Here is a 144,179-nt window from a genome sequence, read left to right as displayed (position 1 = left end):
TTTGGAACATAATATGTTCTGTGGGGTGCTATATTATACCTGTTGCATCATAAAAGAAACATAACATCTGGTTGGTCCACCTTTATTGGTGTTGAGCTTGTAAATGCAAGTAGGATCCTGGCTCTTTTTAATAATAGCCTAGGCTGACAAACTAGAAATACAACCCCCGCATTAATTTCCAATCTATTTTCATTCATTTCTTTTTCCTCTTCTACCCCCAACTCCGAACAATCCTAATCCCCTTAAACTCCATAAGCCCGAAAGACCAAAGGGAGTAAAATGTGGTAAAAGACACAGCAATAAAACTGGAAAGTAGAAGTCTCCTGACTCCCTGTTTGAAACTTCATCTGTGTTTACTGCACCAGATATGACTAGGCAAGATACAAATTCAGAATCTTATTTCTCTCCAGATTTCACTTTCCCAGTAACTGTTACTGTAATAGTAATTTGACTTTGGGGTATTTCCAGGCCACAAGGCAATTTGGGAAATATGTGAATGTTCTAACAGCTTTTGAAAAGATTGAAGCTTGTATAGAAAGTTAGCTCAGTAATCTTGTAAATTTATTACATAGAAAAAATGAACTTTGACTGTTTATTCATTTTGCAGAATATTGGAAGGAAGAAAAAATAAATATAGTTGTGTGATAGCCTGAAGACAGGAGATTAGCACATTTGTCCTGCTTCATTGGTTTGCTTTGTTTTGTTTTTAACACATGACACTGGACAACCTTAGACAAATACTTTCCACATTCTGAGTCTGTTATTTCATCTGTGATGGAGGGTTGATGACCCTGTGTATGGTTCTTGGGAGGGTTTTAACAGATGCAAAATACAGCTTTATAGTGACTAACTTGCACTACCTTTCCCATTATCACCTGCTAGGGCTGTAATAACTGATAGACTCCCTTCTGTACTTTTGACCTCTCAGATTCTGGTTGGGCCTGCAATGCTATTTGGAATTTGTTAGTCTGGGATGGCTGTGAACTATATATGTAAGGGGGCTTATTATATGAGATAGTGTTCTCTTAGAAGTGTATGATACAAAAACTGTTGTTAATGTGATTTTTCGATATGATCACATGTTCTTTTTAACATGATCGATTTTTATAGCATGTTTGAGATCAAATGTAAACTCAGTGGTTTATGGCCCATGAGCAGGAATGAAGCCATCAGCAGAGGATTTGCAGATTTTGTTTTGCCCCTCAGACATCAAGACTTATGCTTACATGTTTTTCTAATAAACTTGTGTAGTAAGAGGGCCATTTCTCTAGCATTGTTGTTGATGTATTTATTTTTCTTTTTTATATTCCCCATTTTGGTTTTTTATTCTATTTTAAGCACTGTTTACATAGTTGCCCATGTGGTTCTCTGATTAGGGTAGGGTGTGAAGGAAGGTAAGACAAATGTTTCAATTCTTTTTTTCTTCTTGTATCTTCAGGGAGGGTAGGAGAGGAGTCTATTTTTTGCCATCAAACTCATCAGTACCCGGGGCTAGAGAGATGGTCATTTCTTGATGCCTTAGAGATCCCAATGTGGGTAAGAGGGTTGAGTTGTTTAGATAGTACTGAGACATTGTTGACTGCATTGCATAAGGGGGAGAAAAAAATCTTTCAAGATATATTGTCTGACCAAGTTCACGTTAGTGTATCCACAGGACCAGGAATATGTTGCAAAGCTTAGCCAAGAGATTAATCCAGTATGTTCTGCTTTCCGTTCCATGAGAAGGCACTGAGAGCTTCTGCTGGCCTAGATGAGCTGGATGTTATGTCTCCCATATATATCTGGGCATGCTGACCACTGCATGGGTGTCAGAAACTGAGGAGACCCAGTCCTTATACTCCAAGGTCAATACAAGGTCAGACCATATATCTTGTGATTTTCCCTGTGACTGAGGTTTGAGTCAGCAATTTAGTTGGAGAGTCCCCCAAGAAATCTTGCATGGGGTGACCTCAGACTTGACTTTTGTGTGTGCCAGACAGTACAGGTCACAATCTGTCCAGCTAGCACATATACTGGTAGATGTAGCTTAGTCAGTTTCACCCCCAGCCCCATCTCTCATGTGAACTGATGGATATTATGGTCTACCCCAGCCCAGCCCACCACAGACCTGGTCTTCACAGACATACCAGTTGGTTCTGTGACCTAGTTAAGTGATCTCCAATAACCTCCACCAGGCCTACCCCAGACTCAGTTTTTGCATGTGCTGACATGTGTTGCAACCTAGCCTTGTATATCCTACAACTCATCAGGCTATCATGAGCACTCATGGATGCTGGCAGTTTAGCTCGGCCAATCTTACCTGAGACCGACCCTACACACATGCTGATGGGTGCTGCCATCTTGCCCAGCCAGGTCCACCACCAGCCCAGGCTCCCTGCTTGTGCATGGGGGCTCTAGCTTAGTAGAGGAGTGTCACATTTTCCCTACCAGGCATGTTCCCAGTTCTGAATCCTGTGGCAGCCAGGGGTTACTATGGTCTAGCCTGACAAAATTCACACCCAGTCTTTGCACTTGCCAATCGGTACTGAAACCTGGCTTGACTGACCTGCACCCATTCTGGCTTTCAGGTGCACCAATGAATGCAGCCACTTAGCCTAGCCTGGACTGCCCCTAGACTGGCTCACCTCAGTCCCAGGAATCACACCTCTCAGTGGAAACAGCAGTCAAACAATAGAGTCCACAAAAAAAAATAGAGTCCAGCAAAGTTCCCCTACTACGGCTGCTCCCAACCCCAGATCTTGCATGTGTCAACAGGTACTGTGACTCAGTCTGAAGTAACCCACCCCCCGTCTTGGCATTCACCAACAGGTGGCACAGCCTGGTTCAACTTGGCCCACCTCCAGTCCCAAATCTCTCCAGCAAGTGCAGCAGCCTACTCCTGCCTGGGTCACCCCTACCCCCCATGTGAACTGGCTGGTTTTGTGGCACACACTGTCTGGCCTGCTCCTGTCTCTCAGTTGTGCCATTGTGTACTGTTGAGAGCCTGGCCTATCCCCAAACCCAGCCCATCCATGTGCTCATGAGTGCTGTAGCCCAGCCCAGCCTGGCCTGACCTTACACTCACAAGTGGGAGCTACAGCCTATCAGGAAAGTTCCCCAGAGTTCTCCTGCTAGGGTTGTTCCCATTCCCATCTCCAGATCTTGCACATGCTGGTGGATGCTTCAACCCAGCCTGACATGGCCCATTCACATTCTCAGCTCTCTCTGGCACCTATTCCATCTGGCCCAGCCAGGTGTGGTCCGTACCCTATCCTAGCTCTAGTTCATGCCAGAATGTGCTGTGGCGTGGCCTAGGTTGGCCTGTCCTAGACCAGGCCCACACAAATGCTGATGAGTGCTGCAATCTTGCCTGGCCTAACGTGCCTCCAGCCCCAGCTATTGTGTTCCCCTGCAGGAGCTGTGGCCAACAGAGAAATTCCCCAAATTATTCTACCATGTCCAGGATCTTATTTTTTTAAAGATTTATTTATTTTTATTGCAAAGTCAGATATACAGAGAGGAGGAGCGACAAGAGGGGAAGATCTTCTGTCCAATGATTCACTCCCCAAGTCACTGCAAACCTTTAAAATTCAATGTGGAACTGATGTTGTGGCCAGGTGGAGGAGCCTAGTGGCTGAAGTCCTTGCCTTGCCTTTCCTTGCACATGCTGGGTTCCAACATACTTGCCCCACTTATCATCTAACTCCATGCTTGTGACCTGGGAAAGCAGTCGAGGACAGCCCAAAGCCTTGGGACCCTGCACACACGTGGGAAACCTGGAAGAAGTTCCTGACTTTGGATTGGTTCAGCTCTGGCCATTGTGGCTGCTTGGGGAGTCAATCATTGGATGGAAGATCTTCCTCTCTGTCTTTCCTCCTCTCTGTATATCTGACTTTCCAATGAAAATAAATAATTTGTTGTATATTAAAAGGAACTGATATTATGGCACATTGGACTACGACGTTGCTTGTGACACCAACATCTCGTATGAATTACAACTTGAATCCTGGCAGCTCCATTCTGATTAACTACCTTCTAATGCACCTGGGAAAGCAGAAGAAAATATAGTCCAGTTACATGGACCTCGGCTACCAACATGAGAGACCCTGATGGGTGCCAGTAACTCGATCTGGGTCTCTCACGAAGGTAGCAGAGATCTCAATCCTTTAACCATCATCACTTACTGATTTAGGAGTCAACATTAGTAGGAAGCTGGATTGGAAGCAAGCTGGGACTTGAATTTAGGGATGCCATTTCCCAGGTGACAGATATCACTGTGTCAGACACCCACCCTAGAGAACTGATTATTCTAATAAGGCATTGGTTGTTTTGGTTATTAAATAAGAATATGTAGATAAATCCTGTCACTTATTGTGCTAAAAGATGTGTTTGAAAATTGGTTAATATTTTAACATTATCTTTCCCAAGGGAATCATTTACAAAAATTCACTTTCTCCAAAATCTTTTCCCCTACTTTCTCACTGGCTTTTGCTGTTGTTTAAATTGATGAGAAGCAGCATACTAAGACCAATTGTTGTAGTTTCTGTCCATTGGACATGGAATGGAGATTCTTTTCAGTAACTCTAATGATTGTATTGGCAATTCTGATAAAGTACCCAAAACAAGGTGTTCATAGAGTGTTTCTGTTTATTATAAGTGAAAGCTGAAATCTTAGTATATCATCATTGTTCATTATGTATCATGGTACTTACTTCCTTGTCCCTCAACCCATAATTTGAACCTTACAGATTGACTTGATTATAGCCATAACTAGCACATGGAGGCTTTTGTTAAACCTCAAGGTCCCATGTAATCTGATAAATATTGGAATCATGAATTTGAATTACATCTCTTTTTTCATAGTCTACATTGGTATTCTGCATGTATTAAACATATTTAATATATAGTAAGGATTTTTTTAACCAGTATGTCTTCTAGGGGTCTAACAGAAAGTGAAAATACACAAGATATTTAATTTCTTGGTGACAGATTTTTGGGTCTATACAATATTACCGTTACTGTACCAAATGAAAGCTCACAGATTTATTTTCCTACACCAAATCTCTTATCTTCAGCACCTCCATGCCACTGTTAAAACTATATCTAGCTAAGATTAAATTCTCCTTGTCAGTAGCTTTAGGTATTACATACAGCTGTACCCAGTTGTACCCGTGTACCCAGCTGCACCCAAGTATTTGTGGGTTTTGTGTAAATAAATTCAATTAGCCAATCAAAAATGTTTCATCATTCCTGATATGTGCTATGTAATTGGGCAACAGTGATTACTTCTGTGCTGCAGACACTTTCCTTACTATTATTTCCCAAGCAATACAATTTAACAACTAATTACATAGAATTTACATTGTTTTCGGTTGTTCTAAATAATCTAGAGATAATTTAATGTTCAAAGGAAGATGTTCATAAGTTATGTGTAAATGCTACACCATTTTATGCAAGAGACTTAAGAATGTGTGAATTTCATATCTATAAGGATTGTAGAATTAGTCCTCCATGGGATAACTGTATTTGTCCAGCTAGCCCACTGACCCTAAGTTATAGTGTAAAATGTAAGAAGTAGCTGGTTGCTAGACTGGGATAGATGAGTAGAGATCCAGAACCATTGGTCCCTCTAAATAAAGATGTGTTGCCTTTATGCTTTCTCCTAGAAGAGCCACCAGATAGTGTCTCTGACGAACAGGACTTTGGTAAGTCATAGTCTCAGTGCTAAGAGCTATATCATTCTCTTTGTGATAGTATAGCCATTGAGAAATACTATGATTCTTTTCAGAATCTAGGAACATTTTGATTGATAAAGAATAATTGCATACTGATGGCTTTTTGACTTCATCTTCCAGAAAGCGTTTCTTTGTTTTGGAGTTGTGAAAAATGCCCCTACCCACTCAGGAGAGCACCAAGTGCCCTCTGATGCTTTACTGTCCCAGATCAGCACACACATCTTATTTTCTGCCTAAAGTTCCAACTCAGCTTGTGACTTTGTCACATGTAAGTTTGTTCAAATCTCTCTTTGCAATAAAGAGATCCACTGTCGAGGATTCATGCCACTTTGAATATTCTATCCCTGGCATCTTTATTTTATAGTAAATAGCTCTCTCCATCAATTCCACATAGTTGCATCTATAGACAAACTGTGGACAACCCCTGGGAATAAGAAATGCAGAATCTTGAGACATGCCCCACATGCACTGAATCACAAGATCTTTCCCCAAGATTCTCAGATGATCCATGTGCAAATGTCAGCAATATTCGCTTCAATAATTTCCTTCCCATGTGTGCTCTCATTGCCTCTGAGATACATAAATAAGTATGTTTATGCTGCGACCTCCAACATTACTTGGATCAGATATTCTCAATTAAAACAGATAGCATGTATGTTATTAAAATGTTAAAAATATGAGGTTGATGATTTTGGAATATATGTCAACTATGATCCCCATAATGAAGTTAATTAGCCTGATCCAACCTTTTCATTATGTAGAAATGAGCCAGCACATTATTTTATGTCTCAGAAGTATATACATTATTTGTCAGTTGAAAATAAGTTTATTTTGAGAAAGCTATCATATACATATTTTTCTGCTTCTGTGCACAAAGCACTTTTATTGACTCTCATATAATTTAATGTTGCCAACTTAGATTGTATTTTTGTTTTCACACTTTGGTAGCATTTTGCAGTTTCAAAATTCCTTCCTATAGATTTTGTTGCCTGATTGCATATGATTCTATAAAGTGAAAAGGTAGGTGATAAGATCTCATGTAGAGGCCATTTTGTAAACTTCAATTTATAATTTTCTGATCCTCGAGACTGAGATATAGGGGTGAGAGACATCAGTATTTGTGTTTTCCCTACCTTAGAAAAAATGTCTTTCTGTGGCATCAGAAGAAAGTGATTCAACAATTGTACTTCAAAATGCAGAATGAATTAAAATAAGGTTTTGCTCCTCAGTATGCTGTAAATTGTAATTTGATCCATAACCTTGTCTTCTCAATTAAGATAAAGTAGTTAGGCCTACTATAAAATACTCCTCTTTATAACAAGACTTATGAGATAATGTACCAAAGAAATATAGGCACTTCACTTCTGTTATGAAATTGCCTAAGGAGGTAAGCACCACTGAGTGTTGCTCTGCTTGAGTGAACAGGACTTACTAAGGAAAAGTGCAATATAAGACATTGACCTGCAATCTTGCCCAACACTCATTATTGTGGATACTCATTATTAAGTCATGCCCTAGGAAGAACTTTCGATTTTGTGTTCACTGAAATTGCATCTGTATTGAGTGTAGAGTCAGGGAAATATTTACAAGTTCTGAATGTTATATTCAGAAGTTATAGGAAGACTGAGTAAGTATTGCACTTGGTAATTGCAAGGCCACTAGATATATACAAGCGAGGAAGAAGAAATGATTTTTCCACCAAACTTTCTCTCAATAATAACAGGAATTTTAGCTAGCATGAATTTTCTTTTCACAGTTTTTCTAGTTTTCCTTCCAATATCCATTTTTATAATTTTCAAAATTAATAATTATGATATTCTTTAACCCTCTGGAGATAATTCTCAACTCAAGGAAAAATGCCTCATTGTTTATCTGTTTGCATTGATAATTTTATTTTGTCATGATAATTCTTATGTAATCTAATTTTCATGTGAATCAAATTCTTTTTCTGTTCAATATCTCTAGTGTAAAATGCCAGGGCTAAAACATTCCCCTATATATATATTTTTTTTGAGGAATGATTTGTGTTTTTGAAAAATTAATTATATTTCATTTTGCAGTTTCATAGGTTCTGGGATTCCCCAGGCCCCTTCCCGTGCCCTCTCCCCAGGGTAGATTCCTCCACCTTGTTGCAGTATTATAGTTCAAATCCAGTCAAGATTCTTCCATTGCAAGCATATACCAAGCATAGAGTCCAGCGTCTTGTTGTCCAGATAAATTCAATGGTTTCCTGGGGAGACCATCTCTGGTTTGAAGGCAGAGTTGGCAGAATATCATCCTGGTCAATTAAAAGCCACAACATAACATCAACAACAATTTACAACATTATGGACTTAATTGACATGGTATTGAATAACAAATATGTTAGAAAATGCAAGTTCTGAACCACTTCCTGTGACTACTTCATTGACATTTCAATTTTAGTTTATATACAACCGGCTGCTATACACCTTAAAATGGCTATAGGGTACTATTCAGCTGCCTTGTGTCTATTTTCATTTTAGTATTTAGCAGTTTATAGTGTTGAAGCATAATTTTTCCTGATTTTGACAGATTTTAGGATAGTCTATACTGGCTTATAACTCTAACAAGACATATGTCAACAGTTGAGGTACAGTTTTAGGAAGGGTGTACAGAGAAATCCTCAATACCTTAGTGAGGAGTAACTAATCTTTGTGTCCTACCTAGTAAAGTATATGTGAATCCACACTGACGATTTCCTGTCTGTTTCTAAGCTTTTCTTGTTGTTCTCCATCTGTCTACTCTTAATTATTCGGGGGTTGGGTAGGATCCAGAGTGACCCTGATGGTCATTGCAAGAGAAGGTGGTGATCCAAAGTTGGAACTAAGTAAGGACCAGAGAAATCTCCCCTCCCGTGTCCCAAAGGGAGTTTTCTGTTCTGTTTCTGTGGACCACTCAGCGCTCCCAGCTATTGCTCCATGGACGTTAGATCCTGTGAGGAAAGACCTGGGTATCTTCCATCCCATGTGGGATTTCTGAGAGAGAGTGGATGACTTCAGAGTTCTTGGCATCTGAGGGCAGTCCAATTCCCTGTGGTCTCCTTGGCCATTGGGATATAGCCCTTGGTGTCCACACTGATAGTCCTTGGTGAGGATGCGGGAGTCTCCAGGGTTGAGATACAAGCCTCCTCCTGTCCACCTGCTCCACTCTGGGGTCCACCCTGCTCTGAGCATTTGACCTCCTGTTAAGAGATTATCAGGATCACTCTTGATTCCCCATGTATGACTATTGTTTTGCTAATGTCTAGTGCTGATTCAAGTCTGTTATCTGTAAGTTATCTGTGATGTTCTTGATAGGTTATAATTAACGTCTTCCTCACATATTCTAAGGAGGTGGAAGGTTTCTCAGTTCTCCCGCTCCATTATGGAATAATATAGGGTCTTAAAAGCTAAATAGGTTTTACAATTCTTTGATCTAGATCATAAGCAGTTTGACTCCCATTGATGTTTGGTTCATTAATTACATCACAATATCTTATTGCATGTGATACAGGCTGTTTGAGGTTGAAATAATATTACAGTTTATAGGTACTATTTTTTGGATTGACATCCTTTCATCTTACATTAAGGCTAACATGTGGTATCTAACCTTTTGCATTCCCCTGTAATTTAATTACTCTTTATTTTTCCCCTTTCAGATGTCATTGTTAGCCAGAGTTGTAACAATCAAAGATTATTATTAAATAGTTTGACTGTAAGTAAAACTTCCAGAAAGCCTGGAGAAATCCTGTGGAGAATAAATGCAATTTTAGAGAAAAAGATGTGTTTCTTCTTTAGGAAAAACATGTGTAAATTTGACTTCTAACTCACAATCCTAAATTGGGAAATTACGTTTGTTCTACCCTTCCCATCTCTGCCTCATTCATCTTTTCATCTCCTTAGCCTACTACATGGCCATTCTGATTCCATTATCAAAGCTACTCCATTTTCTAATATCAGCTTGTTTTTTCATCCTGCAAAAAAGCCAACATGTATATTTTGATTGAGTACATCTTGCATGTATGTATGTATGTATGTCTCCCATGCTGCTCTGTTCCAGGAATTTTATTACCTTTGCTCTCTACAGCCACTTGTCTTCATCTCTGTAGTTCACCTTTTCCTAGTCTCTCTGTAGAACCAAAATAGTCTGGATAACCTTCATCCTATGGCCTTGGCAAATGTTGGTTATAAAAACTAAGTAGTATTCAACCTCTCTCGGCCAGCTTCATTGCTTTCTAAATGATTATTTCTTGGCATATGCTCTGTTACTGACACGCTCTGTCCTCCCTCACCAGTCATCCAACCAATGAAACTGTCTGGACTAAGACTTCCATAGCTATTAATTTTTCCTATACAGATAACTGCAGATTGACTGCTTTTAGTAAGTTTTACAGTAAAGATTCAAAGCAGAAATGAGCAGAACAGAAAAATTTTGAAAACTTTCAGGAAAAAAATAATACAGGAATTTGGTAGGGTAGTATGATCATTACTGCAACTACAGCTGAAGATGTGGGGGTATTTTGGGTTGATTCTTCTTTTTTTATTACTGGAAAATGGTGGAAGAGCTTTTTAAAAGCAGGCTGGGGAAAGCCTAGAATGCTATAAGCAGAGCTTTGTGGAAAATTATGGTGAGGGCTTAAAGAGCAGATTGTTGATAAAAATGTAGATAGATACATACCCCCCATGAAACTTCTAAATATACCTAGACAACAGAATATTAAACTTTTCTACCCTTCTCTATACAATGTCATGACCCAGGTAAAGAGCAGAAAGTTGGAGTCAAGACTACACTTGATAGACTATTATACTTACTACCAAACACGGGGGACAATGGAGGGAAACATAAATGTCCTTTTTTAATACTATTTTTTTCTATCTCTCATGGGATCTGATAGTTTTGTTTTTAATTTCTTCAAAAAAGTTTTTTTCCCTATTACTTTTTTCAATGGCGCATAGGTCATACAGTAGCATCACTTTCCTCAGGAAGGTTTTTGACTTTCTTTTCCATTTCTTTAGCGATATATTGGTCATTCAGCAGCACTGTCTAATTTATGATCCATTCTCTAGAATATTCTGTTGTGCTGGTGAAAAAATAGAAGTATACTCTATAGTTGTAGGATAGAGGATTGTGTAAAATTCTGATAGGTTCATTTGTCTATGATGTAGCTGAATTGTGTGTTGAGTTTGCTTGGCTGCCTGTGGAGAGGAGTATTGAAGTCCACACTATTATATTATAGCTCATATTTCCCTCTAGATTTAGTGTTTTGTTTTATAACATTGGGTAGACTAGCATTTGGAATATATACCTTTACAATCATTGTATATTTTTGTTAAATTAATTGATTCTTTGGTCTTCACATGGGAACCGTCTTTATTTTTTCTACAGTTTTTTTACAACATCTATTTTATCTTATCTAGATAAAACTACTCTTGCTTATTTTTGGTGTCCATTTGGATGGAATATCTTTTTCTATCCTCTTGTTCTCAGTCCATGTGTACCTTCAGCAGTGAAGTGAGTTTCTTATAGACAGTGTGTTGCTTGATTTTGTTTTTTTCAAACCATTCAGCAAGTCTGCGTATTTTAACTAGGGAATTTTGTTCATTTACATTGAGAGCTTTTAATGATAAATAATGGCTTAGTTATTTCTGTTTTTTTTATCTTTAAGATTTCTTCTGCTTATTTTCTTCTGTTTAGTGGGATTTATACTTTTTTTAAAAAGATTTATTTGTATTATGTTTTTATTGGAAAGGTGGATATACAGAGAGGAGAGACAGAGAGGAAGATCTTCTGTCCGATGATTCACTCCCCAAGTGAGCGCAATGGCCGATGCTATGCCCATCCGAAGCCAGGAGCCTCTTCCGGGTCTCCCACACGGGTGCAGGGTCCCAAAGCTTTGGGCCGTCCTCGACTGCTTTCCCAGGCCACAGGCAGGGAGCTGGAAGGGAAGCAGGGCTGCTGGGATAGAACCGGCGCCCATATGGGATCCCAGGCGTGCAAGGCAAGGACCTTAACCACTGCGCCACGGCGCCGGGCCTGGGATTTATACTTTTAAATATTTTCATGATGGTGATGTGTTTTTTTTTCATAAGTGACCTTGCTTTTTGATGTTTCTGTGTTCCTTCCCTGGTATTTATGAGCCTGGAAACTCAGTTGTCTTCATCTCTTTTATAGGTTCTCTTTTATTTGATTGAAGGCTTTTTTTTTTTCCTGAAAATTTGTCTTCTGGTGTCAACTTTGGTAGGCTGCTTTGATTTTTAGTTGCAGTTGCATTTAGTGTTGTCTCATTATGCTTTCCTTTGCTATACTGGATAATAGCAATGGATGGGCATGTTGAAGGCATTCCTAGTACTCAGTAATATTTCTTGGATCTCTGGGACACAGTCAGCTGCCATTCATGCAAAGGGCACAAGCTGTAGGACCAGCTCTGGTGCTGAAATCGATAGACTTTCAGACCTGTGACCTACCTGTACCAGGCCTGATGCCATAGGCTTGGCTAGAATGAGTGGAAAATGCAGACCCCTGACCCCTGTGAGTGCTGTCAAAACAGTAACGGCACTGTGATAAGACCAAGTGCTTTCACAGTCCTGAGCAGAAGTGGGCAAGCTAGATTGGTTTCACAAAGAATCCTGGTTGGGAGTCCTGATATGTGTGGGTCTCAGAAGTAATGGGCCCAGGTGCGAGAAAGTGGAGGATTGGGGAGAGAAGGTCAAGGCAGAGGAGATCTCGGAGGTAGGATGCCATGATGTTCTTCATCTCCTTTCACTTGTACTGTAGAGTGTCGCATAAGTTTTGGTGGTGGGGTACAGATGCCTTGCTAGATCTTTCTGGATTTGTGAGTCTTAGGTCCTTTCTTGCTGGTATGGTGGATGTCTGTGGTGCTCCAGTGGGGCTTTCTTCCCTTAGTACAATGTGGATTTTCACACTCCCTTCTCAAAATGGTACCCTACTGGGGCCTGCATTGTGGAGCAATAAGCTCTTAGTTACAATGCAGATATCCATAGCCATATCATAGTGCCAGTTACCATTCTGGCTGCTCTGCTTCTAATCCACGTTTTGCTAATTCACCTGGGAAGGAGGCAGAAATGGCCAAAATACTTGAGCCCTTGCTGCAGATGTGGGAGACCAGAACAGAGTTCTAGTTCATAGCTTTGGTTTCACCTAACCATTGGCTATTGTGGCCACTTGGGTAGTGAACTAATAGATGGAAGGACTTTCTTTTCTGTTTCTCTGCTTTTCAAATAAGACATAAATAAATCTTAAAGTATAATAGAAAAGAGCTGTCACACTGCCACAGCCTGAATTTTAGTGACTGTGGGAGATATGAGTTTCTTCTCTGAATCAAAATGACTGACTGTGAAATGCCAGACAGCTTCCCTGACTGGTGTGCTAGTCTGCAGCCTGTGAATACTTCCTGCAGCTGAGATTGCCACTAAGATATTTGTGTAAGAGAGCTCTGCTGAGGCTCTCACATTTACTCTTTTGCATGGCAATGAGGATTACCCCAGTCACCGGAGAGGCAGGGGGTGAAATAATGGATATGGGGTACAAAGTTTCTGTTAGACAGAGAAATATGTTTTTGAGATGTATTTCACAGCAGGTGATTGTATTTAGTAATAATGCATATATACCCACCTATGGCAGAATAGCTAAGAGTAAATTTAAAATGTTTCACCATAAATGGGTAAGTGAGGTGCTAGACATGGCAATTAGCTTGATTCAATCATTTCATATAAATATAGAACATGACATTATACCCCATTAAGACCCACAATTATTATATATCAGCTTAAAATAATATTAATTTAAATTGCAAATTCAGTTATAGAAAATGTTTTGGGGATATAAGGTACTGTAGTTAGTAATATTTTCTAACATTCTTCAAATTTATTAATAAAACATCTTGTATTTCTACCCCAAGAAAGAATTAATAGTTATATCATATAATATTTGTGTTAATTACATAATTCTGATAATATTTGTACATTGTATATACTTTAAATATATAAAATTTATGTACCAGACATACCTTAAGCAATCTAGGAAAATTTAAAGACAATAAAAATGCAATGCAAATTTGACTTTTCATATAATATAAATATTAAACTAAGTCTTAAATATAGCAATATAAAATACAACTTTAGCACAATAGTAGCTAAGGGTCATTTAAATATGTTAAATATGGTATGAGCATTTAGTAAGCTTCTGTATTTCACAATAGTTTTCACACTGCTTCACATATTCACTATACCGTATTTAAGAGAGTGCAGGGACCTAGTAGGTTTAGGTTAAGAGTTTGAGTTGGTTGGCCCACTGGCTGATCATTTGAGTTTCTAAGCTCTTCTAGCTACTTTAACTCAACTGTTCTATCAGTGTCTGGGAATGGGCTGTCCCTTGAGTTATCTCCAACCTTCCTAAAGCATCAGCTAAACACAGATATTCTGAACCTCCTGTAGAGCTGCTATGAACAATGTAGTGAGAGTCCACTCAGAAGCTTTCCCATGACCACAGAATGATCAGGAAAAGCCATGACTGAAACGCAAACAGCTAATTGTGATTCTACTAATGGACTTTGCATATATTCTCTGAAGGTAAAAATTACATTGTAAAATGCCATTCCTAGCATGTATTTGGATTTTAATGCATAATTTAAGACATTGTGAAAAATACTGGTGAGATAATATTGCTATTTTAATTTGTATACCTTTGTGGTGACTATACTTCATAGGTAGAATCTTTGGGGAAGTGTTGAGATTAGGGGCAGACTTTTGTCTAAGCAGTCAAAATACTGCTTGACATGCTCATATCCCATTTTAAGCGCCAGGGTTGGAGACTGCTCTGCATTCAATTTCAGCTCCCTGCCGATGTGCACCCCGGCAGACAGTGGTAATGGTTCAAGCACTTTGATTCCTGCCTACCACCCACTTGGCAGACTTGGATAAAATCCCTGCTGCTGTCTTCTGTGTGGTCCATATTTCTCTCTCTCTTCTATTTCTCTTTCGCTATCACTCTGCCTTTCAAAGAAATAAATCTTAATAAGTAAATAAATAAGAAGTGTTGGTAATAGGTTCCAGAATGCCCTGTATCATTTCTCCCTTATGAATTCCAAAGAAGGGGCACTACACATCCTTACCTGCCACAGCTGCAGGAGATGACTGTGGACAGTATCATCCTGGCTATGACGTCATCATCATTCTCTCCTGGCAGAAAGCAAGTTGGAAATTTCAATGCACTCCAAGCCTAGTAAAGGAATGTTTTTCTAAAAATTGTGAGTTTTCACCTTCTGGAGTTGTGGCAAGTCAGAATTGATAAGCAGTTTAATTTTGTCACATCAATAATCTGTGGATGATGTGAGGAACAGGGGAGATGTTATCATAGCTACCAGCTGCTTTATGCACTTGTGATAAATTGACAATTCATGCTTTTATTTCCTTAGCAAATTTTATTATTAAGTATTATGAGATTTTTTACTCCACTTTAACATTAAAGGCAAATTTGCCTTCACTTCAAAAGTTATTTTTGTATTTCTCTATCTGTAGACTATCATTTCTCAAACTTTATCAATTTGTTATGCTTTGGCCTGAACTCAACAAATAGAAAGGCAAGGTTAAAATAACTTATTTTCTACCAAGAGTGAGTAAATATACTGTTCATTTTCCATCTCTGATTGTGAAATTGTTCTTATATTTTTTAGGAAGTAGGGGTGAAGGCTTGGTACAATACCTAAGTGCATAACCTATAAAACCAGAATAAAGTAAGAGTAGCTCCAATGTGATTAGAGTATGTCATGGGTCTTTTCTTGTGCTTCATACTGAGCAATAAAAACACATATTGCTACACAGAGAAATGAAAAACCCAACCTGATAACTTTCAAACTCAATTCATGTACTTGTTTACTTCCAAACGCTTTTTTAAATCAGAATTGATTCAAATTTTGTTTATCCTAAGATGTATAGTTATCTAATACTTCATGGCTGTGTTACAATACAAATTCACTACTTTGTCACAGTAGTCAAGAAAAAGCATCTTTTCTAAAGTGCTTTTCCAGTGACCCCTAAATGTACATCTTTCAGCTTTCTCTATAAAATCAGTCTATTAAAAATCAGCCCAAGTACTTCCCATATGCTCTCTCCTGCTTGCTCAAGGGGGTAGTAGTTTCTTGTAGACATTATTTCTAAGATTATGACTGAAGCATTTATGATCTGTGTTCATACAAGGAAGATTATTTCAAACAATGATACAAACCATTTAGAAGCCATCCTATATGAGGGAAGTCTTTCTTAAAACAGGAAATTTGACAGCCCTGATGTAATTTGGGTGATTTACCAGCCTTTAGGATTAAGCAGTTACTCAGCCTGGAAGAATAGCTGCCATCATAAGGTCATGATGCACTGTATTGTTTGCCTTGAAAACACTACTGAGAGGACCGAAGGTCATCAGAACAACAGCTAGGAGCCCTGAGCGGTCCGTAGACACAGAAGAACAGCACTTCCTTCGGGACTCGGTAGAGGAGCTTTCTCTGGTCCTTACTTAGTTCCAACTTTGGATCCCCATCCTCTCTGACAATGATCATCAGGGTCACTCCAGAGCCCCCTCCCCAAAAACAAATAAGCAAACAAACACACACAATCAGAATAGACAGAGAAAAATAAGGAAAGCTTAGAACCAGACAGGAAACAGTCAGTGTGGATTCACATATACCTTACTAGGTAGGACAGAGAGATTAGATACTCCTCACTGGGGAATGGAAGAATTCTCTGCACACCCCTCGTAATAGAGTTCTACACCTCAACTGTTGTCATATGCCTTGCTAGAGTTATAGGCTAGTTTAGACTATCCTAAAATCAGACAGGTTCAGCAGAATTATGCCTCAATGCTATGGACTGCTAAATACTAAAATGAGGATAGACACGAGACAGCTGAATAGTACCCTATAGCCGTTTTAAGGTGTATAGAAGCTGGTTATATAAAAACCAAAACCAAAATACCAATGAAGTAGTCACAGGATGTGGTTGAGAGCTTGCATCTTGTAACATATTGTGTACGCAATACCATGACAATTAATACCATAATGTTGTAAATTGTCGTTGATGTTAAGTTGGGGCCTTTTATTGACCAGGATGATACTCTGCCAGCTCTGCCTTCAGACCAAAGATGATCTCCCCAAGAAACTGTTGAGTATATCTGGACAGTTAGATGCTGGACTCTTTGGTATATGCTTGCAATGAAGACTCTCAACTGAATTTGATTTGTAATAGTGCAACTAGGTGGAGGAATCTACCATCGGGGAGGGGAGGGAGGGGGGTTGGGGGAATCCCAGAGCCTATGAAACTGTGTCACATAATAAAATGTAATTAATGATAATAATAAAAGAAAAAATAAAACAGAAATCCAGAGGTCAAAAAAAAAAAACACTGCTGAGGAGTCTCATCTGCATTTCTATTCAGCTTACTGCACCTGATGTGAGTCACACTGCTGTCTGAGCTGAGATTCTGGAATGGGCATCATTTTCTGCATGAGGTATTGTCATCACTGGTTGATGACACACGGTGCTGTGCCCCTTCCTTCACCCCACCAAATGTATTCTTCTGTAACACTTCTGGAATTGCCTCATACTGTCCTCCTGCTGCAGCCTCACTTGAGCACCTACCATCTCATGTCTGAAATATGACAGCAATCTCATTGCAGATCTCTTAGCTTTAGCTTTTTTTTTTTTATTTCCTCTGCCTCTGCTGATTACAGAAACACTTGGCAATTGTGGTGCTTTCTCAGAAGACATAAGCTTTATAAGCCAACCTCAACTCCTGACATTGTGCTTAATTTCTTAACTGCTATCTTGTCTCTCCCACAGGCATAGCTCTTGTTACAGCTGTCATGTGCTTTTGTCCAACTTTCACATGTAACACATTCTTTTTTCTAAGCGTGCTTAAAGTTCCTTTCCTCTAAAAAATTATTCTATAAATATCACATCTAGTTTGGTGATTGAAATCTTTCTGGAATTACTGTTGTCACTGATAGCCAAGATGCCACTCAACAGTTGTGGTTGAATTGATTTTATACTGATCTATTTTAGTTATGAGAAGTTACATATATTCTTACTGTTTCTCATGTTAGGTAGTCCACTTTTCCTGAAGGCTGTTGTTTCCTATACTTTTTTCCCTTACCTGCAATTTTTTTAATGCAAAATGCAAAAATTCAAGAAGGAAAAATAATTTCCCCAAGATTATGTAGCATGTGGTTGGTGGTAGCAATGACATTTTCTATCATGTGATTTGGTTCCAAATTTTCATCCCACAACCTGAGCTAATGGAAATTTAGCGTCCTTTGTTAACTACTACTGATTTTGATATTACACACAGGGTGCTAAGTCAGTCTTGGTAGCATAGGTGGTAATTTCTCATATCAGTGTGATTCTGGGAGTCTATTAATTACCTTTAATATAAGTTGAAATCTATCTGAAATGATTAGCTTGTTATTCTCAAGATGGATACTCTGTTTTTCTTATTTCTACAGTCTACATTAAAGCTATGAGAATTCAAAATTAAACTGATATTCTTTTTAAAGATGCTGTTTATATATTTATTGAGTGCCAGTTGTGGATATAGCAAACACTAAGCCAGTTACAGGAATAGGGCCATTCAAGATCTAATCCTACCCTAATGGAGCTACTATTGTTTCATTCAGAGGATTGTCAGGTGTATTAGCTTCCTATTGCAGCAAATTAGCAGAAATCAATGGCTTAAACTTATCACTTTAAATTTATCAATGTACCAACAGGGAAAATTCCCTTCTAGAAGCTTAGGGAAGAGTCCTTTTGCTTATATTTCCAGTGTAAAGAATATTCTGCATTCTTTGATTCATGAATCTTCTCTTCTTTCTTTCTCTTTCTCTCTTTCTTTCTCTTGTCACATTTCATTCTTTCCCTTTCGAGGACCCTCGTGATTCATATAATCTGCAACAATTGTTCCATACTTTGGGCTTTAATTTAATCATACTTGATTTGCAAATATAAAGTGACAAAGTAGATGGGAAAGTCATATTAAGCAGAAGGGATAGACTATGAAAAACACTTGATCTTGGACATGAACAATAAGCAGTACAGAACTACAGGACTATCAGCATTGAAGAAGGTGCTGATATAAAAGTGGGGTGATGGAATGTGCCAGATGGGACGTCATGTTTGTTGGGTTAAGAATTGGGAACATCATTTCATAGGAAATGACAAAGAACACGATTCATGGTCCTTATGAGAGTTAAGAATTGTTAGATATTGAATATGATGATGAGGCAGTCAATTAAAGTGGAGATTTGTTTTAGGAGAGATAATAGGTGGGTAAAGAGCCTAGGGGCTCATCCCTGACAGAGTAGGGAAGCACTTGTAGTTGGGCTTCGCACTGCTCAGGAAGTGGAAAGAATCCCTTCTTAAACTAATTTTATGAGAAGACCTCATGAACCCTGATAAAATGGGTGTGCAATAAGCAGTTTACAGGATATTCTTTTACCAAATTTCAGTGTGTCATGAGAGGGGTTCTGTCTGGCAATAAACATACTACTAGCCTTCAGATTTGTCTGTTTGCACCCAGTTTCAGTGTGCTTGGGGTTAACTATTCTTATCTCAGTGGCCAAGTAGGTCTTGCTGAGTCTTGGAGAAAAAGGAAACCCTTTCCTATGATGAAATGGTAGGCTCTCTTTTTCAGATACACCATGAGTATGTATGGAAGATAGAGGAAATCAAATATTTAATTATGCACAATGTTCACAAGCTATTGCTGAATATTAAAGTCAATCTTGATTTTTTTCAATGCTTGTTGGAAAATTGTCTGATAGGTCTCTTAATTTCTCAAACACTTGCTTGTTTTTATCCTTGTTTCCCTTCTGTTCTTTGAAATATATGAGGTTTTCATCAGAGAACACTGCTGAAGAAATAAAATTAAATGCTTTGTATTATTGCGTTGATGGCTGATCAGTGTTAGTTTTATTGTCATTTTCTTTGAGAAACAGATTGCTCTTAAAGAAAAGACTTTCTAATCACGACTGCTTGCTTTATCATGCCATTTTATTTTAGTTGAGTCATGTGAAATTTGCAACCAAGAATTGAATTAATTACCTGGGCTATTTTCCTTAATCCTTTTGAATCATGTCTAGTTTTAAAAAAAGGTTGGCACAGTGTGAATGCAATACAACCCACTAACTACAATAACAAATGTGTAGCTGTCTCTAAGAAATGGCCTTTTTCTTTTCAGTGAATCTATCCTCATATGGTAATTTTCATGATCAGAAATTCAAATGAATGTAAGATGCTTACAAATTCTTATCTAATTTTAGGGTTTTAGTCTTGTTCTTTGAGAAATATGAATTGTGTCCAACCAGCTAAGCCATGTGACACTGTGAGGCATTGTGTTTCTTTCCCTTTAGCTGGCCTTTCAGTCTATTTTTCTCCAGAGATGCAATTAGAGCACAAAGTGCCTCATAAAAGCACCACCCTGTTTTGATTTGCAGGAAATAAAAAATTTGCATGACAAAACATATTCTGCCAGCACAGGGCCAGCAGGGTGAATTCAACACTTTGCAGCTGTCATTACTATATGAAACCAGTTAGATCTTATCATTTGACTGTGGCTTTAGTGTATTTCCAAGAGAAATATAAGGCAGGCAGGATTTATAGAGTGTCAGTTTTTCAAGCAGACTCAAAAATGGTATTTCATTTATACTCTAATCCGCTTTTCCTCTTGGTACGGTACAAATCACACCAAGATTGAAAGCTAGCCTCAATACTTTTTTTTAATAGATTTGTTTATTTATATTAGAAAGGCAGATTTACAAAGAGAAGATCTTCTGTTTGCTGGTTCACTCCCCAAGAGGCCGCAACAGCCAGAGCTAAGCCGAGCTGATTCAAAGTCAGGAGCTAGGAATTCTTCCAAGCGATCCTCTACTACTTTCCCAGGCCACAAGCAAGGAGCTGGATGTTAAGTGGAGTAGCCAGGTCATGAACTGGCACCTACATGGTTTTTTAGTTCAAGCCAAGATGAAGATTTAATCACCGTACTGGGCCTACCACCCTGGATACGTTTAAACTACTTTTACTTTTATTTAAAAATCAAATAATTGGGTCCAGTATCTTAGTGTAGTGGCTAAAGTCCTTGCCTTGCATGCACCAGAATCCCATATAGGTGCCCGTTCTAATCCCGGTGGCCCCACTTCCCATCCAGCTCCCTGCCTGTGCTGTGGAAAATCAGTCAAGGGCGGTCCAGAGCCTTGGAACCCTGCACCCACGTGGGAAACGTGGAAGAAGCTCCTGTCTCCTGGCTTCAGATCAGATTGGCCTAACTCCAGCCGTCGCACCCTCTTGGAGAGTGAACAAATAATAAATCATTAAAAAAATCAAGAAATTACATGATCGTTATAGGTTGTTAACTCTTTTCATTCTGTCTTCTCTTCACTCATGTATATCACGTAGGGCATGACTTTAAGATCACAAAGACTTTCTAGTTTCACCCCCAACTCCTGTTAGCCAAGTGTGCTATGCAAATTAATTCATTCTTTTTTGCCTCAATCTTTGTCATCAGTAAGGTTGTAATAATAATAATCTATATTTCACAGAGTTTGGGGGACAGTAAATGACATGAATATACATTCTGGTGCCTACTCTGCTGCAGTTTCAATGGAGTATAATTAACATTGTACACCATGTAGAACTCTACAGAATGGCAGACTTAGGTATAAAGCACTTACAGCATGTATTTCATAATCACTTGGAGGGTAGAATTTATGATCATCTTTCTTTCTTGAAATCTTGAACTTTATTGAATGTCACGTCTCTGAATTTCTTCCTACAAATTTTTTTGCATTTTATTCCTGATTGTAGTGCATCCTAAAGATCATCTACATCATGCAAACAGCCCCTCTTCTCTTCTTTTACTCAGTTTTGGTATCTTATATAGAGCCAGAATTAAGGACTGTGTATGAGTTGGGATAGAAGTTGTGATATTCTGAATACATTCAGGTTTCCTGATGGTCCCCAAATCTGCCATGACATCAGAAACATTTGGTGAGAAATTTAAAAATACGGATCTCCACACCCAACCCAGATATCTGGGGTGGTTTATGAGTGTGGGTGGAGTAGAAAGGTGATAGCAGGAAAGATTTTAAAATTGTACTTCAGAAAATTTTTTGAGATATTTTAGCTGTTCAGATAGATTTAAAAACTGAAATGTAAAACCAAAGAATAATGAAAATTTTACTATTCAAAATCAGAAGGGAAGATCCAAGTTAGAAAAAAAAAACAATAGAAAGGTCAGAGTGTGGGCATACAGTAGAGCCAAAGCCCAAAGAGTTTGCTTATGATGCCAGGCCTTAGAGCCTCCTCTGAATGACTGCACACTGTTGAAATGATGTCTCAAGTTTTTCTGGTCTTCAGATTTGAAATATTTTAATTCCATTCTCTCTCTGAGAATAACTCACTCTCCATTCTAGTTCTAAATTGCTGGGATATAGAATTAGATAAGTCCAGCTTGGGTCCAGTGTTCAAACTGGATCCAGTTGACCATGACCAAAGATTAGGTATAGTAGAAAAACATGACTGCTTGAGACCCACCCATGTGAACTGGGGACAGGGGCATCAGGTCCCTTGACACACCTAGTGTTACCTGTTGCTTAGTAACAAGTAAATGAGCAGCCAAAATATAGAGACACTAACCATGTGTCAGAGATTGTGGCACTAAAGTACACACAGTCTATCTCAAACAGGAGGAAGTATTTGATAAAATTTCCCCCTGGAAGTGGCATTGCAGGCCATGACCTGTGGAATCAATTTGGCTTCCATCATGTGAGTGGAGCATGGATCCCAGGGGCATCATTTAGTAACTGTGTAATTATAGACATATCCCTTAGCTTCCCTGTGCCCTGCTTTTTGTGGCAGTAAGTTAAGGCTTATTAATAGAAATTTTTAATCTACCTGTATATTAAGGGCCTTATGGCAAACTGAACAAAATAGCACACATAAAACCTTGATTTGATTAGATTTCTCTACTATCATTGCATTGGATTCATAGTTATTCTCCTTTACTTTATTGTTGTAAGGCAAATTATATACTGCTGCTAGGTTATTCTCCATTAAATATTGTTTCTACCAAGTCATACTTTGTTCAAAACCCTTCTGTAGCTGGTTCCCTGTGGTCTTTGACCTGCAAAGTAAGCCTCATGCTTTTGCGAGTAAACTTCATGTACCTGATCAGGATGATTCTTTCAAAATGCTCTTCGTTCAACCTGTATGGCATTATTCATTTCCCCAAGTCTAAACCTGTCTGCTTAAAGATGCTCTGGCTTTAGGAACTTTTCCTTAGAGATCTCAGATGAATATGGCCTCCTCTTCTCTAGGACTCTCAGAATGCTATCTTTGTTCCTCTCTTATGATATGGTTTTCCTATATTATATTCATTTTTGCACTTTTATTTCTTTCCCTGCCAAAGATAAAAGGTGCTTCACAAATTCTCATATTCCTAGAGTGTTTCTTTCTGTGAAAAACACATGACAGGTGATTAGCTAAAATAGAATTCTAGTTTCATCTCCACCTAAAATTTTTTTTCTTTTCCCCTTTGTTTTGTTCCAAACTTTGACAAAAAATCTCATTTCTGGAATGAAACACCCTACATTGCTCTAGGCTGGGGAAAACTTACTTTTCAGAGCTTTCCAACTCTTAAAGCTCATGTTGCATGTCTTAACCCATTTCTGTTATTTTCTTAAAATACCTTAAGCTGGGTCATTTATTTACCATGTTCTACATCCTGAGAAGTCCAAGGTCAAGACACTGACGGATATGCTACCTCGTGGGAACTGCTCTTTGCTTTCAAGCATGTCACCTTCCTCTTGTCATAATAAAAGAAGGCAAAAAGGGAAGAATATTGAATCATCACATTCCAGTGGCATGGAAGGGCCTATAGCTCTCTGGGACCTCTGTTCTGAGGGCATTCATGCCATGCACGAAGCCCAAACTTCCTTGACTTGACTATAAGATCCTACCACTTAATATCATCACCTGAATGATTAAGTTTCAACATGACTTTTGGAGGCTCATAAATATTCGGCCCAAGCAATGTTTTTGTCTTATTTTACATATGCATTGTTCAGTGTTGTAACACAGAGCCAAACAGAATTTTTTTTCAAGAGGTAGTTATTCACTAAATCAATGTGTCAATCTTAGTTGGCAATTGTTAAATCTCTGAGGTAGAGATTTTATATTTTATGTTTTTCTTATTCTCTCAGAGCCCTCAGCACATAATAAGTACTTCATGAAACTACTGATTGGCTTTTGGCTTTTTCATGCAAAGCTGTCCTTCTTTTACTGTTGATCTAAGTTAAGCCTGTAACTATATTTAGGAGGCCGTTTGGTTCTCTGGTACAAGGTCCCCACTAAATGCAGGCAGGATCAGATTGCTGAAACATACAGCTACTTTCCAGCTCCTTTAAAAACTCAGAACTTGAGCCTGGTACAGTAGCCTAGAGGCTAAAGTCCTCACCTTGCATGTGCCAGGATCCCATATAGGTGCAAGTTCATATCTGGCTGCTCCACTTCCAATCCAACTCCCTGCTTGTAGCCTGGGAAAGTAGTAGAGGACAGCCCAATGCCTTGGGAACCTACACCCTCATGGGAGGCGTGGAAGAGGCTCCTGGCTTCTGGCTTTGGATCAGCTCGGCTCTGGCTGTTGCACACACTTGGAGAGTGAACCAATGAACATGCTTTATGATAACAACAACCTATATCCAAGGGCTTAGTGTGAATGCCAACTCTCTTCCCAATTCCAGCTTCCTGCTAATGCACACCCTGGAAAGAAGCAGGTAATGGTTTAACAAGTTGCATCCCTGCCATTCACATGGGAGACCTTGAATGAGTTTCAGTCCAGTCCAATACCAGCTGTTGGATGAATTTGAAGAGTGAACAGTAGATGGGAGAGTCTCTCTTTCTCCCTCCTTGTCTCTCTTCTATCTGTGTCTATGTCACTCAAAAAAGGGGGTTCCTGAATGCAGTGGGCTACCAGTAATGTGATTGGAGGAAGGAACATGACAATAATGACAGCATTAATAACTACAAAAGATGAGGGTTAATATGAAAGTTAATATCTCACAATCATGATGCAAGCAATGGATGATGAAAGCATTTTCCTAAAATGACATGTTTACCAATAGATCTAAAAAAAAGCAATTAAAATTGCATTCACATAGTATAATAATAATATGGTAGAAACCTACAGTGATTAATGTTTGAATTTCTCGAAGAAAAACTTAATCTGCTGATTATCAAGAGTAGAGGGAGAGCTAGGAAAAGTAGGTATCTCACATTTTTCTGTGCACCTCAAACTCCAAGAAGTGCCAGGAAATTGAAGATGGCAGAACAGTTATAATAACCTGGATGCAAACCAATAATACAGAATGGGAGAATATGTTTACAGGACACATGAAATGTGATTTTTAGCTTCTTCCCAGTCTTGTTTCTAGAGGAAAAAAGGAAAAATAATTCACAGCAGTCACCAGGGCATACCTGGTGTTTTACTGAACCCCCAAATTAATTCAGTCTTGCATTGAGCAGGGGACTAACAAAGATGTTGAATTTTTTTAAATTAATACTTTATATTTGTGTAACATTTCATTAGCTTATATGCTTAAAAAGTTTTTTGTTTCACATGCAGGTGAGCCAAGGCCATATGACCCGGGTTTCAAGGGACCTATTGCAGAAAGGTAACTAATACTCTTCTTAGAAATGTATATTTTTAATGAACACAGGAAATTATTTTGGGGGTTGGTCTAACATTTTCTGGCCAATGAAGAATTTTTCCTAAGACAAGAGGAAATGACTTATTTATGCCTAAATATCATTTTAATTTACTCAGGCAAACTGTAGAGTACAAATATTTCTATGAACTGCCAATATTCTCTTATATTGAGCAAATGAATTAATTTATTAGATTGACAGTGTGAATTTCTAAAACGGTGAAGGCAAAAATAAAGTTTACATGAAATTTAACTGCTTTGTGGAGAAGCAAGTATATTCAAGTATTTTTTCATGCTCCTGTTTCCTCTATGACTAATCATGCAAATGCAGAGTTGCTATGCCAACATCCTGCAGGCCAGGTATTTGTGCCACCCAGCTTCTAAAAGCAGAGCACTTTCTTGGAGACAATCATTCGCCAATGTATCATGTAGCCTTTAGGCTACTTTAAAATGCTCTAAGGAAATAGATATTCATATCTGCGGGTGCTTGTCTCTCCTCAAAGTTGTATGGCATGTTGAAATTAGGCAATTATTCATAGTGCTTTTATTATTATTATTGTTATTGCCATCTAAATCCTGCTAATCAAAAAGGGAGTTGTGGGGCTGAATGGCTAAATAGGAAGTGCACATTGTGCTGTTGGTAGTTGTTTTCTGCTTAGCTTTGATTCTGATTTCTGGCAGTTACTTGTCATAATACACTGTGATGTGAAATAGCGATCAGAATGTTCGTTGGCACTTGCCAGCCATCAGTAGGCACATTAGCATTCACTGTTATGGCCCTATGATTTTCCAGCATACTCCGCATACTCAGTTTATTTTAATTCTGTAAAAGCCAAGCCATTTGTTTTACGTATCTCATTCAAAGCTGTACTTAGAAATAAAAAGATGCCTTTTAAAGACTTAGTCTAAAATCTTCCTTTCCATGGTAGCACTATGGATATATGTTGTTGTCTAGTGTACAGCCTCATTCAATGTGGTGGTTACTTTTACCTTAATTGCATTCATTTTACAAGGACTACTTTTTTTTAAACTGTAGAATATGGCCTATTGGCCTCAGAGGTGTTTGATATAATCCAAATTCAACAGTACTGATAAATACAGTAAAAGAGCTTCCACATTTGGACAAGGCAAATCTAGATTACAGGTGTGCTTTTTCTAGCCACCGAGAAGAACGTGGAGTAAGGCAGACTATTTCAGGAATAGGGAAGAGTAAGGGTGCTCCCTGTCTTCATTTGTTTGGAATTTAATAATGGAGACAGGTAGACCAGTTGAAATAGAAACTGTGCTAGTCATTGTGAGGAAAGAAATATGGTTTTACCTAGAGAATTTTGTGATGCTCCAGGCACCACAAAGACCTTCAAAGATAGAATGGTCCTTCTGAAGGCAAACCTTCCTACACTTTAGTCCAAGAACAGATGAAAGCTCCATAAAACCACAGGGATATAACTTTAGGAAGGCACAGTGGGCCCACGTTTATCAGGCAGCAGTTTCTACACTTTTTGAGAGAAGAATCTGGGTGCTGAAGGAGCCAGTGAGAAGGTGCCAATTCCTCCCATTGCCCCTAGCAGCTAAGCCAACTTCTATTCACACTGAAGCTGCTTTCTGACAGACCCACAGTCAGACCCTTGTGGCACTCTCTGCTTGTCAGTCGACTGTGTTTTGCTCATTTCTCTCAGTGCACGAGTGCAGTGTTCTTTTTTTTTTTTCAAGATTTGTTTATTTTTATTGCAAAGTCAGATATACAGAGAGGAGGAGAGACAGAGAGGAAGATCTTCCTTCCGATGAATCAATCCCCAAGTGACTGCAACAGCCGGTGCTGTGCTGATCTGAAGCCGGGAACCAGGAACCTCTTTCGGGTCTCCCACATGGGTGCAGGGCCCCAAGGATTTGGGCCGTCCTCGACTGCTTACCCAGGCCACAGGCAGGGAGCTGGATGGGAAGTGGAGCAGCCAGGATTAGAACTGGCGCCTATATGGGATCCCAGCACATTCAAGGTGAGGACTTTAGCTGCTAGGCCATGCCGCCAGGCCCCGAAGGCAGTGTTTTGTGTGTAGTCACTGCCAGCTCTTTGAGATGAGGTGGAAGAATGGTGGTAACACTGAGGCAGAGGTCATTCAATGTTATACAATTGCATTTTTTTTCTTGCCTTACAAAAGAAATGAAGAATTCATGATTCAAATTGGTAGCTTTCACAGTACTGCAATTAGTTGTTAGTATAGAAAGTAGGAAAACTCTGAAATTTAATAAGATATATTTATTTTTACCTGAAACATTGGGAAGGTGTGGAGCTCCTTATCCTGAAAGGGTCTAAAGAGAGAACAAAGAGTCATTATTAGTGTATTGGTTGTACAGGCGACTCAGTGGTAGGAAGGAGCTGTACCAAGTGATCTCGGAGTTCTTTCCAATGCTGAGATCCCACCGTTCTATGAGTCAACTCAATGTCCAATACAGAAGGGAGACGTTAGCTTCTGGCCTGAATAATAAGTACAGAAGGCACCGTGTTGATGCTCATCAGTAACGGCACGTTCTGAAGTGCTGCTAAGTCAGTGTCTCAAACTGTTGTATAACGCAATGTCATCTCTTACATGTAGTTTGTTCCCAAATGTGCTTCTGCTGAAATAATTGGCTTGCTTCTCATTGCTGTAAAGATGGCTTAACTGTCTGAGTCCATTATTGTGGAAAAATATAAGAAAGTTATAGGGGAAAGACACACAACGGTCAAGGAATGAACATAAGTTCTATGTTGTAAAAATGTCTGAAAGATTAAAAATGATTTTGATTTGTAAAGGTGATTGAACTAAAAGCCGGTTTCTATAATATTTCCTCCGAACGGTTTTTTAATCTCAAGCTACAGAAAGGAATGAAGGGCGATAAAAATAAATAATTACCCTAAAAGTCTGTTTTTCAGAATGTGAATGTGAATTGAAGATGTGCTTGAAACCTGGCATTTATATTACTCATTTAGAATGAAGTGAATGGCCTAATACAATCAATTATTTATCAGAGTGACTCCACAGCAAGATGGAGAATAACACACATCTTTAATATTCATAGCCACTCTGTTTTACTACTCAATATAGGAGATTATCCCTTTTTCCTCTTTTCTTGAATCTCATTGCCTGCAAATTATTCCTGATGAGAATAATCTAAAAACATCATGAGTAGTTATAAATTGAAGCCTTTTAAAAAGCTGTGTTATTAACTGTGTGTTTACTATGTGCCTGGCACTGTGCTAGGTGCTAAGAATACAAAAATGGGACCTGGCACAGTAGCCTAATGGCTGCAGTCCTCACTTTGCACGTGCTGGGATCCCATATGGACACCAGTTGATGCCCTGGCTATTCTACTTCCCATTTAGCTCCCTGCTTGTAGTCTAGGAAGGAAGTTGAGGATGGCCCAAAGCCTTGGGGTGCTGCACCAGCATGCAAGACTTGGAGGAGAGTCCTGGCTCCTGGCTTGTGATCTGCTCAGAAACGGCTGTTATAGTCACTTGGAGTGAAATCAGTAGATGAAAGAGCTTTGTCTCTGCTTCTCTTTCTTTCTGTAAATCTGCCTTTCCAATAACAATAAATAAAACTTTAAAAATACAAAATGAACCAAACAAAATCCCTGCACAATGGAAATTACAGTCTGGCAGGAGTGGTGGAAAATAAAGGAGTTAAAGTACTCAGTGCATGTAGCAAGAGCTCTGTCTGATGTGAGTGGGAATAGGAAGTGGTGAGCCTTGAAAAATCTTAAAGCGGAAGTGACCCTTGATGATGTTCCAAGAAGAGCCCACAACATGGACCACAGTGCAGAGGACCGGGAACACTTATCCAGCAGCAGTTTGGAATGAGCAGAATTCTCGATGTGGTTGGCTGTGGGTGGTGGGAGACAAGAGGATCCCACAAGATGCCAAAGAGGTGAGAAAGGGCAAAGTCTCACGGATCCTGTACCACATCAGGGTGTTTCATATTCTACAAACATAAGGCGACACTGAAGAATTTTAAGTAAGAAAGTGACAAAAATAGGATTTGCATTTTAGGAACTTATTTAGCAAATATGGTGACAATACTACTCCTATAACTAACACCTTGCTAGTAGTCATCAGGGACTGAAACCAGCTGGACGTGGTCTGAAGCTTCTAAATCAGTCCTTGTTCTGATTTTGCTGGGGCAGGAAAGTGCCACAGTCCAGTGAAAGGCTTCAGTGTGATGTTCATGCTACAAAGAGCAAGAGACAGCAACAGATATGCTAAAAAGGGTAAATCATGTGACAGGGAATGTGGTGCTCTGATGGCAACTTCCTTCTAAACTTGTGTATTTATTTTAACCTTATTTTTATGGCAGAGATAGAGAAGCAGTGAAAGAGAAGAAAGACAGAGATCTATCTTCTGCTTTACTCCCCAAATGCCTACAAGAGCCAAAGTTGTGGCTGTCCGACAGGAACCTACCTAAAACTACATCTGGATATTTCATTTGGGTGTCAGGAACTCAAGAACTTGAGCTGTCATATGCCGCCCCCTCTATTGCATTAGTGGGAAACAATCAGAAGCGGAGTAGTTGGGACTTGAACCAGGAAGTCTGATAATAGGAAGCAAGTAATCTAAGTAGCAACTTAAACACTATGCCAAATACATACCATTTGAAGAGTCACAACATGCCAAAGCTAGGATCCCAGAGCTCTGACTATGTCGTTAATGTGAGTCGCAGTGACCCCAATGTAGATGAGTAATATTTATCTGCTACCTCTCAGAATACCCATTAGTAGGAAGCTGCATCAGAACTGGATGAGCCAGGACAACCCAGACACTCTGGTTTAGAATGTGAGTGTCTCAAATCCCTAATTAAGTGCTGAGCCAAATTCCCACTCCCTGAGAAGGACAGTGAAGCACCTGGAAGAGTTTTGCTTCGTATATGAAAGGGCAAGGAATAAGGCAGAGAGAGAGCCAGATGTGTGAAGGAAGTTTCTTTTTGAAGCATCCTGAAATACTACAAGCACTTACAGTAGTAGCAGGAGGAAGGGTGAGGTTGGAAGACAAAGTTATGTAGGTCATAGAAGTCAGAGAAGAGTATATCCTAAGATAAGGAGCTTGAGTTTTATTCTAAGTGGCATGAAATGAATGGCCAGCCTTTAATTGCTTTTAATCAGAAAAGTTGAATGGTTAGAGTTGTTTCAGTAGTCTCTAATTAGACTATTTCTTCTTTCTCCCCTCATGTTCATTCGTAGAAATCACCTCCCATTACTCTGTTCAAACTGATCTGGAAAAGGGCACTACTGATTTCCACTTGCCAACTTTAGCAGGCAATGTCTTTTGTCTTACTCAGACTTGTAGCAGCGTGTCACACAAGTACCCACCATGCTGGAGGCTTCCTCAACTGCATACTTATCTGAAGCCTCTTTCATTTCACGGGTCTCTCCATTCCAGTGTCCTTTCCTGACTCCTTGCCACCTGATTGCTAACCAAATATTGCAGGGACACCAAACTCGGTTCTAACCTTCCACTCTTGCCTTTTTGCAGTCCACTGCCATCTGCTCATTAGCCCTTCGTGACAAACCAGTTTCCCATTTACTCCTCACCGCTCATTTAATTGTATTTCCTTAGAATATATCTCACCATTGATAACTGCTTTATTTCTCCGCTTGATAGTTAACAACTTATTTAGAGTAACGGGACTATGGAGAACGCAGAACCGTGTCTGTTTTATTCACCAGTGTATCCTTTGTACTTAGAAAAGTCCTATTAGTAGAACAATTAAATGAACACACAGGTTCAAAACTGAGGCTAGACTGAAGAGGAAATAAATTAATTAGAATGAAGGCAAGTCACCTGTTAGAAGACTTTTTCAATGAAAAACTATTAAACCTGTTCCAAGGCAATAGCCCCATGACAGAAGCAAAAATTGAGCAGGATTTAGGGGTGATTTTAGGCTGTAAAAGAGAATTGAACATAATTGTATCTAACAACTAGATGCGTTATGACTGAATTCTCCACGCTAGGAAACATATGAAAAATTGCTAGGATAGGCACAAGGGGAAGAGAAACTGATTAATTTGTATTTTGAAATGCCGATTTGGGGGCTGGCATTGTGATGTAGAGGTTGAAGTCACCACCTACAACTCCAGTGTCCCGTACTGGTGCTACTTCAGGTACTGGTTTCTCTAGTTCATGTTCAACTTCCTGCCTATGTAGTCTGGAAAAGTAGTAGCAAATGGCCCAAGTGCTTGATCCCCTTCGTCTAAGTTGGAGATCTGGAAGAAGCTCCTGGCTCCTGGCTTCTGTATGGCTGAGCCCTCACCATTACGACCAACTAGGGGAGTGAACCAGTGCATAGAAGACCTCTCTGTTTATACTTTTCTGGCTCTCTATAATTCTTTCAAACAAATACAGATAAATCTTTTTTACAAAAGGAATGTTGCATCTGGGACCTGCAGCGGGTGAGAGGCTGGGTGGGACTTCTCCCTTTGTTTCTCCCCTGACCCCAGATACAGAAGGAAAAAAGTGATGATATTATTGTGGAAACAGTGATATTGCCCATTTTCCTGTAGCCCTTGATCCTTTGTATCCTAATCAACTAAGTAAGATTTTAAAAACAAAAAAAGGCATGTTGATTTTGAGATGCCTAAGACACATCCAGAGAGAGCTAGCTAGTAGAAAGAACTGTAAGTACACTACTTTGAAATACTTATATTTCAAAACATATTGACATAACTATTTTAGCTAAAGTATCCAAAAGGCAATTTTTTTAAAAAAAATTTAAGTTTGATAAAAAAATATCTAACTTACATCTTCTGAGAAATAGTTTCTCATTATCCTTAGGGTTAACAATGAATGTTTCACCTTGGTACTTCCAGAATAATCTGTGTATTTATCATACCTTGTCAAAATTTCATGTTTCTTTGGCGGAATCCACAAACTCTCAGCTCTCTTAATTAGAGCTGCCACATAGTTGACCTGTGTGTAACTGTTTTGATTTACCACCATCAATTCAAATCTCACCCATGATTTCCCATAGCCTAAGACTTAATTCCAAATACCTTAATGTGATATTCAAATCACTATACAATTTTGCCACAACATATCTGTCTAAACTGATCTATCTCTCTGGGGTCACTGAACCCCTGAAAGTACTCACTCTTGAGCCAAACCAGTAGTTCACATTTCTGCAGGAAATTGATCTTGTCAGTGTCCTACAGTGATTCCAACTCTTAGATGATAACTGGCACTAACGCTCACAAGAGACTAATGTATAAAATAAGAATGCCAGCGCAATCATCTACATTGAGAAATTTAATTGCTGAACAGACCTGATATTCATGTTGGCCTGACCAGCACACTGTTCCCTTTAGCAAACTACATGGGAAATTTAATTACCAAAAGGTTGTTTGATGAGCCTGCAGCCTGAACAAGGAGAATTGCATGAGTAGAATGTCTAATGGTATCAGACTTTGAAAGCCTGTGGTCAACAGAACAGAGCCTCACACTAATTCGACTTCATGTTGTAATTTGGAGTGCTTGAACAGGCTAAACTTTTTGATCGTCACAGTACTTCTGTTCAGATATATTATAAATTCAATAAGTTTATATTCAAGGCTTTCTGGACTTGGAGGATCCATACCAGGTACAATTTCATAGTCCCTGTGAATAATTCATAAAAACTAATTGAATTGGAAAATAGGCTTGGTATATTCTGTAAGCCTACTTGTTTAAGTAGCTCAGAGGAAGAACTCTGGCACTACCTGTCTATTAGCTAAGCATCTTCTTTAGGACTTGGACTAATATATCACATTAATGGTATCTGATAATATATGAATATGTGGATAACATCTTAATCAAAAAGTTCAAATAAAGACTTCAGAGTTCTACAATTCAAACCTGTAAGTGAGGCTTCATGCATAATGATCATTTTCTCTCAAATATGCTTGTCTTATAACCATTATTCAGTTTCTTTTGAAGCTCGTCCTCTGTTTAGCCATGGATTCTGTGTCCACTTTGTCCTGCTAATTTTCTTTTTTCCTTCATTTGTTCATTAAAGCATTACTTAAGTAAAATACATACATGGCATCTTTATCATAACATGTATAAAAATTGGTAGTCATATGAAGCGAATTTGTCCTGTTCTCAAGAAATGATCCTAGACAAGCTTCATGAAGACATTATGCATGAGTCTGAAATAGTAATTTGAGATATTGAGAACAGAGTTGGGAACCATCTGCATATGGATAATGTTTACATTCAAATCATCTGGATAGGCTCACATGGAAAGTTGTAGAAGAGACCCAAGGACACAACTGTGGATTCCATAGCAAGTAGGGGTGGAACAAACAAGAGATGCAAGGAACAGCCACTAGATTTGAGGAAAACATAGAAAAGTAAAACAACAAAAGAAGAGTTGTTTGTTCATGTATTGACTGTTTTGAGAGGTCAAGAGAAACAAAAACTGAGAAGTGGTCACATAATTTAGCAGCAGAGCAGTCATTCATGTCCTCACTTACAGCAATCTTGGTGATACAGTGGGCACTGATATCTGGCTGGGAGAGTCAAAGAGATTGTAGTAGCTTAGAGACACGAGTTGAAGTGCAGTTTGTATTACAGCTTTGCCTAGCTAGATCAGAAAGTAAAGGCTTGATATCATGTGTAGGTGAAAAATGGAAGTTGGGCTGAGTAACTTATAAAACATTGTCAAGATTTTATTTTAGCTTTTAGGGAGAAGAAAAAGGGCAAATTTAAGAGTATGTGTTACTTTATTCCATTATTCATAATTCTAACCTATTGTTCAGTGCGGGTCATATAGAATTGAATAAGACATTGATTTTTCTCCAATAAATTTGAAATGTAAAGCATTAACTTTAAATATAAAACGGGATACATTGCTAAAGAGAGGTACAAACATGATTATGAGGGAAAGCAGGGAAGAGTAAAACAAATGATTATTCCTGATGAGGATTAAGGAATGTTTCTAGGAACTATGCTTTGAAAAGGACTCTGAAGGAGAAAGATTTTTATAGGTAAGAGAATGAAAAGCATCAGACTCATGGAGACATGTTGTCTGTCTTATAGATTGAGTTTTCAGGAAAAAGATGCTGAGATGGAGTTTGAGCTGCAGAGATTTGATTAAGGGTCTGATCATATAAAAAGAAGGGTAGGAAGCAGAATTGCACAGAGGAAGATATCAAACCACTCTGCAGGCTCAACAAAACCTCAGCCCTCATAACAGAAATCTCCAGCAAGTACTGGCCTTCTGAGGGGTCTGGGATGACACTGAAATTGGCTAACCTTTTGAAGCCCTCCCTGAAGAGGAGTCTGGGCAGGGCACTTCAGTGTGGATCCAAGTGTGTGAAAGCATGGCATGTTCCACTCTACTCCAGAGGGGCTATAAAAAAGGCTAGGATGTGGCAAATTTGGAAAATTAAGCTAACAGATTCATTGGGAATGGGATAGGCTTTAAGAGGCACAATGAGGGTGTGAGGCTTTTTCCTCTGGGGATTTGTTCGGCAATGAACTAGGGCTAGAAGATCATTGAATACTCTACTTTCAAAAGATAACTCTAGCTACAAAACCAAAAGTTTCACAAAATACAGCTGATTCATTAGTTGAGGAAAGTGGGAGTAGAGGTGGAAAAACATCCACATGGTATACTCATTTTCCTTTGGCTCCATTATTTTTGTATTACAAAATATTTTTTAAAGACTTACTTATTTTTTATTTGAAAGATAGAGAAAAGATGTTCTATGCTCTTGTTAACTCTCAAAATGGCCACATTTTGAGGTGGCCCAAGCATGAGAGCCAAGAGCTTCTCCTGGGTCTCTCATGTGGATGTAGCATCCAAAGGACTTGGGCCATGCGATATTGCTTTCCCGGGCCATAAACAGAGAGTTGGATCTGAAGTAAAGCAGCCAGGATATGAACCAGTGCCAACATGAGATGCCAGCACTAACAGGCAGAGGGTTCACCCACTACACACATGTGCTGGCCCCTGATGAAGACACTTGACCTTAAAATGTAAAGCACCTGCACTATATCCCCAGGTTTTACAGTGAGGCTAGTGTTGTCTTTATTAGCACGCTTATGTCACAGGAATACATTGCCATATACTCCTTGTATATTGCTGTCCCCAGGCTCTTTTGCTATTGGAAGAGTATGTTTTTGTTGCCTCCAACACATCTTACTTACTAAAGTATGCATTCTTCTGGCAAGAGAATGAGCAAAGAAGCTACTTTTTTATTCTATCTAAAATTTAAAGACAAGTTATATCCAAACAGAGAAGGAGACCAGTGGGTAAGCTCAGTTGGGGAGCAGGCTGGGATGGAAGGCAGCAGGTGGCTTCCCAGGGTTTAGGTTCAGAGGCCAGGTGCTGTGAGTGTGAATGTGCTGCAACCTAAGAAATGATACTCTAGGAGCAATCCTAGTAGCTGCATCCCAGCATGCTTATTTCTAAATAATTCAGAGACTAGCAGTGTGGGGCAAATTTCCCAAGTTTAAATAGAAGTGCAAGGAACTCAAGAATAGAGAGTTTTGGGAGCAGGAGGCAAGGTCTGGGAGAATTTCCTTCAGTGACGAAGATGCTGCTTTATCTGCTTTTCTTGATGTGATGACTGCACAAGGTTTTGATGCTGAAATTGTTTTCCTGTTAGAGCTATGAGAAACGAATAGTGAAGAAATATGTTAAATTTTGTGGAGTTGTTGGTATGTAACTTAAATCTTTTCCAACATGTGTGTTGGTTTTTAAAATGCATTTTGCTATGTTGGTAAATGAGGAATTACTAGTATATGCCGTGGTCAATGCAGTGTTACTTGGGAGGCTTCTGCATTGTGTAATGATACATCACACAAATGTAAATACAGCCCATCACTTGATGTGCATTTGCCCTTATGCCAAACAGAGTGTCTAGGGGAAAAGGCTTTTCATTCCTAGTCTTACGCAAATGGGTAAAGTGAGGACATACCTCATACCTACATACTGCTGAAGTGTAGTCTTAAAATTAGACTGAAACTTCCCAATAAATACCATATTTTCATTTTTCACTTCAGTTACTTTTTGATAATTTACCCAAGACATTATCAATTTTTGTGATTTATAAGCTTAGAGATAACTTTCCATTCTTGGACTTTTGAATTCCAGTCACTGTGAATTTGTTTCAAACTGGAAGTTTCCTTCTAATTATGTGGTAGATGTCTTCAGAAACAATTCTATCATTGCTGTTCAGGATGTCTATGAGAATTGTTTATGTTTTAGTAATTTTTGTTAACTTCATGGAATACTTTTATCGGATACACTAAAAAATAGAGCTTAGCATCAGCACTGAAAATCGAAGTAAAATTGGTGTCATTTCTTCAAAAGTCAAAGTACAGGAATTCACACAAGATTATAGGTATCTAATGTCCTCATGTTTCCTTCCTGAAAACACTGTATGGTGTGGTATGTATGAACATTGTATAGGTCCCCCTCTTATAGAAGCGAAACTGCTCACTGCAGTAAGTGGAGAGGTGTGGTTCCTTCATGGTTGTGAATTTGATGTTGCATTTTTTTTCAGAGTTGAGAAATAAAGTTACACAACCACAAAAGCATTCTTCTACATAGGCATTATCCACAATTTATTTTTTTCCCATTGAGAAAACAAAGAAATGAAATCCCTTCCCTTCCTCCCTGGAAAACATTGTTTTCTATTCAACTGACATTAACAATCACAAACGCCCTAGCTCTGTTATCCACACAAAATGTGAGTGCTTGGTTTACTCTCTGATTCAGCATTCACAGTTTCCTCAAGCTAGATTAGTATATATGTTGGTGTGTGGTTTATTGACTCTGATTTATTTTTGGGTTCATAAATCATAAATGACTTTCCTGAACTTCACTACCATCTATATCACCCAAAAGTGTTAATACACACACACACACACACACACACACACACACACACACTTTCAAGAGTCATTCAGCACTTAATTCTAGTTGTGCTTTTAAGAGCGATAGGACTTCTAATTATTTAAGACAGAGCATGGGTGTTTATGTTAAGATTTAATGTAGGGAAAAGCTTTTGAAATGAACATTAAATGATGGGTAACAGGTAGACTTTGCAAGAAAAGGCCAAAGTATTGCAAGTGGTGAAAAACCTAAAAAGAAGAAAGATAAGGAGTCTGTATTCAGCCTGTGCAGTACTGTCCTGAACATAGTATTTTTATTAGTTTTCATATCATTACTGTGGGAGCTGGGTCCAACTATTGATAAAATGATTTGTTTAACTCAGCTGTGCTCCTTTATAAACAAACCCAGGTCTTTCATTGGATCACTCAGACTCAATAATTACCTTGCTAGACATATTCATAGTCTTAGCATCTTTAAGGAGAAACACAGTATTTTATAGCAACATCCCTGATTGACTTTTATTGCCTGAAGATGCCGAAATGTGAACAAACTTTTGATCACCATCTTGTGGGTTCAGTCATTAATGTTAGTTCTTCTAAAATTGCAAACCAGTAGGACATTTGCTGGATGATTTTTTAAGCCCCTAAGAATGTTCAGGGTAAAATTTAGTTGCATATGTTCATAAAAACAAAACAAAAGAAAAAAACTTTTGCTTTAAGGAATCTATACACTCATTTAATTTGGTAATAAATGGGAGTAAGCAATTCAAACATACAAAAAGATTGTACAGTCTGTGGTCTCTCAGGATTCTTCCTCTGGACGTGTGTGTGTGTGTGTGTGTGTGTGTGTGTGTGTGTGTGTGTGTGTATTTCCCTTTCTTTGTGTAAATAAGACACAAATAGCACTTTCTTACACCTAACAATGTATATGGGAAATCAGTTAATGAAAATATATAGAATAACCACTAGATTTGGAAGAGAGGTCATGAAAAAAGGCTTCAGACTTTAAAAAAAAAATGTATTGTTATCCATAGAATTCAAAGAAATGGTGTCTGCAATCTACTTCTCTGTCTTCTATTCATTTGTAGAGGTCTGATTCGCAGGTCTGTCTCTTGTTTTCTGAAAGAACCAGTTGCTATCTCGGCCATTGCTGTATGTATGATTCATGTATGTGGCATTCTCTATTTGTAACTCTGAAAATACTAATGTTGAACAATTTTCCTGATGGCTTTTTATTTATTTTTGTCCCCGGGCAGTTGATGACTTCGTTTTTTCCCTTCTCTTCCTTTCTCTTCCCTTCCCTTCCCTTCCCTTCCCTTCCCTTCCCTTCCTTTCCCTTCCCTTCCCTTCCCTTCCCTTCCCTTCCCTTCCCTTCCCTTCCCTTCCCTTCCCTTCCCTTCCCTTCCCTTCCCTTCCCTTCCCTTCCCTTCACTTTCCTTCCCTTCCCTTTCTTCCTTCCTTCCTTCCTTGCTTTTTTCCTTTGTTTTTAAATTTAAACTTATCAGTTTATACTATTCAAGCAAGATTTTACAGAATTTCATGCACTTTAGGGTAATCAAAACAATTTTATAACTCTAATAAGCCATACATAACAATTGAAGAGTAGAAGAGTCTTAGGCAGGTGAGCAGAGAAATCCCCCATAATTTAGCAAGTGAGGAATAACTGAACTCTACATCCTACTAAGTGAGATCTAGGAAAAACCAAGTTGGGAGACTGAACAGTAAGGTACAGGCTGAGCAATTACAGACCAGCTGACTTCTTTCTGTCCAAAACTTTCTATATTAATCTCTTTGTGTCTATCTGAACTAATTTTGGGGCTCCTGAGCTATCCTGATGATCAGTACAAAAAAGGATGGGGAGTCAAAGCTGGAACTAAGTAAGGACCAGAGAAGGCTCCTCTCCAGAGTCCAAAAGGAAGTTTACAACTTTTTTTTCTCTTTGAGAACCACCCGGGGCTCCTGGCTGTTGTTCCGATGTCACCAGACAATCCCATGTGGGAAGTCTTTAGGGAATGACTGACCTCAGAGTTCTCGGCCGAGGGCACTCAAATTCCCTGTGATCTCCTTGGCAGACTTGACGAGTTTCTTAAAGTTTTTCTTTTTCTCTGAATCCTCATTCACCAATACAGCATCTGATATATATTAGACCTTCAGTAAATATTTGCTTAAGAAAAAAAGCAGAAGACTGTTAGTTTTTATTGTAAGTTATGTCTCCTTGCTGTTCTCTAAGATTTTACCTGAAATATGAATCTCTTTGATGACATATTTAAGAACCATTAATTAGAAAAAAGTTATAAAGCAAAAATAAAACAAACAAATCTCCTGGAAGTATTTATACACTATACCTTTTTATAAAACTTCATGAGAAAAAATGCTAATATTCTTCATTTTATGGCAAAAATTGCTGAACAGAAACTAACATGACCAAAATAAATCTGTAACTATTAGCTTGGATCATGTTTTCATTACCATGTTACTACATATATACTTTTTCTTTTTTTTTATTGGAAAAGCAGATTTACAGAGAGAAGGAGAGATAGAGAAAAGGATCTTGGATCTGCTGGTTCACTCCTCAAGTGACCACAGTGGCTGCAACTGAGCTGATCCAAAGCCAGGAGTCAGGTGCTTCTTTAACTTCCATGCAGGTGCTGGATCCCAGGACTTTGGACCAACCTCCACTGCTTTTGCAGGCCATAAGAAGGGAGCTGGATGGGAAGTGGAGCAGCTGGGACAAAATAGGTGCCCAAATGGGATGCTGGCACTGGCAGGGGGAGGATTGGCCAGTTGAGTCATTGTGCCAGTCCCTGTATATATATTTTTTGAATCTACCTCATGGTGCATGTATACATTTGCTTACAAAGATGCTTCATGCCATTATTTTGAAAATTTTCATGTTTGGCTTAGTCAAGCAAAGACTGCTTTAGCAGCATCATGAATTTTCTTGCCATGATGTAAAAATACAGTGCTGTATTTTCATTTGTGTGTGTGTGTGTGTGTTCTACTCAAGTATTATCATCCTCCTTTGTTTGAAGTACTTGGTAGAATTAAGTGTGAATGCAAATGGCTGAAAGATTTATTTTCTATTTGTTCATACTATGGAGTTTGTGGCTCTGGTTTAACCATCCTTACCCAGAGCTTGAGCATTTTTCTCCACTTTTCTTTGAGGATCATTTAAGACTCATCCTTAAACTACCTCATTATGTCTTTCAAAAATATAGTTCTCATATAACAACTAATCAGGAAATTCAAAGTGTTTGAAGAATGCTGGAAAAAACAGATGTTTGCTATTTAAAGTACTGCAGACGAGTGTTATTTCTTTTTCTAGTCAAGAGATGTTCATATCCACTAAATAAATGCATTGTCTTTGGATATGCATCCTTTTGCGTCACTGCAGTGGGAAATCTTCACTGTTAGAGTTAGAAATGAAACTGTTCTACTAATATTCTGCCAAGCCATTCGTTTTGCATAGCAAGGAAGGTTGGGTTAAGAAAACATCAGTCAATTTCACTAATGTTCAAAATGGACAATGGAAATGGTGGTTGTAAGTTGCTTTGAGGTACTTGCACGCTGGATTAATTCAGTAGCCATTCCTGGAACTGAAAATAAGCTGAGCTGATTATTCAGAACGACTAAACTTTACAGGTATACATATGAGTTAACATGCTGAGGCACCTGACTTTTGCAGCCGCACCCTGAAGTAATTGAAAACAAGCTATTGAATTCCTACCATGCATGTTTCTCCCCCAGTTCCTTGTTGGCTGAGGACTGTGGAGTTACCACCTTCCTGGCATTTACTTCAGTTATTTTGGTCATTGATATCCTATTCAACAAAGAACTCTCACGTGCTTGTTTAACCTGGCTACTATGCTAGCTAGTTGTCTACTCATAGCTAACCCTCTGACTGAAAGTGAACCACGTATTTAATTCTTACAAGTCTAGCATTCGCTATTATGTATCTCTCTAATAACCGTTTCCAGTAAATCTGTTGGTTTTAATTTCTGTACAGTATTGGTTTGCTTTTATTGAATGCTAAAGTAAGCTAGTACTGGAAGGAAACCCCATGTCTAAGGCATAGTGAGAGGAAGAGGAAAAAGAAAATTGAGTCTGGCATTAAAAGTATACTTACATCAAATATTTGCTTACTATTTGAAAGGTATAATTTCAGAGAGGGGATATGTAGAAAGAGATCGTCCATTAGTGGTTCACTCCCATGCCAATCCGAAGCCAGGAGCCAAGAACTTCTTCTGAGTCGCCCACATGCATATGGGTGACCAAGGACTTAAATCATCCTCCTCTGCTTCCCAGGCTTTAAGCAGAGCTGAACTGGAAGTGGAATAGCCAGGGCACAAACCAATGCCCATATGGGATGCCAGTTTTTAGGAAAAGGATTAGCCTACTATGCCACCTCACGAGCCCAGATACTCCATATTTCTGATTTTCCCTGGTGGCTGGATACTTCTGGAGTCCTGTGATTATCTTCCAAATTACTGAATCTTATATCAATTTCTTTATTTCAAAGAATTAACTAATATTTGATGGAATATATACCAGCATATAACAAACACCATCCTAATTTGGGAACCCATATGATAAAATGAATTTAGAGAGCTCTTAATAAAGATTTTTTAAAATTCTTGATAATATGAAATGTTGAATGTTAATGTAAAAAATGCTTTTAAAATGAGTCACATTGTGATCATAAATGGGAAGTTTAATTTCATAAAAAAATTGGTGGATTAAAAAAATAGATTTTTATGTTAGATAATTAAGAAGTAAGGGTGATGGGGCTGGCATTGTGATGCAGTGGCTAAAAGTTGCCACTAGCTCTGTCAGCATTCCATTTAGGTATCAGTTTGTGTCCCAGCTGGTCCACTTCCAGCTTCCTACCAATGTCCTAGAAACACAGTAGAAGATAATCCAAGTGCTTGGTTCACTTCCATTCTTGTGGAAAACCTACATGAAATTCCTGGCTCCTGTTTCAGCCTACTCAAGCCCAGACATTGTGGTCACTGGGGGAGTGAACTTACAGGTGGGAGATCTTTTGCTATTTCTCTCTCTGGATCTCAAATAAATAAGCAAATATTTAAAAAAGAAATAGGGGTGAGAGTGATAAAATCTAGATAGTAGCCTATGTAAAAAAAACTATGATGAAATAAATTTGATATCAAAGATGAATCAAGAAGTTTTTGGGTGACAATTTCCCCCAAAGGAAAATGTCACTAAATTATCATTTTTATAATGCATAATTTTAAGGTGCATGTGTAGACCAGATACTAGAGGTAAATAGTTTTTTTTTGAGTATTCAATTTTTAATCTTGCTTATTTTTCATGTATTTGTCTTAGACAGAGTGAGTTGTACATATACTAATATCTACTATTCACTCCCCAAGTCCCAGAATGAAAGGGGTTGGGCCAGGATGAATCTAGGGACAAGGAACTCAACTCAGGTGTTCCACATAGTTGACAAGACCCAAATGCTTGAGCTATCACCTACTACCCTTGAAGTGCTCATTAGCAGGAGTCTAGGATCAGAAAGGTTAGTGAGACATAGTTAGGTTCTCTAATTCAAGGTTAGAGCATCCTGGGTGATGTCTTAACCATTACCCCAGACCTGCCCCCATCATTGATAGATCCAGGTTGTGGGCTGAATGTGTATATATCCAAAAGTTTCCCTGTTGAAGCCCTCAGCTCCAGTAGGATGGCATTAGGAGATGGGTCCTTTGGGAGACGAATATATCACGGTATTTTACCCTCATGAATGAAATTAGTGCCTTAATGAGAAGCAGCATGAGAAATTATCTCTCTGCCGTGTATGAATGCAACAAGATGGCTTCCATCTAAACTTCAGAAAGGGGTTCCTCACAGGGTAACAAATTAGTTGGCACCTTCATCATGGGCTTCCCACACTAGAAAACTGTGAGTTAAGATTTATTACTATGGATTTAAGCTGCTCAGTCTACAGTATTTGTTAGAGTCTCCCACAATGACTAAGAGAAACTGATCCTAAGCAGTGGAATGTTACTATAAGAAATACATAGGACGGTGGAAACAGCTTTGCACCTGACAAAATGCCAATCAATACAGGCAAGTAATCTTTCCTTACTAACACTGAGATACCTATGCATAAATTAAAAATAATACTTTATCTGATATTACAGCAATGTAAAAGTATGTTAATACTAGGACACTAAATTCTAATGCATTATCTTCTATACAATAAAAAACACATCCATATTTCTCTGTTTTTTGTCTTATTGTGGCAATTCAACAACAATAAATCAATATCATTGCTTAGAATCCCACAGTGATTTTGGGGAACAAAGTCATGTATTACTAGCTAATTTGTGCTTCTACAACCTCTGAGTCTGGAGGGATTTGTGAAATAAATCCTTCAGTTCGTTTGAAAAACTTGTTGGTAATTTGACAAAATGAGACCCTTATGGATAAGGTCACCTACCAAAACCACTGTTTAGGTCACATTTCTCTTTAATGATGAGTAATTAGGAAAGCTCACATATGATTGAATGATATTTAGTATTTTCTGAATATACATCACTTAACTTATTGTTTGTGTTAGGGAAAGATAGAAGCTATTGTTATTCAACCTATTGACTAACTTAAAGATGAACTTAAATCCTTCAGCACAATGAATAGCTGTTACATCCCTCAACTTGCGAATGAAAATGTTTATAAACATATTTACTTTTTTCCCTTTGTGTATGTTAAATCTTTTGGAGGATATGCGGAATTTTTTCTCTGTGCAAATTAATGGCATGTTGTATTTAGTCTCCAAAGACCTATCACATAATTCTGATACTTGCTATGGGGCAAATTAATTATAAAATCTTTCTTTCAAAGTGCTTTTCATTTCTGGGTTTTGTGAAACAATTCCCTGGTCTTTTATTGCTCATTTTCTTCTAATGAAGGTCTTTGACTACAGTGATGGATTTTTTTCCTAGGCAGATATGGTTTAATAGAATTCTGCTACTTTTTCAAAGATTTCTTTCTCTTTGAGGCTACATTATATAACCTTTATGAAATTTAAATATAAGCTTCTATGTGCTGCTTATTCCATTTGAAATTTGGATGTCAGAACATTTTTACCTGCATGAGTATCTGAGTTACATGTAATCTCATCAATTCATTTGTTTCTGTTTATGAGCAGTTATCTCTTTTCCAGCAAGAAGAATCCGGACATCGGAAAGGAGCAGAGTAGAAATGATCCAGGGCAAGCAATTTGGGAAGTAGAGAAAACTCAGGCTTCAAAGTTTAGCATTTAGCAAAATTATTAGAAAGATAAAATGAGAAAACTGCACAGTGTCCTCTATGTTTAAGTAACTTATTCCATCTTGTTTTCTTTATCTAAATCTATCTCCTTTCCTTTTGATTTTGCTTGCAATATTTTGGGGAGCCTTCCACTGAGCTTCTTGTGATGTTAATCATTATATAGTCTATTCCCTGTGAGCCATGTTAGGACAATCCACGCTGTAGCCTACTATTGAAGCTAAATTTGTATTCTGTTTTCCTTATGAGGAGGATGACAGTAAAGGATGATAGCTTGATTTGTTTGGATTCCACGGAGTGGGTCTGAGGCTACATCCACTGCTTTTATAAGAATAATGGTTTAAATAAATCTATGGTGGAAGTATTTTTAATAAAGCTGAGAATTATCTTCACCATTTAGCCTCACTTCTTGGAAGAAATGGACTGAGGTCTATTGTTGAAGTCCATTCCGCAAGTAGATGAAACCAAATTTTTATTATAAAACTGATGAATGAAACTTATCAGTCTGGACTTATGCTTATAGATTTTTCTGCCATTCAACTTGATATGACTTTTGGGACAAATGCTGTTTCCTATCTGTTATTCATATATTCAGACAGAATGTATTTGCACAGGGATTGGGATAGAAAAGTTAAGGCAAAACTATGTTTCTTTTTTGTACAAATATTAATATCTCATAAAGTGTACAGAAGTCTCTACAGAATCATACTGACCTAAATAAAAATCAACATAGCACAATGTTTACCAGTCTAGCATCCAAATGTCAGCTTGGCTAGAATGTCTTAGAAGTTTTCTTATTTGATGGTTCTGATATGCTTTTGGCAACAAAGCAAATACTGCTGAAGATTTACAGATTGGCAGACCCAACCCAGGAAGGCCTTGAAAATTTTTGGAATGGGGAGATGCATGTTGGCAGTGGGAGTTGGGAGTGAGATTTTGCAATAATTGAAATGAGCAAGCTTCAGCTACTGGTGTTAAAGCTTAGGAAGCAGGGCTTGATTCTTCATTTTATTCCAGGGATCACCTCACTGTGAAAGACAGTTGCCAAGAATACCAAGGAGACCAGTCAACAGGGGAGCCACAAGGACTGATTCTAGCCAAAAACCCTGAACAATAAATGAAGTTGAGAAGAGAATATAATCAAAATCTCACTAAGAGAGACACTTCTGGATTGAACGCCAGAGGAGGATATGGATTAACCTGGCACTTGTGCCATTCTGTTTTCTACTCTGGGGTTTTATCTTAAAATTCAGACATGAGGGCTTTGGTCGCTATACTAAATTCATATGTACATGTCATACAATTCTATTTCCATTTGAATAGATAAAATAAACAAGGTCATCTAATTCAAAATTATACACTCACAAAACACATTTTACATTTAAATTTTTTGTTTATTTTATTTTAAAGGCTCAATGACAGAAAGGGAGAGATAAAGAGAAAAAGAGAGAGAGGAAGAAAGAAAGAGATCTTTGATTTACTTGTTTACTCCAAATGGCCACAATTGGCCAGGATGGGAACATGTCAAAAACAAGAGGCGTGGGCCCTGGAGCAAAGGCTAATCATCCACCTACAAGAATAAGTATCCCAAAAGGTAATTGGTTCATGTCCTGGCTGCTCCACTTCCCATCTAGCTCCTCCCTGCTTATAACCTGGGAAAGCAGTAGAGAATGGCTCAAAACCTTGGGACTTTGCACCAATGTGGAAGACCTGGAGAGGGCTTCTGGCCCCAGGCCCCTGATTTCAGATCAGCTCAACTCTAGCCATCACAGACATGTGAAGAGCTAACCAGAGTTGGAAGATCTTTCTCTGTTGCTCCTTCTTTTTGTAAATCTCCCTTTCAAATAAAAATAAAACTTTAAAAAAAAAATCAAACAGGAGTCTGAAACTCTATCTGGGTCTCCCACATGGATTGCCAGGGGTACAGAATGTGAGCAACCTCCTAATGCTTTTCCTGGCACATTTGTTGGGAACTAGATTAGAAGTAGAACAGCTGGGAGTTGAACTGGCACTCCAATACAGAATAACAACATTACAAGTGGCAGCTTAAACACAAGTGCCACAATACTAACCTGTACACTTTACTTTTAGTTTACAAATGAAATTTAAGTGAGAGGTCTCACTCATGAAAAAAAATAAATGGCATTCTAAACTAGAGTATTTTCTATCATGCACTACAATTATGAGAAATAATTGTGTGTGATGAAGTGGATATTTGTGTTCTCCAAAATCCATATGTTAAAGATTTAGCTACCAATTTGATTGCCTTTGGAAGTGGAGTTTTGGGAGACAACTAGATTTAGAGAAGATCTTGATGGTAAGATCCTCCTTGGCACACAAGTTGAGTAGCTCTTTGTGACACCTACATCCCATACTGTAAGCCAGTCAGAATCCCAGTCTCTCTGCTTTCAATCCAACTCTTGCTAATGTGCTAGGGAGGCACCAGGTAATGGCTCTAGTAATTGGGTCCTTGCCACCACTGTTTTCCTGATGGAATCCCTAGATTCTGGCTTCAGCCTGGCTAAGCCTGGGCTGTGGGACGATTTGGAGGAGTGAATGAAGAGATGGAAGAATGTCCCATTGTCCTGACTTTAATATAACTCTGAAAAGTTAGTTTGATCAATGGACATCACTTATGGTGACTTTAAAATAAATATAATGGCATTGAAATAGTCACAGAATAGAAAACATTAATGTTTATAAATAAGTGGCATAACACAAACTAAGAAATTTACTATGTTTAACTTGCCAGCTAATGTTATGAACTCCAGCAATCATCAAAAAGCACTAATTTCAGTTCCTTTTAGCTAATGTATGTAAAAATGGTTGCGACTGGGTCTCTGTGCTAGCTCTGGTTTACGTCCTAAAGTCAAAGGCCTGCTTTGAGCCTGGTTCTGGCTTGCTGACTGATCTACTGTGATCCTACTTAGCCTGTGTACACTTGGATCAGTCCAGATTTCCTGTGTCAGGAATGATTGCAAAATTGGAGCATGAATCATCTGTTAGTCTAAAATGTTACTTTAAACATGACAGAAATTCTAATTGGAAGATGTATTGTTCTAGTTATATGTGAAGTCCAGCTTTAAAGGAAATATTTCATTTCTGCTATTTTTGTTGCTTTTAGATTGAGAGGCAGTATGATACTGAGGGTGAATCAGTTTGGCATTGCTTGGGAATAATTTGCTTTTTGGCTGCTATTTTATGTCTGCTTGTTGCTAATTAGAGTTATGCTGCTTGAATCATATATTACACACCTGTTTTCCTGTGGATTACATGCACATAACAGGGCTCATCATGACTAGGTAGTGTGGTGGCCTAGAGTCATTTTTTTCATAAGGCTATCAAATCTATCCGATAAGAACAAATGCATTATCCAGTAAGAAGTAAAAGGGAGAAAGCAAAAACAAAAGAGGAAAGAGGTGCAATGAGTTAATGAAACTGCAATTTGGAGTACCCCCATCCTATATCTGAATGCTGATTTGAGACCGCGATTCTCTGCTTTTTGCTTGAGTTCCCTCCTAATGTGCCAGGAAAGCTGCAGACGATGGCTCAAGTTCCTACCGTCCTTGTGGAAGGCCAGATGAAATTCCTGGCTTCTGGCTTCTGTCTGGTCTAGCCCCAAGAAGTGATGCCATTTGGGATGTGAACACAGAGGGGAAATCTCTCTTGTTGTCTCTTGTTCTTGCTCTCACTCTGCTTTCAAGAAAATGAATCTTTTTTTTTCAAAAAAGTCAGCTATGGAAAAAATTTCTCTGAATGTTTGGTGAAACTCTAAGGAGTAAGGACTTCTTAGGAAATGCTGGAAAATATGGGTACTCCATGAACTCACAAGTACAACTTAGGAAAGAGGAGAGTAGTAGATTCTGAAAGCCAAATACTTATTTTCTAGTCAACTTTCAGGTGTATATGGCTGCAGAAAATTTGTTTCTTTTTAAAACTATTTGTTTTGTTTATTTGAAAGGTAGAGTTATGGAGAGAGGAAGAGAGAGAAATCTGTCCACTGGTTCTCTCCCCAAGTGGTTGCAATGAACTGAACTGTGCTGGGCAGAATCCAGGAGCTAGGAGCTTTGTCCAGATCTCCTGTGAGGGTGCAGGGGCCAAGGACTTGGAGTCAGCTGCTTTCTTGGATTCATTAGCAGGAGGCTAGAGGGAAGTAGTACAGCTGGGACTCAAATAGGCACCCTGTGAGATGCTAGCACTACAAGCGAAGAATGGGATGAAGCTCCAGGCTCTTGGCTTCAACTTGGAGTGGCCCTGGCTGTTGCAGCCATTTGGGAAGTGCACAGTTGATGGAAAATCTCTCTCTGTGCCTCTCCCTCTCTTTCGGTAACTCTTTCAAATAAATGAATTTAAAAAAAAAGAATTAGTAGATACCTCCTATTTTAAGTAAAGGCTATCAATCATACTCTCTCTATATATATATAGTACATATGATTATATATAATGACTGTTTTATATAATATATATAATCATATGATATATATATAATAACTGTTTTTTACTTATACCTTATATGTCATGCCATAGTTATTGTTTTCTGCTGAAAATACAAGTGCCAAAAAAAACCAAGTTCACAAAGTTTATGACAAAGAAATGTGTTTTTAAATGTGCAATCTAAATCATTAGTGGCCCAAATTCAGTTTCCTAATCAAGATGAGTAAGTAGGACTATAATCCTAATAAGAAATTTTACTTGACATATATCCCTAATTACTTTATATTCATGTAGCTTATAGTTTAACTTCAATTGAATTCAATTCCTTCCCATACTACACTCATTTTAAAGGTTTTTGGGCCCAGCACGGTGGCGCAAGTGGTTAAGGTCCTTGCCTTGCACGCCCGGGATCCCATATGGGCGCCGGTTCTAATCCCAGCAGCCCCGCTTCCCTTCCAGCTCCCTGCCTGTGGCCTGGGAAAGCAGTCGAGGACGGCCCAAAGCTTTGGGACCCTGCACCCGCGTGGGAGACCCGGAAGAGGCTCCTGGCTTCGGATCGGCATAGCATCGGCCAGTTGCACTCACTTGGGGAGTGAATCATCGGAGGGAAGATCTTCCTCTCTGTCTCTCCTCTCTGTCTATCTGCCTTTCCAATAAAAAAATAATAAAAATAATAAATATTTTAAAAATAAAAGGTTTTAATACTTTATTTCTTATTGGAAAGGCAGATTTACAGAAATCAGGAGAGACAGAGAGAAAAAGAGAAAAATATTGCAACAGCCAAAGCTGTCAGTCCAAAGCCAGCAGCCTAGAGTTTTTTCTGGGTCTCCCATGAAAGTGTCAGGTCCCAAAGCTTTGGGATGTCCTCCACTGTTTTCCCAGGCCACAGGCAGGGAGCTGGGTCAGAAGCAGAGCAGCCAGGACATGAATGAGCACCGGTAAGGGATGCCAGCACATACAGCCAGGGAATTAGCCAGTTGAGCCATCTGCACTAATTAAAAAAAAATATATATATATATATATACATATATATATATGAAAGGGAAAATATTGAGAGACTTTCTATCTGCTGGTTCACACCAGAAATGCCCATAATAGCCAGGTATTGCCAGGTCAAAGCTAGGATGTCAGAACTCACTCCAAGTGTACACTCCAAGTGAACTCCAAAGGGCATGTGTTTGCAGAAAATGGAGATTGATAGTCCGGCCAAACTTGTTCAGTCTCAGGCATTCTAATCTCAAGTGGCTCTTAACTGTTAATTCAGATACCAGGTCATGAAGTTTATTTGGTTAATAGTTGATATTATATCTGAAGATATATCTGTTTCTAAGAGGTGCCAAATTAATATTCACATGAATTTTTCTTTTAAAATCATTTTCATTGACATGTGATATTGATGCACAATTCAAAAGTAACAAAAGAATACACAACAGAAGTAGATGTTTCTCACCTTTTCCCATTACACAATTCCCTCTCGTGAGCCAACTACTGTTCCTTGGGTAAGATCAGTTAAAATTATATAAAATTTGCTCCTTTTAAGTGGATAATTAAATAATTATAAGCATATAATGTTTCAAAATTGAGGTGATTGAATTGTGAAATTAATGTTCAAAAGAAATTTTTCCAATATTCTGAAAACACTGTCATAATTATATGAATACCATATTTAAGACTTGTATGGAGATAAACAGCTTTCTGGACAGAGGCAAAGTTCTGAAATTAATGTTAGTATTATTTTAAGAAAAGTAGGAGTTGTTTTTAGTCATCCAATTTACTCAGTGACTGTAACAGAAATGACCTACATAAGGAAAACATCATGCTAAATCAGAAGGAAATGATAAATGAAGGTTTAAAGGCCAGCGCTGCTTTATTCTATTCAGTGACTCAAGTGAGAATTAAGTATGCATATCTTGTCAAGTCAGTGGGGTTATTATGCTCATCATTCATAGATGAAGAAGTGATCTGTCATCTGTCAGATGCTATGATGAGGTAATTTGGGATCTGCCGTAAGCTCCTGCTCATGTTTGTCAGAACAACAAGATTCACCATCACACACACACACACACAAAGTGATTCTCGCCCCATTCATACACTTTGAGTATTATTTTTGTTTAAATACTATAATGTTTTAAATTTTAGTCATCGATCAAGAAAAAAGTGTAGAAGATTAATTTTAAACTTATTTGAGGATATTATAAGTATATTAGGTTAGTGAGATACTTCAGCAATCTAGCTTTCAGCTATAGTCTATGTACTAGATTATTATTCCTATTATAATAGTAATTTGGGTCCACTGTGAATGTTTTTTAAAAGTATAAACAGCAAAGTAAGGACAAAATTTCCATAAAATTATTCCATCCAGACATAATAGCCAATACCATTTTTTTCTGTATTTATTTTAACCTTTTAAATTAGTTATATGTATTTACATATATAAATGTAGTATATGTTATATACTTATATACTTATATACTTATATACTTATATACTTATATACTTATATATGTTCTGTAAACTACCATTTTTCTCAATAATCTACTCATGTGGGAGGCCTAGGAGAAGCTCCTAATTCTATCCTGGCCAGCTCTAGCCATTGCAATCATTCAGGTTGTGAATGGAAAGTTCTGTCTCTCCCTCTGTCTATAACTCTGCCTTTGAAATAAACAAATAAATAATTAAAAAAAAAAAAAGAAAATTGAATCCCACTCAAGGCAAAGGCAAAGCTTAGATAATCTTGTAACTGCCATGATTGGAATGATTTTTCATCACAGCTTGTATTGCATGATGTTTCAATAGTTGTTTTGAGAAATTGAAAAAAAATCTTAGTTATATCCTTGGTTTCAAAAAAAATGATTCCTTTTCTATAAAATATTTTGTCCTGCATCCAACAGAACTGAACAATCATATGGTGCTATAACTTTTGAAATTTTAAATTGAGTTCATACTATAGTCTTCAAATTATAAAATGGTGCCCAGGCTGTTTCAACTTCTGTTCAAAATAAAGTTTCCAGTGGCTTTTTAAGCATCGTTTTTGTATTCTGGAGAGAGGTTATCTAAGGGGAGGGGGAAGGAGAGCTCAGCTGACAGGGAGAACTTTTTATGTACCTTAGACCATTTGGATCTTTATAACATCATTCACAGGCCATACAAAATTATTAACTTAAAACTATCCTGCTTATGGACTTATGAATTTTGAGTTCCACCTGCAGTTGTCTTGACATGACTAGATTGAATTATTTCATTATTATATTATATTATATTTTGTCCAAAGGCTGAATGTTCCCTACCCCTGATCTAAAAACAGGAAAAGAGACAGATAAATGAGAAAACAGCAAATAATTTCAACGACCTGAAAGTACACACACATACACTAACCTATTTCTTTAGAGAAATTTCTAAAACAATAAAGGGGTACAATTCAATACAGGAACAAATTTATAAATACTAATATTCCTGTTATTTAAAATTCTTGAATTCTTCATTTATGATTTTTAGTTTGCAGCATCTTTCCAAGTTTATATATAAGATAAAATGAACCACTTTGGATGTGGAATATGATCTTCTGTTTCTTCTAAGCAATGTAGCAGGACAACAAACCCGACTTGAATACATTGTCTTCCTGACCAAAAAAATATAATCCCTAAACACCTGGAGGTCTGAATTATTGAGAAGTGCTATCTAAGAGTGGACAAAGGCTGCTACAGGAATTGCTGTGTGAGCATGGCGTGGTCCCTGGTGCTTTTGCAAGTGCTTGGCACCAAAAAAGAAAGAAATCATAGTGTAAAACGTCATCTGGAACAAAAATTCAGAATTATATCCATTTATCAGTGCCAGTAGTCATAGGATGTGGATTTTACTTTTTATAAAATTTCCACTTGGGTTCTGCTTCTTTCATTTTGCTCTGTCGTTTGGAGTGTTAAATTGCATTCATTCGTCTTTGCAGTGTGCCTGTTGACTATATGGCATTAAAATATAGCATTATTACATATATGATAAATATGTAGATGTAAACATGTAACGTTACACAAATCTGATACCAGGATGGTGGCCAAGCTGGTTTTGCTTCCAGTCGCATCTGTCCCATCTCTTTTTTACTCTCTCTGTCTCATTAGTAGTTATGATCACACTCAAGCACTTTTGACAATTGCAGGATTGCTAATTAAAGCCACCAGTGTTTCCAATTTGTTCTTCTTTGGTTTCTCACCTGCAGACATTTCCTATTAGATGTAGGACTATTTAATAACCTCTCCTGCAATATGAAAAACTAATGGTTCAGAGTGCTTGTGACAAAGGTGCTCTCCTCACCTCCAAGCAGGTGTTAGCTTTCAGTGGTTGTTACCAAAGGAAATCACAGAGCCTGCTTCTTTTATTATTCTTGTATTCTTAAATCCAAATAACATCTAAAATTTCTGGCTTGAGATTGGATTTAAATAAATAATGACTTGAATCCGTATTGGCATAGTTAACTTCTCTTTGAAATGTCCTTTATCTCTTATGCAATAAAGAGTTATGAAAATGTTTGTATGATTATTTTTGGATGTAGCTATTTTGAAGCAAAATTGCAATCATGTTAATACAACTGTTAAATGGGAAAAGGAATATGTCAGAGATGTAGATATATCTCCTTCTCTATCAGTATCTCTCTCAGACTGCTTCAACACTTTGCTTCTCCTAAAACCTAAATACATTCTTGGGAAATTCGCAAAGTTACTGTTATGCATGAAACCGATATAAAACACTGTAAAGCTTTACTAATGCAAAGTACTACAATTTCTGTTACAGAGTAATTATTACTCAGTACTAATATTGTGGTGTTACTGCTCCAAAGAAAGTGAAACTTCATCACGCCTGTGCTAAAGATTAGAACACATCCATTTGCCCTCAATGTCAAGAACTATGAAAAGTCTCATGTGCCGTTTTTTAATCTTATCAAAGGGGGTTATTTTTTTCCCTAACATTTTTCACTGTTTCAGATAATTAATGATAATGTTGTTGCTCATGTTTAAGACATAGCTTTGACAGTTCAAGCCACTTGTAAGCTGAACAAGATAAGATATTGGGAATAATATTTTAGTTTAAACCATTGAGTATCTCTGATAGATCATGCTTTCATTTCTGATCTTTAGCCAGTCACTCAGACTGCCTGAGCCAAGTTCACTTGAAACCTATATTGACAGAAACTAGCTTACAGAAGAGCCGGTGGGGGGGTGGATTGTGAAAATCTTTAGGTATTTTATTTTATTGATACTTTATATATATTGTTGTTAGAATAAATGTAACACCATAGGAAGTTAATGGAGTCAGTTTTTGTTTGATAACAATACTGTTGAATTAAAAGGGACTGGAGAAGAATTATTATTAGAAAGATATGAATAGAGAAAAAATCAAATAGTTTATAACACCTTTTCAAATATGAAGATAACTATCTGAAGTTAGCATACTCTAATCACTAAGGATATTTTTCAAGTGAAAAAAAACCAGCAATGAATAAATCTAAGAATTCTGAGGGATATTCTTTAGTCCTGAAGCTACGTCCAGTCCTTTCATTGCATGGTCTTTGATGGCAGAAACACATCTGGTTCACCTTTCAGAATAGTTGACTCTAAAGTGGAGAATCATTATTATGTTTTTGTCCCTTCCCAGATTTTGCACAGTAAGCAAGAACTCATTTAGGATCCCTTTTTAATGCTTTATCGTTTTTGTCTTTAGGAATTGTACAGATGTTCTGTGCTGCATGGTCTTCGCACTGTTTGTTTTGGGCTATATTCTTTTAGGACTTGCAGGTAAGTAAATACAGGTATAGGATATATTTAAATTTGCTAATGGGATAAGCAATTCAATGTCATATTTTAAACATTAATTCTGTTCTTTTAAATGCCTACATATTGGTTTCTGTCTGTACTGGAGGGAATGTGCTTCACCAGAACTCATTGAATAGCAGACATAAAGAATAAACAAAAAGATGCTAGCAGAACAAGCCCAAATTACCTAGGAAACAAAATTGAGAGGAAGGAAGAAAACAGTTTATTGTTTCTTTTAAATTGCTTTGGCTTTTGAAGTTCTCTTGGGCAACTAATCATATTCATGTTACTATTTACTAATAGCAATTATATCCTAAAAAATTCAGGTAATATATAAACTTCTTTTTATATGCAAGTTAAAAAGAAGGATCCCTTGTTAAAAACATCACCAGATAACTCATTACTACATATGAGGTCTTAATATCTGTGCACCAGAGATATCCTGTTGATTGCTGTGTTGCTAAAGATATTTCTATGAAAGTTAAAATAAAGCTTATAAATATAGGGATTTTAAAATTTTTAATTATTAGGAAACAGAAACTAGTGTGGATATGTTTTGTCAAATTGTTTTCCAACTGACTTGCAATTTTTCTGCAGAGACATGGGGCATTGCCCTTTAGATGTTAACTTCGAAAACATCAATATGTTACTGTTAGTATGAGGACTATAAACTCAGATATTAGCTTTTAGCACTAACAATTAATGAAATTGCATTAATGTAAAAAGAAGGTATTAGCAGAAAGGAGGCTATGTAAAGAACCATAAGGTAAGGATCCTGTGTAAGGAACAGTAAAATAGAATTGCCCTGTTCTTCAGGTTTAATTTTCTATAAGAAAAATATTTGAAGAACAGCAATTGCAAGTGGTTTACCAAAGATATTCTCAGTATTATTTTTGCAAAAATCACATAGAATTGGAAAAATTTTTAAAACTAAGATGAGAAAATAGAAAGGGGGTGAAAAACAGGAGCATAAGCCATAAAATTAAATAATACATACTTCTGAGGCCTCAGCACATTCCTTCCTATTTGTTACAGTAGCTTAATTTAAGATATCAATGTGGCGTACTATATAATCTGTGCATGTAGTATTATAATGAAATGAATTTTCTCATATAAGCAGAATCTTAGCTTCCCTAATGTTTTAACACATGTTCTTGCCTGCATAGCTTTTTGCATGTGTTTGTCATAAAATTGAAATTTGTTGCAAAAGAGTGATATTTGGAATCATGCAAATCTAGTGTTTTCTCATGCTTTTGTGATGGGCTTGGATTGCTAACTTAGCCTCCTCACAGGAAGTATGGAAGCATTACCTACCTTCCAGGGCTCTTGTGAGGAGAAATGAAATAATTCCCACTGCGCTGATAATATTACATTACAGTAACAGGTAATAAGCTCTTTGCCTTCTTTTTGTAAGTGTTTTAGTTTTTCTGAATTTTGATAAGATTTTGAAATATAATTTGCTATATTTTTATAGCAATCCATAACTTTGTTAACATTTGAACTTACATGGGACCTTCACAGCGATTTCATCCTATAACCAAAATCTTTCCATTAGGAGAACTTATTACACAATCAATTACGACTCTCTTCCAGTTCTCTAAGCTACTTTGATGTAACTCAGAGAGAAATTAGTTTGTCCTTAAATAGAGGTAGAAAATCCACTGCTCCCTGTCCCATAGACACAGCAGAGGAGTTTGCCCCATTATCTTCCTGGAGCAAAATGATAAATTTGCCTTCCTGTCCAGTACCTCTACCACTTGTCAAAATCTTAATTCACAAAGAAATTGAAAATTAAAAGTTGTATCTCATATTAGATAAGTGATTTTCTCCAAGCTTAATCTCAATGCAACAAAATTCACTAAATATGTTTTCCTCATCTCTGAACTACAAATAGCCCTGCTGTTTTGTTTCCAACATGAACTTAACTCTTCATTTATAACCAATGTTGTACTAAACGGAAGAGAGTGATGGGTAGAATTTACAAAAACATGAAACAAAAATATGAAAGAATATGTACCTTTACCTGAAGAAAGATGATGCTAAGTCAGTTTCACTGGTATATTATAAGCATTTTGACATCTTGTGCCACCTTTATGAAATAGATGTGTCTGATTTATGAAATTCATAGATGCGTCTTTTATCATTGATTTTTCCTAACGAAGTGCTACTACAAAAGGGTCATGATTCTCAAAAAATCTACTGAGAGAACATTGCTCTTTGCCCTTTATAAGGAATATGGTTAACCAAGGTGATTACTTAAATTCAACAAAGGCATTGAACACTCAGTTGATGGCAGTCAGATCCCCTGTTCCAGTGGGTTAAATAAAGTCTGGATAGAATTAAATATCCTTGAACTTTGTCAAACATCAGGGAGGGAGCGGCCTTGTTTCCAGTTTCTGGATAGACAGAGACTTCACAGTGCACTGATGTTCTGGTGTTTTGGCTGTGGCCTTTTGTATGTCACTGTTCATTGCCAATTCAAACTTTCCATTACATTCCTGGGCTCCTATGTTTGGCTCAAGCATTATAGGGTTTTTTTTGTTTGTTGTTTGTTGGTTATTGTGTTTTTTGCATACTTAAATGTTGTTTAGTCATTGATCCTGAACAGATGACCAAATGTCAAAATGGCTGCATGAAAACTTGCTTTATCAGGACCTTTTTTCTTTAGGTCCTGAAGTTAGGCCTAGGATGCCAAACCTAATTCTTCCTGCATGACAAATATATTTTGAGAGAATGTTTACTCATTTTGGCCAGAGAGGAAGAGCTGACATTTTGTCTTTCCTCTCTTAAAGTGTACTGACGTTTTACCATCCCAGGGAATATGAGGAAGAGGGGGAGGCACTTTTTCATAACTGAGCAAGGTCACTTGACAGTGGTCTTTTATGAGATAAGTGGTTCCATCATGCCTTGAGTCTCTCTGTATTGAAAAACAGTTTTCAGTATAGATAGACAATTTATTTTACTAACATAATATGAATCTGAGATTTTTTTCTGCCTTTTTTTCTGAGGTGCTATTGGCAAAAGTTGTGCATATTTCCTTTAGATGTTACATGATATTTTGATATAAATATATCTTGTACAATGATTCTCATCATCAAGTTACTTAATACATAATTATCACCTAACATAGTTATTTTTATAGTTATCTTTATAGTTATCTTCATATGTGTTGTGGCTGGCAAGAACACAAAAGATTTAGTGTGCTGACCAATTTCAAATATATAACATTTTATTAACTATAATTACCATGTTGTACATTAGATCTCTAGAATTTATTCATCTTATACTGAAATCATTCCAATTAATCAGTCTCTCCCCATTCCTGACCCCCTGACTCCTAAACCCATTCCTCTACATTCTGATCCTGCAAGTTTGAATGTTTTTGAGTGCTCACATTGGTGAGATCGTGTAGTATTTGGCTTTTGGTGTCAGGCTTACGTCATAAAACCCGTTTTTTTTATGTTGCAAATGATGTAACTTTACTATATTAAAGGTTGAATGATATTCCTAACTGTGTAGATGTTTGTCTGCTGACAGACATTTTTCTGTATTGTGTAGATATTGTGAATAATGCTCACTGAAGTTGGGAAAGCATTTCATTTTCTAGAAAATGAATGAATACTCATTTAATTGTCTAGGAAAGGCATAGCCAGAAGAGGAAATTCTGGATCCTATTTAACTTTAATTTTAATTCCTTGAGGGACTTCTGAACTTCCTAAGATCGTACTAATTTACGTTGCCAGTAATGGTGTGTACAACATCTTTGACACATGTCGTCTCTGATTTGTAATAGCCATCTGTTCCTCAACAGACTTCCTGTTGTTTTGGAACAGTGTAAGATGACCCCAAAGTTTATGATACAGAGGATTTTGTGACTCTATGGTTGGAACTGTGACACAAAGTTGCACTGTGATTTTTGTCCATTTTGCAACTAGAATTAACTTGCCTACCATATTTTGGTTTGGGAACATCGTTTTAACAAAGAAAAAAATTTTAAGATTTATTTATTTTTATTGGAAAGTCAGATATACAGAGAGAAGGAGAGTAGAAAGGAAAATTTTCCATCTGCTGATTCACTCTCCAAGTGGCCACAGCAGCCAGAAATTAGCTCCAAAGCCAGGAGCCAGGAGCCAGGAGCTTCCTCCAGTCCCCCATGTGGTTCCAAGGCTTTGGACCAACCTCCACTGCCCTCCCAGACCACAAGCATGGAGTTGGATGGGAAGCAGAAGCACATGGATTAGAAGCAGTGCCCATGTGGGATCCTGGAGCATGAAAAGCGAGGACTGTAGCCACTAGGCTACTGCGCCAGGCCCAGAAAAAAATTTTCAAAAAAGTAAGATATTTTAGATATCTAGTCCCTTTATTTTAAAATTGTTCTGGTATACTTTTCTTAACAGAAACTATATTTTGTATAAATCAGATAACCAGAACAATACTGAATGCCCTTTTTCAATCTTTGCACATATATAGAAATTTACAAATGATTTTAATATTCACCTTTCCTTTTGCTTTGGAAATTTTCATTTTAAGAAAAAAACATTAACTTGTTAGTTAAGCGGCCTTTTTAATGTTGAGTTTTTGCTGTTTGCTGTGTTTTTCTGAGTGCACGTATTCCAGATGATTATAAATTGTTAGCATTAAATGGGCTGAAATTGTGCTGAAGGACATGATCCTAGACTCATCATTGTGTGTAAATGGACACCTGTAAACTGATAAAAAAAAAAAAATTCTTTATCCGCACTAATGGATATAGGGCTGCTTCCAAAAATGTTTCTACAGCAGCAATATCATCAACACAGATTTTCAAATTTGGTATCGTGTGTCCTATTATCTGCTTCATTGCATTTGTAAATTGCTTGTGTTAAAAAGCCATAAGCACAATTTGGCAGGCCTGTTCCGCACATATTAAAACAGTTAAAATGTACCTTTAAGGGATACAAAATAATGATGTGAATGCCAACACTTGCAACAAGGAAGTGTTTAGGGAATGCCTTAGCTGCCTCAAACAGATTTGCAGTTAATTTTTAAGTGTCAGTGCAAGCAGTTGGTCTAATCATATTTTCACCTTGGCAGTGGGCTTTTCAGGGGTGGCAACTTCTGACTCATCCCTGAAGCCCAACAGGACCATGTTTTGCAAATGTTTGAAATGAGAGATAATGTTATATAATGATATTCATTTGTGTTATTCCAATGACATACATTTCCCCAATATGAGCAAAAGGATAATTTACCTACACAAAATTTTTACCCATCTCCTACCAATCTTTGATAATCTGCTATGAATAGCCTCAATGCAACTCTTTCACAAATCACTTACCTTTCTGCTCACAAACACAGTATTTGTTTTCTCATTTTTATGAATATTTAGCTTCAAAGTATAAAGGTGATTTAATTACTTCCTACAAATACATAATATTTCAAAACACTTTAATAATAAATTATCTATCACATAATAAATAATCCTCAAGCTTGGCAACTTAAAATAGCAAAAATTTCTTGTAGTTTCTGTGATTAACAACTGAAAAAACACAGCTCCATAGTTCTGGCTCCAAATTCTTCATAAAATTGTTTGGTGTCAGCCAGTGCTGCAGTTGTTTGAAGACTAAGCGACGGTGGAGAATCTGGCTTCAACATAGCACAGTACCTGTTGGAAGGACACTGCAGTCCTCAGTGACCACGGGTTCAGCACGTGGGATATCCTATACAATTGTCTATGTGTCCTTATAACATGTCAGATGGCCTCTAGAATTAGTGGTCTATGAAAAGAGAAATGAACCATGAGGGAATTACAATGTCTTTTAATACCTACTTGTAGAAGTCATCAAATGTCCTTTCTGTTAGGCTGTGTTTTTTGAAGCCAGTGATTAAGAGCAGTTTACAGTCAAAGGGTGGGGAATTTAGCACCACCATTTGAAGAGGACATGTCAAATAATGTATTGCCATACTGCATAACTCCTACAGAAAGTGTTCAACTGAGTAAAAATAAATGGGATTAATTTACAAAATATAACTTCATGATAGCATACCCCAAAATTATAGAGGAAAATAAACAGACCATGTATCCCCAAAGAGCCTTGTGAATATGTTTTGCCTAATATAAAATATAATTATAATTTATTAACTGTTTACTATGGCTTTGATAATTGCACACCCATATTTTAAGGGATAAGGAAACGTAGTACTTTTTGAATTTATTGATACCTCCTTACCTCTCTGCTGATGTTGCTGCATCTCTCTCTTTCTCTCTCTCAATGGCTCATAACTTTTATGCCAAAGTCCTCATGTTGCACACAAAATGCCACTGCAAGCAAACTACATGCTAGCAGCTATGTATAGAGGGGATGCATCACCTCAGTAAATATAACCACTTGGCACAATTCAAAGCTAAAAAGTCAAGCAGGAGGAGTCTGTCCTTGACACTCATTCTCTAGATCCTTTCCAGCAAAACCCATTGTCCTTTCTATCTCCTTCTCTACTAACACAGCACTCTTGGCCCAAATGACAAAGTTGTGTATGTCATCTCCTTTTCTGCATTGTGCTTCCAGCATTTTGCTGATTCTCATTTAACTAATGTTCTTTTTGTTTCCTACTGTTAACAAGTTCATTCTTAATCTTTTTTTAACAGAGAGCATTATTGCCTCTATAATCCATTGACTGAAACCATAGAAATCAGAGAGAAATACACCTAAATTCAAGAATTGGCAATGTCAGTTAACATCTGTGTGGCCTTGAAAAGTAAATTAGACTCTGAGTTGCAGCAAAGGATAAAATGTAGGTCAAAACAATATTTAACTGTTAGAGTTATTGTGAAATTAATAATATGAGTAAAAATGAGACAATGAGTATAGTCCTATCAAATGATGGCTTCTATTACTAAACTGTTTCCTTGATGTATAAATATTTCCTCACTTCCTGCTATATGTCTAAATCTGAATAATTTTCAAAACGTTTTGTAAATTCCACCTCTTCTATGAGTCTTTCACAAGCTTTATTCTCTCCTTTTCATATATTTTTTAAGAATGTTGATATAGGTTATGCTATTTTTAACTTTATAGACAATGAAAAATGGAAATAAATCCACGGCAGATGCTGTTGAGATCTTATAGCCACTTTCCCACGTCCACCAGGGTTTGTTTGCAATTGTAGTAACTTGGCCCTGCCCGCAGGAAGGGAGTTAGTATAAACCTACCCAGAAGCTCCCCATCGGGAGGGAGCCCAACTTTTCACAGGATAAACCTACTATTTGATATTCTTTTTTATTCATTTTACTTCCTTCCTTGGCACACTTCCCTTAAATCTACTTAAGCTTCTTGGATTCACCTCTCAAATACACTGCCAGTTTCAAGTCGTTGTCTCTGATTTTTCTTTTGGGGGAAATCTGAAGAGGTGCCCGTATTATCGAGTCTCTACTGTGTTATGTATCATTGTCTTACTTCATACTTCAAGATTCTTGTTGAGTTGGGTATTATGGAAATTAAAGACTCAAAATAATTACGTTATTATGACTTGTTTGGAATTGTAGTTATTAAGTAGGAAACCTAGCACTCAAAATCCTTTTTTAGCCATTTCTGAATTAATGTTTGTGTGGGAAAGAATAAAACATTTCAGAGAATGCTAAAGGAAATGCATTGCAAAAAAATGAGTCAGATAAAATTAAAGCTCTTTCTTAGGTTTGGCTGAGATGAAGAAGATACAGAAACAGAATATAATAATGCCTGGAGGCATTGTATATTGGACACTTATGTCACTTAAGTGCCTTATTTAGGGTCCACTTTCTTCATTCTGGAAAATAAAGACAGAAGCACTAGCAGCTGAGAGCTCCAAATGAGTCGGATTTCATAAGATAGTATTAGAAATATTGTGACGTAACCAATGAACCAACAATCAATACAAGTCAGACTACTTACGATCTACATCAGAGAATTGTAAAACTGAATATGCTTTAAGACCCTATGCTATTCCATATTGGGGCGTGAGAGCAGAGAAATCTTCCATCTCCTTAGAATGTGTGAGGAAGACGTGAAGTATAACTTACCAGGAATATAACAGATAACTTATAAACAGCAGAGTCAAATCAGCATTAGACAATTGTAAAACCACAAAGACATACAGGGGGAATCAAGAGAAATCATGACGGGCCCGGCACCATGGCCTAGCAGCTAAAGTCCTTGCCTTGAACGCGCCAGGATCCCATATGGATGCCAGTTCTAATCCTAGCAGCTCCACTTCCCATCCAGCTCCCTGATTGTGGCCTGGGAAAGCAGTCGAGGATGGCCCAAAGCTTTGGGACCCTGCACCTGCGTGGGAGACCTGGAGAAAATTCCTGGTACCCGGCTTCGGATTGGCACAGCACCAGCCGTTGCAGCTCACTTGGGTAGTGAATCATTGGACAGAAGATCTTCCTCTCTGTCTCTCCTCTTCTCTGTATATCTGACTTTGTAATAACATAAATAAATAAATAAATCTTTAAATAAAAAAGAAAAAGGAGATCCTGACAACCTCTTAACAGGAGGTCACATGCACAGAGAAGTGGGGGACCCCAGAGTGGAACAGGTGGACAGGAGGAAGCTTGTATCCCAACCCTGGAGACTCCCAGATCCTCACCAAGGACTATCAGTATGGGTACCAAGGACTACATCTCAACGGCCAAGGAGACCCAGGGAATTGGAGTGCTTTCAGAGGCCAAGAACTCTGAAGTCATCCACCCCTGTTTGGATCTACCACATGAGATGAAAGAAGCCCAAATCCTTCCTTGCAGGATCCAAGGTCATCGGAACAACAGCCAGGATCCATGAGCAGTCCACAGAAACAGAAGAACAGTAAGCTTACTTCAGAACCCAGGAGAGCAGCTTTCCCTGGTCCTTACTTAGTTCCAACTTTGGATCCCCACCCTCTCTTGCAAAGACCATCAGGGTCACTCTGGAGCCCCACATCCCAAAACACACACACACACACACACACACACACACACACACACACACACACACACACACAAATAGATAGACAGAGAACAACATGGAAAGCTTAGAACTAGACAGGAAACTCACATATACCTTACTAGGTAGGACACAAAGATTAGTTGCTCCTCACTAAGGCATTGAAGATTTCTCTGTACACCCCTCCTAAAACTGTTCTGCACTTCAACTGTTGACATACGCCTTGTTAGAGTTACAAGCCAGTTTAGACTATCCTAAAATCTGTCAAAATCAGTAAAAATTATGCTTCAACACTATAAACTGCTAAATACTGAAATGAAAATAGACACAAGACAGCTGAATAGTATCCTATAGCCATTTTAAGGTGTATAGCAGCCGGTTGTATATAAACTAAAATTGAAATGTCAATGAAGTAGTCACAGGATGTGGTTAAGAACTTGCATTTTCTAACATATTTGTTATTCAATACCATGTCAATTAAGTCCATAATGTTGTAAATTGTTGTTGAAGTTGTGCGGTGACTTTTCATTGGAGGGGATGATATTCTGCCAGCTCTGCTTTCAGACCAGAGATGGTCTCCCCAGGAAACCATTGAATTTACCTGGACAATTAGATGCTGGACTCTATGCTTGGTATATGCTTGCAATGGAATAATCTTGACTGAATTTGAGCTGTAATACTGCAACAAGGTGTAGGAATCTACCATGGACAGAGGGAGGGTCCGGGGAGGGGTTGGGGGAATCCCAGAGCCTATGAAACTGTGTCAAATAATGCAATGTAATTAATAATAATAATAATAATAATAATAATAAAGTATTAGAGGATGAAACTGATTTGACCTCTATGACATTGGAAGAAGCATTAGACAAAGAGAATTTTCTGTGCACTTAGATACTGAAAAGAAAGGCTTGAATTAATGGAAAAAATCTTGAGAAAAATTTATTTTCTATGTTAAAATTCTCATTCAAAACTGATCTTTCTTATGTTCCCAAGTCACACAGAATTAACTATGACTGAATTATAACATGAACTGTCAAATCCAGCAAATGCGAGTAAGAAGATAGCTGGGCAAAGTAAGAACATAGGTGGGCAAATATTAAGGAAACAAAAGACAAAAGTATGTTTTCCACAGGCAAAGCCAATTACCAATTCATTTACCATATATATTGGTATTCTTTTTTAAGCAAATTGCGGAAGTCAGACAAATTCAACTAGAATGAGAGCCCTTCCCAACTAACTGATGAATGTTACTGTTTGTGATTTTGTGGTCCAGCAATCAAATCGAGTGTAAGCGTCTCAAAAAATAAATGATGTCTTTGTTTGAGGTGTGAATTCCAGCGTCCTCATAGGACATAAAGTTGTGTCCCTGGTTTTAATGATTTGAGCACATTTGACATCAGCATGAAGTTACTATTTGCCTTAATAATGTCACATGAAATTACACAGATCTAATCAGTTTTGGTTTTATCCGTGAGTTTTTAGACAGTTTTCATTTATGTAGAGCCCAAAAGTATTACATCATATTATTTACTTCAAATTTTTTAGCTCTGTGATGAAGTCATTTAATCTTGAGCTCTAGAAAAAAAAATATCTTCGAGCCAGGCAAGCTTTTACAGTATGACCTCTAATTCACATTTTAATAGATGTCACTTTCTATGTGCATTACCTCATGTTTTGGCTGCAGCCCAAATAAATCCTGAGAAAGTAAGAGAAATGTGCTTGCTAACTCATTCATCCATATTTTATTTCACTTTTCATTAAGAAATTACCGCTTGAAGGAAATCAATAATGTTCTGTGACTGAGGGAAGTGGCTCATGTGTAGCAGTCATGCGTTCTAACATTTGAAATCATGCTGTCTTTAACCAGATGTTGCTGATAGAGATTTTGTCCTTTGTTATTCTTGCAGCCTGGGTACATGGCGACCCTAGGAGAGTGGCCTATCCTACAGACAGTGACGGTCACTTTTGTGGCCAGAAGGGCACCCCCTATGAGTGAGTATGGATACTTTTCTTCTGTGTGATGTTACTGTCTACTCTGGAGCCTGTTTTTCTTAAGAACTTTGAAATTCATGATTCAAGCCTTGCCTTCTACATTTCCTACAGACATCTGTGAGCAGCTGGGTACTGCCATACTGTATGACTTCAGTAGCAACATTATTGTAATATAGCATTTTATTGGAACATATGAAATCTCTGCTTAGTAAAAATACAATTCTAATGGATGGATTCGACCAGTAATTTTATTAGAAGCCATTTTCCAAAGTGCTTTATGAAATGGGCTGTTGGAAGAAGTTGTCACTAAGTAGCAATTAAAGAGCTAGATGCACAGTTGTTAAAAATTGTCACAGTGCCCACTGATAAATCATTCCCCCTTTCAAAGTGAAGCGCGTGCACAGAAGGGCATGGACAGAAAAGGTTTCAAGCCAACCTGGCTTATGTGAACAATGTCCCTTTCCACCAAATTTCTACCAACCTTCCTCACAGCAGAAGTTTCCAGTTCTCAAAGGAGGTTTTCTATTTCTTTACCTAAAAAACACCAACAAAAGAAGCCCCATAAATTCACATTTGTAGGAAACTGTTCCTTCTATTTCATTAACCTATTTTCTGTTACTACCCGTCGTGTTTTGTTGCTACATCGTCTGTCTCTTCAGAATCAATTCAGTTTCTACACAGGTTGCTTTGAATGGATGAAACAAAGAAGATCAAGAGCAGGTTTCTCCTCAGTAGCAACAACAAAATCCTGGCTCAAGACACTTCAGTTTTGTTTCTCCCTTCTGTCCACTTGCAACATGAAACTTGTTATTCTAAGAGATACGCAGACTTAAGAAAATTAAGTTCAGGAAAGGATAATAAAATTCATAGAGCAAATTCATTACAGATAATTAAGAAAATTCAGGCTTGGAAAAAGGTAAATTATTATTCATAGTTCTGTAGTCTATGTGAGGTTGAGTTTATGGGGGGACCAGTTGACTCCTGAAAAGGTCCTTGCTGCTTAGTAGAAACAAATGGACTAAACTGTGACCCAAATTAAATTCTTATTTTAACTCAATATCTTAGGAAGTCCTAGATGCTGCCAACAAAGCCTTCACACTAAAAAGGACAAAGAAAGCACCAGGTGGTAAAAAAAAATCCAATATATATCTTTATATCTTCAGTTCTTTAAACAGGCTATTTTTAAGAGGACTTTTTGTAACAATAAGTCTTCTAAACTTAGACAATGATCTATTTATTTTAAACAAAAATGTGACACCACAACTTTTATTCTCAATATAGACATATTCATTAAAATATAATTTATAATAGCAACATATTAGAAATCATACAAATTTCCAACAATATGTGATTGATAGTAAATTATGTACTATCCACTGAATTAAACAGAGACGTTAAAAGCTATGTTTATATTTTCAGTCGTCAATACTCTTGATTTTTCCCTCAGAGTCTCAGGATTTTGTATCATGTTTACATATGTCTTTCTCCTCCTAAAAACATTCTCCTTTATTTTATCGACTTTTGTTGCTTCCTTTCTATATTTAAATTTATAGTTAAATTTACTTTATATATAAAATAAAGTAAGCCCCAAGGTTTCCTTTTTAACTGATTATAAAATTAATTATTTCAACATTTTTAATAATATTCTCATTTCACCCTTTTATTTCTAAAAATTATCCTATAATGAATGTATATATTTGCTTCCAAACCTTCTAACATTTCCATTGCATAATATAACAGCTGAATATATTTCTTACAAGATGTGTATTTGTGTAAAATATAATGTTATTTTAAATTATGTTCAAAGCTTTAATAGTTGCCAAAAATACAAAATTTCAATTTTATAAACATGAGTTCAAGTGTATAAAAGTGTCCCAAAGGAAAATATTGGAAGGATCACATCAAAATAATTACATTATACAGTTTTTAATGGCCATAAAATTAGGCAGAATGAAATACATGCAAATATAAATATTGAGTATGATAAAGAAACATTCTCAAATCAGTCACAGGAGAGTGGGTTATTAAATAAATTGCATTGAATTAATCAAAATATAATTTATTAAAATTAAATAAAATTGGACATTTTAATCAGATGTTATAGCAACATTAAAGATTTTATGAATAAAATAAAAATGTAACAGCAAAATGTAGAAATATATTTATGAAATTGTTGGATTAAAAAATGTTTTATAAGCATAATATTAAAGTCAGAAAAGATAATGAAGTTTTGGAGAATTTCACCACACAAAGCAAAACCACCTTAAGTCACTGCAAAAAAAAACAAGTTAAAAATGGCAACCCAGAAAAAAGGAAATATTTTCACAATATATGAATATATCTAAAAATTAATCAATAGCTTTATTGTATGAATTGGCATTACAAAAGCAAAACAAAGGGGCTGACCATTCAACACAAAAGCATAAAAATTCATTATCGGGCCCTGTGCGGTGGCGCAAGTGGTTAAAGGTCCTCGCCTTGCACGCCCCGGGATCCCATATGGGCGCCGGTTCTAATCCCAGCAGCCCCGCTTCCCTTCCAGCTCCCTGCCTGTGGCCTGGGAAAGCAGTCGAGGACGGCCCAAAGCTTTGGGAACCTGCACCCGCGTGGGAGACCTGGAAGAGGCTCCTGGCTTAGGACCGGCATAGTATCAGCCCGTTGCGGCTCACTTGGGGAGTGAATCATCGGACGGAAGATCTTCCTCTCTGTCTCTCCTCTCTGTATATCCGCCTTTCCAATGAAAAAATAATAAAAATAAATCTTTAAAAAAAATTCATTATCAAGAAAACTATATTGAGCTATGGGATGGATTATGGCTTGCGTCCAGCACCCTGTGGATACCTAAGGCTGCTGATGCTCAGATTCCTTAGCTAAGATAGTGTTCCAAAACTTCCTGTCTAAATCATCTTCAGTTTGCTTATGATGCCTGTTCTAATGTAAAGGCAATGTAAGCAGTTGTTATTATATTGCTTGCGGGGTAATGACAAGGAAGCAGTCTGTACGTGGTTAGTACTGATAATTTTTTTTAATATTTTCAACTTGAGATTGGCTGAGCCTGAGGATGTAGAACACGTGGTCACAGAGGGTTAACTGTGTAAGAGCTAACAATGTTAGAAAATGCTGTTCAACAAGAAGTTTTAAAAATACAAATTAGCAAAGAGATCATTTTTGCCCAATCGATTGCCAGGTAAATTAAAAGTCTAAAGTCTTCAGTGCTGGGCAGAATGAGGAGAAATGAGCAACTCATTTTCTGATGGTATTGTAATATAACATTTATCAAATTTTATGAAACTTGCATGCTCTTTGAGCCACTAGTCTTTATGGCATGCATAATATAGTTCCATCTTGTGGATAAGTTTTCCCTGTTAAATTCACTTATATAAAAGCACCAACAATGCCAGGGGAAAAGTCTGAAAGCATATAGAAGTGCTAACTGTAACATTTCTGGGTGATTATATTTTTATTTTTACTCATATTTTTTGAGCTCCTTTTCTACCCTAAACTGTGGAAATTGAAATTATTGGGAAATTACTTGTGCTTATGAGGCTTACATTTCAATTAAACGGAGATTGGAGAAAAATATGTAAACAGGATAACTTCAAACAGTGATAAATGCTGTGAACAACAGGTGCAAAGGCAGCCTGACAAAGAATGGCAAGTGTGCTTCAGAGGAAACTATCCCCTAGTTGCATGGGTAGGTAGAGATTTTGTGAGGAAGTGAAGACTAGGAAGAGGATAGCCCTTCAGAAGCTATCAGAGAGCTTTCATGGGAGACTCAGCTAGGGCCAAAGTCCTGAGGCAGGAGTGAACCCATAATGTGCAAGTAGAGAAGAAAGCTGGGAATGTGGCAAATCAAGGAATGAGCAGATCAGAGAACATGTAGAAATCAGATTTTTTGGGTTGCATGAACTCTGTCTACATATTTGGATTATGTAAAATGCAGGAATGTCTAAAGAAAGTCATTCAGCAAGAGACTCAACCCACTTCCCATTAGCAAAAATTCTTGCTGCCTTTTGCATACCTTCTTGAACATTTTCAGCTGTTCACAATAAATTATTTCAATTTTCTTTTTATATGCATTGTAATTTTCTACCAAACTTTTGCCTTTAAATTCCCCTCAAATTTTCCAGAAATGAAAGACTTGATAGAAAGCCACCCAAGTGGAGGCAACAGAGTACCTTAATAAAACTATTTTTAAAAATGTAGACAATACATTTTTGCAGAATGTATCTCCATCATTTACCCTTGAGCATGGGACACAATCTACCTTAGCCTTCATTTCCTGATAATTATGGAAAAATTAAATGAGAGAAATAATTTAGGAGAAACTTTCATTGCCCTTTCCATTTGCAAACACTCCCATATTTCATACCACATCACTTCATACCACACCAATGTAACCTAAGCAATATACTGGATATATTACGCAATGCAATATATTGGAGCTATCCCAGCAAATTCAACATGCATTTCTTCCTTAAGAATTTCTGTAGAGGAATCAAGAAAGCCAAGCCTTCCAGTCTGGTGTGTTCAGCACAGCATTCTATTTTAATGTGTTAATAAGCCCGTGCAAAGCAGCCTCTGCCCTCATCTCCTTTCTTTCATGAGATCTTGATTTGCTGTCTTGGGTTCTGAATTTACCAGATTATTAATTTGTTGATTTTATCTCTCCCTATTGGACCCAGAGTTCTTTGAGATCAGCGATATTCTCTTTTCCTTGTTGTCTCCAAGGCTCCTACAACATTGTCTGACATTATAGTAGATGAGTGGGAATAAAGAGATAGTCAAAAATAATTTGTTCTTAAATTAGAAATCAATATAAAGATCTTATGAGAGCCTCAAACAGTATTTTATAAAGTGGTCATCAGCATTATTGCTTTCATTTGGAAAATTAGGGAATTCGAATTGCAAAAAGTTATAGTCCTTTTTAATGTTCCACTGAATACTAAATGGTGAAGAAAGCAAGCGCTAACCAAAAGCTTATGCCCTTTAGGTTGCACATTAATGAAGCTGCAGTTGTTGCAGTCATTTAAAGGAAGGAAGGAATCAGCAGATGGAAAATGTCTTTCTGACTCTTTTTCTTTTTTTTTTTTTGAGATTTATTTATTCTGGGGCTGGCACAATAGATCAGTGGCTAGATCCTTGCCTTCCATGCGCTGGGATCCCAGGTGGGCGCCCACCCTTGCTGTCCTGGGAGCTCCACTTCCCATCCATTCCCTGTTCTTCTCTCTCACTCACTTCCTCCCTCTATCTCTGTTATGCTTTCAAATTTAAATAAACACGTTCTTTTAAAAAATCACGCATACAAATAAATGTGCGCAGGTGTGTGTACTTCTATGCCAAAATGAAATCTGTTATATCAAGATGAGTAATTTGGTTTAGCCCTAATCTTGGGAAACATAATTGTCAGATTTCAAGAATTTGTATTTGTAACTGCAATGATGTACTTGCAGAAATCTTTTAATTTCCCACTCGAGCAGACATTCCTTGTAACTAGACTTAAATTCCATATTTAGAGACTGTGTGAAAATCTCTGGAATCTGGGTTCAGCCTCTGTGTTTACTGTATGTATGCCTAACTAAAAGGACTCCAAGAGAAATTAGTAAGAGTTTTCCAAAATGTCGTGAAACAGACTTCAAAGAAAAAAAGTTTATTTGTTGTGTTTTCAACTTTCTCTTCCTTTTTGAATTTCAAGAAAGTTCTTCACAACACTTCAGTACAGACCTTTGGTTTAAGATTTCAACTACTAAGCAAGAACTTGATTGATTTTGATGCCACCTTCTGGCCATTGCAAAAACTTCACCTCACAAAGATTGTGCTAAAATAACTGATACAGTAAATAACTGTTAAAGTGTCAGATACAGCAACACTGCCAGATTAGGCAGAAATTTCATCATTTCCAAAAGAGGTCCTGATAAAGTAACAGGGAAAATTAAGAGGACAAAGCTCTTGCATTCAAGTTTTCTGTAGTAACTGACATCTAAGAGAAAAAATAGCAAGTTTGTCCATATTTCACTGAGAGAAGAAAGTCACAAAATGGCAACAACATCCCACAAGTCTGATTGAATACACTAAAAGCTCAGGTCAATTACTTGGTTTAATTTTTTAAAGGTTTATTTATTTTTATTTGAAAATCAGATTTTACAGAGAGAGAAGGAGACACAGGTCTTGCATCTGCTGGCTCACTCTGCAGATGACCACAATGGCCAGAGCTAAGCTGATCCAAAGCTAGAAGTCTTCTCTTGGTCTCCCATGTGAGTGCAATCTCCCAAGCACTTGGACCACCGTCCCCTGTTTACCCACACCACAGAGAGCTGTATCAGGAGTGGAACAGACAGGACACAGACCAGTGCCAATATGAGATGCTAGCATTAGCAGGCAGAGAATCAAACCTCTACGTCTCTATGCTGGCCCTTTGTTTAATTTTTTTATGTAAGTATCCAAGCAGCGTATGCATGTGAAAGTAAATCAAACAAAAATGAGTAGCTTATAATGAAAGCAGTGGTCTCCCCTTTTAAGTCTCCTGACTTACAATACATTTTATTTTAGAGATTTATATATTTGAGAGAGAAGAGAAAGAGAGAGAATGAGAATCTTCCAGCTTTCAATTGACTCGCCATCTACCTGTACCAGCTAGGACTGGTCCAAACTGAAGCCAGGAGCCTGGACTTCCATCCAGGTCTCCCAGAAGGGCACAGGAGCCCAAGAACTTGTTCCATTTCCCACCACTTTCCCAGTTGCATTAACAGCAATCTGAAGAAGTAGTAGAGCAGCAGGGACCCAAAATGACATTCTGATGTTGGATGCCAGTATTGGAGGCAGCAGCTTAATGTGCTGCACCACAATGCAAGCTGGAGCATCATGCCTTTTTGTTATATATTCTGCTTCAGTTAGTCTCACTATACCCAATTTTTTAAAGATCCATCTTATGCTCTAAATTATATTAATTTCTTCCAGTTTCTGTCTCCTTTAATGTTTCTTTTTTGTCTTCACAATGCTCTTATACTCCTGATGTTATCTGTATGCCCATTGCTTCTAAAGAAAGCACTATATCTGTGTGGGGTTGCTTTACTGCTGTGTATGGATCAGTTTTCCTGGGAGATCTCCGTGCTGTGTTTATGGGGTTATGTATATTTTCAGGTTTCTCTGCAACATTCACTAATGGGAAACTAGATGTGAGACATCAGTTTTCACTATATAAAGGATTATAGACTGTGATACCAAATTCTGCAACAGCTTTTGCTATGCCCAGAAGATTCACTCAGCAAAAGAAGTCTCTGTTTTTTGTCTTTTTTCCTCTGGATGCTGGAGTTTTAAGTATTGGAGAAGTACAGAGATGTCGATGCCTATTGGATATAAATCTTTCACTAATGTCCCTCTTTTGGACCACACATCTTACTATCAACTCTGAGGCTGGTGTGTTTCTTCATTCATAGACAGTCATGTCCCATCCTCCCTATTACCTTGAGCAGTATATTCAACGTATTTTCACATTCATCCCATCTGAAGAATTGTCAAACTCTCTTGTGCAAGTGTGGAATATCCCATTCTCCAAATCTTAAGCTATGATCGTAAAGTACATTCTTAGTTTTTTGTACTTATTCCATTTCAGTGAGTCTTAGGAGGAAAGAAAGGTGGACTTGCATGCTCAGTACATCAGCGTGAGCTAACAACTTGTAGTTATTTCCATTTTTTCTTCTTGGTACAAATACAATTCAAGTTAAATAATGAGTGACTGCTTCACTCACACAGAGCTGCTCAGCTGAAATCACTACTAATTTTTACATAAAGAATCTGATGCCCGCTGCCATATGTGAGGGTATTCAAGAGACTCGGAGGATGACTGGATTTCTACTGAAAAGCTAAGGAAGATTCTTACTTAAACCACAAAAAAACATACTGTAGAATTGGTCTTATTTAGTCTCCATTTGATAAGTGGCTAAACTGCGCTAAGTATTAGGTTCAATTCTGGCAAAGTCATGTTATAAAGAAAAATAAGGTATAAACCTTATCCTTGAGGCAAGCATAATCTAGTGAGTAACCTGAGTGTATGTAGAATTTTACAATTTATAAGTCATTTTTATTTGCAGTGAACTCTTAACACTTACTGATTTACCACTCACACTTTTAAGTACTCCTGAGGGATCGCAATGACCCGTGGCCTGTAACAGTTTATTCACTGAGTTAGGTCCATATTTGAATCCCATGCACAGTGAGACTGTGTAATAGTTCATTCAGTAGTGAAAGAGCCAAGTTGCCATTTATGGATCTCAAAAAATAGGCTGTGGATAGTGTATATGAATTTATAACCAGCTTCCTGAGTCATTTACGTCTCAAATGAGACAAACATGATATAAATATATTTTTCTTCTATTACTGCTTTTAATATTGTTCTTTCAAATCTGCCATTTTCTTGCATTGCCATTTAGAATACACAGATTTTAGGCACGTTCCGATAAATTCAATGTATCCCATTTTGAAATTTCTGTCTCATTTTTGCTATCTTCCAACTCAGGTTTAAATTTGCCAGGGAATTTTGAGTGGGAAAGAATCTGAGTTTTCCCTCCTCTTCTCTCTCTTTTTGAATATTTATTCTTCTTAAATACTTAGGGCAGCCTTTCCTAATATGTAGTTCATAGACCATCCATACCTGAATCCACTGGGCAGCCAAAGAGGGAAAATTCTGGGACCTCAGATACAGAAATTTGGGCTCCCAAGTGTTGAAAAAGAATCAGAAATGAAACATTTCCATAAACTCCCATGTACATATTTATTTTAAGAAATCATAAAAGTAGAAAAAACTCATAAATATGTAAATAAATTTGTTTCTTTATGCATATTTTAAAATTATGCAAAATTAAAGTCAGGTTATGCTTAAATATTCTTTAGCAACATGTTCATTAAAATTATTATGAATTCTGGCACACGTTAAACATGTTCTTCAACATTATTTTCAATGGCATCAGCAAATTCTACTCTATGAATGTGTAATTCTGTATTTACTCCATTCCCCACTGGTGAGTAATTTGATTATTTTAACTTTTTTCTGTAATAAAGAGATGCTCTAAGTGTTATTCACCTTACGAGGATGTTGGAAGACACACTGCAACTGCCAAATATAAAGAAAATGAAGCCAATATTTCATGCATGAAATGTGTTTCAGTTTTGAATGATATGGTGCATTCTCACTAGAATGATTCTTTTGTCTTGGTCCCTAACAGGAACAAGACCTTTTTGTTTTACTTTAACCTGTTCAGCTGTGCCAATCCCTCTGTGCTGATCAATCTGCAGTGCCCTACCACACAGGTAAGGCAGGAGCTGCCTCCCTGATAATGGCAGTAGCTTTGGGCATGCTTGGAGAAGGCAATTCAGAAATTCTGTTTGGTTTTCTGTGTGTGTTTGACCCATTATGAGTTTATAGAAGATGGCAAGTTGTAAGTATGAATGTGTACTTGTTCACATACAATCAAAACTGAAGAGGAAATTATCGATTATCATCTTAGAATCACTAAGGAGTCCTTGTAATTTTGTCTAATCACCTTCTTTTATAGATGAATAATAGAAACTTAGAGAAAGAGAGGTATTTTTGCCGATAGTGTATTAAAGAAAAACCAGTTACAATAACTAGTAAATCCTCATTTTCAAAGAGTTATCACAATAATGTTTGGTTTCTGACCATGTAACAGTACAAGGCAGATTTCTGCGGTCAGTGAACTGCTCTCCTCCACACTTGCTGTCCCTGCAGTTATCTCACCTGCATCCAGCTGCTAGGACACAATAGGGATCAACTAAGCACACCTCTGTTAAAAACCTTAGATTAAAGATGTCACACTTTGCTTTTCTATTTTATGCTTTAGACACAGACTAGTCTTCTGTGGTCAAACCTAGATGCAAGGAAGAGCGTGGGCGGGGAGCAACGTACTTAATAGCTGAGCAAGTAGTTTTTATAAATGGTTCAAGAAGCACAATCCTCAGTAAACACTCAATTATATGTTCAGCAGTCTAACCTTCTGGCCTGTAAGTACCCTTATGCTTTCAAAAAAGAACTCTGAGATTCATGCATTGGTCTTTAGCAAAGTTCAGGACGTATGAGGGGTACATAGTTCTCTCCGTCAGGACTTGTTTCTAAACACAAGAAGAAACAGAGATAGGAAAAATAAAATTGCAAGTTCCCAGTTAGAATGGGAAAAGTGACAAATATACAACAGTATGGTCACAGCAATGGAGAATGTCCTTCATCTGACTCACACTGCATTCTACAAGAGGAACTCTCACACCCATCATATCTTGTAGCCCTTTGCTCAGATACCTATGAGGTTATTTCCTGCCCATGTGTCACCAGGCCACGTGAATGCCAAGCGCCGGTCTGTAGACCCTTCTTGAGGGCCATCTAGCTGTGAAGCACCACTAGCAATTGTGCAAGTTTAGTGAAAGATTAGGAGCCATCAAAGACTGCCTCAGGATTGACTCGACATTTCAAGTGCTTTGGAAACATAACAGGCTTCTGCCTCGCTTGCTGCTTGCTTTCAGCCAGAATACACAGATTTTGACACGTTCCAATAAATCCATTGTAACCCATTTAAAAATTTCTTTCCTATGCCAATAGCCACATCCATTGTTCTTCTCTAGAACTGGTTTGGAAATCTGCCTTATTTGCTTTTTTTGTTCTAAGTTACACAAATAAATTTCTAGATTATCCTTTGTACTTCACACAGCATTTGACTCTGCAATCTAACTCATTCTCCCAAGCTCCAAAATAAAATTTATGTTACAGTGTTAAGCCAATCTAAACTAAAAATGTGAAAATGGTGATAAAAGGCCTGCCACTTTGGTGTGCCAGATACACCACGGCCTGCAGCACCAACGTCCTTTATGAGTGTCAGTTTGAGTCTTGCATACTCTGCTTCTGGCCTAGCTCCCTGCTAATGACCTAGGAAAGCAGTAGAAGATGGCTCAAGTGGTTGGGCCCCTGCACCCATGTGGGAAAGCAGGAAGAAGCCCCCAGTTTCTGGCTTTGGACAAGCCCAGCCATGGCTGTTGCAGTTATTTGGTGAGTGAAACAGTAGATGAAAAATCCTTCTGTCTCCAACCCCCTTTTGCCCTTTCCCCAACTCTACCTTTCAAATTAATTAATTAATTAATTTTCAAAGTAGTGTATGAACTACCAAGTTCACCTTTGGTAGTGCAATGAATTAAACTACCACTAGAGGCCGCAGATGGCTGGAGTGCTTGCATCCCTGCCACCGACATGGGAGATCCAAATGAAGACTCCTGGCTCCTAGCGTTGATCTGGCCAAGCTCTGGCAGTTGGGGGATTTGGAGCATGCATCTAAAAACAGAAAATTTCTCTCTCTCCTCCTTTCTATCTCTAGCCTTTCAAGTATAAATCAACCAATCAATTAACCAATAAAATGAACCCACTTTTAAATGCCCTTTATGGGAATTTAAAGAGAATCAAATTTTGCTACCAATAATGCAGACTTCCATTAGTTATGGCATACAATGCTGTAAATTGATCCACACTGTACTTTGACTCTTTATAGTTTAGTTTACGGCCAGCATAGTCCAGGCATATGTTATAAGCATTTAAAAGACAGGCAGATAAACTTCTATGCCTGACTTCAATGCAACTTTAGTTTTGGCAATTATATGTTGATTGCTACTTATCAACACCCTATATAATGTGAACAAATGAATCTGTTAGGAGAGAAAACTTATCATATTGTTTTAACAACTTATTTGTATTTAATGAAATTTGATATATTCTTTTTAACAAGCCACTTGATGTTTTAATTATTTTATTTATGAGTGGCATCCATGTATTCTATATGTATAATATACATTGTGGCTAAGTGTTTCAATGTAGATGTCATTATGGTCTGCATTCAATAGACCCTGCTGTCAAGAAAGCATTACTCTATCTAGTTTTCACTTTTATTTATGATAAGTATGCCCAGTCAGGAAACTAGTTCACTTATCTTTTGACATCATAACAATAAATTGTTAAGTATCTGTAGGATGCTTCCTAATATGTTTGTTTTATTCAGTTTAGCTCCAATTACAGCGAACATTTGACATTACATTGATATTAACCTTAAACTGCTTGATGCTGTGAATGCCTCTAAATAGTTCTTCAGCTTTTTATTTATTTATTTTTATCTATATGCCTTCTATTTACCCATCTATTTGAGATGGAGGGAAAAGGTGTGAAAACAAAGAAAGAGAGAGAATATTCTCTTCCTTTGGTTCACTCTTAGAATGCCCTGAGCAACTGTGGGATGGGCCAGGCTGAGATTCAGTCCAAATCTATCTAATGGCTGGCACAGTCTAACTAGTGTGAGCCATCATGGGCAATCTCCCATGGTGCGCATTACCAGGAAACTGGAATCAGGAGCAGAGCTGCAACTCAAACCCAGGCCCTTAACTGTGGAAACAGGATTTCCACTGACACCTTAACCACCAGGTCAAATACTAGTCCCTCTTCAGCTTTTACAGGAGATATCCAATGTGTACTTTGGAGGCCTGTGAGTGTGTTTGTGTTTTCATGTGTGTTGGCAAGAGATTAAGAAAGAGAAAAATGCGTATTATGATGAAATGTGCAGATGAGTTATTTATCCTATCAAAACTTCTAGAAAGAATTGGACTCCTGTTGCTATAAGAAAATAGTCACGTTAACTGTAAGCTTTAAAGCATCTAGTTAATCCCCTCTCTACTCACTTTCTTGTGATTGGACACCAAATGACCCTGTGCACAGGAAGAACATTTCTAAAAAATGGAGAGCTATCAGCTCAGTTAAATGGGCAGCAAGATGCCAAAAGTGAGGATGGTTAGCAAAGAAAAGGAGGAAGTTGGAGAGTGAAGAAAACTTTACAGAGAAGTGCTGAATGAATGGGAAGGTGCACAGGTCTTGACTGCAGTTCATTTGGTTTCATATTACTTTACTTTTTATTATTATCAAAAGAATAGCCAATAGGATGCATGCTTCTTCCCTGATTCTGTCTTCTTTCTGTGAAGTTTCTAATTAAGTTTTGGTCACTGCATTGTGGCCCTGTAGAGTAACACAGTGATCAGACTTAGCACTGAGAGTTCCCAAAAGCTCGTTAATTTAAGATATTTGCATAGGTGACTTCTTTGCCTAGATTTACATGGTGTTGGTAAATGACTATAGTAATGGTTGATTGTGGTGAATAGCCCTAATTCTGTTCATTTCTTATTTTGATAAACCCTAAGTATAACGTTTGAGAATTATGTCAAAATTTTTAGTGATATTTTCAATCACCATTTATATATAATAAAGGAAGCAAGACTAACTCCAAATATACAAAAACAATACAGGTAAAATTAATCTTAAATAATGCTCTTATCTACTAATTCAGAAAATCATAGGAAAAGATTTTGATAAAAGTCTGTCACTACCTGTGGAAGTGGTCACATGAAACTACACATGATGTAATGCATAGAAGTAAGTACATACACACACACACACAAAATCATACAGAAATGAATGGTGTAAGACAACTGTTATGCAAAATATAAAGCAAATAGCTATAAAGGTAAGCAAAGATATACATATATGCTCATAGGTAAACTATGTAATGGAGACTAGCATAACAGGAGTGATGATAAATTTCAGTATGCGTCTCTATTCCAGTAAAAGGCGGAATCCTGATGAAACAGTTAAATACACCTTAACAATGTGATGCTAGATTTTCTGCTTTTTCCAATGCCTGCAATATCAGGTACAACTAAATAGCAGAATGTTAAACTTGCAACTGTTACTAAAGGACTACACTTCTGTGACAACATGGGAGGAAGAGGAGGGAAGGGAAAATGGACAGAGAGGAACAGAAAGTAGAGGGAGGAATCTCTGTACCTCCACAACTGTATCATGGAAAATAATAATAATACAAAAGACATACAGAAATGAATTTCTATAGAAAGAGTAGAATGTGAGCAAGGGTAGATGATTATAATAATATAAACTTCCTAGTGATAATACTGTGTCATAGTTATGCAAGTTACTGCCATTGAAAGAAATTGAGTGAAAGGTATGTGGAACACTATTATTTCTCATAATTACACGTGGATAGATAATTATTTCAAAATCAAAATTTTAAATAAATCCATATTTTACAAGAGTATCATGTTTTAACACATTATCAAAACCAAAGAAAGAATAGAGATTAGTAGATTTGTAACTAGTACATGAAATTTCGTTTTTATAAGACTAGATAACTAATTTATTTCTTATTGAAAAAAAACTGTTCTTGGTTCTTCATTCTGATGGTTAATACAGAAGTCTAGCTTTATAGATTCTTCTTGGTTCTGGTCAGTGCTTGACATTATGTTCCTTGTCTTCACAGATCTGTGTCTCTAAGTGCCCAGAGAAATTCTTAACCTATTTGGAAATACAAACGTTGTTCAACAGGGACAAAAGCGACTGGGAATACTACCGTCAGTTCTGCAAGCCCTCTGCTAAGCTTATGAAGGTATTTATTTTTAAGCAAAAACTAAGGAATGTTACTTTGTCTCCACCTCCGGTGTGACATGAGCATTTGTTACTAAAGAAGCTCCTAGATCATTTAGGAAGTGGGAGCTGATGGCATCGTTCCATTAAAACACACGTGCAAGGGTGCAGGAATTGAGGTGCTACATGTTAAGTTGGTCCTTAAGGTGCCCACCTACCAATCAGAGTGTTGGTTCAAGTGTCAGTGACTCCACTTCTAGTTCAGCTTTCTGCTAATGTGCCTGGGAGGCAGCTGGTGGTTCCTGCCATCCATATGGGAAAACAGAATAGAGATCCTGATTTCTGGCTTTGGCCTGACCCAGGCTTGCATGTAGCAGGCATTTCAGACAGTAAACAAGCAGATAGAAAATGGTTTTAGAGAGTCTGTTTTATTATTGTTAATTTGATTGCATTGCAGTTAACATATTTTAGATAATTTGTCAATTATTATCAGGGTAACCAGTGGGGATTTCAGTGTCACTGTTCGGTTAAATTTTTAAAGGAAACATTTTTGTATTGAGATAACAATAGTGATCACATGGATTTTGAAATACTTTTTTCTTTCTTCTGTTTCAGACTATCTCAGAAACCTTACTGGATAATGATTGTCCAAAAGCAATTTTTCCAGGCAAACCTTGTAAGTGGTAATTATTTTACTTTGGAACACAGAATCTATTAAGAATTCATTTAATGAAGTATTCTTGTTTCATATTAGATGAAACTGAAATTTTTTTTAAAAGAAAAAAAAAGGTCCTGTGACTGGGCAAGGCCCCAGAGTTCGTTAGAACATGAGGCAGAGGTGAAGCCCATGCTCTGGTTGCAGCCAGAATTCCCAAAGGAACTCTGCAACTTTTTGGATTTTGTTACATAAATACTCAAGAAATAAGATTGAAATTTGATTTTAAAAACATAAATTGGTTACTTGTTGCTCTATGACCAAATATAAACACACGTGGACACACCCAGGCACACCCACTCCTGAATTCAGCTAAAATGTTTTTTCAGAACTTGCCTGGGGAGCGGGCAGAGTGAGCAAAGCTGCTGCCTGAAGAGCCGGCATGCCACGCAGCTGCCGGTTTAAGTCCTGGCTGATCTACTTCCAACCCAGGCTGATCCACTTTTAACCCAGCTCCCTGAGAGGAGCAGTGGATATCACACATATTTGGGGCTGTGCACTGTATTGGAGACCCCAGAGACTTTCGGCTCAACTATCTGGCCTGGACCATTCCTTGTGAGTGGGGCCATGAGCGGAATGAAATAGCAGTCAGAAGAAGTCTCTATTTCTCATTTTCTCACTGTAATTCTGACTTTCAAATGCATAACCAAATATTTTCAAGCTAAGTTGCATGGAGGATGAAGGTAATATGTTAACATTCTCTTTATAATTGAAACCTAAATTATATATCCTACAAATGAATTGATATTTCTTTGTCTTAAAATTGTTTGCTTAAAGTAATACTGTTTAGAAGACAATGAAATAGTTATTTATTTTCCTCTTTTTTTTTTTTACTAATTACATTGTATTATGTGACACAGTTTTATAGGTACTGGGATTCCCCTCCACCCCTCCCCTAACCCTCCTCCCCCCATGGTGGATTCCTCCACCTTGTTGTGTAACCACAGTTCAAGATCAGTTGAGATTCCTTCATTGCAAGCATTTACCAAGTATAGAGTCCAGCATCTTATTGACCAGATAAGTTCAACAGCTTCTTGGGGAGACCTTCCCTGGTCTGAAGGTAGAGCCAACAGAGTAAAACCCCAATCAATTAAAAGCTCCATCAGCAACAATGTATAATGTTATGGAATTAATTGACCTAGTATTGAGTAAACAATATGTTAAATTAAATGCAAGTTCTTAACAACATCTTGTGACTACTTCAGTGACATTTTCACAATTGAGGTGCAAAACAGTTTTAGGAGGAGTGTGCAGAGAAATCTTCAATACCTTGTTGAGGAGTACTTATTCTTAGTGTCCTACCTACTAAGGCATGTATGAGTCCATGCTGACCAATTTTTCCTTGTTGTTCTCTGCCTATCTATTCTAATTTGTGTGTGTGTGTGTGTGTGTGTGTGTGTGTGTGTGTGTGTGTGTGTGTGTATGTGGCGGCTCTGGAGCGACCCTGATGGTCATTGCAGAGGGTGGGGCCCCAGAGTTGGAACTAAGTAAGGACCAGAGAAAGCTCCTCTCCCTAGTCCCAAAGGAAGCTTACTGTTCTTCTGAGAACCGCTCAGGGTTCCTGGCTGTTGTTCCGATGACCTTGGATCCTATGAGGAAGGATTCAGGCTTCTTCCATCCCGTACAGTGGGTCCAAAGGTGAGGGGGATGTCTTCTGAGTTCTCGGCCTCTGAAGGCGTTCCAGTTCCCCGTGGTCTCTTTGGCAGTTGGGATGTAGTCCTTGGTGGGAATCGGGGAGACTCCAGGGTTGGGATACAAGCCTCCTCCTGTCCAGCTGCTCCACTCTGGGGTCACGTGACCCCCCCATTCTGTGCACGTGACCTCCTGTTAATAAATTGTTAGGATTGCTCTTGATTCCCCCTGTATGTCTTTGTAGTTTTACTATTGTCTAATTCTGTTTTGAATCTATTGTCTATAAATTACCTGTCATGTTCCTGATAGGTTACATTACATGGCTTCCTCACACATTCAAAGGAGATGGAAGATTTCTCTGCTCTCCCGCCCCATTTCTGAGTAGCACAAGGATTTGAAAGTATATTAGGTGTTACAGTTTTTCAAAACACATGAGTTGAGACCGTATTAATTACAGGTTCATCTGAGGAAGATTTACTGTCATTCGGAATCTTTAGCATTGTTTCACATCCCCAAAGCACTGAGGGTTCAGCATGGAGCTATCCAAGCAGCAATCAAAGAGCCAAAATCCCAGAGCTCCCTGGCCGAGGGCCAGCAGGCGGAGCCTAGTGCCAAATGGAGCACTGGCCGCCTGGGGGACAGCTCCCCACGTGCATGTGGTAGCTGCCGTGTGATATCCAGGTATCAGATGCCACCGTCCCGGGGCCCCCAGCCGCCATGCAGCAGCTGGAAGTCCCTAGTTTCCTTTCTTAAGAATCTAATACTAATGACAGAGAAAACTTTATATACAGAGATCCATTAAATGTTCATTCAAATACCCCACCAAAAAAGGAGAAAAAAGAGAAACATTCTAATATCCAAAAGCAAGAGAATGCTTAAATACATTGTGATTTAGTCATTAAATGAATTGTTTCAGAATTATTAATAGTGACAAGCATATAAGAAAAATGATGCTATAAATTACAAACTGTTGTGTAGGTTATAACGGAGATCTTGTTGAATTCAAAATAAACAACAAAAATATTGCAACAGAACATATCAAAATGAAAAGGCTGTTTTGAGGATGATGAAGCTGTAGATGTTTTCTCCCTTTTTCTTTGATTTTCTGTTCCTCTCTTTTCTTTTAAAATGGAGGAAAGTCAACAGTCATCATTTGAGTAGAAAGTACCACTGATGTAACGTCTATCAAATACATATCCTAAATGCTCCCATCATTCTTTGTGTCAGAAAAGTCCCTGAAGCAAAAGAGAGGGAAGAGGAGGGGAGGGGAGAGGAGTGGGGAAGGTGCCTGTGTGTATTGCTATTGCCACAAACAGTTCCGTTAAACCTTGTGTTATATCTTCATCAAACCAGTGGTTAAGAATGGCACACAATGTGATATGTGATGTGTGTTTATATTAAAATTTACTATATATGACATTTTCATTTGCTATTTTTTATATTGCTACTGATCTGTCGTCTTTTTATTTTTTTTTCCCAAACTCGTTTTTAGTGAAGCGTTAAGCCATTAACTATAATGTAAATCCAACATGTCATCTCAAAAATGGAAGGAAGGAAGAAAGGAAAGAAGCAAGGAAGGGAGGAAGGAAATAGAAAAAAAAGAAAAGAAAATCATTTTACTACTAAAATTCTATCTATGAACTACATTGACAACTTTTTTTCTTGTATTAATAGCATATTAACATAAAAATTGCTAAGGATAGTAGAGATAAAGGGATGTCTTATTTTAAAGACTTTAGAAAAGTTAACTTATTCAGCAGCAAATATTGGCTGAATTCTTCCACGTGCCAAGCACTATTCTGGATAATGGGCTCAAGCAGGAGGAAAACTAAGAATATCCACCCAGTATGTCAACATTGGGATCAGTGGGAAGACGATACTCGTGGGGCAGGTCAGAGAGCTGACTGGACTGAGCAGGAGTAGACACCACAGCCAGAGATGGATCTGTGAAATCCTCCCAACGGCGAGAAGAACCCGAGAGCCAGAGAGCACACTGAAGAGACCAGCCAGACATTATAAGTACAACAGAAGTTGTGCATCAGCGAACAGGAGATCATTTTAAGTCAGGAAAGTTGGGAAAAGCTATCTAAAATCGTAGTTCCTCCTCCTGTGCATCAACTACTTTAACATTTTCTGCTTTAAATGTCATATAATTCCATGGACATCAGTGGTACTTCTTTTTTTTTTAAAAAGATTTATTGTTATTATTTTGTTATTGGAAAGGCAGATATACAGAGAGGAGAGACAGAGAGGAAGATCTTCCGTCCGATGATTCACTCCCCAAGTGAGCTGCAACGGCCGATGCTATGCCGATCCGAAGCCAGGAGCCTCTTCTGGGTCTCCCACATGGGTGCAGGGTCCCAAAGCTTTGGGCCGTCCTCGACTGCTTTCCCGGGCCACAGGCAGGGAGCTGGAAGGGAAGTGGGGCTGCCAGGATTAGAACCGGCGCCCATATGGGATCCCGGGGCATGCAAGGCGAGGACCTTAACCACTGCACCACTGCGCCGGGCCCATCAGTGGTACTTCTTAAGAAAAATATGGAAATGATCATTTAACTTCCCTTATCACTTCTTTCAAATTTCCTTTATCATTTTCCTTGATTATTTCTTTAAAAATTCCTATTTAAGGGTTTTCAATAATATATTTGTAGCAAATTTCTTTAATAAAAGTAAGTTTTTACTTCTATCTTTATTTTTATATTTTTCATATTTATTTTATATGTTCTATATTATATTTATTTTCTATTTTATGAATATATATTTATTTTATATTCTTATATTATTTATTTTATACCTATATATTATGTTGTATTATTATCTTCATAATATTATTTTTATTTAATAAAAATAAGTGCACAGAAGATTGATCAGTATGTTAACTCTTAGAAATTGTGCTGGCCTACAAAGTATGGATCTCTTCTGATAGCTTCAAAATTTCCATTTCCAATCTGCTTTAAAAATATGGAAATGAAAAAGTTGAGCAGAAGGCAAATTATTAATTATGTACAAGCTAAGCTATAATTGTCATAGTACTTTAAGGTTTGAGGTGGTTCTCATTTTCCAAGGAATTATTCACCCATCTCCAGTAGTCATAATTTTACCTAAGGAATCCACAAGATTTAAACAATTAAAAAAAAGTTTATGATACTATTCTTTAGTCTCAGGGATTTCCTCTTGCCTATAGATATGTACGTAAAATGTATATACATACATATATATATAGAGAGAGAGAGAGGAACTGTATTTTGGAGGCAAGTGTACTGTGAAGTGAAGATACATTGCAGTATGCATCTCTACTTCTGAATAAAAGATGGACTCCCAATGAAACTGTTTACATATCTTGACAATAGAATACTGGGCTTTATAGCTTTGTCTATACCTACAATGTCATGATTCACTTTTCTGGGTCATACAATAGATCAATTTTCAGTTTTCTTAGCACTCTCCGTACTGACTTCCATAGTGGTTGTACTAGCCCACACTCCCACAACAGTGAGGGAAGCAGTCTTGTTCTCCACATACACACCAGTAGGTGTTGTTAGTAGAACTTTGAATATAGATGAATCTCAGTGCAGTCAGGTACAACCTCAATGTGGTTTTTATTTGTATTTCCCTGACTGGTAGGGAGCCTGAGCATTTTGTATATGTCTATTAGTCGTTTGAATTTGTTCTTTTAAAAAATGTTTATTCATTTCCTTCACCTTTTTTTTCACAGGTTGTTTGGTTTGCTGTCATTGAGTTTCTGAAGCTTTTTGTAAATCCTGGATATTAGTCCACTATCTGTTGTGTAGTGTGCAAAGATTTTCTTGTTGGTTTCTTTTTAACTTAACTGATGATTACTTTGCTGTTCAGAAGCTTCTCAGGTTGACGTAGTCTCACTTGTTTATTTTGACTTTAACTGCTTGTGCTTTTGGTAAACTTTCTTTTTCAGAAATATAAATGAATATAGCCTTTTAATTGAAATATTTACCAAGAGCAATTTGGATCATGATTACTCCTAAATAACTTGTGTTATGCATTTCATTGGTGACAACCTAATGAATACATTAAACATTAAATCCTCCAGTTAAGAATGTGGCTTTTTATCGTGATTGTATTTGTCCTTATTTTAGTTTTACAGCCAACAGAAAACCTCTGGGTCATCAGTCAGTGGGTGTTAGCTGCCTCTCATGAATAATTTTCATGTTTAAGAGGATAGGATCACAAGTAACAGCTTAAGAAAGGAAGGGCACAGCAAAAGAGGCAGAAAAGCGATTATCATAATTGGAATTTATTTTTTTGCAGTTCTCCAGAGATGCTTCCCTGACTTCTCTACTAAAAATGGCACTTTAACAATAGGAGCTAGAATACTGTTTGAAGATGGAAGTGGAAAGACAAGAAATGCTATGGAACTCCGACAGGCTGCAAAGTATGTTTGTTTTATCCTATTTGCAATTATTTGCATGCTTTTATTTTACCTAATACTAACACCTCTATTAAGGCAATGGTTAGAGGGAATAATTATGTATTACTATGAAATATAATGTCTCTAGATTGGAGAACTTGATATATGTTCATTAGTGAAAAGAAGCAGAATAAATTAAAAAGAACAATAAAGTGTTTCAGATAGGTTAAATTTTTCATAAACAGGTATAGAAGCATGAGATAAGAAAGTGCTTGGTACATAACAAATTTCTGTATACTAACTGTAGTGCCGTCAATTTGCTGATTCCTTGGATATAGATACAGAGTGCTTCTCATTACTGGGCATACATACTTATACACATATGTACAAACACACACAGAGGATAATCACACAGCTCAGTTGAATTAACAAAGAAAAAACAAAGAAGTTCTAAACATTTTACTTCTGTTCCTTGAACGGATTTTTCAGCACAGATATTGCAGTCTATTGTAGTGTAGCATCTGCATATTTAGAGAATAAACAGCAACATGTGTGCATTTCAGAAATGTAAAGCTGTATTAAAGAAATGACAAAAGAATATTACAAGTAAGCATACAGGAGTGGTAACATTAACAAAAAGGCTTAGAAAATTATGCCAAAAGCAACATAGTGTTGAGGGGAAGCAGGAGACATTACAGCTGAAACACAGGGAAGGGGCTGACAGTGCTGTTTATACACATGTGTTCACCTTCATCAAATTGGACAGTAATGATTTGTGCACTTTTCAATATGTCCTCCTTCATGCATGCCAGCCGCATGCATGCTGTCAGAGTATTAGGAAAGGGAATTCAAGAAGATGTTCTTTCTTGACTCTCTGGATTTTGCAAGTTAAAAGCTGATCATCATTTTGATTCATTTCTTACTATGAAATTTCTGCAGCATGCATTCATTAAGAAAACATTTGTTTACTATCTTAGAGAGCCAGGTTCTCCCTGTGTGTAGCTATAGACAGCTTAAGCAGGTTCACCCACCTTTGGAGGTCTTCTGAAATTATGTTTCCTGAATTGTTGTGGTTGTGGAAAAAGTCAAAACTGATACATGATTTCTAAAAACACTTTTTGAGCAAGTTTGTTAAGTCCCTTTTGCCACAACAAGCATATTTCTGTTTAATGATAGTTAAAAATAATTTTTCTCTTTGAATTCAGTGGTGTCAATAAAATCCTTGAAGCAAGATCAGTTGGACTGAAAGTATTTGAAGACTATGTAACAACTTGGCATTTGATTCTTATGTAAGTGTTCCTTCCCCAGCCCCATTCAGAATTATCTTTGTAGAAAAACTTCTTCAGAGTCGCTGCTTTTGTTTTTTGATATCAAGTTGATTCACAACTCAGTTTCTGATTTTTCTTTCTCAGATTGAGTAAGGATGGGAAACAGTATTTGGAAATATGTCCAGAACTAGCAGAAGGTTATAAAATACAAAATTTCTGTAGTGCCTATGTGCTTCTCATCACATGCTATAGTGGGTATAGCGTTATTTTCTGATTTTTTTTTTTTTTTTTAGTTTTTTCAGTTCGTAAAAGGTAGAGGACCAGAGAAAAGGGGAGAGAGAGAGAGAGACTTCTTTTAGTTCAATCCTCAAATACCCACAATAGCCAGATCTGAGTCAGGTCAAACCTAGCAACCAGCATCTCCCATGTGTGTGGCAAGGACCCAAGTCCTTGGGTCATCTCTCACTTATTTCCTAGGTACATCAGCAGGAAGCAGGATCAGCAGCAGAATTGCCTGGACATTATGATATGGAATGTTGACATCACAAACAGTAGTTTAACCTGATGTGCCACAACACCTGCCTCTCTTTGGTTCTTTTTTTCTCATATAATGATCATCATCATCTTCATCAAAGATCATTGTGGTTTCAAGAAGCTTAAAAATATAGAAAGAGGAAGAGAGCTTTCCAGGCATGTTTACATTGCTGCAAAGTTAAGGAAATGTGGTCACTGTACTGAAGTCAATGGATGGCTTCTGTATTACTTTCTAGTGTTTAAAAGCTTGTAGATTTCCTTAATGAGCAAGCAATAAATTCAACACCTCTTCAGATATTTAAAGGCCATTTACTACTTGACCAAACTCAGCTTCTGCAATTATTTCCATCTTTGCTTCCTGACTGACCTTATATTATAAACATAGTAAATAATGTTCCCACATTAGGCTGTTCGACCCCATGTTTTTGCACATTCTCTTCTTTTTCCTGGTGTATCCTTCATCTCATCTTTAATATTCATGTTAGTATCATTGACACTTTTCCATCTTATCAAGCTGTAATTAATTATTTTGGAGGAGCAGGAAAGTGTGGTATAACTATGTACACACAGACGCATTTTCCTTCTGCCATAACCTACCATTTTCTATTTAATTTGCTTGGCTCTTTCCCTCTAATAAACTGTGAGCTCTTTGTTATACCTGTGTCTCACTTGCCTTTGTTTTCCTAACCTCTGGTGTTGTGCATGTAATATAAAAGATGCAAATAAAATATAAACACACTAGGGACCAAGATCCATAAATTACATATAACTGTATCATTCTTAATAAAGTTAAAATTGTATGTGAGAAGGACACTACTGAGTAGTTTTAGAGCTATAAAACTTCATTAGCTTATTTTTGTAGTTTATTTTAAAAATTCACAATGATTATACATTCAGTGTGTTAGGATATACTTCCCTAGCAGAATATAGTCTATATTTGACAATAGTTTATTTGACAATAGTTGAATTTGTTTCCCTATTCTCAAATCCAATATATAGCTTCTATGTTTCTTCTTCATTTGCCTCTCACACTTTGACCTGAACACAAGTGTACATTAGGGTAGATTCCTGCTTATCAAACTCCGGGTGCATGCACTAAAACTTTCCCCCCAATACCACTCATACCACTACAACATCAACACCTCCCTTGACTTTCATCCCCTATGCTCTTAACTGTTTTATAAGCATAATATAAGAGTATTAACACACTGAGATTTACTCAATTAGAATTTTACGCAAAAATTTATAAGACAGACTAAAACACGTTCTTTCTCCCTCCCGCCCGCCATGATTTCTTCAAATATTTACTTTGGACTATGCCATAGAATAATCCTTCAACTCCACTATGTATTTAATCATGAAAATATTTGTCATGTAAGAGGGAATGGCTTCTGAATTTTAAAAGCATAGGCTTTGCAAGATTTTGACCTAAGAAGACACTTTGATGCCATGCTGCCATCTATCCAGTGACAGTAATTAAGGCTTTCATTTTTTAGATAACACATGAGACAATAAACTCAATAAAAATGTACCAGGCTCTGTCTGTTGGTATGCTTGATAACCTACAGATAACACCAGAGATGCCAGTTCTCAATAGAACATTAGTGAAGTTTCTAACCTTAGGGAGTTTTGTTTGAGGAAATTACATCAGAATATTCTAATGTGAACTTAACCTGAATATTTGTGGAAAAAGAAACTTTCCTAGTAGTTTAGTTAAACTCCAGAAAGAAACTGAGGCAGATAGGAAAATAGTCATGCTATTAAGTATGTGATAAAACCACGTGGTCCAGGAAATACAGAAGCCTAACTGTGGCTTTAAATAATATTCCACAAATCATGGGGGGGGGGTTGAAGAGATATCTGATGATATCAGGCACCACAAACAATCTGAAATAATTCGATCATGGCAATAATGAGTACAAAGTCATGAGTGCAGGAACTGAGAAGCCAGGTTTTTTCCCCTCACTGTTCCACTCCTTTCTGGCCTTTCTTGCCTTATTTGTAAATAACCATGTTGTGCAAAGTTTCTTTTATTCACCAAGAAGATAAAACAGCACAAATCCAACATGGTGGTTTTTATGTTTTACCTCATAGCAGACAGATATGAAGAAAAACTAATAGGACTGGCAACTGTGACATTTAATCTAATATTCAATGTTAGAATAATTGTATTTTTCATTGTCAAATGGTGATGCCATACTCTGGCTTACCTGGATATACAAGAGATGACTCATATATAAAATCCCCAATACTATTTCATGCAAAAGTCCTAATGGAAATAATGGTGTGTACTTTTTATCATTGCTAATGTTCCTGTAGCCAAGTAAAACAAGACAATTTAATCATTGTTTTGCACAAAAAAAATGTGTTGCCTCGATGTTTCTGTTAAGTTTAGCACATCTGACCTTTCGTTTGTTGTGGATTTCTCCTCCAGGGGCCTGATTGTTGCCATGATCCTTAGTTGGTTGTTTCTGATTCTTATGAGGTTTATAGCTGGATTCCTCTTCTGGTTCTTCATGTTTGGTGTGCTTGGAATTTTAGCATATGGTAGGTATCACTCTACTTAAAATCACAAAATGTTATAATTGTGGTTTCTTAAGTACCAGAAATAGATGTAATTAGCTTTAAGAATGTGTTGAATTTAGAAAAAGCTATTTAATTCTGCAAACATTGTTTCTATATTGTCTTATTTATTTTGTTTACAAAGTACTGTGCAAACATTCTACTCTTTTTCCTGCCAGTTTTTGATTTCATGTTTTATGGTTATTAAAGGAAAGATTAAAAAAAAAAGCCCTGTAAGACTAGTGAAAAATATCTCAGAACACCTCTTTTATTTGTCTGTTTTGAGCTATCAAAAGCCAAGTATGCATACTTACAGAAATGTCATATACTTTTTGCTTTTCAACTTAGATAGAATTTTGAATCCGTATATTATCATGCATTTTAATAATGAGTACAACATAATGAGGCATCACCCTCTAGAGGAAAGTATTCTGAATTACATGCAATGGATAGAATTAGAATTAGTTAATTTCAAGGCTGAAACCTACTGCTATCTTCAGAAACAATACGTTCCCTGTTCAATGTTAACACTTAATAAAGCAGCTAAAATGTTTCCTACCACTACAGCAGCTTGCTTTCAAGCTCCTGAAAACTGAATGGGTCAAGATAGAAATGTTTGAAAGACTTCTAAGAGCAGATTTCCTGAAACATTTGGAGTGACTGCATATTTATTTACAGAAACGCTTTATGCATAAGTATGATTTTAAGTCCCCTGATTCTGTAATTAGCTGTGGTTGTACTTCATCTCTTTAACATACAACCTAGTGACTTGGAAAAAATAATGTATTAATGATTATGGCATTCAGTTTTCTTGTCTACCTGTAATATCTGAACCATAGTGCACTCTATCTCAGAGGATAATAAAGATGAGATGAAACTGGGCCCGGCAGCGTGGCCAAGCGGCTAAAGTTCTCGCCTTGAACGTGCCCGGGATCCCATATGGGCACCGGTTCTATCCCGGCGGCCCCACTTCTCATCCAGCTCCCTGCTTGTGGCCTGGGAAAGCAGTTGAGGACAGTCCAATACTTTGGGATCCTGCACCCCTATGGGAGACTTGGAAGAGGTTCCTGGCTCCTGGCTCCGGATTGGCACAGCAGCAGCTGTTGCGCTCACTTTGGGAGTGAATCATCGGACGAAAGATCTTCCTCTCTATCTCTCCTCCTCTCCGTACATCTGACTTTGTAATAAAAAGAAATAAATCTTAAAAAAAAAAGAGGAGATGAAACTAATAAACAGCTCTTAGAAAAGTGCCTGGAACACACTAAGCAGTAAGTGTGCTGGGTTGTTATTATCCTCCTTGTTATCCTCAAGGAGTTTGGAGCAAGTCATTCAGATCTCCCAGGGTACCCCTTGCGCTCCCCTGCTCTGCAGCTGCTCCCCACTCCCACACAGCCAGGTAACCTCTCAGAGGTGGGAAACAAGAATTATGTCCCCTAATCACAGACTCCAAAGAGAGGTTTTAGTTTTAAACAAAAGTTCAAAGGAAAGGACATTGCTGTCTACTTATCACTTTACTGACTTTCCTTAAGCAGGAAAATAACCAAATAATAAGACAATAAAAAAAACCCTGAAACTGGCTATGGTAGAAGTTTTGAAAATGGAAAAAGGGGAGTAAAAGGGTCAATGTATAAAACAGGCAGGGAAAAAAACTGATAGCCTCCTGTTGACCTCTAGGTGTAGTTTTTTTTTTAAAGATTTATTTATTTTTATTACAAAGTCAGATATACAGAGAGGAGGAGAGACAGAGAGGAAGATCTTCCGTCCGATGATTCACTCCCCAAGTGAGCGCAACGGTTGGTACTGCGACGGCTGGTACTGCGCTGATTCGAAACCAGGAACCAGGAACCTATTCCAGGTATCCCACACGGGTGCAGGGTCCCAAAGCTTTGGGCCGTCCTCGACTGCTTTCCCAGGCCACAAGCAGGGAACTGGATGGGAAGTAGAGCTGCTGAGATTAGAACCGGTGCCCATATGGGATCCCAGCGTGTGCAAGGCAAGGACCTTAGCCGCTTGGCTACGCCACCGGGCCCCAACCTCTAGGTGTAGTTTTAACCCAGCAATCAACACTGTGGCATGTGAGGGTGATGTTATTTATTGGGTGAAGTGGGGTAGTGCAGTGTTTGTAAATAAAGCTGCATATGACTGCCTTCTAGCACGTTTTTTGACAACAGCCCTTTACATATGCAGGAAAAGCCAATCTTGTCCTACTGACAGCAACTCACTAGGGCAAAGAATGGTTATTTTGTGTCTTAGTAAACAAATTAAAACCATATTATTTGTGTGCAAAAGCCCACGTACAGTTAGGTAAGAATTTTAATTTACCAAGACAAATTACGAGGTACAAAGTACATGTGTGTAACACACTGGATATGAGCATGGGTTTAGAGTTCAAAAACACAATGCTAAACGCACTACATATTAACAATGTGATCATCCACACAAAAGAACATGGTTTCTCTAACCCATGTTTTCCTTAAGTATAAAAATTGGAACTGTGAGTTTTAAACAAAATAGCCTGTATAGTGTACTAAAATTTTGTAAAGGTAAATATTCAGTAGCGTTTATTTTTATCACTGTTTCTGTTATTAGACCGTACTATTATTGATGAAAAAGGACGTAAGTTCACCAATCATAACTTGGGGGAAAAAAAACCTTATGGATAAGAGAGAAAGAAATAGAAAAACATGAAAAATACTGTCTACATTTTCATATCCATCATTATGAGGGATTTAAATACTTGGAGGGGTCCTCTAAAAAAAATAATGGCATAAAGGTCAATTTTGAACTGTTTTATATATTATTTCTGATGAGCCCATTGGAAGTAAAAGAAATTGTCTCTTCCCCCAAAAATGAAAATTAAGCCCACAGACTAAAATCAAAGTGAGGAAATGAACAGGAAGCACATGTGGAACTCTGGTAGTACATACCACTGCTAAAATCAGGTAACTCAGGAGTAAGCAATAGAGCAGGAAGTCATCGAACAGACTGGGGTCCTGCTGATGTCTAAAAAGACCCCTTCTTGGTACTACCCATTGCTGCCAGCAGAAATAAATGTAAATTTTAACTAGATGAAGCAGTCCTCAATTTATATCATCACATTTCCACAGATTAAAATCAATGAAGTGAGATAGCTGAACGTACAAGAACACTGCTCTTTGTGAAAATCAGTGGAAGCTTTAAACATCACGATGAGGTGTTCACTAGAGTCAGATATGAATATGAGTAGAAATAGAACATGAAATATTAAAGTGTTTAAAGAAAGATTAAAAAAAATCACGAAAATGAAAATGTCCAGGCATGCATGAAAATGAATTAAATAGAATCTTCCAAAGCAAATAGTGACTAAAAATTAAGATGATAAATAGAAAAATTGTGATTTAATGAACCGAAAGATGAAACTGAAGTAATTTTCTGAGTTAAGAGAGAATGTGACAGGAGAAAAAATGTGATTTTGTGGTTTAGAGTGAAAAAGATTGAGACAATATGTGTTAGTCATATTTGAAAGTTACTGATTAGCAATGCATCTTGGTGTTTTTTTTAAAAAAGCTTAATACCAAGAATGAAGAAAAAGAAAATCACATTTTGGCATGCATTATCTATTGATATCTACAACTCAACTATTGCACATATGAACTATTCTAAACTTTTAACACATAACAGTAAAGGAAAACAGACAAAGATTCTTGCTCTCCTGATGCTTACAGCCTAAGTGAGTCAAATATTAAACAGAGGTGACTGCCATAGGGGAAAAATAAAGTCAATCAGGTCAGAGGAGAATGAAAATACCACAGTAGAGAGTTCCATGAGGATGTCTTTTTGAGAAAACTGGGAAAACATTTAAAGAAAACAATGGAGTCAGACAGCATGACAAAGGGAAGGTTCCATTAAAGCAAAGGTTTTAAGCATGCTGATGCAAATCAATGCACTGAGTATTGGAGAGAGTAACATGAGATGACATCATCAAGCTTATGGAAAGCCACAACCTACAGATTGTCGTTAGACCTTGCCTTCTATTCTGAGTGAAATGGAGAGATGTTGGTTTTGAGCATAGCACAAGTGTGATGATGATTATTGTTCTAGTTCTATATTGAGAATAGACTCAAGTGAAGCAGGAGTACAAGCAATGGAACCAGTGAAGAGTCTGTTGCAATAATCCATATCCCAGACAAGGAAGCTCAAATCAAAGTAGCAGCAGTGAAGATAGTGATTTGTGTTTGTAAGGCACAAGAGGCTGATTAATGAAGTAGCTGAAGTCCTTGTATTGCAAGCAGGTTGTTTTGTTTTGTTTTTGTCATAGGTCCATCATTCTGCTATTTAAGTGCATCCTGACATTGTAGATATGGATAATGGCAGAGTCCAGCATTCAATTGTCAAAATATATTTAACAGTTTCATTGGGATTCCATCTTTGATCTGGAAGTAGGGATGCATTGTACATTGAATCTTCACATCTGGATATGATAGCATCTGTTACACAGTTAATATAAATTCCCTTAAATGAAAAGCTCTAAAATAAAGACAACTTCAGGAAGAAAAAAAATATAAAAATTAACAACATTAAGTTAAATAATACTGAATGGCCAATGTATCGCTAAAGAAATGAAAAAAAAAAACCTTCTTGAAACAAGCCATGCTACTGTGATCTATGAGTCAGTGAGAAAATTAATAAGAAAGAAAAAAAAACTTTTTCTGAAGGAATGAAAATAAAAGCAAAAATATTAAAACCCATGAGATAAAGCAAAAACAGTATTGAAAGGGTTACTGATCTTGTATTTTGCATGAAGGCTGCCTTCTATCAGAGAGAACATATGGTATTTGTCTTTTGGGGATTGATTTATTTCGCTGAACGTAATGATCTCTAGTTGGGACCATTTGGTTGCAAATGGTGGGATTACATTGTTTCTAGTGGCTGAGCAGTATTCCATTGAGTAGACTTACCACAGTTTCTTTATCTAGTCCTCGTGTTGATCAACTGTGTTATTTCCATGCCTTTGTTGTTGTAGGTTTGTAGGTTGATCTGTCCGTTGTTGAAAGTAGGGTGTGTTTAAGTCCATTATTATTATTATTATTATGTCATTTCTACACTCAGGTACATTAACATTTGTTTTCTTTTCTGGGAACCCTAAAATATGCTTTGGCATTGAGTAATTATACTTTTAGCATCATTGCATCTTCTTGTTAAACAATTCCTGACTTATTTCATAATGACCTTTTGCCTTCAAGTCCACTTTTTGCCTGAGATTATAGCCACTTCTGTATGTTTTTGATTTGCATCTGTATGCATCATTCTCCACCTTTTCACTTTCTGTGTGAATCTTTATTGAAGAAGTATCCTTTTTGTAAGCAATATATAGATAGGGATATTTTCAACCAATTTGGTTATTCTGTGTCTTTTAGTTTGGAAATGTAGGTAATTTATTAAAGGTTATTATTGATGATTAATAACTTGGTTGTGATTTTTTACATGCATGATCCTGTTGTTCATTTTCAGTTTCCTTTATTCTTTTACCAGGAAGTTCTCTGCCTTTACATTCATTCATGATACTAGCTATATTTCATATCTTTGTGAAATATCTCCCTAAGCATCATTTGTAAGGCTGACTTGCTGGTAAAAATTGTTTTATATTTTGTCTTGTCTGAGAAGTCTTTATTTCACTCCTATACATGGATGAGAACTTTATTATCACTGAACTAGGTTTTCTTTGTTTCTTTTTCTAAGACCTGCATATTCCATCCCCCCCCCTTTTTTTTTTTCACAGATTACAAGGTTTCTGTCAAGAAATTGATTGCTAATTTGAAAGGAGTTTACTTAAAAGTGATCTGCACTTTTTTCTTAAAAATTTTAGAATTTTCTGGAAATTTTTTACTTTTGTAAGGTTGATTACAAGGTATTACAGTGAGAATTTTTTTCTGATCGTATCTACTAGGGGTCCCTGCACTTCCAGTATATCTGAATGTCCATATCTTTCTCCCCAATTGGAAAATCTTTTGCTATTATTTCAATTAATGTATTTTTCTAGGGCATTCTTTTTTTATACCTTCAGGGATTCTTAAGATTTTTTGTTGTTGTCATTCACTTGATCACATCCCATAGATTTTGAAATTCCTTTTTTCTTCTTTTTTGTTTTTGGTTTTGTTTTCTCTGACTGTGGTATTTGAGAAGACTTGCTTTCTAGATTAGATATCCTTTCTTCTGCATCTCAAAACTCTGACAATGCTGTCCATAGCAATGTTTATTTAACTTACTTGTTTCTTTTCCTCTAACACTTATTTGATTTCTTTTCAATATCTCTGTCTCTCCTGAGTTTTTTTATCCATGTCATATACTGACTACGTAATTTCAAATTGAAAATATCCGTTTGGACTAAAAGAGGCAAATGAAATATTTACCATGTAAATACAAATCTTGCCTTTATACAAATTACTATGCTGATCAATTTCATGCATATCTAAGCAATAATAATGTTGTCTCTACTGGTTTTAAAAAGCGCTACTTTATATTATTTTTGCTTTTCATTCTTTTCAAGGAATATGGTACTGTTATAAGGAATACATCACTCTTCACGAACAACCAAGTTCTTCATTAACTGTATATGAAATCGGGATTCAGACTAATATGAATATGTATTTTAATTTGAAACAAGCATGGTTTGTTTTAAGTAAGTGCATTAATTTTTTTTAGAAATTGTAATGATGTGAGAGCGTATTTTTGTGTAAGGAAAACCTGGATTAGTTGAACTTACTGATTATATTTATCACTAATTTAGCAAAAGATAAGTACTAACTACAGTAAATGAAGAAAATCATTAAGGAGAATTCATTGAATTCATGAAAATCCTGCTATACAAGTATCTCAAGTCATTTTCCTTCAATTTCACTGGATTGATTTTTTACATTTATAGATATTAATGTGATATCAAAGAAAGATGTTTAAAAAGAAATTGCTGCTTTGTTTTCGAACTTGTTGAATATGAACAAGAGGATAGTTAGAAGTTTTCTTCATAACAAGTCACAAACTAGAGTAGGAATTGTAAGCAATAAATAACTGAACATAAATTTAGATGTGAGAAATCGCTCAGTTATTGAATCAGTTCAAGATATTGTTGAAAAAACTGTTAAGACATTTCTGAGATGGCTTTAATCTTATTCCTAAGATCATTTAATTATAATATTCCTTGTATTTCAGAAAAATTTGTCCTTTTTATTCAAAATTTATAAAAGACTCTCTAATTACACGAGCTTTTTAAAAGTCATCTTTATATTGATGAAGTTAGTCGGGTGTGACATACTTGAGGTAATATCATTGTCTGTGTTCATGCTCCCAGGCTCTGAGTTCCTTCTTCATAAACCCTGAGACTTACTTGGTCATTTCCTAAATAATCTTGAGACTTTTAAAGATAGACTCACATTATGTCATCAGATTATCATTTCATTTGTTTCCAGCATGTAGAACACTCTGTAACCAGAGTACATTCCATCTTGAACACCACTTTCTTAGGACCAAGCTACTTAGGGTTAGGATGTCCATGAGAAGTTTATTAGCAAAGAATCTTGCATAGCCTTAGCAGATGTTTTCACAGAAGTCCCCGCCAGATTCAGTTTTTATGAAAAGCATTAAGAACAATATGCCAAGCTCTTACTCTGTCTTCCTATTTCTAGATCTCTTTCTCACATTATTTTTTTCAGAAGAATTTTTATTTCTGTTTTTTTTTCTTTTTAACTATAAAAATCAGGCATTCTGAGAACTGCATCGTGGTCCCTTTTTCTGAATTTGGATAATTCCACATCTCCTCAGCAATCTACATGCAAGTAGGACACAAGTGCCATAATGAAACACCTCTAGTTTTGCTCTTGGATGGATCTTAGTTACAAGTTCTGCTAACAATATATAATATATATTTGTCTCTTAAGAATCATTCACGCAAAAAAGTTTGATGTGATCAGAATCTGCCATTGCAAAAGTTAAGAGATGTATTCTGGGAAAATACAGGAATTTTTTTTTGAATTTTCAAGTCTTGCAATTCTAATTTCTCTTTGAATGAGCCTCTGTTTTGGAAATCATTTATCAGGCACTAATTGATATCTTGTTCTGTATTTTGACAAAATTTAAGGAGCCTGAGAAGAGGGCATGCAAGTGAAACTCTGCTCATTGGAAAAAAAACTGAAAATAAGCATAGTGAAAAACAAGTTAAATCTTTCTAATCATTTCAAAAATGTGATTATATAAAGGTATAAATTTAATATACAGTGTCCTTTAAAACTGCAATTTTTAGCATGTAAAGTGATCCATATATTCTTCACTTTTTTTATACAAAGCAAATAATCATTTTAGCATGGATATATTTCCATAATTTTGAAATAAAATCAGTGTTTCAATAGAATAAAATGTGCATATAATAGCATATAGAGCTTAAGCTATAGAGTGCTTGGCACCAGGGCATAGCCAGCAAAGCCTCCGCCTACCTTGCCAACGTCCCATATAGGTACAGCTCCATTTCCATTGCTCCACTTGCAATCCAGGTCCCTGATGATGCACCTGGGAGACAGAGGAAGATAAAGCAAGGGGATGCTCTGGCCTCCTGGCTTAAGCCTGGCTCAGCCCTAGACATTGCAACCTTTGGGGGATTGAATCAACAGATGGAAGAGCTCTCCCTCTGTCTCTCTTCTCTTTCTCTTTGCAACTCTGCTTTCAAATAAATAAATATACCTTAAAAAAAAAGAAGACATAGAATGAGATAGTATATCACTAAGATGCTTCCACACTTGTTTTCTACTTCATTGACGATATTAACTGATATGTGAGATAGTATCTGAATGTTAATGATATAACTTTAGAAGAATAGAGAGTTCTCCATCCCTGAAAGTAATCACAAACTAGCAGAATTACTATGCAATGCGAAATTCTGGAAGAAATTCTCATGAATGGAAATTTAAGTTTCTTTTATACATTCAGTTTAAGATCTGCATATTTTCACTTCTTAACATTTATGAAATTAAGATACATCTTAAAATAATTGAGTAGACATCTAATGAATAGTTCACATACTTCTAAAACCTTATAACATGTTAAGAGTATATTTTAGGATTACAAAATAGTAACAATTAAGACTTCAGTTTCAAACAAATTCAAGCTAGCTAAAGATAAAAGAACATTACAATGGGCTTGATGTGAAGCAGGAAATGTTTATTTTAATACAAATGTATTTTATCAGATTCAAAAACTGCAGAGGGGCAACTGGGCTTTCAAATTGGCCTAAATCCAGAAAGCAAAAAGTCATAAAGAACCCAAGATTTCTTCTCTCTTTCTTTGCAAAATTTTTTTCCTTTCTTTACAGACTTACTTGATATATAGGTGGTTTGACATTGTTCATTAAGTTTGTCTAACCCTCAATTCAAGAGGTCTGTAGCCATCAATTTCAGACTAAAGTGGATTCCCTTAGTTTTAATTTGAAGACTGCTACTGGCCAAGTTGGGTTGGGTTTACACTGTGGTTCCATCAGTGGTGGCCATAGTAAATGGAGTCACAGAAAATAAATACAGCAATCAAGAATGTTCCCTGTCAGTCAACCAGGACAATTAAGAGGCACTGTGAGTAAGGTGTATGACTCAGTTTCTTTTGTAATGCTCTCTTCTTCATTGAGAATACACGTACAGTCATCTACAACAGAGCTAATGAAAACAGCACTTTCCTTCCTCCCATGCCTTTACCCAATTTTTGCAAAATAATGTCATGTATTTTTGTGGATAAAATAAAATCTGTGTGATTGACCTGATCAAGCACTAGCTAAAGAGTTTAATCTCTATTCCTTAGCATTTCTTGAAGGTTTGCAAAAGGGATTTCTATGATCTATGCTTTGGTGGGATAGTAACATTTAAGTGATGAATTTAAATTTTAGAGTTACAGAGATGATCATAAGCATAGTGCTAACTCTTGTAGAGAAAATTTTGTTTTTTGAATTGATTTGTGTCACAGACTGTTTTTCCTTTTCCAAGCGATATTTCTGTCGATCACTGAGGGGAGTGTCATATTCCTGCTGATCTTCCTCAGGAAACAAATCCGTGTCGCCCTTTTCTTGATGAAGGAAGGGAGCAGGTAAAGCCCTTACTGAAAAAATTCATGATGGACGCCTATCAGTTAAATCAACCACTCCCCATTACATAGATGTCCCCAAGTTATTTTTTCCTTAAGAAAGTTTGTAAAAGAAACCAACTGCCCATTCAAGAAGACATGTTCAAATTTAAACTCTGCTACTTAACTAGAAATGTCACTCCTAACCAGTCTTCTAATATTCTAAAATCTTAATCTTTATAGAGTAAAATAAGAATAGGACCTGAAGCCAGTGTATTAGAATTTGTGAACATTAAATATATGTTAGGAGAATAACATGTGAAAATAAGTGCATAAGTACTAGGTAAAAGTTGCCTATATTAGATGTTATACAATTTTCATACTGGTTTATATGTTAATACTAATGGTTGATATTATTTTCAGGTCCTAAAATAACCATAATTTTGTAATATCAGCTATGTACTATCATGGTGTCTGAATGAATGACAAGCTTTTCTAATAGGTAGGATGACTGATTCTAGCACCATTGCATTATACCTTTTCTGTCTATGACTCATAACTCAAGAATGTTTTATACACAGAACAATTTTTATTAAAACATTACATAATAAGCATTCTTTCATAAAATTCAGGCTAAGAGGTAATAATGCCTGTAGTTTACAAACTGTTGCAAAAGGTCACTTGAGGATAATATACGCTCTTAACTTCTGAATAATGCATGGAAGAAACAAGAAAAAAATTACCATAAAGCAAAGAGACCATTCTCTGTGCTTAGAATGATGAAAACTAACTTGTTGAGGCCAAGAATCAAATTATTTTAATCATCTTTAAGGACTGTTTTAGCAAAATTGCTGTATTATTATTGTAATAATAGGGCCACCTGAAGCCAGTGGTTTAAATAGTTAACAAGCAGTTTGTTAAACTCCTTTTTTCCCACAATAACTGACGACCTATCATTAGCTACTGAAAACTGCTGATTTACTGGGTTTACTTCTTAAACAGTATATTATTGTGCAGCTCACTGTGACTTGCTCCACTTGTTCTGTCCTTAAATGTGTGTGTCTGTGTGTGTGTGTGTCTGTGTTTATGTGTATGTTATAGGGCCAATACAAATGTGACAGGTCAATGATTAGCTTGGCGGAAAATAAAGTTTGGAATAAATGGATGTGAGAACATGGAGTCAACCTAAAGACATTGTGTAACTCACTAAGTCAGTGTACAGAGAATTGAGAGAACAGCATAGCTCAAACTATTAAGTAACAAATCCAAATATATATCTATGTATATATATATATATGTATATGAGACACACATGCATTTTTAGTGACCCTATAAAGCAGCTTTGTGTTTAATCCAGGGCCGTTTACTGAAATAGTCATTTGAAGGAAGTAGTTAGGGAATGAATATTTAGCCTTGCTGTTTAGGCACAAGTTAGAATGCCTACATCCCACATTCAGCTATCTTGGTTGAATCGCTGACTCTAGTTTCTGGCTGCAGATTCCTGCTAATGCCATCTCCAGGGAGCATAGTACCGGGTTCCTGCTGAAAGGCTTCAGGTGTGATACCACCAGTTCCAGTCAATAGGTGCATTTGGGGACTGAACTGGAAGATAGGAGTTTCTCATTCTCTCTTTTTTTCCTTTGTCTCTCTCTCAGTGGGAATTACCTCTCAAATAAATGTTTTTTAATTAGTGAGATATAGAGAAACAAGATGGCAGAAGAGGGCAAATACGTGTTTAAGCAGAAGGAGAATCATTGGCTAAGGTGAAGCAGAGAGGTAGTGATTCCAGGAAACAGGAGAGAACAGATCAATGGCAGAAGGACACCTGGAGACCTAGGGTTGGGGAAGCAGTGGAGACAGCAGAATGGTATTAAACTGGCAGTAGGTGGTCAGATCTCCACTAGAAGCCAGGTGGGAAGGGGAGTTCACCAGGAGCTCAGAAGGTGAGCCCAGGCATGAACTTCCCATCCTGATAATTTGCCTGATGTAGCCATGAGCAGAGGCAGAGTGACAGAGCCCAAACAGGCAGGTGCAGGAACAGGGTGGATTTCACAGCTCAGACACCTCACCAGTTCCATTTTGTGTACTGAGGAAAAGGTTATGGGGTGGAGGGAAGGGTGACTGGAGGAAAAATAATAATCTCCACATATGCTAAGCTGGGAGAGTATCCACATCTATCTCAATGCATTGCATTGGTCTCACAGGAAAAATCGTATCAACTTGGCATCCTATAGGTTCCACCCAAAATTCTATGTGTTCCAAGTAGCTTTCAGACCTAATGGCTAGCAGGTTCCAGCAAGACCAGTAATAACCCAGTGATTTAAGAAGATGGTGTCTCCCTAATCCTGGACACTGCTCAAAGTGGGAGTTAGAAAAGACTTTGCAGGCATTGGTGTGGCCAACAGCACAGGATCACAGGGGGTGGAAACTGGTGACCCAGGAGCTGGGGCTACAGAGACTATGATGGAAACTTAACACAAGAATCTAAGACTGAAACCCACTGGAGGGAGTTGCACAAGTGATTACAAAGAACCATGTATTGAACAAAATCAATAAAATTGACCTGTGGACCCATGGGTAACAAGGCATAGAAACCACCCCTAAGAAGAAGAATCTACTAATCAGAATACCAATGACCAAGAGCAAAAGAAGAGACAGAAGCACAGTGAATATTACTGATACCTCCCCTGCAAAGAAGCAAAGCCTTTGTCAACCTCAGAGTTAACTGATGAAAACATTGAGGAAATGGGGGATAAAAAATTTTAAGAACTTGTTATAAAGTTTCTTTTTTTAAATTTCATTTTATTTATTTATTTATTTTTATATTGCATTATGTGACACAGTTTTTTAGGCACTGGGATTCCCCTTACCCCTCCCCCTATAAAGTTTCTTAACGAGAAGCACATACAGGAGTTCAAGGGATTTAAGGGCTACATCACACAGGAAATAGCAACAATGAAGTTGAATTACAAGAAATAAAGAACATAATAGGGCACATTTAAAATTCGGTAGAAAGCCTCAATAATAGAATGAGTGAGGCAGAAGAAAATATCATAATTGGAAGACATTTCTTTCAGCAGTGAGGGAAAAAGCAAAAAAAAAAAAAAAAAAAGCTGGAAGAGAAATTGAGTTAAGCTAAGAAAAGTATTTAGAATTAATGTACTCTATTTAAAGATCAGATATAAGAGTTATGGGAGTTCCAGAAGGCACAGAATGAGAAGCTGGGTTTAAAAATGTATTCAATGAAATAATAAATGAAAACTTCCCTAATTTGGAAAAAAAAAATGGGGAATCAAAATAAACTCCTAGTAAGATTAACCAAAAGAGATCTTTGCTATGACACTTGATAATCAAGCTCTCTTCAGTTGATTACAAAAGATTATGAGATATGCATGTGAAAAAAGATCAAGTAACATCTAGAGGAACCCCAATCAGACTCACTGCTGACATCTCAGAGGAAACTCTACAGGCCCAAAAAGAATGGGCAACATATTCCAGATTCTGAAAGGAAAAAATTGTCAGCCTAGAATAACTTACCCAGCAAATCTTTCCTTTGCCTTTGAAAATGAATAAAATTCTTCCACAGTAAAGAAAAGCTCAAAGAATTCACATCTGCCAGACATACCCTGTAGATACTTAAAGATGTTCTCTTGACAGAGAAAAGGAGTAGTACTTGTCAAACCATAAGCAAATGTGGAGAACCTCCCAATAAAACAACAAAAGAAGACTAAGTCAAACAATAAATAATTGATTGCCAACATGACAGGACCAATGACATGACCTGTCAGTGTTAACCCTGAATGTGAATGGATTAAACTCATTAATCAAGCATCATAGATTAGCAGAAAGGATCCAAAAAAAAAAAAAAATCTGCCTATTGCCTACAGGAGACACATCTAACCAACAAAGATATGCAGAAACTGAAAATGAAAGGATGGAAAAAGATATTCCAGGCTAATGCAAAGGAAAAATTAGCCGGTATAACCACTCAGATAACTTAGACTTTGACGTGAAAAATATTAAGAGGTGAAGGACATTACATACTGACAAAAGATCCATTCAGCAAGAAGACTGTAAAGATTGAGAGTAGAATGCTGGACTCTGATATTGTTTATGCTTACAATGTCAGAAAACACTTCAATAGTGAAATGATGAACTTATGACTGTTCATAAATGACTACCCATCGTAATACAAGAAGGGAAATCAGTAGAGAGGGGAGTTAGGAAGGGGGAAGGAGAAATTCCATGAGCTTATGGAACTGTATCATAAAATAATAAATTAATGCATTAAAAATTAATCATGGACACCACATGAACTATCAAAGAAATATTATCCCGAGAAATAATAAAGAAGGCTTTCCTATGAAAAATGTGGTTGAATAATAATTTCTTCCTCAAAAGTTAATGGATATGAGTTATAATCAGGAAGATAAGAAAAAACTTTGTAATGCTTTGATAGTTAGGAAATAAGTGTCATATGAAATTATTATTATTTGTTTTTCTTTTTCATTATCAAAGGATAATGAATGCATTTTGAAGGTAGCATAGAAAGGATTTTTTAACTGGGGAGAGATGCCCACAATTAATCATCAAGGTTTTTAAAAATTTTTAAAGTCTTATAATCTGGGGTGAACATTGTGGTACAGCTTGTTAAGCTGCCATTAGGGGCTGCCTGTATACCATTTTGAGGTGGTTGTTTCAAATCCCAGCTACTCCACACTTCTATACAGCTTTCTAATAATGCACCTAGGAGGCAACAGGTGATGGTTCTAACAAGTGCATTCCTGATGCCTCTGTGCGAGACCCAGATTAAGTTCCTGGCTTCTCAATTCAACCTAGCCTAATTCCAACAGTTGAGGACATTTTTTTTTTATTATATTTTGACAATCTTTACATAATTAATTAGGGTAAAAAGTTTCAAGGGCTACAGGAAAGTGGGTAAGACTATTATTTTCCATATTGTTTCCTTCATGTTTAAAGGGGGGATTTTAAGGGAGAAGGCCCACCCAATTTCCCACTCTCCCCAGGTCCCAGATATAGGGTATGCTCTGAGGTTTTTGCTCAAGTGGTTCTGATATTTCAACAGTTATAAATCACTGCCAATCTTGCCACTTCAAGCACTATGATGTCTTTAAAGAATCCACTGATTGACATAGTCCATCATAGAGTCTCTGTTTGCCCCGTATTTTGCTGCCAAGATATAGCTGAGATGGTTGGTTGACCTGTTCTGTCTTCTCTCTTTTCTTGGTTAGGGTTCTGAGTCCAGTATTTTGATTGGGGAGATCTCCAAAGAAGCTTTGTCTGAGGTGTTCTCAAACCAGATTCTTGTATGTGCTAGCAAGTACCACACTTCTATACAGCTGTCTAACAATGCACCTAGGAGGCAATAGACGATGGCTCTAACACGTGCATTCCTGATGCCTCTGTGAGAGACCCAGATTGAGTTCCTGGCTTCTCACTTCAACCTAGCCTAATTCCAACAGTTGAGGACATTTTGGAGAGTGAATCAATGAATATAAGAGTTTCTCTCTGTCTCTCTTTTTCTTTTTCTCCCACTTTTTCTCTCCCTCTTTCTCTCATGACCTTTCAAATTGATAAATATTTTAAAGAATTATTTAAAAAGAATCTAAACAGAAGAAGAAATTGTGTGATTAAAATGTATTAAATACTTCTGGATCAGACAGGAATAATGAAAAAGAACAGAATTTGGGGGACTTTAGACAGGAATCAAACATGGGCATTAGAGTAATTTTCTCAATTTATATTTAAAGATAAATAAACCATAATTTGAAACATCATAAGAACAGGGTGATCAGCCAACAAGGCCAATGGTATGACCATTGCTTTTAAAATTAATTCAGTGTAAACTTCATTTCTAGTTCTAACAGACAGAACTCTGATTCAAATAACATGTTGAATTTCAACTATTTGTTTTATTTCAGAGCCATTGGATGCATCCCTGGTACATTACTTTATCCAATTCTAACCTTCATTTTGCTCTCAATCTGTATTTCCTACTGGGCTGTGACAGCGATGTATCCTTTAACAACTGACTTCTTTAAACTTCAGGCTGCCATTCCTATTCTGGGATTATGTGTTTGTGTCCAGTGTTTTCTATCCCTGAGAAGAGAAAGGGCATTCTAAAGAAATCTGCATTTTGATCCCTAAACCCTAAAATATTTCAATCTACTGATTGGATTTTCCCTCTAGTAGCTCATGCAGATTTGTTTTTCTCACATATTTCTCTTCAGTAAGAACTTAACAAAGTGCCTCTATATTTTATTATTTTAAAGGCATCCTTAATGGAACTGGCATACATCATAATCTAGATCTGACAATTGAAGAAATTATCAAAATATTCTGTTTTTAAAATTTATCTCATCAGGAATTTTGCAGTAATCTGCATTATTTCCTTACCCAGTTATTTTCAGTTCTAGCAGAAAATAGTTTATCCTTGATCAAGTTCATGCAGTTTCTTGGCTACATCAGGAATACCTATATACAAAGTCGTAATCCCACAGGGGCAGTGTGTACATGAAAATAAAACCTGTGACCCAGAGGTAAGTGCAAGAATCTGTCTCACTTCTTTACTTCAATACAAAATTTTACATTACTAACGGGGCTCACAATATACAGAAGGGAGGAGTGGCTCAAATGTTAGCAGGAGAGCTTTGAGAATCAAAGGGGAATGTGCAGATCAAGCCTTACAATTATTTGCTGAGCTTTCTTGTTATGTCATGTACTCAAGAAGCACGTATTGGCAACAATAGAACTAATAAATAGGAAATTGTGTTAGGTGCAGAGTGATGAGCATATGAGGAAAAACATTGTACATTCCAGACTTCAGAAATGATTTATATAAAAGGATGTAGCAGAAAACAGAGAAATAGCAGAAACCTGGGGAGAAGAAAGAGGCCGGACATTTAGATGCTACAAAAAGTATACGTGAAAGAGGTGAGAGAAGATATTATCTTGAAGTAACATTTAACATTATATTCTCATGGGTTTTTGTTTTGTTTTGTTTCCTCTGAGTGCAGGTTTTCAACACAACCGATATTCCAAAGGTTTGCCCTGGGGCTCTCTGTAACTTTGCTTCCTATGGTGGAAAAAGTCTGTACCATCAATACATCTCTGCATTCCATGTATATAATCTATTTGTCTTCCTCTGGCTTGCAAATTTTGTCATTGCACTGGGTCAGTGTGCCCTTTCTGGTGCATTCGCAACTTATTACTGGACCGGGAATAAATGTGATGACATCCCACCACATCCACTTTTTACTTCATTTGGACGAGCTCTACGGTAAGCTCCATACTGAACCCATGCAAAACACATCTGTTTCATTTAGTGTGCTTAGAATTCAGTCCTATCCATGGTGCATTATGTATCCAAACCAAAGATGGACTCCTGGGGAACTATTGAATATAACCTGACAGTAGGATGCTGGACTCTCTGATATTGTCCATGCCTGCAAATGTTGAGAAACACTTCAATAGTGGAATGATGGGTTTATGACTGTTCATGAAAGACTACCCATTGTAATATTAGAAGGCAAATAAGTAGGAGGTGAAGGGGACTTGGGGAGTGGGAGGGGAAATCCCAGAGCCTAAGGAACTGTATCATAAAATAACAATAAGCAAATTTTAAAAAAGATTTCAGTCTTAGTTAACTTTGGTGGAAAGGAACAAGTAAGACCGATAGTATAATTAAAATTCATAGAAATCCATAGTCATATCTATTTTTTTATAACTATAGTTTCATAATCTCAACCCAGACCAGTATCTTTCTAATGCCATGTTTACTGGAAGAAGTAGGGAACAATGCTATATGAAAAATTAAATATTGATTTAGCTGTGTATCTGCATTAATACATCAAACATCTCCTTTCATGGAGACAGATTGTTGATAAAGTTTCTGTTGATAAAGAGCAACGTAGTTAAAAACTCTCCATTGGAAACTTTTATCAGTCTGAATAGGCACAAAAATCTTGGTCCTATTCATCCTTGTGTAGATCACTTTTGCCTGTGAAAGATTTTCAACTAGCACCCTTTTGCTTGATAATAAAGATACTTTAACCTTTTTTGTCTTTGAACAGATATCACACAGGATCTCTGGCGTTTGGATCTTTACTTATTGCATTAATTCAATTCTACAGGATTGTCCTGAAGTACATGGACAGGCATCTTAAAGGTAAGATTGCAGAATTTATCACAGATTTCCTGATTAGATAATAGATAATAGATTGTGGCAGTAAAAGTGATGATTGTAACTTGAACTAGACTAGTAAGGATTAAAGTGGTGAAGTCTGGAATGTGTTTACGAGGAAATCCCAACAAGACTTACAGAAGGATTAGAAGTTGGCAGGGAGAAAAGCAGTAATGAAGAAAAGAGCAACAAAGTGCATGATCCAATTATTAAGATATGAGACTCACTAGAAGTGAATTTTTAAAAAGAGGTTAAAAGTATTGGCTTGAGAAGTTGCTGTTGAGAAGGATGATAAAGTTGTCTCATAGCAGTTCCAAGTCTAAAACTTAAGTCAGACGAGGCTTAAAATGCAATGTGGGTTTCAAGGCAGAAGTCTTCATTTATGATGTTTATAGTTTGTAAATCCATAAAATATGCTTAAAATGCACCTTAAAGATAGCCAAGGAAATCTTGACAAGGAAGAATAAAGTTAGAATAAACAAACATCCTGATTTCAATGCACAATACAAAGCAACTGCAATCAAAACAGTATGCCACTGGCATAGGGTAGATATGTAAACCTGGAATAAAACAAAGATTCCAGGACAAACCTTTCTATGTATGATCATTTGATGGAGATAGATAACTTTTTTGCAATAATAGTGATAGAAATTGTATATGTAATGCAAAAAAAATGAAGTTGGACGCTTCTCACCATACATAAAAATTAACTCAAATAAATCAAAGACCTAAACAATAGAGCTAAAACTATTACACTGTTTGAAGTAAATGTAGCAGGAAATTTTTACAGCATTGCATGGATAGTTATTTCTTAGATATCCTATGAGAGGTCCAGGCAACAAAAGGAAAAATAAATTGGATTTAATCAATATTGAAAATATTCGTGCATCCAACAACACTATTGAGAGAATGAAACGACAACCCACAAATGAAAGAAAATATGTACAGATTATGTGCCAGGAAAATAATTAATATCCAGAGTATATTAAAATGAGTGAGGAACTTGAATAGCCACTTTGCCAAAAATGATATACAAATGAAACAATAAGCACATAAAAGAAGAATCATTTCACAAGTCATTAGGAAAATGAAAGGCAAAACCACTTCATAAACATTATAATGAATATTTCAAAGAAAATCCATAAAATAATACATGTTGGTAAGGATGTAAAGAAATTGGAAATTTGTGTATTCCTGGAATTGATTCATTTCCAGTGAGTGAGTGTGTTGTATCAAGTATAGTATTCTGTAGCATTGGTTCCTTAACTTTTCCTCCTTAACGGTTAAAAGTAGAATTTTCATATATCTAGAAGTTCCATTTGTAGATATACACTCAACTGAATCAAAAGCAGGGACTCAAAATGGTATTTATAGGTCCATGTTCAAAGCTGAAATAATCACAGTGGCCAAAGGTGGAGACAACCCAAAACTCAGTGTGTAATATATGCAATGAATTATTATTCAGTGTTAAACAGGAATAAAGTGTGAGCATTTGGGAGACTGATTTGAATTCCATTTGAGATATCTGTATCTCGTATTGGAGTGTCTTATTCAAGCATTGCAATGAGCACTCCAGGTGACAAGAGCTGATGGCACAAGCACCCGGGTCTCAGTCACCCGCACAGGAAACCAAGACTGAATTCTACACTGCTTGCTTCGGCCGGGCCCGGCTGCTGTGTACATTTGAAGAATAAATCAACGGGTGAAAGATTTCTTTCTTTCTTTCTTTCTTTCTTTCTTTCTTTCTTTCTTTCTTTCTTTCTTTCTTTCTTTCTTTCTTTCTTTCTTTCTTTCTTTCTTTCTTTCCTTCTTTCTTTCTTCTTCTTTCTTTCTTCCTTCTTTCTTCCTTCTTTCTTCTTTCTTCCTTCCTTCCTTCTTCCTTTCCTTTCCTTCCTTCCTTCCTTCCTTCCTTCCTTCCTTCCTTCTTCCTTCCTTCCTTCTTTCTTTCTTTCTTTCTTTCTTCTTTCTTTCTTTCTTTCTTTCTTTCTTTCTTTCTTTCTTTCTTTCTTTCTTTCTTTCTTTCTTTCTTTCTTTCTTTCTCTCTCTCTGTCCCCTGCCTCCCTATTTCCCTCCTTCCAGCCCTCCTTCTTATTTTTCCCAAGTAAATTGAAAAAAAAAGTGTTTTTTTAAAAGAATGGGACCCAAATATATGATACTATTGAAATATGCAAAATATAGAAGAATAACTATTGTATGATTCTGCATATGTGACAAACCTAGAAAAAGCAAATTCATACAAACAGGAACTTTAATGGAGCTTACAAGGATGGGGGCCGGGGAAGAGAGGAGCTGTTATTGAGTGGGCACAGAATTTCCATCCGGGATTTAGAAAGTTCAGAAAATTGGGCCCGGCAGCGTGGCTTAGTGGCTAAAGTCCTCGCCTTGAATGCGCCCGGGATCCCATATGGGCACCGGTTCTAGTCCCGGCAGCTCTACTTCCCATCCTGCTTCATGCTTGTGGCCTGGGAAGGCAGTCGAGGACAGCCCAAAGCCTTGGGACCCTGCACCCGCATGGGAGACCTGGAGGAGTATCCGGGTTCCCAGCTTCAGATTGGCGCAGCACTGGCCATTGCGCTCTCTTGGGGAGTGAATCATTGGACGGAAGATCTTCCTCTCTGTCTCTCCTCCTCTCTGTATATCTGATTTTGTAATAAAAATAAATAAATAAATCTTTTTTTAAAAAGTTCAGAAAATTGTAAAATATTGTGTATGTACTCAAGCTAGTGAATTTACATGGACATTTAGTAATAAAATTTTTAATATTTTGTGGATATTTTGATTAATAGGGTTTTGTTACAAATCACTCATAGATTTATATATCTTCTTCTCATAGATTCTCAGAGCAACATTGCAAAATTCTTTCACTGCTGCCTAAAATGCTGTTTCTGGTGTTTGGAAAATGTGGTGAAATTTTTCAATAAAAATGCGTATATTATGGTAAGTATACTAGTTCTTATTTATAAGCCTGAACTTTGCCGACCTAACCCTAGGTCTAACATTGCCCTCTCTAAAGCACATTTATGTCATGCAGTTGAAGGTATCATATATTGATATAAATATCCGTGAGCCAAAAACATAATTGAAAATACTTCCCTAGTTGAAGTATACACACACATATATAGATATAGATATAGATATAGATATAGATATAGATATAGATATTTAAAAGTGTGCTAGACTAAGAGAGTGTGGTTTTAAAAAGTCTGTATCTGAGTCTGAAAGAAATTCTTCCTAATTCTTGATTTTAGATAATTATAAGGAAGGGTTCAGTTTTTCTTATAATCACTGGGTTGAGATCTATGGACACTAGTAATGCTTGACTCAATTTACTACTTTTTCCTATGGGAATCTAGAGTCTTCTAAGATTTTGTTTTTAAAACAAGACACGCAAACGTACAATTCTTTTAAAGTTAGAGCTATAACCTTATAACACCTGCTCCTGCTACAATGACATAGGGTTTGGAAAAGTAATTCAACTAGTCACTAGTTTATTTCCAGTAAGTGTATTTTAGTTTCAATTTTAATCAATAAATCAAGTGAAAACAGACACTGTATTCCCCTAATAATAACTTTTAAATTTTTAAATCATTTAATTTATTTAATTTTTAAATTAAATAACTTTTAAATTATTAAAAATTTTAAATTATTTCTTTTTAAAAGATTTCTCCAAAGGTAGACATTGATCTACCATAAACAGCTACCCAACTTCTGGGTAAATATCTAAAGAAATGAAATAGGCACTTGAAAGAGACCTACACTCCCATGTTCATTAAGAATAATTTTTGGGGAGACCTGGCAGGGTAACCTAAGGGCTAAAGTCCTCCCCTTTCATATGCTGGGATTCCATATGGGTGCCAGTTCCTATCCTGGCTGCTCCACTTCCCGTCCAGCTCCCTGCTTGTGGCCTGGGAAAACAATCAAGGACGGCCCAAAGCTTTGGGACCCTGCATCCATGTGGGAGACCTGGAAGAAGCTCCTGGCTCTTGGCTTTGGGTTGGCTTAGTTCCAGCCATTGCAGCCATTTTGGGGGAGTGAACCATGGGATGGAAGATCTCCCTCACTGTCTCTCCTCCCTGTAAATCTGCCTTTTCAATAAAAATAAAGACTTTTTTTAAAAATTATTTTCCAGTGTGGAGACTACAATATTTAGCCCAGTCAGCAACAAACTCGTCAAAAACATTTCAAAGCCAGAAGCCATTATTAGGTCTTTGTTTAAGGTTGTATAATGCTCTGGAATCCAAGAGCAAAGAGAATCTGACACAACCACACTGCCAGCAACCCTGAGTTGTGCAGATTTGAGGACCCAGTTCCCAGGCCTTTCATAAGCCCAGATGTTGGAAGCAGTGCTAGTGATAGCTATATGGGTGACAGGGATTAATCTGGTTATTTTCCTATCACTTGATTGTCCTTTGGTCTTGTTAGGATATGATACTGATTCCAGAATAATATCAACTGTCTTCTTCAGATTGCAGTACATGGTGAAAACTTCTGCACGTCATCAAGAGATGCTTTCAACCTGTTGATGAGAAACATTGTGAAGTAAGTAATGGGGTTGAACACAGCAATAGACAGCTTAATGAACTTGATCATTACATCCTTTGTATGTTATTTGAAGTGGTTGAGCCTTATTAGCTATGAATGTTATCTTTAATTTGATAGATTTGATAAACACACTCCAACAAAGATCAGCGGGAACTATATCACATGGGTTTTGTTGTTTTCTGTTGGTTTCATCTCTTCAAAACACTTTCTTCTGATTAAATCATTCAATGACTTGTAAATCATGCAGTGGCATCATTTTCTTCAAGAAGATTCTTGATTTTCGCTTCTTCAGCTACATGTTATACATTTAATAGCATGTTGTTTAGCTTCTTGGTGTTGTTAGTTTATTTTTTCTCTTGGATGCTGAGTTTGTTTTGTGGCTCTTCATCTAAGGGAATGTATAGTAGTCGTGTAATGGAGACTGTCATATCTAGATTTTTAAGCATTCTAATAACATTAATTTACTTTCATATCTTAGTTTTGTTGATTCTATCATCCACCTGCCTTTACACCCATTAGTATTCACTCATTTTTATTTCTCTTCCATTGAAGAAATTCCCCAAAGTTATAACAATGTCATATTCTTGCTTTTTTAAAGATTTATTATTTATTTATTTCATAAGTCAAAATTACAAATAAGGAGAGACAAACCCTACATCTGATGGTTACCTCCCATGTGGCTGTACTATTGCTCATATGGAATGCCAGCTTCAGTAGCAGTGGTTTAACCTACAGTACCACATTATCAATCCCATCTATTGTCATTGTTTCCCGTGCTCATTTCCGAAAAGTATTGGAACCTAAACAGGAAAAATCAGATAGCAAAATATACCATCTTCAGGGCTCAGGGGGTCTTTTTACCTCAAACTAGAGAGAGGTTGGCACCACCACTGCAGGACACCCAGAAGTCCTACAATGCCATCTTCTGTTAACTTTATTAAAAATGAATCAGAATTTCATCTTTATTTACCTCTTCATATCTTGCATTTAACAGTTGCTGGGTGACAATGTATTTAAAAACAAAATTACACTTTCCCTTTTTTTTTTCTGATACTCAGAGTTGCAGTGACAGATGAAGCTACATTTTTAATATTACTTCTGGGGAAAATTCTGGTTACTGGGATTATAGGTAAGTAATATAAATAAAAAGTTTAAAAGGTGCTTGGAAAAACTAGCTTATTACAAAAAGCAATCTTCCTTTGCAAATGCATAATGTGACGTGCTCTGCCTTTTCACTGCAGGGGTCCTGGCCTTCCTGCTCTTCACGGAAAGATTGCCAATTATTGTAGAAGGGCCAACATCTTTAAATTACTACTGGGTACCTCTGCTGGTAAGAGCTGGCACCTTACTTTGGAGCTGCTATCACAGAAATAGCATGGATTGGGTGATTTAGACAACAGAAATATATTCCTCACCTTTCTGGAGATTGAGAAATCCAAGATCAAGGTGCCAGACAATTCAGTCCTCACCATGGTGTTCAGAGACATAATACATACTCCTGTTTGTGTTCTTAGAAAGGCACCAATCCCACATGGGGATAGCAGCCCCATGCCTAACTACCTCCAGCAAAGCCTCACCTTCAATTTCCATTGCTTTGGAGATTAGAGGTTTCTGGGGGACCACAGCTTAAACCTTAGCACCCAGGTCTGATTGACTCTGTGACTTACTAATAACAGCAAAATAAAAACCAGAAAGGAACAGAAGAAAGAATACTAGTTAATAACATCAGTCCTATTTTGTGTCACCTTCCATTCTGGTTCAGAGACCTGATTCCTTGGAAACAACCTCTGAGACAGATGATCATATGCAGAAGGCTATTAGAAAGGTCTCTCCTGAGATAAACAATTCCTAAGGAAGTGAGGTAGAAAGTGCGGGGCAGCAGGATAAGCTGACCCAAGTTTATGACCTCAGACGTAATTGCAGGAAGGTCTGGCATAACGAAAGTCCTTTTTATGCAGTGTCAGGCAGCTGTTGGCCACACGCAGAGCCATGGTGTAACCTTGGGAGAGGCAGTTCCCTGCAGGGAGGGCAATTCTAAGTCAGAGAAGCACTGAGTTATCAGCAGCCCACATTAATATCTCGGGATGGGTGAGGAAGCAGAGCGAACGATCTGGGTGGAGCTGTGTGGTATAGATTGCAGTATATTAATTCAATCCACATGCTGTATATACTGTTATCACTCACATTCTCTGTCCATCACCACCACCATTTTCTGTGGAAAGTACAGAGAGGTTAAGCAATGGTGAGGAGTGCCTGTGCAATGAATCATAACCAGGTAGTGTGTGTTCTTAACCCCTTATGTTGTATTGCCTGAATGCACAGTGTCCTATAAATGGAATGTTTTTGGTAGATACTGGGGCAGGGGAGCAAGCTTAATAATGGGAAGATAATTTAGTACATTTGGTTTTAATCTGAAGAACACACAAAAGCTTTATTATTGAATACTTTGGCCTCTTTATTGAAACCATTTCTAACAAAGTGCTTCAAGAGCTCTGTCATCATGGCTTTTGTATATACCTTCTATTACTGTTCTTCCAGGTAAGTCAGTGACATATCGGTTCTCTTCTTTACTTATTTACAGACTGTCACTTTTGGATCTTACCTAATTGCACATGGCTTCTTCAGCGTCTATGCAATGTGTGTTGAGACAATTTTCATCTGCTTCTGTAAGTACTCAGTATGTGTATTTTCTGCAATCCATGGAGAAGCAAGAAGATGAGGACTGGCTTTAGCTGGCTAGTGGAGTGACTGCTACCTGGCTGCAACTGCACAACAGTGTGTGCAAGGAAACCATGTTTAGTAGATGACTTTTAAACCTGAACAACTGAGAAATAATATTTGTAAGACAAAAAAAAAACCCAATACTGTATGACTTCATTTATACGTGGGATATAAAACATTGAATTTCTAGAAATAGTGGAAAGGGTGGTGTCCTAGTCCAAGAGGGAGAGACCAAAGGATAAGGAAAATAAGGAGATACTACCTAAAGGGTACAAAGCTACAGTTACAAGATGTACAAGTTTTGAAAGGCCAACGCAGGTAGCATTAGCTATAGTTAATACTGTATTGTATGCTTAAATTTTACCATGAGACAAGGTCCTATGTATTTTCACCAAAAAAAGCATAAATAATTGTGAGATGATGTGGTCATAATTTCACAAGGTATACATATTTGAAAACATTGTAGACAATATATGAATGAATATATAATGCTTATTGTCAATTATACCTCATATCTATGAAGAAAATATAAAATTATGAAATAGTAGCCTTTAAGAGCCAAGAGAATGGGATTTGCAAAAAACAAAGAATCAGCTACTGAAATGAACCTCAGATTATATGAAGCGTAGCTGGCATGAAATTATTTTTCTCACTTCTTCACGTTTTTAAGTTTAGAATAATTAAATGCTTATGTTGTGCTTTATTAATATAATTGATGACATAAGTAGACTTTAGGAACTGGATTTGGAAAGTCTTTAAAGAAAACCTTTATAGATTCTAATAAATCAGTGTCTTCAAAAGATACGCAGGCAAGTTTATACCAGGCAACCAGACAATGGATCAAGTTTTTAGAGGAATATGTCTCAGAGGCAGGTAGATTAAATTAGAGAACTGGGAATAAAATATTTTCTTCAGAGCTTCTATCACTTGATCCTATGCTTTGTCTCTTTGTGTGGTGTGCATCTCACGTACACAAAATGGATGCTTGATATGAATCTAGGATCCAAGAATTTCTATAGAATGTGGTGCCCAGCAGGAACTTCAGTGGGCTCTCACTTTCATTGTCACATCAGTAGGTAAAATAACAAAATCTGCTAGCCATACAGCTATATGTCCCAAGAGATGATTTCTCTGATACATTACTCTTAAGAGAAACAGAGGAAAAACAGCCCCTGACAAGGCATTTCTAAGTAATACTTTCATAAGATGGCATAAGATTTGTTTTTGTTTTTGTGTACAGTAACCCACAATGTCAACTTCATCCTGGAGACAGAAAAGGTGATTGCAACTATAGAAAGATGCATTCTAGGAAAAACCACCAAGAAAGTTGTCTGTCCTTTTTTATTTTTCTGGACATGTCAAAATTCACTTTTAATAACAGAGCAAAGAAAAAAGAACGCTGTGTATTAGACTTCTTCATCTGGCTTTAGGTGGAATTGGAATGTTTGCATCGATCCCTAGTACCTCTGGTTTGTTAACCACATGTATCCACTCCAGTTCAGGTATGGAGTGAAAGGAGCCCTGGAAGACAGCAGTGCCTAAGTCACAGGACATCAAGGCTTTGCAATGCCTAGATGTCTTCTTACGGGGCAACACTTGAGAGGCCTCTGGGATCGTCCCCATTCCAATCATTAGAGAAAATATCTCATAATATATCTCAGGCAATGTCCAGAACCTGCCAGTTTCTAGTCTTTGGAATCCTAAACTAACTGTGTGGATTTTATATTTTGAATTTAGGCAATAAGGAATGTTTTCTACAAATCTTCATTAATCCAAAACCATTTTTTTAAGGCAGGTATAATAGCAGCTTTATTCCTTATGTGGACATTAATTTCTTTCATCAAACTCATGACTCTGATAATAAACAACAAGGATAACCATGTTGTATTTTTTATCCCTCCTCAGCTATTACTGTGGGTAACATTATACTCTTTTAAAAGAGCATTCCTCTTAAGTGATACCCCAAGCCAAACTGATTGTGAGGAACTACATTTTTACTTTTTAATATATATTTGTATTTTTCCTGGATACAAAACAGTGTTTTTTAAAGTGCTGTCTATTTTAAACCCTCCACTTACAGAAACACAGCATCTTTTTAACATTACACAGGATTAAGAATCTTGGTTTTGGGCAGAGAAAAAAGTAATTGTAAATGATTATTAATGTGATTCAGACCAGGCTTCCCACCGGTACCTCAAGGGTAATGATGATATAAACATGATCATATGATATGATGCATAAATAAGATTAAGGACAAAAGAACAGAAGTTTTCAATGTCATGTTCCTTTCTTCCCTTTTCATTTTGTATGCAAGGAAGTTCACCATGAGGTCTAATATAAAAATGTGCTAAATCAATAATACATCCATTCCCAGAACAGCTTAGTTCTGCATGTACTTGCAGGGAATAGATTCCATGCAAACGTCTCCTTACATCTTAGAATCAGTTCTAGTGTTCCTCCCACCAACCACCAAGCAGACTGAGTGCTCAGTGAACATGACATCAGCCTAAACAAAGTAGGAAAGTAAATTCACAAATTATAAAAGTCAGAAAGCACTAGTATTAGCTTTCCAAAGTCGTTTTTTATTCATTATAGAAACAGGAAAATGGCAAAAACAAACAAACAAAAAGAGGTAGGGAACTCCCATGTAATCTCTGGGCCCACTCTCCAAATGCTCACAGGAGCCAGATCTGAGCCTAAATCAGGACAGCAGTAATTAAATCCAAGACTCCCACACAAATGACAGAGACCCAACTATTTGAGCTATCTATCACCAGCTCCTTCCCTGGGTCTGCACTAGCATTGGTAGTAACCTGGAAGCTGAAACCAGAGTTGACCGCCATTTGCTGATTGGAAGCATCTTAATCCTTAGTGCAAACATGTACCTCTGATAGTAGCTTGAATGTAATCTAAAGGGAACATTATAAGAATTTGGGACAGGATGCCTTGTTGTAAACAGGATCATTGGACCAGGTGTCAAGGGGCTGTATGCTCATCTAATCCTCGGAGCTTTCACTTTACTTTGCTGGTCATTAGATGCTTCATCTGTTATGTAAAGATGTGGGCAAGCATTCAAGTGAATCTAGAGATCGATGCTGTGACACAGCAGGTTGAGCCACTGCTTACAACAGCATCCCACAGGGGAGTGCCACCTACAGATCTGGCAGCTACTCCACTATGATCCAGCTTCCTGTTAGTGCATCCTAGGAGGAACAGATGATGGCTCAAGTACTTGGGCCCTGCCACCCACTTGGGAGACCTGGATGGTGCCTGTGGCTCCTGGCTTCAGCCTGGCCCAGACATGATTGCTGCAGTCATAATGGGGAGGAACCAGTGGATAGGAGATTCATCCTCTTTCTCTCTCTCTCTCTCTCTCTCTCTCTCTCCCTCTCTCTCTCAATCTTTCATGCTCTGTCTTTCAAATAAATACGTAAGTCTTTTAATTACTGTACACTTGCAAGCTCAATGATTGCATCTGTTATAGGGCTAGTACACTTTAACAACTTGATATTTGAGGATGCAACCATTTATAATTTTGTGAAATGAAAAAGGAAAAAATGAATGGAACTAAAGATCATTGTGCTAACTGAAATAAGCTAAATACAGGACATAGGCGGTGTGTTCTTCCTCTTACAGGGAAGTTAAATAGATACAGTTTATTTGAATTTAAAATAATGATTACAGAGGCTGGCAAAGGAGAAAGAGCAGGGCAAGAGAGAGCAAGATAATGGATACCAAAGAGCAGTCAGGTAGAGGTATGAGGTTTTGGTGTTCTATAGCTCAGTGGGACAAACCTAGTGTACAATAACAGACCACATTCTGTATTAAGATCTTGAAGAAAGGAACTGGTTGACCGCAAACACAAAAATAAAGAAGTGGTAAGTCTAAATGCTTAATATGACTGGTTTATGATATATATGATTGCACAGAATCCATCAAAAATGTACAAGCATTTAATTCAGCAACAAATTAAGTCTCCAAATTGAAAAAATGAAATAATAGACATGAAAGATCTTATTAATAGCTAAATTCTCAATATTAATCCTCTTTGGGGTTGAAACGGATTGGTGGAATCTTAGTACTTCCGAGCAGGGTTGAGGCATCTTGCTTTATCAATTATCTGCACCTTAGCAGCGTGGGTTTGTGTCACATGTGACTTTCTAACAGATTTCTCTGATTTTTTTCCCCGCTTGATTCGCCAATTTACGCAAACATGTATAATTGTCCTGCTGTGACTCGCTGCTTTTGCCCTGCTTTGGCTGCTGCACATACAGGTGAAGATCTGGAAAGAAATGATGGATCTGCAGAAAAACCCTACTTCATAACCCCTAACCTGCATGGAATTTTGTTCAAAAAGCAACTCGTTCCCCAGAAGCAGAAAGAGCAGAAAAGCTCCAAACAGTGTCACTAACTTTTAAGTTGAGGCTTTGTAAATGAGGTCAACTGTAACTTGAAGATGTTGATTTTGAGTAATGTAACATTTCTGTACTATTTCACATAGGTCAGCACCTGATACCATCTAAGTTATCAGGTTTTTGATGACAATGGCCTCTGTGAAGTAGAATACCTTTATATGCAGGTCCCGGCTGCAGAGCAAAGTGTTAATGTCAGACCTTTTTAAAAATCTATAGCCGAGAATGTTTCAATCCCTTTTATAACTCAGTGTGCTGTTTCCTTTGCAGCACTTTGATAGCCTTCCTTTTTATAACTGTATATTTGTAAAGGATATTCAGGCAATTTTTTGAAATGTGTAATCAATTAGCCATAAAAATAATGACCTATAGTTAACCACCATATGGTACTAGATTTGTAAATATGGTGCTATGGTTACATTTATACTGTTCAAGCTGGTGGACAACTCTCTAAACTGTGATTAAATGTGTATGAATGGTTCCCTAGGGAGTATATTTCAGTAACTTCAAGTTTATAGCAAACAGTTATTAATGTTACACAGGTTCTGCAGAGAGCATTATTGGATTAAAATTACTGTAAAACTTTTATAGCCGATCCTTTAGTAGCGAAATTATATTTAAAAGTTGAACCTAAGTTCTGGAATGTCATTTTCAATAATAAGAATTTCTGGCTACTATGAAAGCTTATTGGAGAAAACTGAAAATGCCACATAATTTATGATTTTTGTCTCTTACTCAAATTTCCTGTTCCCACCAAATAGAAGACCGGTATGGATTTGTTTCAGAGAATGATTTGCCTTTTCTTGAGCATACCTGTATTTCCAGATTAAAGAAATTGTATAGCTTTGTTCTATAAAAGGTTTCATTTTAGCTCAACTTTCAGTGAGGAATGAGAAAAGATAAGTAAGGCACTTTAAGTGTGTACCCTAAGGAAGAGTGTTAGCCCTCCACCAGGTACCTAATCTGGTTCTTTGATAAGGAATTTACTGAGCATTAGGAAATCTCCCTGCAAGGTTCCGGAGAAGAGTTCTCACCACACCCGCACCTGCTGGACAGAGCAACAAGCCAGTTGCTGAGAGCCATGCCTAAGTCTTACCTGGCGGAGCAAAGCATGAATCAGACACATTGTACCTTGCCTGTCAACCTTACATATGCAAACGCATTTGACATTGCTAACAGTTTCAAGATGCACTCCAAAAGAAGCACTGACTCTGTTAATGTTTTTGACACTAGACTTGTTTACAAGCATTATTTGTATATGGATAGAAAGGAACATGCTGATACAATGTGTTGGTCTGAATACAATCTACACATCTAAGAACAATGTCAGAAATGTATTACTGTGTGACAAATTACTACAAGTACTGGTTTAATTATCTTGAAGTATAAGAACTTAGATTAGATGGACTCTTAGGCAGTTAACTAGCAAAAAGTTAATTAATAGGGAAATTTTCAGAATAGTGGTGCATTCCAACTTGTTCTTGGCTTACTTTCTTGAGATTATTGTAGTCCAAATTATAATGTGGTTGTGCATTTTGACAAAATGCCTTTTTCACTCTCAATCTGTTGAAGCAATGAAGAGAGATAACCTGTTTTCTAGATTATTAAATCTAGATCACTAGATTTTCTAGTTAAATAATATTACTATTTGTTATTAAACAGTTAGAAACCACAACAAAGATCAGTTAGAATAATGATCGCTAACAGAACTTGTTAAAAGTACAGACGCCTATGCCCTACTCAAGAGACTGTAGTAATATGGGCCACCCTATGAAACCTTATAAAGTTTCCAGTTGGTTCTGATACACATAAAAGTTGGAAACCAACTTGAATAAAAATGTACATCGACATGTGAGAAAAATGTTTGTTTAACCAAACTCTAGGCTTAAACTAGAAGAAAATATTCTCTGTTTATTACTGCTATTTGTAACTGTAATGCATAGGGTAAAAATGTGTGCTGTTTTTCAGAAGAAATTTAAAAGCTGCTTTTCTACAAAGCAATTAAACGCATAACTACTGTGAAAGGAAAGAGTACTATTGCATCTTGTAGTTGAATGGTTGAAATTCTGTATGGCAAAATTTTAGAAATCTTAGTTTTCAAGGCTGTACTATTTACAATGTTGTCAGCAAAACCAACAGAGTTTTGAACAAATGTGTTAAGTTACAAAATAAATTGAGTCCTAGAAGGTAAAATTTAATTCCTCAAGCATGCAAACTTAGGAGTATGCAATGCTAGCAAAATCTGACCTAGATAAAATCATTTTTTACTATCATAATAACAAGGGCTGATCATTTTATCATACCTACATTTACAATAATGTGAATGCCTGTTTTGTAAAAAGTGTGCTGTTTTGTAAAAAGTGGTATTTTAAATTGCTGTAAGACAAATATGCAGCAGAGGGCGATATTACTTCTCTTACAGCATTGCTTTGCTATTTACTCTGTGCCATTCTTCCTCCTAGTGGAAGATTTAGACAGAAACAGTGGCACTGTTACAAGACCTTATTTCATGACTGGATCTTTGCTGAAGATTTTGTTGAAGGACGATATAGGAACTAAGCGCCAGTAGAAGAGCAAACCGATCACCCTGGAGCGGTCTGTTACCTTTCTCTACCTGCTGTGTCTGCACCACTAGTTTCTGTGTTTAGCAACACTGCTGTATTCACAACCTTGTTGGCTTGCATTTGCATGTTTTATACCAAAGCTTATATGTAACATGTGAAGCCATCAGAAGTCCCAAGGGAATTGTGAATAACATGGAACATTTTTATATTGAGATCTTTTGTTTTGTAATTCATTTTTAAATAGAGTGGCTTGGATGTTTTGAAAAAACCTACTGAATATGTTAATATTCTTTTAAATACTAAAGTGAAAATGATGCATTACTTAAAAGGATAGCTCCTAGTATATTTTTTAAATTACAATTGAAAGACTTCTGCAGGGAAGATTGGAAAACAAAGTAAAAGAAAAGTTTTTAAAACCTTGCCCTCTCCTGTTTGACAGTCAACCAGTAAAAGGATTGCCTGCTCCAGACTTTGCTAAGTATAGAAATGTTTCCTATTAAGCAAATTGCCCATCATCCAGCCTTTACTACTTCATCCTCTGACAAAGTGCCTTACTGGCTGTGCAATATTACCTACCCAGCTTTTGTGGGCAAGTTTACAAACATTGTTTAAAAAAATTTAAAACCTGCAATGCTTAATGATTAAAAACAAGTCTTCTTACATTTGTTTTCCTGCTTGGCTCACTGATTGGAAACTGCCTGTCATTTTAGCATGTTTGATAGCCTCGCTATTAGAATATACTGTGCAGCATAAGCAATTTTCCTTGCTCCTAGTGGACATTCACTAATGTGTACTATACGCAAGAAAAAAAAAAACTGAAAAGATGCTTGTTAGGTTTGTGTTTAAATAGAAGTTTAAAATGTAATCTTTTCTATAGTAGACCTATGAAAAGACAGTAAAATCACATTTCTTGGTGTTTTACAGATTGGAAGGGAAACTTCTAGGAGTTACAAAGGGAAACTACCCCTCAAGAGGGTACTCACAGATGTCATGTCCTGATCAGCTTCATAATAAATTGTTTATTTTCACTAAAGCTCGTTCTATATATGTCATTTCATTTTTGAACTTTTGATATAAAATAATCAGCTTACTTAATGTTACTGGCTAATGTGAATAAGAATCTGGTTTCTTACTCAGTTTTTAATTTTACTAGTAAAGAAAATTAATTCAGTCTGTTACTTATTGCTACAGAAAGAGTTCACAAGAAACATTTGCTTTTACAGAATATCAGTTCCACAATGATAATTGTGACAACTTTGTGAATCAATCATAATGAGTATCTATGAGTTTATCTGTTATCACATTTCTTTAAATGTGACTAGAAACTTTTGTGCCAAAAATAAACTCACTTGAGCACTTGACATTCTGAGCTCTATAATCAGTGTACTTCTGCTGTGCAGAAATATTAGGAACATATTGTCTAAGTATCTTTGATAACAAAAACTGTTTAATATTTAATGAAATTTGCTGCTATACATTGTTTTAAACCAAATTTTCTTCTAATAAAGATTTAGATAAGAAATAATTGTGTACCTTTTTGTTTAAGATAGAAATGATTAAAACTTTTGTTTTTAAACCCCACTATGCCATGACAATATCTTTTTAAGATTTTTTTAAAATAATGTATTTGAAGGATAGTGTGCAATGGCCTTTTTAAAGATTTGTTTTTATTTACTTAAAAGGCAGAGTAAAGAGAGGAAAGAAGAAGGGAACGAGAGAACTAGAGAGCTCTTACATCTGCTGGTTCACTCCCCAAATGGCTGCAATGGCTCGGGCAGAGCCAGGCTGAAGCCAGGAGCTGGGAATACCACTTGCCATCCACTTTGGTGGCAGGGTCCCATCATCCATTGCTTTCTCAGATACATTAACACTTGTGTTGAAAATGAAGTAGCCAAGACTCCATTCTAACATGGAATGGGATCATCCTACACACTGGCTTACACAGTATCCTACCATGCCACCATCCTGATGACAGTACTTTATCTGTACCTAATGCCTAAGTTATTTTTTTTAATCTGGGCTTATCTTTTAAAATTGCCATTTTCTTTGACACTACCAAATCAAATAATTGAAACTCATCATTTATCCAAAGAAACTCCAAGCTAAATGAATGTGACTTGAAAAAAAGTCTTAAACTAATTTTTCTTTGTTTTAATTTGCCAAAAATATGATCAATCCCTCCTTTAGTTTTCCCCATATTCAGGATAAAACTTTCATCATCATCAAGGCAGAATGAGTTCAGAGAAATAAAAAGTGTGAACACTAATAATTTTCCAAAGTAATATTTACTGTTCTTATCACTGGATTATCTCAGGCTACAATTTTTCTTATGCTCATACATACCTTAAGGAATATACAAGAGTTAGTATTTTGGTGGAATTATAGATTAAACATTCAAAATTTAATTTCATTTATGGTTCAATGAGTCTCAAAACATAAAGCAATGTTTTTAGACTTTTCAGTGTTCTTTTAAAATGTTCTAAATCTAATTAGATATTTGTTAATATGCCTAATAATTCTTTTCTTATTTAAAATTGTAGCTTAACTTCCAGAGGAAATTAAAATTGTTTTAGATTTTAACATCTTTCACCTTTGGATAATATATATATATATAAAATATTGGATAATATATATATAATATTGGATAATATTGGATTATATATATATATATATATAAAACAACATGTGTGCAACCAGACTGATTTATTTTTTTTCTTTGTGCTTGAAAAGTTTAAAAGGAATTGTATATCCACGTAGTAAAGTCACACAATGGAACATTCCATGGGCTTATTAACTGTGATGTGATTATTATCTAGGCTGATGCTGAGAATGGGCTTCGTGCAGTAATCCCAGACTTTCCTTCTAGTATATAGCTGAGCAGCACTCATTCCAATGTGTGTTGTTTCACTTTTACAAGTGGAACCTCAGGAAATTGCTCTTAAATTCTAACCAGGCATAGTAATTATCTTCAGTATTATCTGGTTCTGGATTGGAGAACATGCTTTATAAATCAGGCTTTCTTGGCATAAGATACAGGGACAAAATTCAACCAAAATCATTATTGCAGACCATAGTATGTGAAATGGTACCTTAAGGCTTTGTCCAGTTTCATGCAAATATTATCGTTGAATTTTTGAAATTTGTAATATTTTTCATGTAGATATTTTTATGAGGATACAATTCAATAAATCATTAATGAAAATACATACTTTATCAACATAACAGATGCATTTTCTACTGAAATTTTACAGATTGCAAAAATTGTTTTTTATATGAGCTATCTAATTCTGCTTACAGTCTTCCTCTGTCCTTTTTCTTCCCTACTTGCTAGTTGTTGAATTTACCTAATGCATTGTTAAACCTGTGATTGTGAAGTGAACCGAAAGTATGCTGTTATAGCAATTTAAGAAAAGAAAGGAAGGCGGAGGGGTTCAGAACGTGGACAGAAGAGAGGATAGGCTGGGAAGTATCACTGTGCTCTTAAATCTGTATTGGGAAATATATGAAATTGGTTCACTTTAAACAGATAATTTAAAATCTACAAAAAGAAATTAAGCCCTATAAGCTTATGATATAACTCATTATTCAGGAATATAAAATGGATAATATATGTTAATGTACATATACTATTTATTATAAATAGTACATACACTATTATTATATTATATTATTTATAGTATATACACTATAATGTACATACACTATTATTAAACAGATAATATATGTTAATAATGTACATACACTATTTATACATTACATGCACACTGAAAAACATATCATGACTCAATTACTTCTTTCAAGTTCTTTCCCAAATACCATGTTTTTAGTTTGGGGGCTAAAATGGGGAGTAAAGACAACCATTATTTATAGTGTTTACCGAACCTACCATCACTTGGAAAATAAAGCCAACACCCCATTAAGGCAAATGTGATCTTAGTTATGAAAATTGATTACAACCTTACACAAGGTGTGGACCGAGGATATCTGTCATGGGCCCTCTTAAAATCAGGCCAGACAGAACCACCATCTTCTTCATGTACAACTTTCTAATAATCTGGACTAAAAGGTTATATATATATATATATATCTTATACTATATATTATATATATAAATATATATTTTATATATGTATTATATGTAAAACATATATGTGTTTTATATTTATATATATAAATATATAATATAATATATAATATATAATATATTAATATTAATATATAAATATAATATATAATATATTATATAAAACCTGGCAGTAACATTTATAATGGTTTCTGTGCCAAGGACTGGTACATGCTATATTTAACAACCTTAAATTCATTTTTTAATTTAAAGTAATTCCCCCTTTCATCTTTAAATCTAACTTGTGTTGGCTTCTCTACTTGCCTGGATCTGAATAATGAAAATAAATGAGTAAACTGCAAGTAAAAAAAAAAATGTCATCTACCACTGGCTCAAAAACATGCCATATTTGTGGTTGACAAAGGTGTGAGAGGATTATCAAAGAAGAAAGAGTTTTTGCATTCTGCATAAAAATTAAAGAATCTAGACTTGATCCATGATTCTAAAACCATGGACTTTCCACGTTTTTGTAGTCATGAATGTGCACTGTAGCATGTGTCTGCTCAGAAAGGAGAAAAATGAGAATAAGATGTTGGGAAAACCATCGATACCCAGAAAAAGAATAATAAAGGGGGGAGATCCAAGAGGCCAATATGAGAGGAAGTGGTGTGTCTCCTGAATCCAGATCATTAATCTACTGAAAAAGAAAGTCAGCAAAGCAGAAACTGGTAACTAAGCAAATAAAATATATTTTACTCCTCTGGTAAGCAGCAGTGAAGCAGACAGTTACAATAAACTCATCAGATAGATGCACTTAGCTCAAACAAAAAATGATTTATGATTTAAAGATTAGAACAGAACTGCCTCTTTTTTTGCAGTGTTCTTGTATGTCGGCCAAGCTTTCTGTCATGAGTTGGTATTTTACTCTTTCAATATGATCGCTTTCAGAATTTTTCTTATTTCCTTCTTCCCAACTTGGTCTTTTCCTTTGTCTTATTTCATTTTTCCTTGCCTATTAGAAACCACAGGTCTACGAAGGATGGGGTACACACAGGGGCGGGGAGAATGAAAGGTCCATAGATGAGTTCTGAACAGCTCTGGGACTTGAGAAAAGTCTAAGGAACTGGCTGACTGAGCATGGTGGTGATTCACATGGGCTTTAGAATTGGAGACAGAACAAGCTTGGAGGCCAAAGTCATCCTGTCGTTGTAGATGATGGACGAAGTACTTCACTGTTTCAGAGGCTTTTTCAGCTCAAAATTGAAGCGGACCTCCTCACACTGCTGAGATGATCTGAATTGTACTCATTACCGGGGGAACATAGACGGTGCTGAACAACTGCTAATAGGGATATGTTCTTGACCAAGTAATTTCAGCACCATTGATCATGTCACTTTACCACCCACTTTCTACCTCAGCAGGAGGCTTGTCTGGGCTTCTCTGAGAAGCTAGGAAACAGCATCCTTGTAGTGGGAGTCCCCTCCCATCCCCATCGTTGCACCCAGGCCAGAGTTAGCAAGAACGATGTCTCTGGGGTGGCATTCCAGCCCAGTGTGAGATTTGTTTAACCCAGTTTGAATTCTTTGTTTGCAGATGATGTGGCTCCTTTTGGGTAGGCAACAGGAATTTCACTGAAATTCTAGCTGTCCTGACATTTACTTTCTCCTTTTCTGTTTTAATTCTGGCATTATCTCAGATTTGTGACGCTGGCAAATTGGATGGCATTTTTACAGTCCTTTAACCTTTACTTTTTCTCCAATAAATGACAAAAACTGAGTTATAGTGAAACTCAATTCTGCATAGCCAGGTGGATGTAGTGCTTAGAACTGAGGCCATGGAGCCACTCTACCCATCTGGCAATGATTTTCCTCTGAGAGCTTTGTGCACCCAGGTAGGCTGGTGGAAAGACTTGTTTCATTCTGTACCCATTCACTGGCTTGCTAGACAGGAAGCCCTGGATAAACTTCAGCTAGTAGTATCTTGAAGACTATTTCAGGTCTGATAGTTGGGTTCCAGTTTTACTGAGGTGAAACAAGACAGCCTTCCCAGTCCTAAATAAAATCAGCACAAAAGATGCCAGGCTTAACAGCACTATTCCTGGGTCAGCCTAGCAGCTGAGGTCCTCGTCTTGCATGCTCTGGTTTCCCAAACAGGCTCTGGTACTAATCCCAGTGGCCCCATATCCCATTCAGCTCCCTACCTGTGGCTGGGAAAGGAGTGGAGGACAGCCCAAAGCCTTGGGACCCTGCACGCACGTGGGAGACCCAGAAGAGGCTCCTGACATCGAATAGGCCTTTGAGGCCACTTGGGGAGTTAATCATCGGACTGAGGATCTTCCTCTTTGTCTCTCCTCCTCTCTGTATATCTGACTTTCCAACAAAAATAAATAAATCTTTTTTAAAAGGAAAAAACAATATTCCTTTTCTTTTGGTAAGTCCTAAGTCAGCATTTGGTTCCATGTAAATGGAAAAAGTAGAATGGCTAGAAATTGCTTTATACTTTCATTTAACTAGCTATATTTAATTAATTAACTGTAGTGTCTGTTTTATTACATGAACTGATGAATAAGCAATTCATTTTATTATCTGTGACAAGAAACTTGAAATATCCTTGTGTTTTTAGAAGGTAAGGTGGGACCAAGAGAAATCAAAAGCCTTGACTTTTTTCAACTTTCATAAGAATGACAAAATAAGAAATTCTGGAATTCTACAATTACATCTTTTCATATGTTTACTTGGAGATCAAGATATTTTTACAATGCTAAAAGTGCCTGAGCACAGATATGTCTTTCAATTTATATTAGGAATATTGAAAAAATCTGATACAAAATATAAAAAATGCTAACAACTTATTAATTTATTTTATTTCATGAACATTAAAATGTATCCTTTTAAAAATAAAATTATTCACTTTTGGTTTTTTAGAAATTTCTTTTAAAATAATTTTGTTTTCTCATGCAATTTTTTTACCTATGTTGTTATTGTTACACGTGATAGTCGTGGGCATGCAACTTGCTCTTGAACTGGTTTTATCAAGTGTGAGGTATTATGAAATAGTCATTCTCAAATGGGCCTTAATGGAAGTTAAAAGCAGAAAATAAACCACACTAGGGAGTATCCTTGATGGGCCTTGATTGCCTTGAAGTACCATGCCTGCAGTGTGCATACCTGTATGTGTGCAAGATGTGCACTGTGTGTGTGTGAGCAGAGTCAGATGGTCGGTGTGACCAGCATACTACAGCATATGGGTAACGCTACGCTATCACTGCTATCTCAGAAACATTAAAAACCATTCCTATCCATCTTTTTATGAGAAGTGTAGCCAGATACCAAAATTATCTTGATACTAAGATCAGAAATAAGAGCTGATCTAAAATGGTTTCCATTAAGTTGTTATATATCCCCAGACCACTGAACATATTCATTAGGTTTATAACATAGTGATACTGGAGGGGAAAACTCTACTAACAGAATCTTCAAAGGGGAGATTCACTACCACAGCAGGGCAAGCTCTTTGACTGTCATTTGTTTCCCAGCCAGCTTTTTACTAAATTCACATGAAAGAGTGCCATGTGTGTTTCATTCAAGCTCCAGGGAATTTCAATTCCAGCCAATACTACCCAATCAGCTTTCAAAGAAGCAAACAGGATCCAAGCTGGGATTTCATCCACATAGAAATACTCCAAGAACTTTTCCCACCAGGGATTGACCAATTGATTATCAGCTACCTATCAGGTCTCACAGTCAGCAAAATCCCTGGAGTGTGACTGGAGTATTCCCAGGAACCAGACGTGAATCATGCTAATAGATTCTACCAGCAGATCTTCCCACAGATATGAAAAAAAAAATTCCAACTTGATAGCTATGAAACTCCTTCCAGAAATACGTCAACTTTGAAAACCGGAAAGTTTATTAAGTTGTTCTCGTCCAATGCTTTCCGTGCGAAGCAGTTATTATATAGTATTATATAGCTAGCATTATGATGTAGTTCATTATTTATAGGTGCTGCAGGTCACAACTTGTGTCTGTTTTATTCTCTGTCATGTATGTTCTCATTAAATGCTGCTTTAAAAAATGAATTAAATATGGGGGAAGCCATGATAGAGGAGGTAAGACATGAGTTATGTTTGAAGGGATATTGAAGGCAGATATAGAAAAGGAACAAAAAAGCACCATTAAGTATATCAGCATATGAGGAAGAAAAGAAGAATACCAAAATGGTGTTGCAGGGAAGAGAAGTCCTATGCTTTTAACCCTGAGTTTATGCACCGTTGTGGCAGGCACAGGAGGCGATTGTTGATAGGTGACCACAGCTGGGGAGATGGACTAGGACTTGAATAAAGTATGCAGTGTCTGAGGTAAGAGAATGATGGAAGCCATGGGCATGGGTGACATCTCAGACAGGATGAGAGGCAAGAGGGCAGGAAGCTTCTTGGAATGGCCACAGTGACTGAGCAAAGAGACGAGAACACAGAGTAAATCGAAGAGACAGAATCCAGCCATCTTTACCGTCTATGTGAAGATAAGGACTGTTTTCCTTCTCCTCTTTTTTTTTTTTAAGATTTATTTTATTTTTATTGGAAAGGCGGATATACAGAGAGGAGAGACAGAGGGAAGATCTTCCGTCCGATGATTCACTCCCCAAGTGAGCGCAACGGGCCGATGCTATGCCGATCCGAAGCCAGGAGCCTCTTCTGGGTCTCCCATGCGGGTGCAGGGTCCCAAAGCTTTGGGCCGTCCTCGACTGCTTTCCCGGGTCACAGGCAGGGAGCTGGATGGGAAGCAGGGCTGCCAGGATTAGAACTGGTGCCCATATGGGATCCTGGGCGTGCAAGGCGAGGACCTTAACCACTGCGCCACCGCGCCGGGCCCTTTCGTTTTCCTCTTATGCCACCAGCTGGAAGGTCATCAGATAACAGCTTCTCTTGAGAAAGCGAGTGCATGGTGCATGGTCACACATTGCTGTGCACTCCTAGACTGGGAACTTCACCATCATAAATCCCAGATTACTTGTCAATAAGACTGGAATGATAATCACCTACTAGAATTTCAGTAATAATCTTGAGAAAATGTTACATGATAAAGCATTGAAGCCATCAAAAACACAGTAATTGACATTGCAGAAGGCCAACAGAATAATGCAGGTAAATTGATATGAGGACATATGGAAGTCCTTCAAAAAGTCAAAGGAATATAAAATTAAAATTTTAATTAAAATTAAAAAAAATTAAAATTAAAATTTTAGCACAAAAAGTGTTTTTGAAATCTGTACACAAAGTTTCAGAATGTCTTTTCTGTGAGCCTCTTCAAGTACCTTACTCAGATACAGAGATCCAGTTGCCTCATTTTTATTTATTTATTTATTTATTTTTGCCCATCAGTGCCAATTGAAGGTCTTGCTCTGCCACTAAGCAGCCGGGTGATCATGGGCCTCATTTCCTCCTTCAGGAAAGCATGAGGAAATTGACCAGGTAAGTCCAAACTTCCTGCAAGCTTGGAAACTCCCTGATTCTTATATTAACAAGAGGAAGGTTCAGTAATCACAGTGTCAGGCTTTTCAACAGTGTGGTTTCTCTGGAGAGACACAAGTGACCATGACCAGCAAGCTATAAGAACATTTCAGGACCCTTTCAGATCTCAGAGGTTAAAGACCTTCCTCACACAGGCATGTGTGTGCTCCAGGAGCTCAGCTCTGGACCATTTGTAAGCGAACCGGTGAAGAGGGGCCTGAAGTCACCCTCCCCCCAGCTTCCCTTTGAGGCACAGTGAGGTGTGTCAGTCTCCAACAGAGATGAGAGTGAAGAATGAATGTGCACGTGGTGGCTATAAAGGCAGGAGAGGAAGGCGATCAAATGCAAGCATAATTTACAAAGTCTCATGGTGTTCCTATAATAGGTATGCGACCCACGGAGCCACAGGCTTTCAGAACATCATAATTATGTCACAGAGAAGACACAAGGCCCTCCAGTCCAACGCTCTGCCTCAGGGGAGAACCCAGCTGACCTATAATGAGGCCTCCCCCTGCAGCTCCTCAGCCAGCCAGCGAGGACTTCAAGATGCTAGTCTCATTCGCAGCTGTCAGCACAGGGTCATCCACAGAGGCACATTTGATAACTTCACAGGAAATGAGTAAAAATTGAGTATGTCCCAGAAGTCCTAGATACTTTTAGAAGTAACTAACAATTAGATATGGAATAAAACACATTTTTCTCCATTGGTAGAATGACAGCTTTTAAAAAAAAAAAAAAAGTGAGGCAAGGGATGCTGACACTGTGGCATATGTGGTAGGGCCACCATTTGCAGAGCGGGCATTCCATGTGAGCACCGATTGGAGTCCCCGGCTAGCCCCACTTTGAATCCAGCATCCTTCTCCTACGCCTGGGAAAGGAGCAGAAGATGGTCCAAGACTTTGGTCTCCTGCATTTGCTTGAAAGACCGTTAGGAAGGTCCAACGGTTCCTGGCTTTGGCCCAGCTCCAGCTGTTGCAACCATTTAGGGAGGTGGAAGATGTTCTGTCTCTTTCTGTCTCTGTTTCTCTCTCTCTAAATAACTCTGCCTTTCAATAAAATAAATCTAAAAACTGACACATAAACTACATATTCATGGGTTTTAGTGTGACAATTCGATACGTATGTACAAGGTGCAGTGATCAATTAGCACTTCCACCTCCCAAGCATTCATTATTTCTATGTGCAGGGACACTCCAAACTCCCCTCCTGGCAACTTTGATAAAAATAAACCATTGGCTCTGGCGCGATAGCGTAGTTGTTAAGTCCTCACCTTGCACATGCCGGGATCCCATATGGGGGCCGCTTCTAATCCCAGCAGCCCTGCTTCCCATCCAGCTCCCTGCTTGTGGCCTGGGAAAGCAGTGGAGGACAGCCCAAAGCCTTGGGACCCTGTAGCCACATGGGAGACCCTGAAGAGCTCCTGGCTCCTGGCTTCGGAATGGCTTAGCTCCAGCCATTGCGGCCGCTTGGGGAGTGAACCTTCGGATGGAAAATCTTCCTCTCTGACTCTCCTCCTCTCTGTTGTTGAACAGCAGACTAAGCTGTCCTGTCTGTGATGTGGTGCCTGCTAGCAACCTTTCTTTTCCGCCTGCCTGTTTTACTGTTCTACTTTCTGCTTGTGGTAGAGCAACTTTTAGTTTAGTTCCACAAATGACTGAAAAACTGCAATATTTGTCTTTCTGTACCCAAACCATTTGACTTAACAACGTGTCTTCCAGTTTCTTCCATGTGGCTACAAATGGATTTGTTTTCTATTTTCAGCTTGTGTAAGTCTGAATAATTAGTGAAGGAGAGCTTCTGTTCATTTTGTTCTGAAGAGTTCATTCCTGCTTTGAAGCACTCCCTCCAGGAGTTCTTGGTCTGAGAGGATACGTAACAGGTGCATAAAAATAAAATACAAAGCAGAACCAGCATAAAGCCAACAAAGCACCATAAACATTTCAAGGAGAGGATGGATTTCCTGAAAACAAAGATGTAGACTAAGTATATTGATGTCTATAAGAAGTTGGATGATATTGAATAACAGACATAAAAATAGCAATAAATAAAATGACTTTCAAGCAAACAACAGAGCCCGAGCAAGGCATGAAGGCTGAAAGTTTTAAAAATGCTATCTGAGATCAGTTTGCAACTCTAAACAAATGCAAGCTGATTAGATTAAGTATGGGAGGTAAGGCAGAAACACAGGTTGAGAGTATGTTGTGAGGAGATTTTATGGAAGGCATATTTTAGCAGCAGAAAAGAATAAAATTTGAGAATACTACTGAAAACTGGGCTAGAAAGGAAACCATCCTGGCAGCCACTCAATATGCTGTCAGCATGCCTTATTAAAACACATATTTGAGTTCTGGCTGCTCCACTTCTGACCCAGTTTCCTGTTAATATGCCTGGGAAAGCAGCATATGACAGCCCAAATACTGGTGTCCATGCCTCCCATGTGAGAAACCAAGAAGTTTTTGGATCCTGGCTTTATTCTGGAGTAGCACTGGCTGTTGCAGCCATTTGGAGAGTGAAGCAGTGTTTTAATCTTTAATTTTTAATTCTCTTTTTAGTACGTTTACATAGTTCAGAGGAATGCAAACCCATGTGGTTCTCTGATTAGGGTGGGAGGTTCAGATACTGAAGAAGGTGGTGGGAAATGTTTCATTTTTTTCTCCTCCTGTATCTGCAAGGGAAGAGGGGCAGAGGCCACTCCTTGATGTCAAGCTACATCAGCACCCTGGGAGATGGGCAGTCATTTGATGATGCTTTAGAGACCTCGATATGAAGAAGAGTGTTCCAAGGATCTTACTTTAAAGATTTTGAGGACCCAGTATGGTAGCCTAGCCGCATAAGTCCTCACCTTAAGTCCTCACCTTGCCAGCACCGGGATCCCATGTGAGTGCCGGTTCTAATCCCAGCAGACCTGCTTCCATCCAGCTCCCTGCTTGTGGCCTGGTAAACCAGTCGAGGATGGCCCAAAGCCTTAGGACCCTGCACCCATGTGGGAGACCCAAAAGGGGCTCTGGGCTCCTGGCTTCAGATCGGCTTCAGTTCGGCTCAGCAAGCCATTGTGGCCACTTGGGGAGTGAATCATCTGATGGAAGATCTTCCTCTCTGTCTCTTCTCTTCTTCTCTGTATATCTGACTTTCTAATAAAAATGAAAAAAAAATTCTTTAAAAAAATAAAGGTTTTGATAGCTCTGAGAAGTTGTTGGCTTTGTTGTTTCATGGTTGAGAAAATTTTTCCAAAGTCTATTGGTAGGCAAATCCACCTTTGTGCATCCACAGACCAGGGAACATGCTGCAAAGCTTGGCCTGGCGGGTTGTCCAACCTTTATTGCTTATCATCCTCTGACAAGGTAGTTGACATCCCCAGCTGGTGGAGATGAGCTGTCCTCCATTATGTGCCCCATGTGTATCTGGAGATGCTGTTCACTGCACAGGCATCAGCAACTGAGGAGGCCTAGACCCAACACATGCATTCCAAGGTCAGACCACATATCTCATATGGTCACACCCAATCCTAGCACTTACCAGCTTTTGTTATAGCCTAGCTCAGCTGGCCCAAACCAATTCTAGCTTTTGCGTGCCCCAGCATGTGCAGCCTAGTCCAGCCTGGCCTGGCCTAGATGGGCCTTCCCCCAGTCCCAGCTGTCACACTCAACAGAGCAATTCGCACCCCAGCAAGGAAGCAACCCTAAGTGTTAAACGTGCTGGTGGGTGCTTCAAAACACCCTGGCATGGCTCCCCGCAGTCTCAGCTCTCACTGGCGGGTGTTGCAGCCTAGCACACCCTTTTCTGGCTCTTGTGCATGCCAGTGGATGCTAAGGTCTAGCCCAGCTCAGCCAAGCCTGTCCCAGAACCAGCACACACAAATACTGATGAGTGCTGCACACTTGGCTGGCCTGGTCCACATCCAGTACTGGGTCTAGTGCTCCCCTGGGGGAGCTGCAGCCCACTAAGAGCATTCTTCAAGTTCCCCCACTAGGTTGTTCCCAGCTCCAGATCTCACACCTGCCAAGTGGGCAACAAACTTGCTTGGCATGGTCTGTCCTTGGTTCTGACCCTTGCATTTGCCAATAGGGTGCTACAGCCTGACCTTGCCAGGCCTTCTCCCAGCCCCAGCTCCTGTGAATGTCAGGTGGGTTCCTGTCAGGCGAGTACTGTGGTCTAGCCTGGCTTGTCCCATCTCTGCCCACAGCTCTCTGCATAAACTGGTCGGTGCTACAGTCTCACAGAGGTAAGCCCATAGTTCTCTATAGATTCTGAACCAAAATCCAGTTTTCTTACATTCTGGTGGGTGCTGTGGCCCAGCCTGATATAACCTAACTTCTGCTCCAACATTCAGCCAGCCCAGCCAGACACTTCCCCCAAACTCCAGCATTTGTGAGCCCCAGTGAGCAGCAGGTGATTATACTTAGCCCAGCCAAGTTCTCCCACGTAGGCAAATGCCTTGGCCTGACCCAGGTATCTCGTCTGGTTTCACCCTTTAAACCACACTGTCTCAGCTCCCTCACCTACCCACAAATGCATGGGCCTGATCAACGGAAGACCCCAGAAGTCATCCCTTGTCTGTCAAACAACTGCCCCCACTCCAATACATCCCCAGACCCCTTCCCAGGCAATCTGCAGCACCTCTACCTGGAGGCTGTTGTAATGTAGCCTAGCTGAGAGTTCCCTGCCTTCCTCATTTATCTTTTAAAAGAAAAAGAAACTAGGGTGGGGGAGGTTAGAGAGGGAGAAAGGGAGAAGGAAAGTGAGAGAGGGATGGAGGGAGGGAACGAGTAACTATGCTGGCATACTGATACACAGTTAACACAAATTAGGCATTAACAAGGCCCTGCTACTCTGCTTTTTTCCCAGCAGTGTAACACTGGGCTAGATACAAGGCAACCTAGGCAGTTGCCTACAGCTGAGAAGGTGTAAGATTTTTCTCTTTGTCTCTCCATCTGCCTCTGATGCTCTGCCTTCCAAATAACAAGTAAATAATTAAAAAAAAAAAAACTGAAGGGAAATCTTCCAAATTCCAGGCTGCTGTGAAAAGAGCAGTGTTTTTCCAACTGTGGTGGCTACTAGCTCCTTTGGCATCACCTGGGCGATTTTATCAGAAATGTAGAAACTGGTACCTTTGACATCCAGAATTATATTCTCCACTTAACTAATATCACCCAGTGATCTTAGTGGGTGTTAAAATGTAAGAAAGGACAGCAGCAAAGAGCCTGAATATAGACGGTTATTCAAAATGTCAGGGAAGAGAAAGAAAAGAGAAATGTAGAGGGACAATGCACCAGAGACACGTAGGGCGTCTGAGCTTTGAACAAGGGATCAGGAAAGAATGGTGTCATTTTCAGGAATCTCAGCAAGGAAACAATATAGGGTTCACTGGGCAATAAGAAAGGTGACCATTTGCTTTCACCCGAAGAAAGGAGGGGCCATCAGGGAAGATACAGGTATAAATGTCTAAAAAGCATTGAGAGAAGCATAACAGGTAACAAACAAAGGCCCCTGGCCTTTTGTCTGGGCAACAAAGACATTGAGGTAAAAATGTAAGAAATCACCTAAAATGTTGCAATTGTATAACAGAATGCTACAATGCACAGGAAACATGCACATCCTGCAGAATTGCAGAAAGAGGAAGTAACTTCCACAGGTGATTCCTTAGACAAATCACAAGCTTCTATCTAGGTCACCTCACTGAAAATCTAAGGATTATGTCATTTCACTGTAACTCTAGTGATACAAGCTTTGTGAATAAGAAATAGTAGAATTGGGTTCAAGGAAAATGTGGATAGAAATCCAGAAAAAAATTGATGGAAATATTAGGAAATAAATCAGCAAGAAAACTCAGAAGACTTTATGAACAAGCTACGTTTCATGGTTCTTAGACCTCAGGTGGACTTCAGGGCTATTTCAGAACATTTGGTTTGGGCATGCCAAGTCTACTTGACATATTGGCATACTACAATTAACTTTTATTTTAAATGCCAATCATTTGAGAACTATTTTAAATAGCATTCACTTACTATGTGTTCCTAACTGTTGTGGTGTCGTAGATATATTTAGTTCGCCTATTTTAATAACCATACAAAATAGGTATAATATTCTTCCCTATTTTATAGATAGAGAAACTGAGGCACAAATAAATCAAACAACCTCTCTAACATTGCATAGTTCAAAAGTGGTGAGACAGGGCTCAAATATGCAATGGTTTTTTTGTTTTCTTCTTGGAAATCGAATGATATGTAAAGTTTCTCTTTCCATGTAAAACTATAAAGATTTCTGCCAGAACAATGCTAGCCGTACCAGGAATGTAGTAGCCGTGCTTGGTTAAGGGGCAGTTCATGGTTATGCATGCACTTAGAGTAATTCTTGAGCAGTTCTGAGAGAACACTGGCTTCTATTCAATGATGGTATTTCATGTCCAGATCCAGATCCTTCTATTACACTTTTCAGTCCCATTATTTCCAGGCCATTCTGAATGATCATCTTCAGTAACTGTGGCTCTCCACGTGTTTTCAGCCTTGAAGCTAAAGCTTCCATTTAGTGGAGCTGAGTTTCCTCAGAAAGATTCTCTCTACGAGCTACGGTTGGCTCCCTCTCTCCATCATAGGGAAGAGTTCCACCTGTGCCTCCCTCACAACACCACGTGGTAAGAGGTGTTTGGGCCATGTTTCCTTTGGAAGGCACTGGCCGGGCTCCTCAGAAGTAAACCCTGCCAGCTGGAGGGGGCAGGGGCTCAGGGCAGGGTGCAGAGGCAGCATGGTCTTGTGGAGACCTTCATTAATAGTCTTGTGGGTTTTCTTGATTTTCCATACATTTGACCAAGTCAATTTCCTGTCTTAAATTACTTTTCTTCTTGTCAATTTTTAAGCTTTCTTCTTCTCATTTCTTGACCTGATTGTGTGAGTGCTCAACTTTATTTTTTCCTGTTTAGAATGTACTAAGTATTTGCATTTTGGCAAGGAGTCCACAGTAATGTCAAGAGAAGGGCCCAAAGTTTAATTTTTCCCAAATGATTGAACTGGAAGTCTATTTTCTTTTCTCTGCTCTTATATCTCCTTTTAAAAAAACTTCAAAATTGCTTTGTAAATTTAATTGATTTTAATTAACAGTTCTACAAATATTAATGAACATATGAACTATGTCATTATCATGATCAGTCCACTTCTTTTTTAACCCCAATTCTGAAAAAATATTAAGTAAACATGCTAATGTCACATAACATAATAGGTCTCTTATTAGTGCAAATCGTAATGCCTTGTGTCTCTCAAAGAGCATCATGTTATCCATTAAGACATTTTAAACGGGGTAATGTTTTGTTTGTCTCTAAGAGAAGCTTCCAGCTTTTGAATATACGGATATAAAGGATATAAAGATCAGCATTTTCATGGTCGGATACCATTGATTCTACCAAGCATATTTTTCAATTTCTTTTTCATCTTGGTCTAAAATGAATGATATTTTGATGGTTTTAAAGAATCATGGTTTTATTACTTTTTTTGAACAGGGCAGGAGAAATAATGATGAGATTGAGAAATACTATCTACATTCCATCATGTGGAAAACAATGCTGGGAAAACAAAACAAGCAGAGGAGCACAAATGCCAAGCTTGACTGTCACTTCAAATCACAGCTTCTGGACCAGGGATCAAGTGTTCACTTGAAGAACAGGAGTTCATTATTTGAACAAGAAGAAAAAATATTTTACTAAAAAATAATTTTGATTAATAGAGAATAAATTCTATTAACCTAAGTGGCAAAACAAAAGCCTGAAGAAGGTCAATTTTTAGTAGCTTTGGCCTTTACATATTAAAGAAAAAAATTTTCTCAGATTTGCTAAAGAATCTTTCTGAAGTTCATTATATTTGTATTCTCATTCTTCAAGCCGCAGCTTAAAGGAATCCTTTTTTGCTAAATACTTTCCGAGGCTGGCACAATGGTATAAAAAGCAAATCTCCACCTTCAGTACCAGTGTCCCAGATGAGCGCCAGTTCATGTCCTGGTTCCATTTTCCCATCCACCTCTTTGTTTATGGCCTAGGAAACAGCAGAGCGTGGCTCCTTGGGCCTCTGCAGCCACGTGGGGGATCCAGAAGAAGCTCCTCACTCCTAGCTTCAAGTGGCTCAGTTCCAGATGTGGCAGCCATTTGAGAGTGAATCAGCAGATAGACAATCTTTCTCTCTGTTTTGCCTCATTTCTCTAAGTCTGTTTTTCCAAAAAAAAATAAATAAATCCTTAAAAATAATAAAAGAGGGGCCAACACATTGGCTCTACGTTAGCTAATCTTCCATCTCCAAGGGCCTGCACCCCAGATTGGCACCGGTTCATGTGCAGGCTGCTCTACTTCCCATTCAGCTCCCTTCTTATGGCCTGAGGAAGCAGCAGAAAATGACCCAGAGTCTTGGAACCCCACAAACATGTAGCCAATGTGGAGGAAGTTCTGGGTTCCTGTCTTCGGATTGGCTCAGCTCTGGCTATTTCAGGCATTTGGGCAGTAAATCAGCAGATGGACAATCTTGTTAGAGTTATAAGCCAGTTTGGACTATCCTAAAAATCACCAAGTTCAGTAAAAATTATGCTGCAATGGTATAAAATGCTAAATATAAAAATGAAAATAGATACAAGACAGCTGAATAGTACCCTATAGCCATTTTAAGGTGTATAGCGGTTGGTTGTATATAAACTGAAATTGAAATGTCAATGAAGTAGTCACAGGATGTGGTTAAGAACTTGCATATTCTAATATATTGGTCACGCAATACCTTGTCAATTAATTCCATAATATTGTAAATTGTTGAAGTTGTGTGGTGGCTTTTCATTGGAGGAGATGATATTTTGCCAGCTCTGCTTTCAGACCAGAGATGGTCTCCCCAAGACACTGTTGAATTTACCTGGACAATAAGATGTTGGACTCTATGCATAGTAAATGCTTGCAATGAAGGAATTATGACTGGATCTGAACTGTACTAATGCAACAATGTGGAGCAATCCAACATGGGGGGAGGGCATAGGGAGGGATTGGGGGAATCCCACAGCCTATGAAACTATGTCATAAAGGAAATGAAATTAATTAATTAAAATTTTAAAAAGATTTAATAAAAGAAAGATGACTTTTTCTGTTTAATGAAGTCAGTTAATATACTATCCATTATCATTTTTATGACATCTCTGACACTTGATATTATTGTATTGAGATTTTTTTGTTTCAATAAAGGAGCATAAGATATTATTTAACAAATTTAGCAAAGGTATGGGTGGAATGTGTATTCATTTTAGAGACAGAGACACAGAGAAAAAGAAAAAGTTCCCATCTCCCATCTCATTCTGCAAATGCCAGCAACAGCCCAAGCAAGGGGCTGAAGTCAGGAGCTGGGAATTCAATCCAGATGTCCTGTGTGCATGGCCGAAACCCAATCACCTGGACCATCACCTGAACTCACAGGAAATTGGGATCAGGGGCAGGAAGGGAGTACTGTGCCAATGGACTTCAACGAGGGATACAGGACCCCCAACCGAAGTCTTAACCACCAAGCTGAATATCCACTGTGTTCATAAGTATTTTTACTTCTTGAGTTCTCCTGTTTCAGTCATGTGGAAATGATGACTTTAATGCTGAAGATTTGCCTTTTGACCTGCATATATACATGACATTGGCAACGGCAATATCTGCAGTTACTGCAGGTAGTGAAATCAACAGAACAGGCCGCTACTTCCTTTCTCTTCACTCTAAGACTTGAGTTATATTAATAGTGATTTTTTTTATAAATTATTCTTTCTTTGCTTATTAGCAATTTGCATCTAAATTTTTATGGTAACTTTTCCTCCTTAAAAAATTGCTCAATTAAACTTTTGTAATGAAGGTGAAAGAAAGAATAATCATTTTGTACTTACTCACTTGTGTTTTGTTTTTTATTTCGAGAAAGTATCAGCCTACGTGTATTTTGATAATGCAGTTTATCTGTCAGTTGGTGCAGGCAGGAGCCAGCTGTTTCCCATAAAGAGATCTTGGAAAATAGCAATGGGGCTGTCTACAATGGCAGATGCTATCTGATACCATTTCTAGGGGGTAGTTCCTGTTGAAATGTTGTAGGAGGGTTTTCTAAAGAACAGGCCACGATGTCAGGAATGGTTAGTGCTGATACATGCCAAAGTCAGTGTAAAATAAGTAAAGAGGAAAATAAAATCCTCTTTGAAGAAAGGGAAGGTTCAGAAGATGGTTTAAAGCAGGCAATGTCCACAGTGTACTGCAAGGAGACTGGGAAAGCAGTCTGATAGTGGACCTCAAGTTCAACTTTCTGGTCATAGCTACCAGTGCCCAGACCTTAGCAGATGCTCTCAGTACAGAAGGCCTCAAATCTGACCTTTACAATGAAGGAAAAAGAGCAAAATCCAGAAAACTTGATTATTTCACATAGATTAAGGAACTCTCCCCATAATCACCGAAGAGAAGTAGCACATCTATATACACAGCACTGATGCCTCGCATGGGCTGAGAATGAATGAAAGCCAGACAAATGACAGGGCAGAGGACACGATGCAGGGAAGAGGGTATTAAGGAAGCTGTGGCCCATGAGAAATGAGCACGAAGAAAAATAGTTCAGGGCAGAGAGAGCAAGCTTCCCTCAAATATTTCAAGAAATCCGTGGCCCTTGAGTTGTTGAAGGCTGGACTAGAATCTATCACAAGAAGTCACGAATGTATATTTCATCAGACCATCCATAAAAGAAGGTAGCTGGATAAGCAAAATGTGCTGGATATAAGTAGAAACAAAGTTAACTTTTGATTTC

The 144,179-nt window shown here is 37.5% G+C and overlaps 1 protein-coding gene across 1 annotated transcript; it reads left to right on the top strand.

Annotated features, from left to right (window-relative positions):
* The first annotated feature begins 51,022 nt into the window (after positions 1-51,022).
* SLC44A5 (solute carrier family 44 member 5) lies at positions 51,023-124,871 on the top strand. Its single transcript, XM_040987249.1, has 22 exons — positions 51,023-51,027; positions 54,748-54,821; positions 65,683-65,767; positions 74,989-75,073; positions 80,131-80,256; positions 80,850-80,910; positions 86,865-86,988; positions 88,170-88,253; positions 91,201-91,313; positions 97,855-97,986; positions 101,321-101,420; positions 107,339-107,431; positions 107,869-107,956; positions 108,434-108,696; positions 109,490-109,584; positions 112,433-112,536; positions 114,065-114,138; positions 115,200-115,270; positions 115,383-115,471; positions 116,723-116,807; positions 123,737-123,869; positions 124,763-124,871. Exons 1-21 carry the CDS (start codon positions 51,023-51,025, stop codon positions 123,841-123,843), a joined length of 2,058 nt encoding a protein of 685 aa, XP_040843183.1. The 3' UTR covers positions 123,844-123,869; positions 124,763-124,871.
* The last annotated feature ends 19,308 nt before the right edge of the window (positions 124,872-144,179 follow it).

Source organism: Ochotona curzoniae, unplaced genomic scaffold (assembly GCF_017591425.1).
Source record: "Ochotona curzoniae isolate NIBS_2020 unplaced genomic scaffold, NIBS_Ocur_1.0 contig_4612, whole genome shotgun sequence".
In the NCBI taxonomy this organism is placed as follows: domain Eukaryota; kingdom Metazoa; phylum Chordata; class Mammalia; order Lagomorpha; family Ochotonidae; genus Ochotona; species Ochotona curzoniae.
This window is presented reverse-complemented; position numbering and strand designations above follow the sequence as displayed.

Coding starts and splice junctions, on each gene's coding strand:
- SLC44A5 (XM_040987249.1), top strand. Junction 80,911..86,864: donor AATTTTTCCAGGCAAACCTT/GTAAGTGGTAAT, acceptor ATTTTTTTGCAG/TTCTCCAGAGATGCTTCCCT. Junction 112,537..114,064: donor ATAAAAATGCGTATATTATG/GTAAGTATACTA, acceptor TGTCTTCTTCAG/ATTGCAGTACATGGTGAAAA.